The 144,179-nt window shown below is 40.7% G+C and overlaps 1 protein-coding gene across 1 annotated transcript; it reads right to left on the bottom strand.

Annotated features, from left to right (window-relative positions):
• Window positions 1-56,980: 56,980 nt before the first annotated feature.
• LOC150077971 (uncharacterized) lies at window positions 56,981-110,470 on the bottom strand. The gene is made up of 5 exons (XM_090384420.1): window positions 110,134-110,470; window positions 78,592-78,708; window positions 59,063-59,170; window positions 57,646-57,741; window positions 56,981-57,151 (listed from the first exon to the last, which is right to left on the bottom strand). Exons 1-5 carry the CDS (start codon window positions 110,468-110,470, stop codon window positions 57,090-57,092), a joined length of 720 nt encoding a protein of 239 aa, XP_090240546.1. The 3' UTR covers window positions 56,981-57,089.
• Between the last annotated feature and the right edge of the window lie 33,709 nt (window positions 110,471-144,179).

Genomic DNA, 144,179 nt, shown 5'->3' with positions numbered 1-144,179 from the left:
CCTGAAGATCTACAAGGTCAATCCGATAGCGACAAACTTTCTAGGAGCAATAATGGCGAAGTGGAGTACCACCATTAAGGTCGAGAACATCACGACCATGCCAATCCCCATTAGAAGAGGAATCTTTCAGGGATATGCTCTAAGCCCACTATGGTTCTGTCTAGCACTCAATCCGCTGTCCACCATTCTCAACGGCAGCAAATATGGATATAAGTCAAAGAAGCAAGCAAGAACCTGTACACCCTCACCCACCTGATGTACATGGATGACGTCAAGCTCTACGCGGCAACCGAGAAGCAACTCCAGCAACTACTCCGAATCATTTCACCTTCCACTCAATATTTTTTTATTAATATGTTCGTAGTATTCGGAATAAGCTTGAGGCACTTGAGCAGATATTCCTGTCCCAAATGGCGGATGTCATCTGCATGTCTGAAACCTGGCTGGAACCACAACAAGAATCAATTGCCTCCGCCGGAACTGCCGGTTACAAATCTTTCTTCACCTCCCGATCTCACGCCTGTGGTGGGGGTTTTTCTGTTATCATAAATGCCTGCAAACTAGAGTTCGTACATGTAGTCTCCAGCAAATCCGATCTATTCAAATCAATCATTGTAACGGTCACGATCAACTCCTGCTTATTAGATCTCGGGCAATATATATTCCCCCAACACCCGATGGTCAGACAATCAATGATATTGCGTCCTGGCAAATAAATACACTCCACATATCTGCCATCCACCTCATCTGCGGAGATTTTAACTTACCACCAAGTCTCCAAACTCTACATGAGTCACTTAGGGCTAAGATTACACCTATTGGCCTCAGGATCATAAATGAAGGCCAAACTAGAGGTCTTCATCGCCTGGATCTCATATTATCGTCTGGTTCCTGTAGCGTCGACATTAAACCTGAAACTCACTTTGAATCCAATCACTAACCCATCGTAGTCCTATTGCAGCTCCCAAAGCCCACCTTTAATGTCTCCCACAACGTCAAAAGGAAGATCATCATCTCTCCCACCTTCCTACAACCGAACAGATGCCTTTATGCAATAAGATTAATTCCCTGGGGAGTTCTTGAATCGCGAGATCCGGAACTGGCTCTAGACATATTAACTAGATGGTCGCACACCGTTACCATGTTCTCGGCAGATAAACAGGTCGGTATCTCTGCTAGAACTAATGCTTGGTGGGTTCGGAGCTAAATTACAGTTTCAAGTGCAAACCGTCCCTCCATAAACAATGGAAACAGTCTGGTACAGCATATGACCGAACTCAGTACTCCAAAGCTAGAGCACTGTTTAACAAACTGAAATCTCAGGACATTAAAAAATATACTGACAAGACCTTCCAAAGGGAAAGTGCCATATACCCATAAATCAGAACCAGGTTCCAACTTCAATCCAGTTGAATGGATCAACTATGTAGCCCCAGATTCCAAGACAACACCACACAATCATATGATTACGAACCAGACCCCATTCTTGGTCCAGATAATGTGCTGTTTTCCATTCAAATCGATCGACAGCAGCTCCTTCAAGTCATCAACTCGTTACGTCCGTCATGCACCGCTGGCTTCGACAAAGTCCCGCATTTCATCGTAAAATGCCTCAGTCCATATATCCTTGATCCTCTGCTCTACTTGTTCAACTCCATCCTCTCTCATAGAGTGTTTCCTGCATCCTGGACCAAATACGAACTCGCCCCACTACCTAAAGTTCAACTACCAAGCCAGCCGAAGCACTATAGACCGATATCCACTACATCCATGCTCCTAAAGCTACTGGGAAATGTCCTTCTTCGCGTATAACATGCCATCTTCTTCCACAACTATCAAAGCAACTCCATTATGTTCTCCCTAATAGATCAACTGTCTCCAACCTTCTGGGAGTCGAAACGGCAATTCTAAATGCCGTTTGAGGCTAGATCAGAAATGACGGTTGTTTGTGCCGATATCGAAGCTGCTTTTGATAGCCTCAACATCTCAGCTGATTGTGATAGCCTCAACATCTCAGCCCTTCTGAATTTCCTAACCAATTTCTTTCGGATAAAAGGTGAGGTTTTCGCTTTTCTGCACTCGCTCCTCTGGAATAGAACAGTGTACCTCACTCATCGCAACCTCTCTTATACCAGATCAATCAATGCAGGTGTGCCGCAAGGTGGCGTTTTATCGGGGCTACTTTTTACCTCCTTCCTTATTCCGTTTGTGTGTAACAGAGATGATGTTATTACGTACACCGACGATATAAAGTTCCTAACAGAAATACCACTGTCAGCCGACAGAGGAGTGATCACATCGGAAATCTGTAATAAAACCACAGCTTTCTCTAGCCATCTCAACCATTTCGGTCTTAAACTGAACCCCAAAAATTCGTTATTATGGTTTTTTCTCTGAAGAAGTGTCCACATTCATACAACCCTTACTGGAGGGTGCAGTTATTCCAAGTGTAACTAAACACAAAGATCGTGGTGTAACCTTTGACCCGAACCTTAGATTCAACTGTCACACCGAATGTGTTCTACGCAAGATCAGCCGAATGCTCTGGATTGCCCGTCAACATCTTCTTCATAACACAGACGCAAGAACCAAAATCAGATATCTGGAAACCGTTGTGTATCCTACCTTTCTGTATGCCTTTGAAATATGGGTCTCCGCGGTATCTTCTCTCATGAAGCCCATCCTCGCCAGCGAATATTGGATACTGAAGTGGGCAACCCGCATACATCGACTTCTCCCGCAACAGAGGGCCACCGGAATGGCTGACCAACTTCAAATCCCGCGGCTGCCTCAAATAATCGGCATGAGGAGGACTCTGACCACAGTCAAAATGCTGGTTGGCAAAATCAACTCCCCTGAGTTCTTGGATATATGCCAGTGGCATGTTCCTCTTCCTTAAGAGCCACCCCTCTTCTTCTGCTACAACGGAACAGGCTGAAGATCACTGACAGGTTTCTACCTGGCCAAGTACTTCCTACAATACAAGCCCAGCTAATGATCGGAGTTGACTTCCAGAAATTCGCTTCGGATCGCAATTACTGGCTCTCGTTGGCCGAACTTTTTCCCCTTTTGTTTGGCCCCTGATATCGACTCAAACAGATATCTTCACCTGCTATCTGCTAGGAGGCGCAGAACGGCACGTCGCAGGCACATCGACGAACTGTTTCACAAGAAAATGCGAGACCGAACAACTTAATGCGCGCCTGTGAAATATTCTGACTTGTCTGAATATTCTGAAATATGTGCTTTGTACATATGAACTTGTACATACCTTGGTGTACTGTCTGCCTCACAACTATGTATATATTCATATCTATTGAATGGTTAATGCTATGTTTTTAAGATAAATACATGTTATGTTATCCTTTTGTTATACTGTACATATTCCTATATTACCCTATATCATTTTCAAGCCCCTGGCCCCCTGGCTGTGGCGGGAACATTATTGTATCCTTTCTGTGCAATACAGGTTTTCTCTCTTTCTCTCTACTAGAGACCCGAACCCACAAGGTGTACTGGGATCGCGCCATAATAACGGATAAGACCATCCGGCACAACAGACCGGATATAACCCTTGTGGACAAGATGGAAAAGGCTATCTATCTGATTGACGTAGCGGTGCCGAATACAAACAATGCCCAGAAAAGCCACGAGGAAAAAATTAGGAAGTACTTAAACCTGAAACATGAGATCAAGGAGATGTGACATATGCAAGAAGTATCAACCATCCCAATCATCGTGTCAACCATCCCAATCATCGTGTCAACCACCAGTGTTTTGCCAAAGACGCTGCATAGCAGCCTAGCAACAATAGGTCTTCTAGCGAACACCTACAAGGAACTCCAGAAAGTTGCAAACCTGAACACCAGTAGCATGGTCAGAGATTTCCTCGACCGACAGTAACATGAAACATCACAACGAACCTGTGTACTTGGTAGCAGTACCCTTCACGGCGTGGAACCCCCTAATAAGAAAGAAATAATATAAGAGCAACAAGAATAATAATAACAAAGAGATGTGGTATATGCAATAAGTAACAACCATCCCTATCATTGTGTCAACCACAGGTATGGTACCAAAGACCCTACATAATAGCCTAGCAGCATTAGGTCTCCAGGCGAACACCTAAAAGGAACTCCAGAAAGTCGCAATCCTGAACACATGTAGGATAGTCAGAGAGTTTCTCGACCAGCACTAACACCAGACATAAAATTCAACAACCATCCTGTGTACTTGATGACAATACCCATTATGAGGTGGAACCCTCAACAACCATCCTGTGTACTTGATGACAATACCCATTATGAGGTGGAACCCTCAATTAGAGAGAAAGAATATAAGAGCAATAATAATAATTATTATAATAATAATAACTGAACCAGAGGGGGAAGAGCATACCACCACCGAACCAGAAGAGTAAGAGAAAGAAGATATACAACTAACAGTAGCTGAAGGCGAAAGAGAAGAGGTCATGATATCGAGAATAGAGAATGAGTGGAAGAAGGCTCCATTCTTCAAAGAATTCAAAGGAATGGACCCCACAAAGACTCACGTGATACCGAAGCAGAGACCAATTAGAACATTGTGGAGAGTCACAGACCGCTTCAATCGGCAAGTAATACCGCATTACCTCGACAAAAACGGTGCAACACTGGAGGACATCCACACTGCCGTGTATTGTGCTGCGGTAGCAGCCACCAGGATTAATGGGAGAGAAGCTAGAGACCAGCAGCAGAAGAACCGAAAACAAAAGGAACCGGCAGTTTGTGAAAGCAGACTTCAGCACAAGATAGAACAATTAAAAGTCAAGATAGGCCAACTGACCCAGTAGCAACAGGGCAATAGGAGTAAGAAATTAATTGGAAAAGTAAAGAGCATCCTCAAGAGAGATAGCATCTACAGCAAACATGAGAAAAAAAAGCAGAGAATAGGAGACTACTTAGACACATTGAAGCAGAACCTCTTTGCACTCATCAAGAGACAACGCCGATAGAAATAGAGCTCCCAGAGGAAAATAACAACCGAATCTTCGAGGAGGGCCAAAGAGGCTACTACAGGAGTCTCGGAGAAAAGGGAAAAGAAAGGAATGGATCTGAGCAGAAGACAAGTGAGCAGTTCTGGGGCAACATATGGAGCAGGGAAGCAAAGCATAACAGCCGAGCCCCCTGGACAGAAACAGAACGCGAGAAAACCAATGACGCACAAGAAATGAGAGTGTGGGCATTCGGGAAAAAGTAGTAAAACAGATAATAAAATACCGGTTCTGAAGATACCAGAGGGCGTTCTGAAGAGTGGTAATTAGATCTCGTGTCAGTTAATAAATAATAATAAATATCTTTATTTCAGGCAGTGATTGATTGATTACATGATTGTCTGATGCAATAATACCCACAACACCGACAATGCTAGGGATTTAACATGAAATAACTAATACAAGAAAAATTACATAAAATATATTAGGATATAAAACGTATAATTACATATTTCACACATAAAATTAATATTAACATGTGAAATGAAGACACATGAAAAGCGATGAAAAGATGATAGCAGTCACTCGGTTGAAGACGAAATCTGTTCCCTCATGATGCGTCTTCTGTTCGATTTGTTCTCTATGAACTTTTGTAGTCCACATTCATCTCCTGGATGTTGTGGGGCATCTCCATGGGCAGGAATCTAGCCCCTATCCTGAACATATACGCCACAGACTGCACCAAGAGGAGAGCTCTTAAGGGTTTCGGGGGGGGGGGGATCCTCCAATTGCACATCTGCCAAAAATTTGGCGTATTGATTTCACCCGCTATCATTTTAATTGACACGAGCAAGCGGAAGGCAAATATCGGTTTGGAGACTTTTCTGTAATTTAGAAGTTGGTTGATATCTGAAGTATATATGTGTGGTAGCAGTTTATGCTTGAAGAGGACCCACCGAAGAAGCCAGTATTCATCAAATGCAACGGTTACCGTTGCCGACGCCCAGATTTCTGAACCGTAGGTGATGACTAGCTGCAGAAACCGGTATATGTATTGGGGCGTGTATTCAGGCTCTGTGACATGAAGGAGGTGTTGTTTGGCAATCCATCTTGCACTGCAGAACCTGTTGTGAATGTCTGCAACATGGTGTTGAAACTGAGTTTAGGGTCGAATATAACGCCGAGAGCTTTGTGCTTGGTGACTGGGGTGATGGGGTTTCCGTGGATTTCCAGGTTTAGGTGCATTGGGTTTGATTTGAGGGAAAATACCATTTGTGCAGATATTTTTGGATTTATCTTAAGAGAAAACTGTGCCAAGTATGTAACGAGATTCTTCAGGCTGTTGATAATGGTTTCAGAAAATAATCAGGTCAGGCGGTCCCATTGATCCGATTGAGGAGCTTCACTGATAAATTCTGTTTGCTGGTACAGGAATGGGTGGATGGCAGCCGCAAAGAGGAGCCCTGAGAGAACTCCGCCCTGGCGTACACCGACACAAACTTTCCTTGTAAAAGAATTTTTATTCACAGTCAAGTGAAGGACCCTGGTAGTCCCCCCAAATACTGATAAATAGAAGGTTAGGAAAGCCACATGAACTGGTATTAATACAAGCACGATATGTAAAGTCCTGTACGCCTTAGAATTTTACAGACTCTGCAGACAGACCACACATCTAAAAGAAACCCAACTGTTATTTTTAGACTACCTAAACAATTAATCTCCTCATAGACGGTGATGATACGACCGTGCTACTACCTGCGGAAACAGATCACATATCTTATCTTCATAGTGTACAGTGTGTTCGTGTCTAACGGCACCATAGGTTCCCCCATCTCCGCGTTGCTTTCACTGTGGGTGTAACAGTTCACTGTAAAGGCCAGAGATTTAAAAGTGTATGGATAGTTCAACTACTCAGCTTTCCCCACCACTAATCCTCTCTCAAGGTCGCTCCTTACATTAAAGGCTCCAATTTAACCGTAACTGGGTGTGGAGTGTATAGCTCTCCCCACTACCGCACCTTTCATCGAGATATAAGTGAAATATCTGGCCAACTCTCCAGATTTAAGTAAAACATATAAGTGGCGCTTCTACGGTCTCAATCGTTACAAATATGGAAAAGAAACCATCTGATATGACGGAGCAAGTATTTAGCATTTGTAACGGTGTAAATAAATACACCATTAAATGCTCGCGATGTGGAGCGTCATTGGGAGCTGCTGTTCTCAAGTTGACATCGTGCGCTTAAATCAAAGCAGACGAAAGAAGTTCCTTAGCTCAAAATGCAGGTCCCACAACGAGAACAATAGCGCAGAACAACGGGAAGAAATTAATACAGCAGAATCTCACGTCATGGACAGCGGCGACTCAGAAACTGAAAAACCATTCCAACACGTTTCCGACAGCCTCGCAGTAACGAAGCTGAGCGGGAACTTTAGTGGCTCATTAATTGGAATGTTCGATGGCCGTCATTCAGTGTAGCCACGTGTTCTGGAGCTCCTGAATGTTGAGTTATATTAATGTGTTTAAAGTATTTTCTTCCACTGGAAAAGTGTGCCAGCTAAAAGAACGTCGCAAGTGGATTAAGTGGGTAAAAAATTTTTGTTATTACGAGGGTTATCTGGTCTGTACTCTCTCGTCATAGACCAAATCCCTTTAGGCTTAGCATTCTGCTAACGCTTTGCTGTAGTCAAACACGCATTGTTGGCAGTTAGGCCTAGTGGATATTGCTGGGAATACGATACGTACAGTACATAAAGTTTTGGTATCAGTGGGTAGCTCTCTTCTCCAGCTTCTGAAACAAGTACCAACAGAAGACTGAAGCATACAGATGGTGTTGGAAGAAAGAGGAAATTGGACTGGATGTACAGGTGACCTTTTGTGACTTTTCGTTAACTATATTTAGAGAATGAACGTTTTTAAGAAATTTTCCTATGTAAACCAGTACAGCAATATGCTGGCAGTATATGTTTAGAATAATCGTTTTGATTAGAGCGGACCAAATTTTGGAAGCCCTAAAAACCTACAAAATAATCTCTTTGACCTGTATGCGTGTAGCGGGTATTGTTCACCAGCATATTACAGCCACAAACTGATATAAAGATTGACAACCCCGATAATCCGCTCGTCCGAATATCCGGAACCTTTGCTGATATGGATAGCAAAAATCACAAACTGAAAGAAACCCAGCCAAAAGGGCAGGACGACGAGATAATCCCCCTAGAACAACAAGAGGACACAGAAGACGCCTGTCCTGGGACCCCCCAAACACAAAGCAAGCGTAAAAACAAAAAGCTGTTAACAGCGAAAATAGAGCGGGGAACACGCTCCCAAACTGAGAATAAGGACACTCAGGAAAATGTCAATGCGAACGAAGAAACAAACAATGAAAAGCAGCAGGAATCTCCCCCCATAGATCCCTCCCTACCGGTGGGCACTGTCTATGAAAAGTCACTGGCACTCAAAACAGCACTGGAATCAATATTTAAAGAACCGAATAATAGAATAACCACCCTTGTGAGGTCGCAAATCGTCACAATCTTTAACAAGATGGAGACTATCCTTTTCAAGACATATGTTGAAAATGAAAAGGTCACCGCGAGGCTGCAGGCCTATAAAGAATGTGGGACAAATAAAATGCAACAGCGTGCTCCCACTTTTGCTGAAACGCTGAGGAGTAATCAAAATAAGGGAAAACAAACTCAGCCCGGGCCCCCAAAAAGGAAGCAACCTCTCTTGATGACACCCAACTTGGTTGTGCTTAGACCTGTGACCACAGATGGCCCCCAGGAAAAGAGAACTAGTGAAGAAATAAAGACAACTGTGATGAAGGAACTAAGGGATGACCTCAAAGCTACTAAGATAGTAATCAAAATAAGGGAAAACAAACTCAGCCCGGGCCCCCAAAAAGGAAGCAACCTCTCTTGATGACACCCAACTTGGTTGTGCTTAGACCTGTGACCACAGATGGCCCCCAGGAAAAGAGAACTAGTGAAGAAATAAAGACAACTGTGATGAAGGAACTAAGGGATGACCTCAAAGCTACTAAGATAAAGTCCATTCGGAAAACGAGGAATGTAGGACTCGTTATTGAAACGGAGGGAAACGAAGACATACAGACGATAATGGATAACCCAAAAATTGCCACCTTGGGTTTGACTGCAGAATTGCCAAAAAAGAGAGGACCTGCTATCATTGTCTTTGACATTGACAAAGACCTAACCCCGGAACAGTTAGCCACAGAGATAATAAACAGAAATCTGAGACCGACCCCCCAGCAACTACAGGAACAGCGAACCCTGGTGCAGCCTAGGTACTCCACCAGATCTAGGGCAGGACCAAACAGAAACTGGGTTCTAGAGCTGGCCCCGACTGTCTGGCAGCAATTAAAGAATCAAGAGAGAATCTACATTGAATGGGGATCCCACCGATTCCGGGAGCATGTGGCAGTCCCGAAATGCTTCCGGTGTTGTAAATACGGCCACACAACTCATACATGATACCTAAACAAACACTAAATCGCTTCGCCATCCGCTGGGCGAACTGGGAAAGGTTCAGAGAGGTTTTAATGCCCGCTGCAGCCCTACACCTGGAAACAACAAACCAGAATGGGGATCCAGACGAGAATCAAAAGAGGGTAACGGAAATAATACTTGCGGCGAGTGAAGCATCAATGAAGAGGAGAAATCCCAAACCGGGAGCAGTCCCGTGGTGGACTCACGAGATCCAGCAACTCAGAAGGGAGACCATGAGAAGAAGAAAACTCTTTCAACGGGCAAGACGCACATGGCCTGCTGCTGAGGTCCAGATACTAAAGGAGCACTATAGAGAAGCAAGAAACAGATATACGGATGCGATAAACAAGAGCAAACAAAGAGCCTGGGAAAACTTGGCAGGCATAACAGGAAATAATGAGCCATGGGGGGTAGTCTATAGGATAATCACAAACAAACTCCCCAGGGGGGAAGTTATTTCTACCACATTGACACCACAGGGGAGCATGCCTCACTACCTGCAGGGGCCATCTACTCTGTCGGCCCCTTATTTCCAATTTCTTCCCCCCAGTCTTCATCCTCCCCCCAAACTTTTGTCTTGCACAGCGTTTAGCCCTACATGTCAAAATCAAAAGAGAACATCAAAATTCTTGCCCGAACCTATTTGGTTTTTAAAACTCACTTTCACCGCACAGCCCCACGTCGCGCAATATTAATACTAACTTGTATCACTAATATCAACCTCGATTTTTTTTTTTTTTTTTTTTTTTTTTTTTGGTCCTAGCCACTAAAATCCCAGGAAAGTAAGTGGCAAGACCAGCCAGAGTACAAATATTGGTAACACCCGGCCGGCCTCCCTGTGGCAGGTATTGGTAACGTCGGGTCTCACTAGGGGCCCGGCGGCTAACAGGCCGGACGAACAATGGGCACAACAAACTACACAGTACATATCCCACACACTTTTAAATCTCTGGCTTGTCCGATACAGAGAACATACGCGGAGATGGGAGAAATCCCAGGTGCCGTCAGACCCCGAACATACCTAATACCTAATACCTAATTGAAATACAAATATTGGAGAGGCGTCTTCACAAGCTTTTGCAGACGACCTCATCCTGATGATAGAGGAAAACAGCAGAATCCAGCTGGAAAGAAAGGCAAATCATGCCCTTAAAATCCTACAAGAGTGGACCAATATCCACTTCCTTAGGATCTCTGCAACCAAAACGGACTCCATTCTCCTCAAGGGTTCCCTAGATTACAGGAGACCCCCACAGATTAAGATTGATGGTATCACATTACGACTGTCCAAGGAACTTAGATACCTGAGAGTGATACTGGATCCCACTCTCTCCTTCCAGGCACACTTGAAAAACATCCGTAAGAAGATACGGGGCTATACAGCCCTTGTTACCAGAGTCGCAAAAAGGGACTGGGGATTGAAAAAGAAGACCCTCAAGTTGTTTTACAAAGCCGCCTTCCTGCCGATAGCTACCTATGCTTCCGGAGCATGGTACCCCAAAGTTACCATGGCTGTAAATCGCAGAATCCTCGACTCTATCCATAGAGCCATGCTGCTCGCTATAACCCGGGCCTGCAGAACAGTTAGCACCCACGCACTGCAGGTAAAGTGTAAAGTGTGTTTAGGGTCAAGCGGCACCAGGGGTTTCCCCCATCTCCGCGTAGGTTACATTGTATGTGAACCAGTTTACTGGAAAAGCCAGAGATTTAAAAGTGTATGGACTTTGTATATGTGTGATGCCTTGTACCGTTGTTCATCTGGTCATTTAGCCGCCAGACCTCTACTGAGGCCCGACGTTGCCCCACTTTCGCCCCGTGGAGGCAGACCAGGTATCCACTTGAATATAGTTCACTCTGGCAGGTCCTGCCACCTAATTTCCTGAGATTTCAGTGGCTAGGACCTAAAAAAAAAAATAAAAAAAATAAAAAAAAATAAATAAATAAATAAATAAAAAAAATAAAATAAAATAAAAAAAATAAAATAAATAAATAAAATAAAATAAAAATAAATAAAAAATAAATAAATAAAAATGTGATCACGTTGAGGAGGAAGTGCTAGGAGGTCAAAAGAAATGTTGGGCGAAATTGATTTTCACTTGTGGAATTTAGATTGTGTGGGGCGTTCACTAGCGTGCAGGTAGAGTGGGGAGGGAGACTGAAGACTGGGGGGGAGATAGATAGAAGTATGGAGCCGATAGGGAAGACAACTCCAGTTTACAGTGGGGCATGCCCATGCCCCACCAGAAGGAAAAGAAGGGGTGGCGAGAAGGGGAGGTGACAGCAGGGCTGCCCCTCATCCCCCGCCAGGGACGGGTAGAAAGTAGGCCAGGCAAGGGAGCTGGCCTATTTGCCAACAGGGCATACATGTGGGGTGGCTTCAGTCGGGCGCCAAGGCGTCAGGGCTGCCCCATTTGGTATTCCCAGGAGTGGAGTGAAGATATCTCTGTCCAGGTTTTCAGTCCAGGTCTGTATGACATTTGTGCAGATCATGCTTGGTCTTTTATTAAGTAGTTACTCGTGGGATCCAGGTCCATCCACTAGTGGATATTCAGTAGGATAGGCTTCAGTCACAGTCAGGGTGGACTCCCGAAGGTCCGATTGTAGTCAATGCATTTGGTTAACAGTTCTCAAATGGAATCGGTGTCCTCCATCGGTCAGTATTTGGGAGAGTGCAGTTCAGGCACAGTCCAGTTTTATCTTGGTTCATCATTTGTTGTGATTGTTGTTGTATTTATCCTAGTTGTCTTAGATTTTCCGGCAAAGGAAGAGTCTGGCGTCTTACAAAGAGGCACTGAGCAAAGTTGGTTAGGGCATTGTAGGTTCCCTCGTCCTCCAGTAGGTAGTGCTCCTGATTTTTGGGGTTGAACTGGACTCGTGTGATGAGGTGTCCACGCAGATCTTCGTACAGTTCACACTCGTGTAGCAGGTGGTCCCAGGTCTCGAGGGAACCACATGCGCAGGCTGGGTTATCTGTCAGTCCAAAGAGGTGTAGCTTGTGGCGGATAGCTCCATGTCCTGTGAGAAGGTAGGTGACGTGGAGACCAGGGCAGAGCCATGTCGGATATTTTGGGTACACCTTTTGCAAGTTCGGAAAGAACCTTCGCGTGATGTCTCCTTTGTCAGAAATCGTCCAGCGTTGTTGCCATATCGATGTCAAGTACGTTTGCAGCCTGTATTTCTCAACTTCACAGTTATTAGCCGGGTCCGTAGTGTGGTCCTGGAAGGTTGTGACTTTGCCACGTCTGAGTTGCTGAAGCATGCCATTGCGAATCACCTCAAGATCAAGAGGGAGAGCGCCCGTGATCACTTGTAGTGCATGAGTAGAGACTGTCTTGCATGCTCGGGTGAGGGTCAATAGGATGGGTCTATGTATGATATCCAGTCGTCTGCGGTTTACCGCTGTTGAGGCTTTGTGGAACCAGACGCCGGAGGCGTATGCGATTGCCGGGATAATGGCTGCTTTATAAAGGATCGCAAGTGTGCGCCTTTTCAGTCCCCATTCGCAACGTGTGACTCTGGCAAGCATGCCAGCGTATTTTTTCATCTTAGCCTGTATATATTTTAGGTGTGGGGTGAAAGACCGATTACGGTCCAGGCTAACTCCCAGGTACTTTAGTTCTGTGACTAGCTTAATTGTCCTATTGTTGATTCTTATTTGCGGCGGTCTAGTTGGGGTTAGGTAGCATTTAAGTAAGATGGATTTAGTCTTGGTGGCCGAAATGGTGAGCCGATGCCTTTCCGTCCATTCTTGCAGTGTGGTTACTGCTGCATTCGCGAGAGTTTCTAGTTGGGCTCTTGAATCTGCAGTAAGGGCTAGGGATAGGTCGTCTGCATAGGCCAATGCCTGTACACCCCCTAAGTCGAGGGAAAGGAACTCGTCCAATACATAGTTCCACAGGAGGGGGCCTAATACTGAGCCCTGGGGGCATCCTCGGTGTATCTGTCGATCTACCTTGCAGTAAGGGGCCTGTACCAGGATCCGTCTGTTTGTTAGGTAGCTTCTTATGCAGCTGAATAGATTTGATGGCAGTTGGGCTGCCCTGAGTCTTGCGAGGACGCTCGGCCACCAGAGGGCGTCGAACGCCCCTGCAAAGTCAATAGAGATGAGGAGAAAGTATTTTTGTCGGCAGCTCTCCGCCATGTTAAGGATACATTCCAGTGCGTCGAGGGTTGAGTTTCCCGGTTTAAAGCCAAACTGTTTGTTTGCTGTTAAGCTAGCTGTGAGGTAGTGTGATTCAATCCTATGTCTGAGCAGCTGCTCCAACACTTTGCTGAGCACAGTCAGGAGTGCTATTGGCCGATAGGAGTCCGGCTTGTGCTGTGGTTTTGAAGGGTTTTTAAGGATCAATTTAATGTTTGCCACCTTCCAGTCCGTAGGGAACCAGCCTGAGTGGAGACAGTGGTTGTAAAGGTCCAGGAGCAGATTTGGGGTGTACTCAGCCACTTTCCTTACTATTTCCGGCTCGAGCATATCTAATCCTGGGGTTTTCCTGTTTCTTATCTTGTTAATAGCAATTTGTAGTTCTGCTTGGGTGAAGGGCTCCTCCGTCCTGGGGGATTTGTATGCATCGTTGGCTTGGCATAGCAGTTGCTGTTCAGGAGTGTTGTCTCCTTCAATGGATTTAAAAGTGGCGTCTAGTATATTGTTTACAGTATCGTGCCAGTTGTTGGTCATAGCACCCTGGGGAGTGATGGTGGAAGGGGTTACCTCCCCCCTTGGCAGCTTATTTGTGACTATCCGATAGATGATACTCCAGGGGTCAGAGTTGCCGACAGTAGAGACCAGATGCTCCCAGGACAGCTTTTTCCGCTGCCTGATCGTCGCAGTATAGGTGTTCCTGGCCTCCCTGTACTGTTGCCTGAGTGGTTCCACCTCAGGGGCCGGCCAGGTCCGTCTGGATCTTTGGAAGGCGCGTCTCTTCTGGTTCATTTCTCTTCTTAAAATATCAAGTTCTTGCGACCACCACGGAACGGCTCCTGGCCGAGGGTTCCTTTTCCTGATTGCTTGATTAGCCGCATTTACAATGACATTGGTGACAGCGCGTTGGTGTTGGTCCGGAGTTTGTTTGTGGAGCTGGTTGGATGGCAAGTTTTGTGCATTTCTAGTGATGCTTCTTTGAATTTTCCCCAGTCTGCTTTGTTGACAGCATATCTATTCTGTTTGTAACAGTTTGTCTGAGTACGGTGGAGTGATCTATGCATAGTAAAGGTGATAGCCCTGTGGTCGGAGGAGGTCCAATCCTCCTGCACTTTCCAGTCATTGAGGTGACCGGCTAGGGATCTAGTTGCCATGGTGGCATCCAGTGTGGCCTCCCAGAGAGTTGAACTGAATGTTGGTAGATTATTAGAGCGATTTATGACAACAAAGCTGCTATTGGCCAGGAACTCCTCCATGTGTTGCCCATTTCTGGAGCCTCTACGCTCTGGGGTCTCACTGTGCCACAAAGGTGAGCGGCAGTTTAAGTCGGCGGATACAAGGATCTTGGCTCCTGCTAGTTCGGTTTGCACTTTATGCAGATATTGAATGTACGGGAGGATATCTGCTTCTGGACGACAGTACAGGGAAATGATGTAGAGTTCCCCTAGAGAAGTTATGATGTGTGCACAGGATGCCCACTCGTGACACAGGTGTGAGATCTTGGTGACAGTTATGTTGGGGTTTCGTACAACAACTGCAGCCCATGGGGTTGCTCCATCCATTTGGACAGTTTTATAGCTGGGTGGGTATCCTCGGACTGCGCCTGCACAGGTATAAGGTTCTTGCAGCAGGAGAATGTCTAGATTTTCTTCTTCGGCCCTTTTCCTTATCTGTCCCGCTACAGCAATGGCTCGTTGTGCATTAAGTTGGAGGAATTTAATGCAGCTGTTGTTGTAACTTTTAGGAAGAGTCCCCATAATATATTCTTGATTGTTGGGCGCTTCTTGCTTTAATATATACCGGGCATTTGTTATCTCTGACTGAATGTGTGTGGGGGAGTTTTTGCCACTTGCAGTTTGCGCAGGCTGGGTCGCTTTGTTTATTTGGACAGTTTGCATAATTGTGCCCCTTCTCAGCACAGTGTCCGCAAGTTGGCTCCTGCTGGACGCACGTGTGGGTGGTGTGGCCGAATCGGCAACACCGGAAGCACTTTGGGACTGCGATGTGTTCCCTGAAGCGGTGGGAGCTCCAGTTTATATATATCCTCTCTTGTTTTGTTATCACCCTCCATGCCTCAGGGGCCAGTCCGACCACCCAGTTTATTGAGCTACCATTCCCGCTCTTGGTTTGGTGTTTAGGTACCAGTAGACTTGCGTAGTCTCTGTCTGGTAGATGTTGTTGGAGGTTTCTTGTGTATATCTCCTCGCAGATGGAAGTGGGGGTCAGATCCGGGTCTGTGCCGAATATAACAATTGAGGGACCTTTTTCTCTAGGCAGCTCAGCAGAGAGTCCGAGCGTCGGTATCTTGGCGTTATTTATAATCAAGTTGGCATCGTCTTTTGTTTCCGTCTCGATTATTACCCCAGTGTTACGAGTTTTCCTGATGGTTCTAATCTTGGCTGTTTTGAATTCTTGGGTCAGAGAGTCAATGACTTTCTTCTTGACCTCTTCGCTAGTTTTAAGAGTATCAGTAGTGGTTGGTTTAAGAACTACAAGATGTGGTGTAGGGAGCAGCGTCTTCCTGGGTGCAGACTTGGTGTTGGTGGTGTTTGTGAGAGCCATTGTTGTCGCAGTTTGATTCCTCAGCGCATCAGAATATGCCGGGGCGCGCTGTGGCATTTGGCTTGCCCCGCATTCCATATAGGCCTGTAGCCGTGTGGTAGCTCTCTCTCTGTCAAGGTGTTCATCATGTAAGATTGTCTCCATCTTGTGGAAGATTGTGACAATCTCAGATCTGAGTGCTGCTGACACTCTATTTGAGTTTTCCTTGAAAATGTTCTCAAGTGCGGTTTTCAGAAAGAGCGTCTTTTCGTATATGGTACCCTCCGGTATGGCAGGGTCGAGGGGTGAGTCCTGCTGTATGTCTTCTTTTTGGTCTTTTTGCGATGTGGCTATTTCTGGCTGTTCTTTAGTTTCTGTATGGGAACGTGTTTCTCGCCCCAATCTAGGGATCACTTGATTTCGATTTTTCCGCTTGGTTAGTTGCGATCCAGAACGGGAGTCCTCCTCTTCGTCCTGGGGTTCCACAATAACAGGGTCGTCACTCTGGCCCGGGGATTTATTGTGTTTTCCTGTTCTTCCTTCCATTTCACGAAATTCGGATAACCGGTACAGTTCGGATTATCGAATGTATGGTAGGATAGTAAGATAGGCCACTGAAAATGATGGCAAATGTTACCCACCACAAGTCCGTGGCATATAGCCAAAAGATTAGCAATCAATGGTATATTTGGGCTGTTATACCATAATCTACCAATTTTCCAATAAGTCCTACTGAATCCGCCAGGGGGCGTAGCAGCTTTGCATATTCAAATTAATGTTCAGGACCATAACTAATCTAGATTTGCATAATTTAACACACAGCACAGCTAGTTCACTATGTAAATAGTTCAGCAAGCAATCAAATTAATAAATGTTAATCACTGCTAGAGTATAGGAAATTGTTCCCGAAAAATGCATTGGAAACAAGGCCGCTGCGTTTGACAAAATAAACTGTTGTGTTCCGTTAATTAATCGCCTTCAGATCGGAAGGTCACCACAATCTCAAGTAAGGCTATTAGCAGGGAGGTACGATGGCACTCCTAACGCCTGCAAAAATAGGAATGTTTGACCTTGTGTTTTCCCGTCGTTGACTGTAAAGCTTTTGTAGCTGAGAACTTTGACCTTGTGTCACACTGCAGCGGACAGAGTGTCTTAACACATATACATATCATATAGGAAAATTTCAAAATAAAAGGTTACCTGATGACAATCTGCATAATATAAGTTGAAGGACGAGAAGAACATCCAATACAGCATCTATTAGTATAAGTTTAGATTTCATAAACGGGAAGAAACTATTTAATTTTTTAAAAAGTTGAAGAGCATACAAATCACTTGTCAACACACTACAAGCGCACGCGCAAGCCCCACGCACTGCAGGTGCTGGCGGGAACCCTACCTTTAGACCTCGAAGTAGCTAGATGTGGAATATTATATGAACTCTCCAAGGGAAGAGCCTGCACCTTCGCCGGCTTCGACGCAGATCCTACCACAAACCGTTTGACTGAGAAAAAGAGACTTACAAATCATCTCATGCAAACCTGGCAAACCAGATGGGAGAATTCCCCAAAGAGAGAAGTCACCAAACGATTCTTCCCCAACGTTGGAAAACTCTATCCAATGGCTCCAGCATGGTTCACGCCGGGACTCCACGCGACCTTCCTGCTAACAGGACATGGTGCCTTTGAGGCTAAACTTACAGCCCTGGGCATTACAGATGACCCTACTTGCTGCTGTGGAGAGCTGGAGAGCTGGCACCACCTCATGCATGAATGCCAGCTTTATGATGACCTCCGCTGTCAGCTCATCACCCGGATCACTTTTTTGCCCAGAGATAGAGAACAACACCTCCTGGACGGAAGGCAGGAATATATTGCCTTCTCAAAGTTCGCTGAAGCCTTGTACAGAAGAAGACGGGACCTGAATGCACACTAGCCACATAATGACTAGAAGCCAAATGTGCATAACACCAAAGAGGACCTACCAAGCAGCCATGAAGATAGACAAAAAATCTGAATGAAGGACGAATAGCAGCTGTTCTGGCGGCCTGAGCCAAGCACTAGCCCGGCTCTCCTTTAATACCCCTTCCTGGCAGGAGGACGAGATGACCAGTCGCCTCGACCCCCTGCTACCCCACCTTTCTTTCTGGTGAGGCATGGGCATGCCTCACTGACAACCTGGGGGAATCTCTTCTGTGTCCCCCATACTTCTGCCTTTTCCCCCCAACCTTCTTCCTCCCCTCCCCCACTCTATCTATACACGACGCGAGCGCTCTACACACTAAATTTAATCTAGCCCAAAAATAATCTTCGCCCAGTCTCGGCCTAATTATCCTCCGCACTGCCCTACTCCTGCCATTTGAATGCATGCACACGTGCTGTATGCAAACATCCAAAGTAATTACGATTGCATGGATGGGTATATATTATGTATCACTGTTGTGTATATGTGCATATATGTGTATGTGTACATAGTTTTTTTTTTTTTTTTTTTAATAGGTCCTAGCTGCCGAAATCTCAGGAAATTAAGCGGCAGGACCTGCCAGAGTAAATCTTAGTCTACTGGTGTTTCCTGGTCTGCCTCCACGGGGCGAAGGTGGGGCAACGCTGGGCTCCAGCAGGGGTCCAGCGGCTAAATGACCAGATGAACAACGGTACACGACATTACACAGGTACAATACCCACACACTTTTAAACCTCTGGCATTCCCAGGAAACTGGTACGGCCACAAAGAAAGCAACGCGCAGATGGGGGAAACCCCTGGTGCCGCATGACAACAACATACCTTACACCTTACACCTTACACCTTAATTGATATCTTAGGTTGTGACGCATGCCCAGATGACTGCAAGCACAAGAAAACATATGAAGAAGGAAATGATACTCTTGGCTAAATTAAAGAAATAGGCTGTAGTGGGACTCGGAATGATCAAGAAAGAAAAACAGGTCAGGATTACTTTAAGCATGAGTCACAAATGCTAAAAGAGTTACTCGAGGAACTCCTTCTTCCGATCCACAAAACTCTGCAAGGAAACCAAGAAGAAAACCATGAATTCTTTGAACCTTCAGAGAAGGTTCAAATAATGTACAGATTTGTATTGTATATTCCACCCAACCATGACAGCGAAGCCAGAAATGAACTCCTTACTTGGCTCGTCGCACACTTGAACCCAAATGTAAAATCTTCGTGAAGGGAGATTTGAACATGCCTCTTCCTAAGCACAAAGATGCAAAGAGCGAATTGGATGGTACTATGGAAACCCTCTCGATGAAACAACTTGAAACGCCCCTCACAAGAGGCACACAGCGCCTTGACCTGGTGTACTATAATGCCCTAGACATCACAATAACTGACAGTACGACTCGCTTCGTTTCTGATCACATCCCTCTCTCAATCCAAGCCAACCTGAGATGTCAAGCTTGCAGACAAAAAGAGAACTGGAGTTGGGAAAACAACGCTGATGTTATCTTCTCAACCAAGTATATATAAAACCAGACGTAATTTTGAAACGGTTCGTGAATTTCAACTGGCAAAATCTCTTCCAACTCCCCGTAGACGATGCCTTAGAAGCACTTTCGGATACACTTCACTTTATTGCTCTTGAGGGTGCATCAAAACGCATTAAAATTTCCGATCGAGCAAATTCCTGGTTTAGTCCACAAGAAAAATATGCATTCAGGAAAAAGCAAAAACTCTTCAGAAAATGGAAAAAGCTGCACGCCCACCTGATTATATTCGATAAAAAGAAGATAGAGCACAGTTCATTCGAATGAAACGTCAAGCTCACTATGACATGGTACGATCACATTTAAAGAAAGGAAGCAGGATATATAATAAGAAAAGGCGTACGGATATAATGCCCGAGCACATCTTCTCAGAATGGACCCAAGCTATCTTTGGAACTCCTCTGGCAGAAAATCAAGTTGAAAGTGAAGTCAACACAGAGAAAATCCGTGAAGCAATTGTCAAACTGAAGACAGAGGTCTATGCTGAACTGTCTCAAATCAGTATCGCTAGAGATGATATTAAAACAGCTGTGAATAGCCTCAGGAACAAAACCACAACTGGGCCTGATAAATTTCCGCTCTTCATGATTAAGATTAGCATTGTATACATCATAGATCTGAACCTTCACATTTTCCTCAAAATTTTAAGTGAAAACCGAAGATATGGAATATGTACTTCGTTAAACCTGTTCCCAAAAATAACAACCCTAAATCCGCTAAAAACTACAGGCCTATTGCAATTGGATGTTCGTTTCAAAAAAATATTTGAGAAATCTATTTTAAATACCATCAACCATCATTGCTTCGGGCATAGACCGGAGTACCTTCATTCAGTGATCCCACAAAGATCTACTACCACCAATCTCATGGAGACTCTATTTCGAATCCAACACGCCCTTTACTTCAGACAGCAATTAGATATTGTCTTCTTATACGTTGCATCCGCTTTCGACAGTATATCCATCTCGGCTATTACTATCATCTTGGAGGAATATTTCCATATAACTGAAGTACGTATTAGCTATAATAACGAGTTCTTTGAGGGAGAGACACATCACTGCCATAAATGGAATTTCCAAAGAGACCTTTCAAGTCAACAGGGAAGTCCCACAAGGTGGTGTCCTCTCTGCTACACTCTCTTTGCAACAGCACTGTATCCCTTCCTGACCCAAAATCAAAAACAATTTGTCGTATATGCAGACGACTTGAAATTTTTCGTCACCTCGAATGACCAAAATACATCTTTACAACGCAACATCGAAGCAAACACCAAAACCGCCGAGTTGCAAGAATACATTAATTGCATGGGGCTCCGACTAAATGACCACAAGACAGCACAAATGGTTTTCACCAACAAGGTATTAAAGAACCACATATCAATACGCGCGAATGGCAGCGTGGTCAAAAAAGTCAAGACACATATTGATCTTGGTCTGAAATGGGACGAAAACCTAAACTTCACACCCCATTTCGGACAGGTAAAGAAGAAAACTTACGCAACGCTATGGAACTCCAGACAAGAACTGGTAGGTATCAGGAACCCTGACCTTGTTAAACAATATATTTTAAGATGCGTCATCCCCATCCCTCTATACGCATCTCAGATTTGGTCTTCGGCCCAAGATGCTACCATCAAGGCTTTCCTGTCTTTAGAGTACTGGATGCTGAGATGGTTAAATAGGATCACTACGCAGCCATTTACAATCTAAAGAACCATTTTATATGCCAACTTGAATGTCACGCCTTGGTCTCACATTATTGTCACCAAGAACATTCTCACGCTTGCAAAACTGCTGACCGGGAGACTCGACTCGCCGAAAACTGACTACCTGCTGACTGGGCCCCGCATGACGCAAAGTGGGTGAATAGAACACCATCCCCTCCAATCAGTAGCGCGCTCACGCAGCTGGAAAGCCTTCGGCGATTTTTTCCTTTTAACACCATTAAGATGTTCAACGATCGTCAAGCAGACCCAGAAAGGCTTAGCGCAGAGAAGAGGTACAGGACTGAAATGTTTCAGAATGCACTACTCCACCTATAAATGTTGAGTGAAGCCCAGAGATGAAAACAAAACAGAATGCAGGAAATGAAGAATGAACTGGCCGGGACTGTTTTTGCTCCGCTCTGGTGTCCTGTTATGTTTATATTGGTCGTCTTGTCTTTCTGTTATCTCGCTGTAAATAAATAGTGGTGTAGATGTGAACATTCTCTAATTCCTTGTAAAATTGCAAATTATGCTTGTGCTCTCTTTCTATCTGCCTGTCATGTAAAAATAAAGCAATGTATAATATATAATATATGTATAATATAATTAATTAGACAAACTATAATTTAGAAAATGAATAATTTATAAAGATGATGATTTGTATAAATTATAAATGGATAATTATGTATATAACTTATATTTGCATATACGAATGTACATCCCCTGGTTAATAGCTGTAAGCGGGTGTCTCTTAGGAGAAAATAAAGATAATAATAATAATAAAACATATGCAACGGAGGAAGTGGATAAACGTCGCAGTAGAGCCTCGAAAGGGGCACGAATGTCTTCCTGGTGAACACTGAGCCACGCTTCTTGCAATTTGGCTGCAAGTTGCGCAACAGTGGCAGGGGACACTTCATTATATCCGAAATGTGTTCTGAGGAAAACAAATTTCTGAACGTGCAGGCAAAGGAATTATATCCACATCACGTATGGATAGGAGAGACATATGAGGATAGCAATTATCCTGCTGGAATATAGCATTTGGGATGAAAATTATAAAGAACAAAAACATTGCTCTTAGAAACGGTATTAACACAATATCTTGCTGTTTTTTGTTGAAACCGTTTCAATCGTACATCTTATTGTAATGATCGGAAGTAAACAACTTGCGATGTTGGTCCGGAATGCAGTTCTTGGTGCCTGTTGTATTTTTGCTGTCCGTTGTCTGTCTCCAGACAAGCATATCATCGTCATAGAATCCCAAACAGAAAAGCAAAAGATAATTCTTCACTAGACACTACGCGACACCATTCTTTTTCCCATCTCTCTCTCTCTCTCTCGAGCTTGTTTAAATCAATTAGCTATATATATTATTGTCTTATGCATGTTTATTGCATTGCAAACTCTCAGACGGTCATTCGTTCACTGTTTTGTTTGCCAGTTATTGTTTACACACTTTTTATAGCACCTTCAGATATGGAAGCCACTTTGGTAAAACACATTATTAGACGTACTACGAAGTTAACCATCCTGACATGCAAATGAGTTATGTCCAGGTACATGTAGTTATATACTTTTAGATAAATCTGCAGGAAAATTCGTAGCGCTGTGTAAAATATGACGATAGTGTTCTAATGTGTGCTGTGACTCTCTTCAATTATTTTATAATAGTACGATATAAGTAACATGTAAAAATACATATTTTAATTATATCAGGTTCATGCTATTACGCATTAAAACTATGTTAATTTTCTTTTATTTGCCTATCTAAGCATATAATAATCTACCTGTTTTATCATTTGTGGCGACCAATTCAAAGGGTGCCAAACAAAGGCCAGTGGCGCCATTGGAGTGCATCTGACTCCAGATCGAAAAATCTGCTTTCGAATCACGCTCATCTCGTTGTTTATGCAACTAATTACACTTCTTGTATGTCCTAAAACCATGCTAAGGGACTCTGAAATCGTGCAAACACTATTTCAACCAGTGTTGTTATAAAGATATTTTCTAATTTTACAAATCTTGGAAATTAGTTCAGAATTTCCTTCTGGTGGTAAGAGATGGCAATACAAGAAAAGAATATTGAGGACTTCCCATCGATTTTAACTTATATTGCATAGTACAGTATTCGTTTGTTGTCATTCCCACTTTATTTTTAATTCGTTGTAAGAGCATGTGCTATTATTTGAATTGTATAAAAGTTGTTATAGTTATATATTTGTTAGATTAACTACCAGATTTCCTATGCCTGTCGTAGCTTTATTTACTCCTCGTGTATATTGTATTTGTAAACCTTAGAAATAAATTTAATATTAAAATAAGCAGACAATTCTATCAATTTCTGCAAGCGCTTATACGTTTAATTTAAATTTAAGATTCAGTAATATTAAATTATTTTCATTAAATAACGCAAGGTTGTAAATCATTGATAACACTGAATCTTTTTTTATTCTCTGCTTTAAATATACACTGCCTTACCATTAATATCCGGACATTCCACGATGGATGGGGAAACACAATCTTACCGGCCCATTGCACTGCTGCCAGTCTTCAGCAAACTTCTCGAACGGATGATCTACCATAGAATAGAAGCCCACTATAATGACGCAGGTCTCTCCTCGCCTAACCAGTACGGTTTCCGGAAAGGACGCGACACGGTAGATGCACTTTAAACAATCATTGAAGCTGCTACCAACTGCAACTCCAAATAGTTTCTACTAAGCTTCTTCGGCTTTGCTGGTGCCTTCGATTCCTTCTGGTGGCCCAGCGCCTTGGGCAGGCTCCGGAGGGCGCAAGTCCCAGAAAACTTATATAGATGCATCAAGACCTATTTCCAGGACCGGCGAGTTGTCGTGACTGCTCCCCACTGCAGTGTCTCCAAACCAGTTTTCTGGGGTCTGCCCTGGGGCCTCTTGATGATTTCTTGAACACCAAACTCAACAATGTATAGACCCAAGCCTATGCAGATGACCTCGTCAGGCTCTTTTCTGCTAATAACAGAGCCCAACTACCAACCAGGCCATCTTCACCCTTCAAGCTTGGGCAGAGCATAACAACCTAAAGAACTCCCCACAGAAAAAAACAATTCGATACTACGAAAAGGTACCCTTGATTTGAGAAGACCACCCCAAAATCAAGGTCAATTGTGTTACAGTAAAACTAAAAACAGAGCTTAAATATCTAGGTTTTATCTTGACAAAAACCTTTCCTTCACTCCTCATCTAGACCAACTCAGGATTAAGATCACGAAGTATGCTGCCCAAGTCTCAAGAGTTTCCCGGGGTCTTAAAGAAGAGAACGCTCTCCCTCTTCTATATGGCAGTTTTCATCCCAGTTATCAACTATGCCTCACATAAGACGGACAATGCAGTTGCAAACAGATCGCACCTAGGAAATATCCAGCACTCTCTTCCCCTTCTGTCTCGCGTGCCTGTCGCACTGTCAGCACCCATGCGCTCCAGGTCCTCACTGGACCTGGAGTGTGTTCTTCATGGATTTCTCTACCAATTAGCCAAAGGAAGAGCAGTTACCTGTGCCGGTTTCACCACTGACCCAGCAAATAATAGAAACGCTGAAAAAGAAGAGACTTAATAAACATCTAACAGACACCTGGCAAGAAAGATGGCAGACTTCAATTAAAGGTGCTGTCACCAAAAGATTCCTCCCGGATGTCAGGGCCACCTACCCCTTCACACCTGGCTTGTTTTCACCGGGACTCTATGCTACCTACCTCCTCACTGGACATGGCTCCTTCCAGAAAAAAACTACATGACTTCAGAATTTCAGATTCACCACGCTGCCACTGTGGAGAGGATCAGACCGTGGAAGTACCTTGCCCACAGCTGTGAAATCTACGAGGACTTCCGGAGGATCCTAATAACGAAAGTACGCTTTAACTACCAAAATCAAGAACACCTCACCCTACAGAATGAAGATACTTACCTAGCTCTGACTCAATTTGCAATGGATGTATTTATCAGGCAGACAACGCTACCACCACCATAGTATCCGAATCAGTAGGTCAAAACAACCATGACTGCCAATTGTTGCTGTGCATCACTGAGCCATGGATGTTAACTCCTTGGACCAACTTACACAAGACTTGACTAACAAACCATTCGGAGTAAAGTACCCAACTTGATCCCTCACATCTTCGGTACTCAACTGGTCTCCCCATTTGGTTTGGACAATACTAGCAGTGCAATCAAAGACAGGGTCCACACATACCTTGAAAAATTCCTCATCATTGATTCCTGAACCAACTGTTCCACACCGGACGTATCACATCTCATCAAGAAGAGACCTACCATCGATCCCTGGACTTGACCATCATATCTTGGACTCCCGGTTTTGACCACCCCACTATTCGTTATAATAAACTACTGGACCAGCCTTCAGTCTGGATGGGACACAGACTCACAAAATCGAGTTCCAATGACGACACCTGGACTAGACCTTCCCGAACATGACCCATCCATCATAGCAGCACTCACGTTGCTGGATTTCGAGCAAGTTGTCGGCTCCTACTGACTGGCCATGCTAGCTGTACCTACACTGCACTTGCTGGGTATCTCTCTCTCTCTCTTTTTTTTTTCTTTTCGGCTTCTTTCTTCTGTTTCCTACCAGTCTTCCTTTTACCCCCCCCCCTATTTTTCTCTTACACAATGATTTTTTTTTTTGTGTGTGGGGGTGGTTTTTCGTCTACCTTCCACTCCACTCTTCTCTCTGGTGAGGCACTGGGCATGCCATACTGCCATCAGGGGCCATCTTCCCGTATTCGAGGAAGAACTAGATAAAGTGTGAAGTATTTAGCTTTTTTGTTTTTTTTCTTTTGGCTGATGCTATGTAATCTTGCTTTCTTGCATAATTTGCCACTACTACTACTCTACTCTCAAATGTATATAAGTGGCGACATCTTTGACAATAAAAGGGAAAAGATTTAAAAGAAAAACAAACAAAACAATGCATTAATTTTTCTGCATCTACGATTTTATTTATTTTTTAAAGTTTTAATTAATGTAAATTGAGTAATTTTTATTTTATTTCATTAAAGACTCTTCTAGAAAGAAAAATAAACTTCTTCTGAGTTTTAACTTTTGCAATCGTCAAGGGCCAAGAAAATGAATTTTTAATTTGTACTAAATAATAAAATTCAACATTTACCGTGATAAGGTTAGTAAAAATACAATCTCTGCTGTGACCAGGATTCGAACCTGGGTTATTGCGGCCACAACGCAATGTCCTAATCACTAGACGATCACGGCCCGTGTTAAAACTCCCCTACAGGTCTATTTAATCGATACTAAATGGAGCAAAAGCCAAAATCTACTTCAAAAATCTAGTCAGGCAGGTTTTCGGTTAAGAGGCGTTTTATCTGTGGCCAAGCGTACAGCTCTGACGTGGAAGATAACTTCGTTGACCCTTACAGTAAAGTTGCGCCATCTGTCGTCAAATATGCTCATAATTAACACTAAAATTATATGAAACGTAAAGTCATATTACTTTTAGGATTCATTCGAAATGAAAAATTCTGTCCACTTCTCCAACACCAGTTTGAAATTGATTCTAACAATCTATTAATTGCTGGCTGAGAGTAAGTTTTTGTACATCTATTCTGCAGGAATCCAATTGAAGATAAAATGTACCCTTTTGTGTATTGTCAGAGAAGAGTAGGGATGCCATCAGCATGCAGTTTACTCAAATTCCACTCAATATCGAGAATAAACAGGTGTGGTTCTGTAAGAAATTCATATGTTTGGCCAAAATAGAGAAATCAGCTGTGTGATTTTGATTTTTATTTTAAGTTTCAAACAGGAAATGCAAAAATACCATTGACAAATGCTTCAGAGGATGTAAAGAAGTAATTTTGAGAGAAATTTCTTATTTATCTTGATTATAGGGAAAATCTAAACTTGACAAAAGGTAAATTTATTGTTTGTTTAAATTATGAGAATACTGTTTAGCAGAGCTGCACAAAAAATACAAGGAGTTCATCGCCTTTCCTTTTATTTTATCATAAGACCTTTACTAGCGAACTGAAACTTTTCTGGACAGATAACAGCGACGTCTATCGTCAGACATGAGAAAATTACACTGAAAGGACAGAATTCATGGGACATCTGGTTGCTGGATAACGCGGCACTGACACCCCACTCGCTTTTAGGGTTTTATTTCCCATAAATACAGAAAATTTACAATTGTAACAAAGTGCTTTAAATGTTTAGGTCTCTAGGATATGGCCATTATGGTAGTCACAAAGTGGTTGCATGTGGTTATTGCGCTGAGGGGGAAAGGGCATGTATACCGACTCTCAGCGTAGGGACCCTGCTGTGTAAATTGTAAGAGAAGAGTTCGTGAGGGTAACCATTCTGTGAGAAATATAAACTGCTCAGAGTAGGTTAAAGCCTTAGAATTAGCAAGACCGCGTATCAATTATGGATGGTGAATTTTTAACCAAACAGTTCTGGGTTTTACATTGAAATGATAATATTAAAGTGTTAAATTTAGTACAATTGAAGGGCCAAAGGTCTCGAATGGTTATATACGAAATAAGAGTGTTTGCAACTGAAAATGATTGTGATATTCTCTGTTTGCAGGAGCCATACACTTTGATGTACGATCAGTAGTTTCAAGTTTATGTAATCAAGACATTGTATGTGTATATGTTGCAACACCCCTAATATCTTTTTATTTATTGTCATTATATTTCTCGCCAACAGACAATATTGAACATTTTATTTTGTGTTTGGAAACTGTTTTCGCACATATTGGACATCGTGATGTAATTCTAGCGTTTGGTTGTAGCATAGCGGAACATTGGATGCAAAGGGCATGTGTATGGAAGATTTTATCATTTCTAACAATTTATTTGTATTGAATAGGCCTCAACAGATTTATACTTTCAGTAATGTCATTGGCCAAAGTAATACTGATGTACCATATCAGTATTACTGATATCAGTGTAAAAAGCTGGTTGAGAGTATGACGTGATGTTTGAAGGCCATCATAAAAGCAAAACGTTTCAGCACAAAATGTTAAGTGACACAATAAAAGCTATTTTCTTTGCCTAAAGGCAGGTGTCCGGATATTACTGGTAGGGCCGTTTATTTCTAAGCGATTTTAGTAAATTTGATTGTGTGTGAATTTTGATAAATATATTTTTTCTTTTCTAATTAACACCAAAGCTTTTGCAGTTGTCGTTGTGTTAGTGCCGGAAAAATGATGCATGAGACGATAAGTCAAAAAAAAAAACTTCCCACATAACCTTGTACATCGTCTGCAATAGCTAGTGTTGTTCTTCCTTGAATTTATTCAAACCACCCACTTCTAAAACAACAGAGAGATGTTTTTTCCAACAACTAACCACTCGCTGGCTGAAGACAAATTTTCGCACATCTATTCTGCGACCATCCTTGCTCAATTTGAATTTTTTGCTCGCTCTTGTGTGTAGACTGGGCAAGAGGAAGAATTTAATCAGCATTGAGCTTGCTTAACGCACTCAAAAACTTAAACATCCCAATCAGATCACCTCGCAGCTTCTTAGTCCCCAGATGCCTCAATTTGCGAAATTGAAGACTTTTTTCGTACGAACTCCTCTTTCTACCTCTCATCAATAACATTGCCTTCCCCTCCACCCATTTCACCAGCCATATGCCATCCAAAAGGCTGACTGGAATCTCTTCAAAAGAGGTACTGACCAGATCAGTTGACAATTTTGTCAGCTGATCTGGTCAGTTCATCAATTCCAACGGCCTTAGCTCATCAATTCCAACGGCCTTAGCCCAGATCAACACCACACAACAGATAGTGAAAATTATAATGGCAGCCGCAAATGCAGCCATCGAAAAGAAAATGCCTGCTTATAAAGTGGTCCCCTAGTGCTCATTTGAATTGCAAGAACTAACGCACCAAGTTAATACCAGCCGCAAACCTTTTTAGAGTGCTCGAAGATCCTGGCCTCGGGCTTAATTTGTTGTCCTGAGACAGCGCTTCCGTGAGGTCAGGAACGAGTACACAGCCAAGATCAAGCTCCGCAAAAGGCGCTCCTAGGAAACTCTCGTCTGCACGGAAGGAAATATTGACATTTGGGGAGTGGTGTACAAAGTCACCACCAACAAACTCTCCAGGAAGAAGTGGTTTCGACCACTAAACTGCCACAAGGATCCTACATACAAGAACATGGAAAGGGTCGATCGATTGCTGAGTAAACACTCTAACAACTTCTTCCCCAAAAAATAGAAACACACTATCAGGAAGCTGGACTCCCATCACCTAAGCAATATGGTTTCCGGAAAAAGCGTTCCACTGTGGATGCACTCAGTGCGGCTACCGAAGCAGCTACAAACTGTGACGGCAACTATTTCCTAGATATATCCATCGATTTCGCTGGAGTCTTTGACCCCCTATGGTGGTCCAGCGTCCTCAGAAGGCTCCGGAGAGCTCACATACCTGACAACCTCTATCGATGCATAAACTCCTATCTTAAGGAAAGATAAATTACTGTTAGTGCCCCGTACAGGGGTTGCCCTAAGCGGTCTGTCCTCAGGCCTCCTCTCTGGAACCTGGTCCTGGACCGTTTTCTTAAACTTGACCTTCAGTGAGTCGGAACACAGGCCTACGGAGACGACCTGGTCCTAATGTTTTCATCTGACAGCAAGGCGCAAATGGAAACCAAGCTATTGTCACCTTACGAGAATGGACCAGCCAAACTTTCTTCAACATCTCGCCAAGAAAAATTGCTCATTTCTCCAAAAAGGCTAACTATACGTAAGAAGGCCCGCACAAATCAAGACTGAGGGACAAGCATATAGTTCAAAACTGAACTCAAATAACTCGGTTTTGTTCTGGACAAGACTCTCCTACAGCCGTACCTATGCTATCTTCGAAACAAGATAAGAAAATTTTCTGCACTCATTGCTAGGGTTATCCGGATGAAATGGGGCCTGAAAGGAAAAACGCTCCCTCTCGTTTACAAGACAGACTACATCCCGGTACTGCTTATGCAGCTGGTTTATGGAATAAAAATGCGCCTCTGGTAGTGAATATTTGCAAACTTGAAACAATTCGCTGCTCAATTCTGCTAACGATCAAAAGAGCATGTTGTTCAGTCAGCACCCACGCGCTCTAGGTCCTAGCAGGTACTCTTACTCTGGACCTGGAAATTGTCCGCTGTGGGCTGCTCTTTCGACTGGCAAAAGGGAGAACAACCACTTGCATCGGCTTCAATACAGACCCAACAAGCAACAAGACCCTGGAAAAAGGCATGACCCATGACATTCCTGAAAAAAAACTTGGTTCAGCACTATTTATTAATAATATGTTTTGCACATACATTCGAAGTGTGAACTGCATATATACAACCGAGGAATTGGATAGACATCGCAGTACGGCCTCGAATGCCCACCAATGTCATCCTCGTGAACAATAAACCATACTTCCTGCACATCAGCTGGAGGTTCGGAAACTGTTGCAGGGGAATTAGACACAGAAGTAAATGGAGACCTCATTATATCGCAAATGAGCAACAAATCTCTATGAAAGTGCAGGCGAAGGAATTACATCCACATCACTTTGGGACCCTACATATATTTAGAGATATATCTGGACGGTCATTGTCCTGCTGGAGAATAGTATTTGGGTTTGAGAGCAAAAGCTTTGCTTTTAGGAACGGTTTCAACATAATGCCTTGTCGTGGTTTTTGAAACTTCTACAACCGTAAATATAACAGTAATGCTCAGAAGTGAATGGCCCGTGAATGATCACTCTGCACCATAATTTTAGATGTTGATCCCGTATGCCGCTCCCTAATGCAGGTTGGATAGACACATATGGTTGTCACTGAATCCGAAACAGAGAAGTAATTCTTCACTAAAGACGATGCGATACTGTTCATTCTCCCAAGTCTCTCTCTCTCTCTCTCTCTCTCTCTCTCTCTCTCTCTCTCTCTCTCTCTCTCTCTCTCTCTCTCTCTCTTCCTCCTCTTCCTAGGTCATTGAATCTTCCTTCCGTCCAACATACTTATGGTGCCACACCCGCCTCATGCTAACTTGCGGGTGTGGCACCACACTGACTACCTCCTCTGACCATTGTTTCTATTATTGTCTATCATGCAGCTTCTGAATGTCAAAGGATCTAAACTCTGTTATACTCGATTAACTATATATCATATGGTCTTATTCATGTTACCTGCATTGCACACCCTCAGACGGTTATTCGCTCACTGCTTTATTTGTCAGGTGTAAATTACACACCTTTTATAGCACCTTCAGATTCGGAAGCCACTTCGGTTCCACAAGTTCGGAAATTGTTGCAGGGAAATTAGACACAGAACAAATATATTTTTGGAAGTACTGCGGCGTTGATCATCCTGACATGCGAATTGGTTGTCCAAGACCGTCACAGTTATGATGCATATTTCGAGACAACTCAGAAGACAAATTCATTGTGCTGTGTACGAAACTGAGTTAGTGTTCTAATGTGTGCTGTCACTCTCTTGAATTATTTGATAATTGTATATGAAAAGTGTAAATATATTTTATATATTTGAAAATGTACCAATTATATCATGTTCATACATTTACAGATTAAATCCACTTTTTTATTTCCTTTTATTTGTCTATCGATTCATCTAATATTCTATCTGCTTTATCTTACAGTTACATAAGGGCCGGTGGCGCAATTGTACTACTCTGATTCCAGATCTGATGGGCCGCGTACTAATCACGTTCAACTCATTGTTTATCCAACAAATTACACTGATTGTACTGTATATCCAAAAAACCAAGTTAAGGTACTTCAAATCCTATAAACACCCTTTCAACCAGTGTTGTTATAAAGATATTTTCATATTATACAAATCTTGGATATTAGTTCAGAATTTCGTTCTGGTGGCAAGACATGGCAGCACGAGCTATGAACATTGAGGACTTCCCAATGATTTAAACTTATATAGCATGATATTTATTTGTTGACAGTCCCAATGTTCTAACTTCGTTGTCACTCGTTCTTACTTAATAGTAAGGACACCTGTTGTAATATCACGTTCTTCTTTGTGGTAAGGACAGGTGTTATTTCAATATTTTGTAGATCATGTTGTTATATTAACAACCAGTTTTCCTATGCCTTTTGTAGTTTTATTTACTCATAACGTATATGTTATTAATATCGATATATTATTAAAATACTCTACAGACTATTCTATCCATTTCTGCAAGCAGTCGTAAGTTTAATTTAAATTTACGATTAATATTTAATTATGTTCGTTAAATAACACAAGGTTGTATATTCATTGATAACATTGAATATTTTTTTTATCCCCTTTAAAGATATCTCTAAGCGATTTTAGTAAATCTTAATATGCTGAATTTGTATCATGTTTTTCATTTTTAAATAACATCCAAAAGTTTTTTCATCATCAGTAATATTAGGGGCAAATGATGCATGAAAGAAAGCTTATACATCAGCCAAAAATTAAACTTTGCATATCTCTTGAACCTCCTCTGCAATAATGAGTAGTTCTTCCTTGAATTTATTCACACTTTTGCACAGCTATTCTGCAACCATCCTTCCTCAATTTGAATTTAATCTCGTTCTGGTGTGTAATCGGAGCACAAGGAAGAATTCCATCAGCATCGAGCTTGCTCAATCCATTGAAAGCCTTAAACACCACAATCAAATCACCTCGTAGGTACCTAATCTCCAGACGCACAATTTGCAAAACTGAAGTCTTTCTTGGTAAAAACATTTCTTTCCTCCCCGTATTAATAATGTTGCCCTTCTCTGCACACGTTCCACCAGCTTTACATCCTTCCCACAATGATTTCACCAACAGTTAGCCAGAAATTTTAGGTTATCCCTTTTGGTAGGGCTTTACCGTATCGGATATCTTTTACCATTTTCAACACGCATTAAACCAGTTTTGAGGACATAATTTTGAATGCAAATATAGGAGATGAACCTTTCAAGACATATTGCAGCCACTTTAAAAGAAATCTAACACGTAATTAAAAATTCGTCATAATTTCCTCCTCTTAGAATGGTGGAGAAATTTTTTTTCTTTTTTTTTTTGTAATGTAAACTCCAAACACGAGAGGTATTAGAACCTATAGTACTTAGTATCGTGCTTGGGTTCTAGATTGAGAAGATGGAAGAAGATATTTGTTGACATTGGACTTGAACTTCTGTAGACTGTAATTTTCAGGAAATACGTGTGAAGGAAGGTTGTTCCAGAAAACGGCAGTTGAATGAATAAATGAGGAAGATGAAAAGTTGGTTCTGTGGGTTTTAAGTTGGACAGTAAATGGATGTTGGCTGGTGGCGGCACGTGTTCCGACTGTTTTGAAAGAGAGAGCAGGAATTATAGAAGCCAATTCAGAAGAACAGTACCATGGAAGTATCTGTAGAAGAGGCATGCAGCAGAAACAGTACGTCTATGAGACAACGAGTGGAGAGACTCTGTTAGAGATGAATCATTAATTAACCGAACTGCCCTCTTCTGAATGGAATCAAGAAGCCTGAGAGAGGTTTTGGGGGCATCACCCCAGATGTGCGAACAATATTCCATGGCTGGGCGGATTTGCGATTTATACAGAGTGAGCAGCTGTTTGGAAAAAAAGTAACGCCGAGACTGAAAGAGAAAACCAAGTTTTTTAGATGCAGAGGAAGCAATATTTGTGATGTACTTGTGCCAAGAGAGATTAGAAGTCGGCGTGATCCCCAAAAGAGATATATCATTTTGCTTAGAAAGCGGAGTGTCACTAAATATAAGCATAGGATCAGAAGAATCCTTTTTGCGAGATATAAGACAAGGCTGAGCTTTAGAACGATTGAAATCAACTAAGTTTTCTTTGCCCCACTGGAGAATTACCCGAAGATCGGCATTTCAGGAATTGGTAGCAGATTTCCGAGAAGTTGAAGCTGATTGAGCAGGACAAGGTTTCTCAAAATGGAAATTGGAATGCAATGTGCTATCATCGGCAAAACTATGGGTAGGATTTCCAGTCAATGGAAGAAGGTCATTAATATACAAGAGGAAAGGGGGGGAAAGAACTGAACCTTGGGGGACACCAGCATTGTTGGAGAAGATAAAAGACAGAGAGCCATCTACCATAATCATCAGCGAGCGATCAGAGAGAAAACTGGATAACCAATTACTAAAAACAGTTGGCAAACCATAAGATGGAACCTTGTTTAGAAGACCTTTATGCCAAACACGATCGAAAGCCTTTGAGATATCAAAGGCAACTACTTGTGTTTCACCAAACCTTTCCATTGAGTTAGTCCATAAATAGGTAACATAAGCCAGAATATCACCAGTGGATCGGCACTGACGGAATCCATACTGGCGATCGTTGATCAGACGGAAGGTTCCTAGGTAGTTTAAGTTAATTGATTGGTAGTTGGCGGTTAATTGATTTCTCCATTACTTTAGAAAGAATAGAAGTAATTGCAATGGGAGGGATTTGTCACCCTTTTTAGGAACTGGCTGGATATGAGCAAATTTCCAAGCAGAAGGAAAAACACTTTTGGAATAAGAAAGTGAAAAAAGGTGGCAAAGAATAGGAGTAAGTTCAGGAGCACAGGTTTTGAGAACAAGTGGAGAAATACCATCAGGACCAGGAGCTTTCTTAGCATCAAGATTCGTCAAAATCCTGCTGACATCCTTTTGAGGGAAGACCACAGGAGGCAATGAATGGAGCGTGTTGGGAATGATGGGATGTGTTTTACCAAGATCATTAATACACGAGTTGGAAGAAAAATGGGATGCTAGCAGGTCAGCTTTATCCTTGGCTGAAGTGACAACAGAACCATCTGGTTTGGATAGAGGTGGGAGCAGAGATGGGCAAACGTTGCGGCCAATAGATTTGGCAAGAGACCAGAATGCTCAGCTACCATTAGGGCAAGAAGCAAGTTTTCTACTCGTAGCCTGTTCAAACTCCAGTTTGGACGATTAATAACTGCTTTACAATTGTTGCGAGCTATGGTGTACGCAGAAAATGAAACTGGAGAATTAGAAACAAGCCAATTACGATATGCAACATTGTTCTCTTGAACAACCTTAGCACATTTATTGGAAAACCAAGGTTTATTTAAAGGACGAGATTTTAAAGTGGATTGTGGGATAAAGGATTCTATTCCTGCAAGAATAATTTCACTGACACGATCTGAGCAAACGTTGACATCAGAAATTTTGAAACAGAAATCCGACCAAGAAAAAGAAGAAAAGAAATCTCGCAGGTCAACCCTTTTGCATTCTTGTAATGCTCGTCCCCTTTTGCATTCTTGTAATGCCAAACAATACGAGGTTGAGAATAGCCAAGAGATAAAGGTTCCATCGGAGAAGAGACAATCACCAATTTCGGAACCGAAGTGCCTAAAGGACCTCTAACATCGACCGTGTACATAGATTGTTTGTTAGAAAAAGGTCAAGCGTATTGGCTGTATGATTAGGATTGTCCGGTATTCTTGTAGGTAAATAAACAATCTGTGCAAGGTCATTAGTAATTGCAAAAGCCTCAGCATCTCGACCAGCTGGGTCGGTCTGACTAGAAAACGGAAGCCAGGTGGAGTTGTGAACATTAAAATCACCAAGGAAAATTCCCTCACTGTTAGGAAAGTTGGACTGGAGAAAGTCAAGTTGCAAAGAGATTAAGTTAAAGAGCTCCAAGTGATTAGTGGAGTTGGGAGAACGGTAGAAACAACAGATGAATTTGACACAATGAGGTAGAGAAATTTTAAGCCAGAGAAGATCAAAGAGAGAGGAGATTCGAAATTGCCAAGTCTCTAACAGGGAATATCAGAACGGACATTTGCACAAGTACCACCTTTGAGACGAAAGGAATCATACAGCGAATAATTTGGGCATCTGAGATGAGCAGTAGTTGAATCAACCGATAACTGAGATTCTGTCAGAAAACGTACATGCGATTTGGTAGAGTGCAAGTCGAAATCGACATCGTTGAGATTAGAATTGAGACCACGTATATTTGTGAAATGAATTAGGAAGTGCTTGGGAGGTTTAGATCTTTTTGCAAATAAGCTTGTTCTATTAGATTGACAATTCATGGTGTATGTGAGAAAAGGTGGGTGGTACATGCTGTATGAAGTAATGAAATTTTTGGATGTGGCGTACACATAATAAGAATATACACAGATCCTTGACATAACGTGGCCTCGACAATGCTCCCCTCGTACACACTACCCGGACTCCCTCCGGTCACTATCTGGCAGAGTAGGGGTAGCAAGATTATACACTAGCTGATCCAGAAGCCTCCTAGTGAGTTACCAATAGGTTCGGTCCGGTGTACTAACTAGCGGCCGGCCTGCGAACACCGTTTTACAGCTGTACCCTCGAAATGTAAGGAATATTGGATCTCGCCACGATGTTCATCATAACCTCCAAAGTCATCAATCATACTGCATGATGGAAGTGATAGGGAAGGGTTGACCGGAACTTAGCTCTAGAGACTAAACATGGGTTCCACCACTTCAAGCCTCCAATAAGGAAAGTGGCGGTATTGCACTGGTAGATGACAATCATCTACCACCTAGTATTTCTTGGTAATTCAGAGGGGAGGGGCAGCAATCCTCCATGTGGTGTGGTGTGAGCGCCACACCTCATGGCAGCATGAGAAATTTGCAGCAACCACACAAAAGACAAAATTGATCAAGATTATTAACACACTTTCAAGGCATCATGATCTACACGAAACAACTGTCTCTTTAGGAAGGCCAACAAAAAGCAACTAGACAAAGATCAAAATTAGCCTATAAGCTGAGTTGGTTTTCGAACAATCAGTAAACGAAGGAGACCCTGATGACTAGTGGACTAGTGACATACTTAATTTCCTTTTATGAATAACGTTTTTCCATAATCTAATAAACATTGTCTTTAATTTCAAATTTATTTCGAAATATATTTTTCTTAGAAATACCAGTGCAATTGCAGTTCTGTAAGCGAAAACACCGTTTAAAAATCTGTAAAAGCTAATCGCAGTGATGCCCTGTAAGTACGGAATAGCGCTTAAAATACAAGAATGTCCGTTCCTGAACAAAATTCTCTGACTTATTTAACAATTGTGGAATTTAAATAGTCTTTGTTAATGAAATAACATTCTATTTACACACCACATTTCCTTTAAAGAGCCAAAGGACAAGACCAACCTGAAAGCGAAATACCGATATCACACAATATAACATAAAAATATCTCCACTAAAATAACACAATTTTTAAATCCCTCAATTACTAAATATGTAATTACCCGATCCAATGCGCAAAGAGTAACATTTTTTCGTTAGGTATTCCTGCTTTTTTTTTTTTTTTTAGCTGTATAAAAGCAAACAGGACTTCTCTCAAAGGAAAGAAGTCCATAGCAAAGGATTTCATGATTTTTCACAGCAAGTGCCGCCATCTATTGTCGTTATGGTAGCACTAGAATGGCGTTCTTTCCATGTTGATTTTCAGTCTTTGTGTCATCTCAATAAACTCAGGAGAATTTATACTATTTATATCTATCCTTTATTCTTATAATTCATATTTCTCAGCTTGATTGGGGCCTTGAACACTAGACATTATCTATCCTTTACATGGCCGTTGTAGTTATATGGGACAGAGGACGTCGTGGCTAAATTTGCAGATGATGTATAATTTGGTAGAGTTTGAGCCAAGCTGAGCTGCTTCAGACTGACCTAGATAGACTTTAAGATGGTCAGTAAAGTGGCATCTTCGCTTTAATTCAGCTAATTGCAAAGGGTACACCTGGGGAACAACTTTAGGAGGCCGCACCTAAAGAAAGACATTGAGCTTCTTGAAAGGATCCAAAGAAGCACAACTCCCTTGGTGAGTCCGGCAAAAGGGCGTTCATATGAGGAAAGATTTTGAATATATGGGTTGCTGAGATTGGACACTAAGCACATTTCAGGGGGACTTCATTGAGGTTAATAAAAGCTCTCAGAGAAGCAATAATAAAATGCATTAAGTTGAAAGTTTGCGGTTATAAATTACTCTGGAACTAGGAGGCATAAAATAAAATAACGGGGGGGAAATGTTCAAGCTGAATTGCAGAAAGTTTTATTTTTACCCAGCGAGTTATAAATTAGCCTAATAAGTTCAAGACGTGGGTGGAAGAGAATGACATTTTGGGGGAATTCAAAGATCAGCTGGATCTTTGAATTTCTAAGGGATCAAGGAAATGCATATGCTGTCCATTACCTTTTCTCGTCTTATTATTTATTTCGTTTAATTTTAATTAATTATTATTATTATTTTTTTTTTTGACTATTGCAGGATAAGCCTTAGAGTTCCGTGCACCGTATGGCCATTTCTAATAGTAATGAGTACGAACTACCATTCGAACTATTTACGCTATTTAAATTTTGATGCTTTGCGAAATATTACGTCAAGATTTTAACATGAACTTAACTGGCCAACGGGACATAACATGAAAAGGATTAAGTGGCCATCTGGCCACTTGAACAGCAATGGCAATTTACATGCAGCTCTCTTCCTATGTGTCTTATCTATTCTTGGTTGTTTTTGTACTCGCCCTACTCTATCGGGTTTTTTTTTTTTGTCTTTTTTTTTTTTTTTTTTTTTTTTTTTTTGTCTCTGTCGAGGAAGCTCAGAAAACCCTGGCCAAAACCAGCAAAAATATAATGGGTGAAGTCAAATTCCAGAACACAACAGAATCCAACGCCGCCCTACACATTCAACTTAAACTTTGCCTTCCCTAACGAGAAGGAATTGTTGGTTCTTCATCTTCTCTTGGTAAGATGGCAGAACCGCTGGTTGATTTCGGAAAAAGGCATTGCTACAAAAAGAATTATCCCAGATGTTCCTTTTATGACTAAACTTTTTTGGCATTTACAGTAGCATTGTATTTCTTTAAAGCGTACATATTGAGCAGATGTGGGTAACAACACTTGGAATTTCTGGACACAGAAAACGTTACAAGAAGAGCTGTCCAAGTCGCCAAGGGTAACGTCAACCAGAATAGACCGCAGTCTGACTCTAACAGAAAGAGGAACACTACGATATGTTGTCATCAACTGTATTTTAAGGTTATTGCGGACACACGGCAAAGCATTTTTTTATGAAGGTTCAATACCCATGGACTGTACGAAGGAAGCCACACGTTTGTATCCCATTAATTCTGAAACACCGCAGTGTTGTCGAAACTGGTGTGATGATAAATGGGGCACAGTTCTGTTTAGTCCAGTTATAGCCTATTAACAGATTTTGAGGTTATTTCATCTTCATACAAGAAAGTTGTTGCTGATGTTGTTGTAGGGGTTAGGAGCATCAGCGAAGATTAGCTGTATATTGTGTACGTAGTGATGTCGAGTTTCTGTTTTGCTGGACGAAAAACCGAGTTTGTGGGAGAAAAAGCCACGGTACCCTTGCCCTAGACCGATTACCACACTCACATTGTGCAAAAACCCATAAAATTTCATCTCGTCATCGGCAGGACTGAAACTAAAGGTCTTTTCCTACCAATTGAGCTACCCACGAGATCGATAACGAGAAATGCTGTTCCATTCCTCCAATATCACAGAAAAGGACACTTAAGGTGAAGAAAATTTACAATGATGGCTGATCCCGGAACCCCATGTCCGACATTTTAGGGGAACGGTTGGTCCATTTTTTTTTTTTTTTATTTTTCCATGCATGGCAATGCCGCTGCTCGTAAAGCTCAAGTGAGGGAACAACGTCTTGAAGATGTACATATCCAACGATTGCCGTGGGAAGAAAGATCACCAGACTTTACTCCAATCGAAGATTTGTGGGACGCCCTTCAGCGTCGCATTGCTAGCCGACAGCCAAGTCCTCGGTCACTTGGTGAGCTAAGATCTGCGCCGCTCGATGAATGGGATTTGTTGCCACAGAATCATATAGAGACCCTTAAATTTAGCAAATTTCACTGCTTTCACGATTGTTTAGCCGTTGGAGGTCATCATAAGACGTAGTGATGTCATGTGACCCTTTTTTCGAGCATCTTGTATTGACTTCTGTAATGTAATCTTTTCGGCAATTCTTCTACTACCCATATAAATTTATTGCTGTCTCCTCATTTCATCGTTTACTTACGGTACTCCAATATAACAAATTATTATTATTAAATCCGTTTATTAAAGTAGCAAGTGTTTGCTTTCACCCCTTATACACAGCCGACAGGCTAGAAGGGTGTACAAAATGCAAGTATTGCAATTATATACAATATAAGAAGAGTGTACAAAAAGCAAGAATACAATTATTTACAATATTTACACAAGTGCGTATATTTACAATATTGTTTACAAAATTCACTCATTGACAAGATTATAATTGAAGTAAGCTGTGCGCTTCTGAGTTGCTCTTCACTCTGTACTGTTTGCTTTCAGAGTATTTCAGAGGATCTATTGTCAATGAATTGAAAAGATTCACTGCGTTGTTTTGGGAAGAAATTCTTCAGACAGCACAGGTTGCACAGTATAGAATGCAACGGTAGGTAGGGACTCTCATTACTATGTCCAGCACGTGGGGTAGAGATAAATCCTCGAAGAATGCGGGAGTCTATCACACCGGTAAGCATCTGAGAAAGAAGAAGAATATTTCTGGATGCAATGTGAACTTTCCAGGGAGTGATATTTAAGTTGGTATATAAAACAGCCCTGGAGATGGTGAATGTGTTGCCCGTGACCCTGTTCATCCATCGCATTACCCCGTACTTGACTGTGAGGAATCTATTTATGTACGACGTCGGGGCAGAAGACCAGATTCATGATGCATATAGTGCGATGTGTTGTAAGCACCGCTGGACCTATCCACCGACTACATCGACGTGGAGTAACCCCGTCAGCTCTTGTTGAATTGCCCACATCGCCGAGAGAGTTTTAGTTTTCATGGTCGAGAAATGGTTCTGAAAAGTGAGGCCCTCGTCCCAAGTCAAGCCGAAGTCGGTGTGAGACTTCACTTTCCTTATCTGCACTCCGTTGTGATAGGCTGTGATGTCATTTTTATTCTCTTTTTTTCCAAATGTGATTTGGGCTGATTTAGATATGTTTAGCTCCAGACCTATCTCCAGTAAATAGGTTAAAAGGCTGTTGATCAGGACGGCGATTTGCTGATTTATCAGGTGGGTTTGTTCAGGGTCTTTTGATTTGATATAATTTTCTCTTGTTTCAACTGAAGCTGAAAGATTTACGCTACTACGTGATTTGTTCATTTTGTCGAATTATAGTACTATATGGTATATGTATTGAAGTGTCATAATTGAACTGGGCCCCATTCCTGAGGACTCAACATAACCTTGTCATTACTGAGGTACGTTCTGTGAATTTCCAGCTAATAGAAGATCAGGAAGTTTCTTGAGGCAATAAATTTTAAACCTCTAAAGACGATAAGCTGCTTCTCTAACTGGTAAATTTTCGGTAGGATCGATTTAAAGGTTGTGGAGAGGTCATGGTTAACTTTGTTATGCCACTCTAACACCAGTGTTCCCTAATGTGGAATTTAATCAAGCATTTCGGTGTAACATAGGAATAAGTAACCATATCAAGTGGCGTTATGCATGATGCTTGTAATGGAAAACCTACATCGGGATTCTAATCCCAGTTATCTCTTACTTTTCACAACATTTCACTAAAAAGAATCAAACACGTTTCGTTTCTGTTTGCACTAGCATGCTGATCAAAGATGAACTCTTCATTCTGTAGGAAGCTTAAAATGGAATGCTTTATGAATTTGGTATTATTACCATTAGCTACACCTCCTGTAAATTCTGAAGAGCGAAAATATAAACAATATCTTTACTGTGACAGGCATATATCATCTGTAATTCCAATGAAACAGATTGTGCTTAAGCTTTGTCCTAACAGGCCAACCTCATTCATTTTCCTCAATCCATGCAGCATTTATACACCTCAAGCATATCTCCCTTTAGATATTTAGTTGTCAAGAATCAAATTCATTTATCCACGAGCCGACCTAATATTCCTAATATAATTTGTAATTGAATGTCATCACCAAGATAGGCCCGTCAATGGTTAATTAGGCTCACTTACTGAATATGAAGCCACTAATAAATGTATAGAATGTAAACGAGAATAACGTAACATGTTTTACGTATATAATAACACTCCTCATATTTCTAATCGGGGGCGTATATTTTATTTACGTAAATAATCTTTCACAGGAAAAAATCTTGGCTGATTTTGTAATAGAGTGGGAGAACACAACATGAATATGCGCATGAAACGTTAGTATCTCAAATTGTATATCCAATACTGAACAACTGATTCCTTTGTATAACAATCTTCTCTATCTAAAAACAGTTCCACCTAGGAATACAATATAATTTGAAAAGCCAAAATTTCTGACTGTTAATAAACGATGAAGCTCACCGCCTGCTATAAAATAAGTCACAAACAAAAACTACCCGGCTAATTGACATGGAATATATCATATATAAGAGACTACAAATGCGTTTCCACTATATCTATCATATATTGATATTAGTGTTAGTTTTATTATTAGTATTCGAGACCAAAGGATGAGATGTTGACTTTCCCTGTATCAGGGAAAATAAAATAACAATAATAACATTAAATAAAATCTTAACACACAACAGAATATTCATGCTCTTCCCATTCTCACAGTATTCAGTTTAGCCACTTTTTCCTCTGCTATATTTATAAGCAACTTTTTCAAACTTTCAACGACCTGCTCTCCATTGATGAACACCTTAAGTTTAAAGTCTTCTCTTACTTACTACATAAGATTTTATATTTGTGTTCTCCTCGTTATTGTCTCACCTACGAACATGCCTACCTCATTCCTTTTCCTCAATCCCTGCAGCATTTGTAGACCTAAAACATATTTCCCCTTAGAAGATCTAGTTGTAAAACTTTGCAATTTTCAACTTGCAAGCTGTTCTTTTTAAGCCAATAAACTGGTGCTCTTGGGTGACTCGAGGAAATCAGTGATTTATTAAAATATTTATGTAATTGAACTACAGTATTCAGTAGTATCGAATTTCTTAGCAAATTTCTAAATATTTTCATGTTTTCGAAACCTACCTAATGTTTACTCAGCACCTTTGAAGAATTCTGTTGGCTAGATTTCTTTTGAAACTTTGAAACTCTCCATAGTGAATATTTTAAAATATCTCTTCACTGTCTGTTTTACCAACATCGTCACGAAGAAACGTTGCATATTTTTAACAGTTTTACTCACAGAGTTGAAACAAACAGAGTGAACACTCCCACAGACGACAATGCCAATTCCGGCTACATGGTAAAATGCATAGACGCGGAGGCCCCACTTTCAGGGCATATAAATATGCCGGAATATTGAGAATATCTTCGCAATGTTCCTGGCGCATTTTCTAAAGTTTTGTTATTGCGTTGGACAATATAGGAACACGCAGATTATTAGTATATTATTTTCATAATTTACTATTATTCCAATCCGAAAAAAAGAACACTAAGAACGGTGGGTGGATCGCAAACCATAACATAATTAAATATTTATTGTAACCGTGTGGGAACGTGAAATACGCCAGTTTTATATTTCAGCGGTTCGAATCCCACGTTTTCACCACCTGGTATTTTCTTCTTTTCCTCCCCACTTATACTTGCAATTCATTTTTATGGTAAAATATGGAAATTTACTTGTTTTCACCTAAATAAAATTATTTAATATTTTTATAAGTCACGGCCAAACATCATTGTCATCTTAATATCCTTGTTGGCTGCATTTTACGCAATGCCATTATATTTTTAAATATTACTTTGTTGACCTGAACTCCATAAATTTACATCAATCATTTTGACTGATCTCAACTGTTGTTTTAGGTTTCGATGTAATGAATGAATTGAACTGCTTAAACTTCGGTTCTAAATTTTATTTCATTCTTTTCCTTTATTTATTTATTGTTTTATGTCTGGCATCCTATGAACACTGCATCATTTACCTGCTAACCAGAGCCACTAATACATTTTTTTTATATACTTCACAGAAATACAAAGAATCTGGTATGAATGAAAAATTTGGAATTCTCTGTGACTAAATTTTGACTGTTTTTTTTTTTTTTTTTTTTTTTTTTTGCTGGGTTAGTTATTTACTTTAACAAAAGGAATTTAACATTCTTTCATTTAGATCACTATTTGAATTAGCATTACAATAACAAAAAAATCAAATTATATAATAGAAATTCTTTTCATTTTTGAATTTATGAAATGTCCTGTAATATATATAAAAAGGGTATACTGACTTAATTCTTAAAATTAAAAGCAAGACGAAAGATTTATATGCCCAGTAAAAGAAACAAAAATAAATTAATTAATAAAAAAATAATTAATGATAAAAATAATAACCCCACAGAGGCACAATAGAATCCAGACAGGCCTATCAGTTGTATACCAACGATATACAAGATTATGACCAGCTACATAACCAAAAAGATATCACACCACTTGGGGAGCCAGAACATAATAGCCGAACGTAGTGTATAGTGTTAATTGTATGGTACTAAAGACCCTAGCAACACTAGGTCTACCCGAGAACATATATAAGGAATTTCAGAAAGTCGCAATCCTGAATACCTGTAGGATAGTCAGAGTTCCTGGATCTACAGTAACACGCACATAACAGCCACCCTGTGCACTTGGTAGTAATACCCGTCGCGGGGATGCACTACCCAATCAGTAATAATGTAAGGACAACAATACTACTAATAACAAGGCACAGTGTCCTAGTCCATAATCCAATCATTCATTTCATAATCTGTAGAGATGGCATCACATATTTTGTGAAATATTGCACTGAGTGGGATAAAAGGTTTAGAAATCACTTGGTAAATGATGACACTATGGGTACGTTGCATTCTGTAGCTTCACCTTCAAGAGCAATGTGACCCTACATAACAGCCTATCAGCAAAAAGTACACAGAGAACAGATATATACAAATTCATTCCCATAGAAAACTTACATACAGATGCCGACTTTCCACTACCAAAGCCATGTTAATTTTGATATATGTAAGGCTTGAAAAAATTGAAAAGTTGTTTATGCACCACTGTGTAAAATAGTTTAGAAAGGCTTCTTTTTTTGAGGAGTGACCAGAAATCTTGTACAGTCCATTTGTCACCTTTTTGGAATACCAGAAGTATGTTAATCTGATTGAAATGGTTTGGGTAAATGCCCAGTCTCAGGGATAAGTTGCAAATATGAAGAATGATAGGATTAAGAGTAGTGGCAGACTTTTTCCAAAATACGGTTGGTGAGTCATCTAGGTCTTTGGTATTCTCATTTTTCATATTCTTCAATTCTGAGTTTTGGTTATCCTTATCAATCAACAGATCTCAACCAGGAAGTGAAACCAAAGGCTCCGTATCAATAGGCTCAATCCTTGACAATTATTTGGCAAATACTTCAGTGATGTCGAATTCATCAGACAATAGAATTCAAACCGAATTATGGAGCTATATGTTATTTATCATTAAGGTATATGTAGTTCAGAATGGTCAGTTAATCCAGTATTGATTAATTAATATTTCTCTGATACAATTGATCTCTAAAAAAGAGAAACCATGACAGTTTTCCTCAGAAAAATCAAATCATGATAAATTTCCCCTCTATCTTTCACAGCACATGCTTAACATTTCCCAGTTACACGTGTTTAACATATTCCAATAGTTTTTAAAGTGAGTTTCATGCTTGACTGGGCAGTTAAGTCAAATTCATATTTTTCACTTTTTGTTTTTCCATAATTTTCAAGATAGACTGAATAAGCAATTTTTTGAACATGTGCTTGGTACCCCTGGTTCGCAAACCACACTAAGTCAATAAAACATGTTTAGCAGAAAGTTTTTGTAGAACGTCTTCCTTATGAAATACAAAATAGACTTCAGAAAAGCGAAATATTTGATACACTCCTCATTGTATTTAACAGTTCCTTTAATGGCCATTTTAATCCACACACTCTCTCTCTCACATTTAACATCTTTAATACAACAACAATTTGTCCATATCGTGATCTTTTGGGCCTAATAAAAAATCTTTACATGTTTCTCAATTATTGCTCTTTAAAATGTTTCTAGCTAGGTAACCTGAGACATGTGCCAATACATTTTCATCATAAATATCCATATCCTCACAGTACCTGGGAGATTATAACTCTTTCACTGTGTCAGTGAGACTCTAGCTGACTTGACTTGATTTCAGAAACAATAAAGAGAAATCATGACAATTGTTATGATATGAAATGCTAAGACATATTTCATGCAGTTTTTTTATGGGATAATTTAATTATTTCATAAACTATTACTTTGATTAATATCAAAACATTATTCATATAAATTAATGTAATAAGTTATTAATTAGGTATTCAGTATTTTTAATTAGCTATTCAGTTTTATTTTTTTTTTTTTTTTTACATTTCATTATGCAATTCCCGATTCTCTGGATTCCGACAAATTACCTTAAAATGTTCTTTCTGAAATTAGTACAATCGCAGTCCACATTTATTGCACACGAAACACCTATTTCTGTGCATGACAGCAGATAATTATAATAATAAAAAAACAAATACACAAATAATTATAACAATATTTAAAAAAAAGACTAGGAAAAACAAATTTCCATGTTCAACGAACACAAGAACTCGACCCACAGAAGCAACCGCGTGTTAGCAACTTTATTAGCGTTGGGCATGCGCATTATTACTCAGTGAATTTTGATGGCCACAAACCGCAGCGTTAGTTTCATGCCCTGAAAGTGAGGACGCTGAGAGGAATTGATCAAGTGTCCACTCTATATCTTACTTCTCTGTAGTAATATTCTCATGATATAGGGTGTTCATTGTCTCACGGCAGCAGGGGTTCCCCCATCTCCCCGTATTTTTCATTGTGGGTGAAGACAGTACTCTGTCAAGGCCAGCGATTTAAAAGTACATGGATCTTGTGGTGGGTAAAGTCGTGTGCCCAATAGCATTAATATTAGCATTAGCATTAGTAGAGGCATTTGATGCAAGAAAGCAAGCTTATGCAGCATCAGCCAAAAAACAAAAAAAATAATAATAAAAAAAATAATAAATAAATAAAAAATAACCACTTCCACTTCATCCATCTGTTCGTTCGAAATACTTGTCCAGCTGAGCCTTAAACTTATTTAGGCTATCAACTTCCACAACAAGGGATGGAAGTCTGTTCCACCAACCAACCACCCGCTGGCTAAAGGCAAATTTCCTCACTTCTATCCTACATCTGTCTTTCCGCAATTTGAATTTATGCCCTCTCTGGCGATTTTTCTCAGCAAGAGGAAGAATCCCATCAGCATTGAGCATGCTCAAAACATTCAAGGATTTATACACCTCTATCAGATCACCTCGCTGGTGCCTAGACTCCAGACACTGTAATTTGCAAAACTTAGCCTTTCTTCGTAAGAGCGCCCCTTTGTTCCATTCACCAATCTTGTTGCCCTTCTCTGTACTCGTTCCAGCATCCCTACATCCTTCTTGGAACAAGGCCTCCAGACCTGTATACAGTACTCTAGGTGTGGCCTGACTATACAAGGGAATAATCACCTCCTTATCCCTGCTAGAAAAATTCCAATATATCATCGACAATACACCATGAGCTACTCTTGCAGCCCGTCTGCACTGCTCAGAAAACTTCACATCTGCCTGCACAACCACACCCAGGTCCCTTTCATTCTCTACCACTGTCAGTGTAGTACCACAGAGTTGATACGTTGCTGTGGGGTTGCTGTTTCCCATATGTAGTACTTTACATTTGTCAATGTTAAACTTCATTTGCCACCTCTCAGCCCATCTGTTCAACCTTTCCAGATCCTGTTGCAGCAGCATAGTGTCAGTAGTGTCCTTGACAACCCTGCCAACCTTCGTATCGTCTGCAAACTTGGACATTAAGCTTGATATACCATCATCAACATTTTTTATAAATACAGAAAACAATAATGGACCCAAAACTGAACCCTGAGGGACTCCACTAATAACATTAGTCCACGATGAGCAGTGTCCATTGATTACCACTCTCTGTCTTCTCCCCCTCAACCACCCCTTTATCCATAGCAGCAATTTGCCTCCAATGTCACACTGCTCCAATTTGTGCAGCAGTCTTCCATGTGCAACAGTATCAAAAGCCTTTCTAAGATCCAAGTATATAATATCAAAGTTATTCCCTGCATCCAGTTCTTTTGTGACTGCATCATAGTATCCAATCAAATTGGTCAGGCAAGACGTCCCCTCAACAAAACCATGCTGTGTCTGAGCTATAACTGAAGTCTTGTCTAGATGATCCTGCAGTGCTTCTTTAACCAGTGCCTCCATTAATTTTCCAGGAACAGAAGTTAAACTAACAGGTCTATAATTACGTGTGTCAGCCTTTGATCCTCCTTTGTGAATTGTGGTCACATTTGCACATCTCCAGTCCGTGGGTACCTCCCCTGAGTCCAAGAAAGCTCTCATAATAATGGCTAAGGGTTTGCTTACTTCCTTTCCTGCCTCCTTTAATATAACTGGATAGATCCCATCCACCCCAGGTGCCTTTCTTGTATTTATCTTCAACAATTTCTCCTCCACTTTACTCTCATTTTATTACAAGATTCTCTAGCTTACTGCCAGAGTTGAATACACCTCTGGCATTCCCCTCGCTGAATAACTCCTCATGTGTGAATGTCGATGTAAAATATTCATTTAGTTTGTTAGCTACCTGAGCAGGATCATCAACAGTTGACCCATCGATATCAAGTGGACCAATCTGATTCATCCCCTTCCTTCTAGAGTTTACATAAGTAAAGAACTCTTTGCTGTTTTTCTTTGCATCCCTTGCCAAAGATTTCTCGTAATTTGCCTTCGCCTGCCTAACCTCCTTTGTAACTTGGTTACAGATCAACTTGTATCTATCATAGGCTTCTGTGTCACGTGTTAATTTGTATGTATCCCATGCATTTTTCTTCTCTGCCATATGTCTCATTAGTTCATCTGACATCCATTTAGGCCTAAACCTTGAACAATATTTCTTAGTTGGTATGTAAAGCCTAGTAGCTTCCAAGATAAGTTCTTTGAATGCTTCCCATTTTGAATTTGCTGTTGGTAACATCATCAGTTGGTCCCACTGCATAGAATTTAAATACTGTCCCAGACTATAGTAGTCGCCTTTACGAAAGCAATATCCCTTCCCTTTACCCCTGATCGTAGTTACCTCTTTGAATAGATCCCACTTCAGCACACTGTGAACACTGTCACCTAGTGGTTCATTTATCTGCAGATTCTTAATGCATGAAGAATTACTACTGATAATAAAATCAAGAGTATTACTCCCTCTAGTTGCCTCCCGAAAATGCTGATGTAGAAAACAATCATCCAATAAATCCACAAAAGCCTTGCTAGTGTGTGAGTGACCAGCCCCCAAATTCCAGTCAATATCTGGGAAATTAAAATCCCCCATTAAAAGACTCTCTGATTTACTGGCCCACTCTATTTCCCTGTACAGTTTCTTATTACAAGAGTCATTAGGCCTATAGCACACTCCTGCTCTCAATTTTGATCTCCCAATGATTATGTCACACCAAACTGACTCGACACTGCACTGTCCAGCGCTTTCGACTGGCTTCACTTCCTTGGATTTTATGCATTTCTTAACTAATAGCATAACCCCTCCTCCCTTCCTATCCTGTCTATCCCTTCTGTAGACATTGTACTCCCCAAATTCCAGTTCCGCATTCCTTATATCTGTGTGACACCGTCTCTGATATCACCACAATATCTGTCTTTGATGTTTTGAGCAATACCTCAAATTCATCAAATTTATTTTCTAAACTCCTAGCATTGGTGTACACGCAAATATACATGCACCTGTTCTTTTTCTTAGCTACCCTAACACAACCCATGTGTTTATTTGTACCGCAATGACTCCCAGCAGTCTCTGAAATTCCCTGCATCTTATTTTCCAGGCTGCGGCTCATTCCAATAGAAGCAGTGCAAGAATCACTTTCACCTCTCCCAGTGGCTACTGTTAATCTATTAGTCCTTGTATCCCCCCAATCTAGCAGTTTTCCGACTCACCTAACACTGCCTCGATAGCATCAGCAAACATTCTTGCACCCTTTTTATTTAAGTGTATCCCATCCCTGTAGAAGCAGTCTCTCCTGTTAACAAGTACAGACCAGGCTGAAAAAAATTCTACCCCTTGAGCCTTGCACAATCTTTCCAGGGCCGAATTGATCCACAGGTCACTCATCATATACTCCCTCCTATCGTGTCTGGGGAGAATTGCAGACACTTTCAAATTCAACCCTAATTCACGGCTTTTTTTCAACAGTGACCTGTACTTGTTAAGTAATTCCGCCGGTCTCCTACTCTTAATATCATTAGTGCCAACGTGTACAACTATATCACCTTTTGTGCCCTTAAAAGATGATATCCGCTCTACAACGTCATCAACCTTTGCCCCTGGCCGACATACCCTGGTCCTGTTCCACCTATTCTTTTTACAAAGCATGTTTCCCGTTTCCCTGATAATAGAGTCACCAACAACTACTAATTCCTTTGGAACCACCGCATTCTGCCTTGGGGGCTGCGGCTGTGTTGCGCGATGACCAAGTGCACGCTCTGGCATTGGTGTGGGCAGATGAGAGCTTGATGGGCCACTCACTTTTAATCCTTCGAGGGCATCCACCCTGTCCTTCAAGCTCTCATATAGGCTCACAAGAACGCTGAGTTGTTGCCTGATTTCGATACACTCCTTGCATCGCGCACACACAAAGACATCCCCCATGTCAGTATCATGTCCCGTACCCGACAGCTCCACAAACATCAAGCAAGTAGTGCATTTTAATAGGCTGTGATTCAGACGGCAACTGCCCCCCTCAGTTCTCCCCTGAGCCACAGCACTCCCATTAGCTTGAGCCTTTTGCTTTGCTGCTCTGGTCAGAGTCATAATTTGTTGTTCTTCTGGCCTCTTAACCGCTCCACTCCTGATGGGACCCAGCATTATTGACACTAAACGAAACGAGGAGGTTGACCAGGAATACCCAGTTGCCAGTTTTACTCTGACAGGTTCTGCCACCAAATTTCCTGAGATTTCAGTGGCAAGGACCAAAAAATAAATAAATATATAAAAAATAATAAACAATGGAGAGACACTCTATGTAAGGGATTATACGCTCAAAGGCAGGAGAAAATCGTAAAAGGTCGGGCATTAATTTTGGTTGTTTTAAAATTTTATCATGTTGGGCGATCGCTGTGTAAGTTGATAGAAAGCGCAAGGAGATTGAAAACTGAGGGGGGGAATGTAAGGACCCGATAGGTTAGATAGCCCCTGTAATGGTCAGTGAGGCAGATTATGCCCCACTAGAAGAAAAATAGGGGGTGGAGACATTCGCGACATGTATACAGAAAGTGTATTTGTAAGTTATTAGCGGCTTCCAGGGTTCCCCCTATATCCGCCGTTTGTTAGGCTTTTTGCCAAGTTGCCGGCTTAGAAAAGAACTTAGAAGAGCATCAAAATTTCACGTATATATTTAACACAAAAAAAAAAAAAAAAAAAAAAATTTCTTTAACTTTTTTTAAGTTTTTGAATTTTGAGAAGAAAAAAAAAAAAATGCATCTGATAGATGAAATATGTAATTAGGTGTGCATTAGTGTTGTGTTTGCGTTGTGTGTTAGCCGGCACCTGGCATTTAGCAGTAGGGGGCTGTGGCAGGTTTGTGTCACAGCCCCTCACTCCCATCCCTAGCTACATGGAGGCAGCCAGGATCTACTTTATCTTAAGAGGACACGGACTGATCCGGTCCTGTGGTTAAGTGTTTGGACGTCTGATGTCCCATCAAGTTAATCCTGTGTGGCCGGGTAATGCATCAGGGAAGGTCCCCTCAGAATTACCAGGGCACACTTTTTTGGTTTTATTTCCCCTTAGATATGAAATAAAATAAATAAAACAATTAAAATAAAGTAAAGTAAAATAAAATAAATAAAACAATTACAATAAAGTAAAGTAAAATAAAATAAGATAATTAAAATAAATAAAATAAAGTAAAATATATTAAAATAAATAAAATAAAATACATTAAACTATAATAATATAAGGACTATCATTTACTTTTCGATATCCCTATACCCCATCTCTCACAGGGCTCAGTCCTGGCCAAGAGTGGGAGGGATGTACTATTCCATCTCTTGCAGGGCTCAATCCTGACCAAGAGTGGGAATGATGTGATCAGTTCATATTGGTACGCAATCTGGCATGGTAGTGTCCATTTCTTCTTGTCTTTCTTTTTCCCCTCTCTTCCATTTTCCTTCTTCTTCTTTCTTCCCTTCTTCCCTCCTTCTTCCCTCTCTTTTCTTTCCTCCTGGATATGTCCTTGTGTGTACCTTTTCCTATGCAGTCTTAAGCATGGGCACTGGGTATGTTGTTCAGTGTTATGCCCCTTGGTATTAGTCTTTTCTTTCCCTTTTCCTCTTGTTCTTCTTCTTTCCCTTTCCCTCCTTTCCCCTTCTTCCTTCTCTTCCCTTCTTCCTCTTTTCTCCTTCTCTTCCCCTTCCCTTCTTCTTTGTTGTTGTTCATGTCTCAATCTTTGCTTGTTGTCCATGTCATACTATTGTGACCTGGGAATTTCACCCCATTACCTCTGCTCACTTGATGTGCCTTTGGCTTTGGCAATGTTAGGGTTAACTGGCCTTATTGTGCCTGGTACTGTTGATGTGAGGTACAAAGTTTTTGGCCCTTGGTGTAATTTGTGATGTCAGTGTTGCAGTCAACCTGCTTTGTTCTCATTGGCACCTAACTGCTTGCAGGGTGAGATGTCTGAGGCATGGGCACTGGGAATGTGATTCAGTGACCTGCCCCTTGATTTTATTCTGTCTCTCTTCTTCCCCTTTTCCTTCTACTCTCTTTCCTTCCCTTTCCTCCCTTCTTGTTGTCTTCTATGCCTCAATCATTCCTTCTTGTTCTTGCAGTGCTACTGTGATCTGGGACAAATATTCACTACTTCCTATACCTACCAGATGAGCCTTGGGCCCAGGCACTGGCAGGGTTAACTGGTCTTAGTGAGCTTGGCACTAATAGTTTGTGGTTCATACTGTGATCTAGGACACTTATTCACTACTACCATGATCTAGGACAATTATTCACTGCTACCTATACCTACCAGATGTGCCCTAGGCCCAGGCACTGACAGGGTTAACTGGTCTGAGTGAGCCTGGTACTGATAATTTGTGGTACATATAAGGTTTATGACCGTTGTTGAGGTTCCCTAAGAAGGTACTATTGTAGTCAACATGTATTTTCTTAATGGTGCTAAACTACTTGTGTGGTAAGTGCACCGTGTTGTCTGAAACATGGGCACTGAGGATGTAGTTCAGTACCATGCCCTTGAATTTATTTTTGTTGTTTTCCATGTTGCAATCATTACTTCTTGTTATTGTCATATTTCTGTGGCATAGGGTATACTCTCCATTTCCCTTACTCACTTGTTGTGTCTTAGACTTTTGCCATGTTGGGGTTGACTGGTCTTTTGTTCCTGGTACTGTTTATTATGGTACATGTACAGTTTATGTCCATTGTTATGACTATCTGAAATGACAGTGCTGCAGTCAGCATGTATTCCTTTTTATTGTGGTATTTTTAGCATGGGTACTGAGAATATATATCAGTCCCTTTCCGTAGGTTAGTCTCCATCCATGCTGTGTCCTCTCTCCCAATTTTAGGTATGGGCTTGTGTGTTGCCTCTTGCTTTACTCCGGCATACCGAGGAGGGTTCTTCTTCTTTTGAATGCACTTGTTGCAAAGTTTACTAATGCTTGAAAGTTATCTGGTGATTCCAGCACTTTGGGGAAATCCTCAGTGTGATACACTTCTGTTACAAGCTGGAATGGTTGTCTCAGGTCTGTGTAGTTTATGCATTCGAGCATTATATGTTGTACGGTTTCCAGTGACCCGCATCTGCAGTTGGGGGAATCAGCCAGCCCCAGAGCATGCAGTCTTGCATTTATGCTTCCATGACCCGACAGGAGGAAGGTAGTATATAAATCTGGGCTCAACCAGGGTTTATTGTTTTTATTTATTTCCTGTGCCAGGGGGATGAACTGGTATGTTGTTCTCCCTTTGGTGTCTTCTCTCCATTCTCTTTGCCAGTCTGTAATGAACATTTCTCTTAATCTTCTTTTTTCTTCCTTATCTGTCTCATTTGGATCTGTTGTATATTCTCCTAGGGAATGTGGGGTTCCTTGTCTTCTATAGTATTTTAGATATACCTGTATAATTTCATATGTTATTGGTATTTTACCACATATTATCTGGAGTGCTGATGTAGAGATGGTTCTACATGCTCTGGAGGAGGCCAGCAGGAAAATTCTCTGTGCCTGCATTAAGTATTTTTTTACTAGGCTGTGTTTAATGCTGGGTGCCCAAGCACCTGCTCCGTAGCATATAATGGGTAGGAATAGACATTTGTAATACATTGCCAGTGTAGATGATTTTATGTTCCACTTTTTCCGGGCAATTCTCAATAATTTTCCTGTTAATTGTTGGGTTTTATTTCTTAGATATTTTGCGTGCTCTACAAAGTTTAGTTTCTCATCTAGTATGACTCCTAAATACTTGTAAGTGGATTCCCTACCTATACTCTGTTCATTGATTTTTATTAATGGGGGCCTGTTTCTGTTGAGTTTTCCCTTAAAAAGGACTTGTTTTGTTTTTTCTGCAGACAATTCTAGTTTGTTTGTTGCACACCAGGAGATTAGATCATTTAAGGCCTCTCTTGCTCTGGTTTCCAGCTCAAGCCGTGAGTTACCCTGTAGGAGCAGAACAAGGTCGTCTGCATACCCTATTTTAGTTATTTGGGGGAAATCTTTTGCGAGCCACTCATCAAGGACCATGTTCCAGCAAACTGGGCCAAGAACAGATCCCTGTGGGCAGCCGCGGGTTACCGGTCTTGTTACGGAGCATGCTCCACTTGAGACCACAAGGTGCCTGTTTGAGAAGTAGTCTGTAATTAGACGATAGATCGGAATTGAGACCTCTGCCTCTCGAAACCTTGCCAGCACACTTTGCCACCATAAGGTGTCAAAGGCACCTTTAAAGTCTACAAAGAGACCTAGGACATATTTAAATTCCGATGAAGTGATAGTATTAAGAACTTGTTTGATAGCTCCCAGGGGGTGGAGAGGAGGAGATAATGCGGAGGCCCGCCTCCTTCCCCCCTACGATAGTGGTTAAAGAGTACCATGGTAGGGCGCATAGTTGTTGGATCGCCAGCCGGCTGAAGAGCAGCATGGCTGAGAGGTCAGTCCAGGTTAGTGTTTATTGTCCTGTGGGATCCCTTCTAGCGAATCCACTTCAGGGGATCCTGGATCAGTCGGTTTGTATGAGTCCATGTCAGTAAGGTAATTATAATTAGGTAAGATCCAGTTTTGTTGAGTCCATATTGTTTGGGGGGGGGAGAGGACGGGCGAACACCGTTCATGAGTGAGTCCCATCCCTAGGGAGTTCTGGTTTGATCCAAGAGATTCGATGTCATGTCATGTAGTTAGTTCTTCAGGTCCAGTCTAATGTTTTTCCCATCCTTTCCTTTTTCCTTTTCTCTCTTTTTTTTTTTTCCTTTTGTTGTCATGCACCTTTCTGTCGTAGTTTTTGGCATTTAGTGTTCTTCTTTTCAAAAAGAGTTTTCTGTGTTTTCTGTTAGGGCCCTGCACTCTTGCTCAGAGTCCAGGAGATGATGCTCCATTCCTTTTGGAGGATATTTTATTCGTTTTATCGTTATACTTCTTAGGTCCTCATATTGTAGGCAGTTATGCATGATGTGGTTACAATTTTCTCCATCCCTGCATGTGCAGTATGGGTTTACCTTAAGTGCAAAGCCCAGTAGTTTTTCTTTTACTCTCATAGTTGTGATAAATAAAAATAAAAAAAGAGAAATTGCGATAAAAAAAGAGAAATTGTGATAAAAAAAGAGAAATTGTGATAAAAAATCGATAGTGATATAACTATTTAAGCAACAATCAGATGCCACCATTCATTTGGAATGGCGCCGCATTAGTTTTTATTATTTTATACCGTTTAATTGCTATTAATCATAGCGGAAAACGAAAAATATTTTTGAACACCAAGTTTTAAATTAACTGCAAGAACAAAATCACTTGTATGTTTGTGGAATTTGTCATTGGCAAAAAAATCATTCTATCTCCAAGGGATGATTCAGTTTATTCTGTGACGCCGCTCCTTCTAAAGCAAAATTAAAACCCACTTACTGGTGTACCTCAGCAGAGACGATTGATGTATTTTTATTCGCAATACTACATTGTAATGTAATTAAAACTTTAGTTTAGTTTGCACTCCAAATACCAGTTTTTCATGGATAACAAAGTGTCAGTTTAAAATATTACTTCTCCCAAGTTTTATTTAATTTTTTAAACAGAAAATTTGATATTTAATTCTTAAAAAAATTTGGTGAATCATTCCAGTAGCACGAATATTCCACTTATTGGGAAAGGTCTTGAAACTTTCCATATTTACGGTAGCAGGCAGGTTACATATTAATTTAAAAAAAATCAAATAAACACAAACTCATGCGAAAGTATTTTTATTTAATTCTTAACAATTCATTCTCTCCAGATAGGAGTAAAAAATAATGATTAAGATTATCAATGCAGATGCATCCACTTTTGGATACTCGATTTAATCATAATATTAAAATCAGTGCAAATGAAAGAAATGTCTAAGTTTTGTCTTCATCCAAATTCACATCCGATGCATTTCTTTGGGATATCCATTGTAGTCCTATAATTAAAAAAAAAAAACACCAGAAAAGATATTCGAGTAAGTATATAATTTGTCAAAAACAAGTAAATAAATGATAATCTGCTATTACTGCACAGTTCGTAATTCTGTGGTATGCAGTGTCCATTGAAATATCATGAATCCATCTGACGAACGATTGAGGAGTAACTTTTCTTGTTGTTTGTACAACTTTTTAGGTGCTACCCATTAACCGCTGTTGCGAATTTTATTACTGGGATGCACTGCAGAGAGAATATGTCGGCAGGGCATCTTAGAGACAAACAGGCTCTATCTCTGATGTTCGGTGACCTGGTATAAGGTACGTACTGGATATTAAACACCTGTTATTAATTCCCATTTGTTCCACCTTATCAATAGATCGTTGGTGATATTTCAATGTCCACTGAGTACAGAATTATTATGAACCGTCTTTATACGGATTGATTATTCTATTACTCGGCACGGTAATATAAAATGTTCCTTACATCACTTACCACTCAACACACGATTGGAAATAGAATATTGGTTAGACCAGGTATGAGCACTGGCAAGCCTGAAATTCCTAAGACATCTACAGCTAACGTCAATGCCTGTAAAAAGTGAATTCTCTTTAAATGACTTTAACAAGAATTACAGATGGATAATATCGTGTATTTTTAATGAGAAAAAAGCCTTGAATTGAATTAAAAATATTGAACTATTTAACTTAAAAGCGCAGAGAGAGAGAGAGAGAGAGAGAGAGATTAATTAATGGGAACTAGTTATTTACATCGCAGACGTCAGGAATTGGAATCTCAGCTGATAATGTGCAGGGACAGTCAGGCGAAAGACACAATTTTAAATTAACGATATTCCCCGTACTTAGAGTCACTTGTGCGCTTCTAATTAATCTTAAATTCAGAAGATCTGAAAAGTAAAATTGAGTTAAATTCAGAAACAATATCCCCATCTATATATATATGTATATATATATATATATATATATATATATATATCGTAATACAATATGTGCCCGTATATGTATATGCATCATGAAAGCAAAATCGAAAATTGAATTCTTAAAACTGCATTATCTAAAGAATATATAAACTAGAAACATAAATTAAAACTATAATTGTTTGTGAAATTTTCATTTCTTTATACTGTAGGCAAGGCAAACGGCATCCTGGAAAACAGCAAAAGCATTTAATTTAACCTGAATTTCAAATACAACCAGTTGTACAATTAAATACATATATTTTTTTTTTTTTTTTATCAAGTTTTCTTTTCAGTCATGAAAACACAATCGTCTTCCACAGGTGTAATACTTTTAAACTGACACCCTTTATCTGCTGAAGTGGTCGAAATTTTTCTCGATTTTCGATCACAGCTTTATAAACAAGAAATATCCGTGCAGCTGAACTGTCCCTAACCCGACACTGTTGCCATAAGAAGGCGCCGCCTTCTTACAAACGCCTATCGTTTACTTTTTATATATTTTTTTATTTTATTATATTCATTGTATTTATTATTATCTTATTTATTTCATTTTGGTGTGTGTTGTTAAGGCAATAAGACCTGCAGAACAGACGTCATCAAGTTCGACCACAATACATCCGTATTTGCGGCCCACCTCTTCATGGTCTAGAAGGACGCTGGTCTGGATTTCCACGTGTTCTCTTGCCTACTGGCAAATTGGCAAGAAAGAGTTTATTCTCTCTGACCATTCTGCCACCTAAACAATGCAAAAACACAAACACACTGAACAAATATAACACGACACACATTTCCGGCCTTTTATGGAGTTCTCTGTTCTGTTTTACAGTGTTCTGCGTCAGACTGTAAAAAGACGGAATTCAAGTGGCGTTCGGGTGCCGCTCTTCGTAAGATAGTATACATGTCTACATTGTTACAAATCGTAGCATTACTTACTTAACTTAATGCAAAGGGTGGCATTACTTCCCGGAATCGCTCTGCAGTTCTGGTCCCGCAAGATTGAGCAATTATTAAGCCTTATGTCCACGTCAAGTAATTGACCATCTGCAATTTAAAATAAACAAAGTCAATCCTGAAAAGTTTACAACAATAAATGTCAGATTTGAATGAAGGACATTTAAAATAATAATTCACAAACAGACAAATTTAAAAAATTATACTTTTTATAACAAAACATTTACTCGAAATATCCAGTAAGGCTAATGCAAGAGCTGGCAACAGTTTTGCAATTTTTCTGCACAGCCAATTCGCATGACAAAAAAGGATATAAGAGAAGTCCTTAAACCAAGTGAGTCCAAATTTTATTTATTTTATTTATTATTTGGGAGGGAGAGAAGAGAGAAAAATAGCTAAATTGCCAAAAGCCTTTAGTGGCATATAACATTGTATTTTATTTTTATTGATAAACCATCATATTAATTTAATGTTCTAAATTTACTAATTAAACACCAAAACCCAACACTGCTATTCGATAACACAAATTACGTTCTTATTTAACGTTGAATTAATAAAATTTTAAATATTGATGGAACATTCTTAATATCATAAAAAGTAAAAGAAATAAAAAGGACAAATTAATTAAAAGTATCTTTTAAGATTCAACAAGAAATTGCATTTTAGGACATGCTGGTTGGATCTCGAATTGGAGGAGTGTAAAATAAATAAGACGTAAGGGGCAGCTGGCTTCCTATATGGCCATGGGCAGCACGCTATGAATGAATGGGGACCAATGGGTATAATGCAACAATCGCTTTACTAAAGTAAAGATTCATCTTACAGTTCGTGCCATCGCTGTTAGAAACACTGACCTCAGGAGACTAGGTGAAACACAGACATGTTTGAATCGCGTCAATGACACGATGAACTTGTATAAACTTTTGCAGTTGAGGTGCACGTTTTAGGAATACAGAGCAAATTATTTCTTCAACAGAAACTAAGGTTTTTCGTCAGATAAAAGAGACAAATCGGCCAAAGAACATTCGCAATAATCCGAATATATACAGATGGGCGAATCAGATAACTCTTTTAGTATCACGAAAAATAAGAATTTTTTTTTTGTCTTTTAGGTCCATCACTTACCGACGGGTATGCATCCCACAGCAAGCACCGTGGCCAGGACAGCGAAAACAACGACTGCATTCATACCTGGTAGTTTTGTCAGGGAAACGTCGAATTGGTGACTCTAGGGAGATGCTTCTGGTTAAGGCAGTCAAAATTTATAGCTAAAACGGTCGCACTTGACCAATAGGATTGGCACAGTTGTGTTTCGATATTTACGTCAGAAATTTGATAGCGTCACCATCGACGATGAACTATTATTTAAAAGATTTCCTAAATGATTTAAAACCTCATGATAGACATTTACATTAAGCTGGAGGGGGTGGAAGAATTTCCCAATATCCGCTTTCACCTTTCAGAGAAATTGAGAGAGAAATGAAACGATATCCTAACGAGATCCGACATGATTCTTCCCACGAATAAAGTCGGATCTAGGATAAATAAATAAGTATTTATTTATATATTCAAGTTGTATGAATTCAGACCGATACTGCATTACGCTTTAGTGGAGTAGCTAAACCAAAAAAAAAAAAAAAAAAAAAACTGCATGAAATACATTGTAAATAAAAGTGTGGTATATGCAGCATAAATTACATAAAAAATATACAATGAATATACATTATAGCAGTAAGTGGTTTGAGATGAGGGCTATTTCTGGCTGGCTGCCAAAGGAGAGGGTGTCTGTTGCATAGATTACGTCTAACAAGTTAGTGCCTCCGGTAGGAGCAAAATTCTGCAGAATAGGACCTACTGAAGCCAGACTGGTGGATTACAATCTGCGAAGAACTGTGTTGGCCTGAGCTAATACTGCAGTCTCCAAACACAACTAATTTTGATTTTATTTGTCATTTATTAATGATCCAGTTGGAGACTTGTAGTATAGTGTTCTCAAGCGAGGATTTTGGGAATGTAGACTCTGCACACGTCGAGTCTCTTGCCTTGGACGCTGAGTGAGATCCTTGCATTTTCAAACAGTTCTTGTTTCAGTCGTGAGCTAGTCAGTGAAAATTTTTGTGTATTGAAAAGGATGCCTACATCACCACCACCAATTTTCCGCTCTCTTGAGGCAAAAATTCCAGATAAGCATTTCAATTTAGTGTTCCAGACATTTCATGTAGTGGTGACGTCAGCATTCTTTTATTGTGCTCGGGAACTTAAAATTTCCAATACTGCCCTGTCCAGTCTTCCAATTAATTGAAATTTTGCTGATCACTGTACTGTAATAGCCTATTCAACAGAATTAGTCCTTCCAACTCATTCCTACAACACAGGGAAAAGGGCGACTTTTATATGTAAAGTGTTGTGTATGTTGATGTCAAGCGGCACCAGGAGTTTCCTCCCCATCTCCGCGTTGCTTTCATTGTGGGTGTGCCAGTTTGCTGGGAAAGCCAGATATTTAAAAGTATATGGATCTTGAATTTGTGTAGTGTCGTGTATCGCTGTTCATCTGGTCATTTAGCCGTTGGACCCCTACTGAGGCAGAACGTTGCCCCACTTTCGCCCCGTGGAGGCAGACCAGGAACCCAGTAGACAGATTTTCTAGCAGGTCCTTTCGCTTACTTTCCTGAGATTTCGGCGACAAGGACTTCAAAAGAATAAAAAAATAATAATAAATAAAAAATAATAGTAAATAAAAAAAACGAATTTGAATTTGCATGCATGTGTCATCGATTGTTGGGGTATCACTTAGAATGAACCAGCCGAAACTGGGCGAAACTATACTTTGAGCGAAATTTGATATGGTGGTAGATGGCTTCTAAGTGTTGTTTATTGGTGCTTTCCACCGGTAAGTTTCGTCCTCTGTATGTAATCGACTTTCTAGCACAAACCTTCCCGTCTAAAACACGTTCTCGATTTTATTTATTAACTTTTTTTTCCGTTCTTGCAAAGACTCGCCATTTTTTCTCCCTTGCATTGTCTGATTAATTTTGTGGAATGGCAACAACGCCCTACAACCATTAAAATTTGGAAATATTGCAGGTTTCAACTGATAATGTTGACTTACAAATTTCAACTGATAACGTTAACTTACAAATTTCAACTGATAACGTTGACTTACAAATTTCAACTGATAATGTTGAAAGTTCAGACACGCATCTGGTAGGTGAAAGCCATCTTTAAATTACGTTTCATTATTTAGAACCGTTTCTATGGGCTGCACAGTGGGAACTTTGAAGACTGAGCAACCTATTTTATTTCTTATCGTGTTCTTACTGTTTTTACTGGAATGGAAATGTCAGAGGATTAAAAAGCTAAATGTTTTAATAAAACTGAAATATTCAACTGCTAGAGGTGCACAAAATTAAGTCGACAATCAGTGGCTAAAGACGGTTGGTCTACATAGACGAGGATTTTCCCTTCCCTTGCAGAATTTTCAACCTATAGAATTACAGATGGAAGAATAACCTTCCATCAGTTATGCAGCAGAATGTCATTCTCATATATTGCAGTGCGGATTAGCAACATGTCATTTAAGGCAACTTCGGAACTACCAGACAACATCTCAGAAGTTACACCTGTCAGCGTTTATGGGCATGCATTCTCCCGCAATCTATCGGTAGTTCGTCTAAACTTCATTCTACGAAAAAAATGATCAGCCTATGTACAATTCCATTCACATCCGCTGACGGAATAACTTTTAAAGTAGTTTATACGGTACCAAATTCATATTATACAAACACATTCTGTCGTACAAAAGCTAGTTATTTCAGAACAGATCGAATCAAGAACAGAAATAATTTGTAATGTTATGTTTAAAAGAGAATGTGAATAACTCGGAATTGTCCAAGATATCCTTGAGAAGCAACATCATTTACTGCACTAGGAATAAGACGTATGGCATCCTAATACTTTTTATTAGGAAATGTATATGAATTGAATTGCAATTTATATGTCTGCTTTCATTCTTCAATATTTAATAAATAAATACCTATTCAAAATTAGCTAAGCGAACTGCATTCTGGTGTTGATTCAATGTAAGTTCATGAAAAACTTATGACCAGCAGATATGTATTTAATCTGTGGGAAACATAATGCAATTAAAAATTAAATCATTTTTAAGATGTATTTAATTTTCGAAATTACTTATAATTGGTTTTTCTTTCACGTTCATATGATTGTTCTAATAATGAATGAACTAATTTTCTCTTGTTTTAAATTTAAAAAAAAAACTTCACTTTTCTTCCATTTTCCGTGCATCATATGACCATTTCTAATATTAATGAGTACGAACTACCATTCGAATTATTTACGTTGTTTAAATATTGATGCTTTATGAAATTTTACGTCAAGATTTTTAAAAATGAATTTAACTGGCCAACAGGACATAACCTAAGTAGGATTAAGTCGCCATCTAGCCACCTAATCGCCAATGGCAACTTACATGCAGCTTTCTTCCTATGTGTGTTATCTATTCTCCCTTAGAGGGATGTCCCTTTTGGGAAAATGCATTTGCCTTCATACCCAAATTTCTAGCTTGTCTCTGGCTACTTTAACTACTCGCCCTAATCTATCGTGTTTTTTTTTTCTGTCTTTTTTTTTTTTTTTTCATTTTTTTGTTCTCTCCGTCCACGAAACTCAGAAATCCCTGGCCAAGACAAGCAAAAGTAAAATGGGTGGCTGGCTACATCCTAGTGGGCTGCGCTAGAAACATGGCCTGCCATCAGGGTTGCTATGTTTGTTATTTGGTTTTTAGGAGCATTCTCCGGGATATGCGGTGGTCATTCCCTAACATTTCCCCATCCTCCGTATTTGGTGGTGACGGGCTCGAACCCCGGTCTAATCAAGAAGCGTGTGCTACGCACTGCTGCTCCTTTCCACCTGGCTACGGAGGCGCCTTGCCATATTCCAGATTCCTGAAGCCAAATTCCAGAACACAACAGAACCCAACACCATCCTACACATTCAACTTAAACATAGCCTCCCCTAACGAGGAGCACTTGTTACGTCTTCTTCTTCTCTTGGTAAGAGGACAGAACCGCTGGTTGCTTTCGGAAAAATGCATTACTACAAAAAGAATTATCCCAGATGTTTCTTTTCGACTAAACGTTTTGTCATTTACAGTAGCACTGTTTTTTTTAAAGCATACATATGGATTAGAAGTGGAAAACAACACGTGGAGCCTGACCTTAACACTATGCCCATTATTTAAGGAGTTTCAGGAGATAGCAAACATTACAAGAAGAGCTGTCCAAGTCGAAAAGTGCAACGTCAACCAGAATAGACCGCAGTCTGGCTCTAACAGAAAGAGGAACCCTACGATATGTTGTCATCAACTGTAGTTTAAGTTTGTTGCGTTCACACGGCAAAGCATTTTTTACGAAGGCTCAATACCCATGGACTGTAGGCAGGCAGCAACACATTTGTATCCCGAACCACCGCAGAGTTGTCAAAATTGGTGTGATGATAAATGAGGTACAGTTCTGTTCTCTAGTTAGTCCAGTTTTAGCCTTTTAACAGATTTTGCGGTTATTTCATCTTCATACAAGAAAGGTTTTGCTGCTGTTGTTGTTGCTGTTGTTGTTGCAGGGGTTAGGAGTATCAGCGAATATTAGCTATAAATTGTGTATGTTCTGATGCCGAGTTTCTGTTTTGTTAGACGAAAAACAGAGTTTGTAAGAGAAAAAGCGTGGTACCCTGGTTCTAGACCAATTATCACACTCACATTGTGAAAAAACCCCTAAAATTTCATCTCGTCATCGGCAGGACTGAAACTAAAGGTCTTTTCCTACCAATTGAGCTACCCACCAGGTCGATAACGAGAAATGCTGTTCCATTCCTCCAATATCACAGAAAAGGACACTTAAGGTGGAGAAGATGTACACATGTGGGCTGATTCCCGAACCTCATGTCCGACATTTTAGGGGAGCGGTTGATCCACATTTTTTTTTTTTTTTATGCATTGCAATGCCGCTGATTGTAAATCTAAAGTGAGGGAACAACATGTTGAAGCTGTACATATCCAACGATTGCCGTGGGGAGAAGGATCACCAGATTTTACTCCAATCGAAGATTTGTGGGACGCCCTTCAGCGTCGCATTGCCAGCCGACAGCCAAGTCCTCAGTCACTTGGTGAGCTAAGATCTGCGCCGCTCGATGAATGGGATTTGTTGGCACAGAATCATTTAGAGACCCTTAAATTTCACTGCTTTCACGCTTGATTAGCCGTTGGAGATCATCATAAGACGCAGTGATATCATGTGACCCTTTTTTCGAGCATCGTGTATCGACTTCTGTAATCTTATCTTTTCTGCAATTCTTCTACTCATATAAATTTATTGCTGCTTCCTCATTTCATCGTTTGCTTACGGTACTCCACCATAACAAATTTTCTCTTGTTTCAAGAGAAGCTGAAAGATTTACGCTACTACGTGATTTGTTAATTTTGTCGAATTATAGTGCTATACGGCTATATGTATTGACGTGTCATAATTGAACTGGGCCCCATTCCTGAGAACCCAATATAACCTCTTCATTACTGAGGTGCGTTCTGTGAATTTCAAGCTGATAGAAGATCAGGAAGTTGATTGAGGCAATAAATTTTAAACCTTTAAAGACAATAAGCTGCTTCTCTAACTGGTATATTTTCGGTAAGACCGATTTAAAGGTTGTGGAGAGGTCATGGTTAACTTTGTTATGCCATTCTAACACCAGTGTTCGCTAATGTGGAATTTAATCAAACATTTCGGTGGAGCATAGGAATAAGTAACGATATCAAGTGGCGTTATGCACGATGCATGTAATGGAAAACCTAGATTAGGGTCTTAATCCCAGTTTTCTCTTGATTTTCACCACATTTCGCTAAAAAGAACCAAACACGTTTCGTTTCTGTTTGCACTGTCATGCTGATCCAAAATGAACTCTTCATTCTGTAGGAACAGTAAGCCTGGAATGCTTTATAAATTTGGCATTATTACCATTAGCTAAACCTCCTGTAAATTCTGAAGAGCGAAAATATAAACACTATCTTTACTGTTACAGGCATATATCATTTGTAATTCCAATGAAACGGATTGTGCTTAGGCTTTACCTCATTCATTTTCCTCAATCCATGCAACATTTATACACCTCAAGCATATCTCCCCTTAGATATCTAGTTGTCAAGGATAAAATGCATTTATTCACGAGCCGACCTAATATTCCTAATATAATTTTTAATTGAATTGTCAATGGTTAATAGGTTCACTTACTGAATATGGAGCCACTAATAAATGTATAGAATGTAAACGAGCATAACGTAACATGTTTTACGTATATAATAACCCTCCTCATATTTTTAATTGGGGGCGTATATTATATACGTAAATAATCTTCCACAGGAAAAAATCTAGGCTGTTTTTGTAAAACAGTGGGAGGATACAACATGAATATTCGCATGTAACGTTAGAATCTCAAATTGTATATCCAATACTGAACAACTGAATCCTCTGTATAACAATCTTCTCTAAAAACAGTTCCTCCTCGGAATACAATAGAATTTGAAAAGCCAAAATTTCTGACTGTTAATAAGCGATGAAGCTCACCACCTGCTATAAAATAAGTCACAAACAAAAACTACCAGGCTAATTGACATGGAATATATCATATATAAGAGTCTACAAATGAGTTTCCACTATATCTATCATATATTGATATTAGTATTAATTTTATTATTACTATTGGAAAGACCAAATGATGAGACGTGTAATTTTCCTGTATCAGCGAAAATAAAATAACAATAATAATATTAAATAAATTCATGCTCTTCCCATTTCCACAGTATTTAGTTTAGCCACTTTTTCCTCAGCTATATTGATAGGCAACTTTTTCCAACTTTCAACGACCTGCTCTCCATTGATGAACACCTTAGGATTAAAGTCTTCTCTTACTTACTACGTAAGATTTTATATTTGTGTTCTCCTCGTTCTTGTCTCACCTACGAATATGCCTACCTCATTCCTTTTCCTCAATCCCTGCAGCGTTTGTACATCTAAAGCATATTTTCCCTTAGAAGATCTAGTTGTCAAACTTTGCAATGTCACCTTCCAAGCTGTTCTTTTTAAGCCAATAAACTGGTGCTGCTCGTTGCCTCGAGAAAATCAGTGATTTATTAAAATATTTTTGTAATTGAACTACAGTATTCAGTAGTATCGAATTTCTTAGCAAATTTCTAAATATTTACATGTTTTCGGGACCTACCTAATCTTTACTTAGCACCTCTGAAGAATTCTGTTGGCTAGATTTCTTTTGAAACTCTCCATAGTGAATATTTTAAAATATCTCTTCACTCTCTGTTTTACCAACATCGCCACGAAGCAACGTTGCAGATTTTTAACAGTATTACTCACAGAGTTGTAACAAACAGAGTGGACACTCCCATAGACGACAATGCCAATTCCGTCTACATGTTAAAATGCATAGACAGCGGAGGCCCGACTTTCAGGGCATAGAAACAGGCCGGAACATTGCGAATTTCTTCGAAATGTTCCTGGCGCATTTTCTAAAGTTTTGTTATTGCGTTGGACAATATATGAATGCGCAGATTATTAGTATATAATTTTCATAATTTACTGTTATTCCAATCCAAAAAAAAAGAACTCTGAGAACGGCAGATGAATTGTAAACCATAACATAAGTAAAGGCTTCGGCCAGTTTATATCAATGTTTATGGTACCCGTGTTAGAACGTGAAATACGGTAGTTTAATCTTTCAGCGATTCGAGTCTCACGTTTTCACCACTTGATATTTTCCTTTTCCCCTCCTTTTCCTCCCCACTTATACTTTCAATCATTTCTCTGTTAAAATATGGAAATTTATTTGTTTTTACCTAAATAAAATTACATAATTAGTAATAAATTTTAATATTTTTATAAGTCATGGCCAAACAATGTAACCATGGAACATCCACAGTGTAGCTTAGAAGGTTAAGATACCATTCGCAATAGACATTAATAAATACAGACTTTTTATTAAGACTACCGGTGTAAATAATCAGGTGGCTAATTATATCAGGTTCAATACAGTTCTGTGAGTACAATGAGGCCAGTACACCTGTCTCAATCTATTGAAACCTTTTTATTCTCAATCACCTCAAACCGGTAGGGTTTACATGAAATTCTGTATTTATTAACGTTTATTGCAAATGGAACACATCACTCTCATCTCAACTTCCTTGCATTTTAGGCAATGTCTGCCCATTATATTTTTCAATATTACTTTTTTGACCTTAACTCCATAAATTTGCATCTGTCATTTTGACTGATCTCAACTGTTCTTTTCCTTTATTTATTTATTGTTTTATGTCTGGCATCCTATGAACACTGCATCGTTTACCAGCTAACGAGAGCCACTAATCCATTTTTTATATACTTCTCAGAAATACAAAGAATCTGGAATGAATGAAAAATTTGGAAGGCCATTTTCTGTGACTAAATTTTGACTGTTTTTTTTTTTTTTTTTGCTGGGTTAGTTATTTACTTTAACAAAAGGAATTCAGCATTCTTTCATTTAGATCACTATTTGAATTAGTATTACAATAACAAAAAAAAAAAATCACTTTAATTCATTTATGAAATGTCAAGTAATATATAAAATATATATATATAAAATATATATATATAATATATATATATAAAAAGGGCATGCTGATTTAATTCTTAAAATTAAAAGCAAGACTAAAGATTTATATGCCCAGTAAAAGAAACGAAAATAAATTCATTAATAATAAAAATAATAACCCAACAGAGGCCCAATAGAATCCAAACAGGCCTATCAGTTGAACCCCAACGATATACAAGATTATGACCAGCTGCATTACGAAGAAGATATCACACCACTTGAACAGCAAAAACATAATATCGAACGTAGTGTATAGTGTTAATTGTATGGTGCCAAAGATCCTAGCAACACTAGGTCTCCCAGAGAACCTACACAAGGAATTTCAGAAAAGTTGCAATTCTGAATACCTGTAGGACAGTCACAGTTCCTGGATTTACAGTAACACGACACATAAGAGCCACCCTGTGCAATTGGTAATAATACCCGTAGCGGGGTTGGATCTACCCAATCAGTAATAATGTACGAACAACAGTACTACTAATAATAAAGCACCGTGTCCCAGACCATAATCCAATCATTGATTTCATAATCTGTAGAGATAGCATCACATATTTTATGAAGTATTACACTGAGTGGGAAAAAAGGTTTAGAAATCACTTGGTAGATGATGACACTATGGGAAAGTTGCATTCTATAGCTTCAGCATCAAGAGCAATGTGTCTCTACATAACCGCCTACCAGCAATAAGTACACAGTGAACAGATATATACAAATAAACTGAGTTAGATAAATGGTTCAGACTTTACTTGATTGATAATGACATTGTGGTAACAGTGCATTATATGGCTCCGGTGCCACAAGCGCAATGTGACCCTTCATGACAACAATAGTGCTCCCAGAGAACACATACAGACATATACACTGAGTTGAATGAAAGGTTTAGACTTCACTTGATTATTAATGACAATGTCGAAATGGGATTATCACGTCCCTATCTCTACTTGCAAAAGTTCGATAGAACATCGATGGGATACCATGGGCCTTCCTTGCAACCTGTTAAAAATGCTCGGAGAATTTCATGTCTGACCATATCGAAACACCCAAGTCCCTTTCCTCCAGTACGGGTTTAGTTGAATTTCACCAAGCGAATAAGTTATTTTGGGATTACTGTTTCCCTGGTGTAATACCTTACACTTTGTTGGATTTTTTTTTTGGAATGGTCAGAAAAATTAATGCATAGCTGCCATTTTTCTGACCATTCCTGAAGTCTATCTAGGTCTCTCTGAAGAAGCTCAGCTTGACAGTGATCATTAACTATTCTACCAATTTTAACATCATCTGCAAATTTAGACATCACGCCCTCTATCCCTTCATCGATGTCGTTTATGAAAATTAAAAACAACAGTGGTCCTAATACTGATCCTTGGGGAACCTCACTTCTTACATCAACCCAATCTGAGGAACAGCCATTTATCACAACTCTCTGCCTCCTGCCCTGAAGCCATCCTGCTTATCCATTTAAGGAATTTCCCAATGATTCCAACCTGATCCAGCTTATAAAGCAACCGCTCATGTGGGACTAAGTCAAGCTCTTTGCTGAAAGCTAAATAAACAATGTCAAAATTATTCCCTAAATCCAGCTTGCGAGTGACCCTTTCAAAATAGCGGACCACATTTGTTGAATATGATTTTTCCTTTACAAAACCATGCTGAGTATCCATGAGAATTTCAATTCGATCCAAATGATCCTGAATTCCACCCTTGATCATTGCCTCCATGATTTTCCCTACCACTGAAGTCAGACTGACAGGTCGATAATTTCCTACTTCACTCTTAGAGCCATCCTTTTGTAGGGGAGATACATTGGCACTTTTTCAATCCAACGAAATCTCCCCAGAGTTTAGTGATGCTGGCAAAATTAACCTCAATTGTTCAATGTACTCACTTGCCGCCACCTTTAAGATTATAGGGTCATCATCATCATCATCAGCCATTTTCAATCCACTGCAGGATGAAGGCCTCTCCAGCAACTTTCCAGTTCCTTCTGTTTTGAGCCTTGGCCATCCATTTACTACTCAAAAACTCATGAATTTCATCTATCCATCTCCGCCTTTGTCTTCCAGGTTTTCTTCTAGCTCCTCTTGGGTACCATTCTGTTATTTTCTTAGTCCATCTGTCATCATGTCTTCGAGCTATGTGTCCTGCCCAAGACCATTTTAGTTCTTTAGTTTTGATAAGAATGTCCTTTACTTGAGTTTGCTGCCTAATCCATGTGTTTCTCTTCTTATCTAACAGTCTGATTCCCAATATAATTCGTTCCATTCTTCGCTGTGTAGTTCTTAGCTTCTCTTCCATTCTTCGCTGTGTAGTTCTTAGCTTCTCTTCCATTATTTTGGTGAGTGCCCAAGTTTCACTTCCATAAGTCATGGTGGGGAGTATACATTGATTCATTATTTTACGTTTCAGACAAACTGGGATATTGCTCTTCAGTATGTGACTATATTTCCTGAATGCTATCCATCCAAAATTTATTCTTCTCTTGACTTCCAGCCACTTATCATTATTACAGCTAATAACTTGCCCCAGATAAGTATATGACTCCACCTTTTCAATTACTGCTCCTTCAATCATTATTTCCCTTTCCGTGGCATACTTGTTCATCATTACTTTTGTTTTAGCCATATTCATCTTTAGTCCAAAATCCTTACTAACTGTGCATAACTGATTAAGATTTTCTTCTAATTCTTTGGGATCGTGGCTTATGACCACAATGTCATCTGCAAATCGTAAATGGTTTAGGTACTCTCCGTTCACATTGACTCCTTTCTGCGACCAGTCTAATCTTCTGAAAGCTTCCTCAAGGGCAGCAGTAAACAGCTTCGGAGATATTGTGTCTCCTTGTCGAACTCCTTTCTCGATTTTAAATTTGCTACTGTCTTTGTCTAGTCTAATAAAGGATGTAGCACTCTCATATATTTTCTTCAAAATCATAATATATGGAGTATCTATGCCTTGTCTTTCAAGTGCCCCAAACATTGCCTTATGCTGTATGGAGTCAAATGCCTTTTCATAATCCACGAATGCCAGGCATAATGGTGTTTTATATTCATTTGCTTTCTCCATTAGCTGTGATATTACGTGAAGGTGATCCATAGTTGAGAATCCTGTCCTAAAGCCAGCTTGCTCTTTCGGTTGATTCTCATCAAGTATTCTTTCTAATCTGTTAGTAATGACCCTTGTGAACAACTTGTAGATATGGGATAACAAGCTAATTGGTCTATAATTTCCAATTTCTGATTTATCTCCTTTCTTATGCAGCAAAACTATGATTGCATTATTCCACTGCATAGGCATCACACCTTTTCTAATGTACTTTGTGAAGAGCCTTGCCAGTTTTTCTGTTATGTCTCTTCCTCCCAATTCTAACAACTCTACAGTAACTTCATCTTCCCCCGGGACTTTCCGATTCTTCATTTTCTTCAATGCATGTTCTACCTTATCAGGAAGAATATCGGATATGTCGTATGTGTTGCTACTTTGCAATCCTTCTTCCCCACTGCTGGCATCATTCCTTCGCTCCTTGTATAATTCTCTATAGTAGTCTTCTGCTATTGGAATTATGCCTTCTCTGCTGTTTATAAGTACACCATCACTATTCTTCAGTTTCAGTATCATTTGTCTTTCTGTGTTCCTGCTCATGGCTGCTGATTTAAATCCTTTGTTTTCCCTTAATGCTTGTTCTACTTTTCTTGTGTTAAATCTTCTTATGTCCTCTCTGAGTCTCTTTCTAATGGCTTTGCATAACTCAGTATACTCAATTTTCTCCCTGTCAGTGTTTTTCTTGCTCTTCATTTGTCGTCTTTGGTTCATCATGACAAGTGTTTCTTGACTAATTTTTTCTTCTTTGGATTTCTGTTTCCCTATAGGTTTCTTGGGCTTTATCACTTTCAGAAGGTTGTAATATTCCTCGTCGATATCTTGGTCCTCAGCAGTCTGCAGAAGCTCAAACTTGTTCTTAAGTTCCAGTACATACTGCTTTTTCTCCTCCTCTGTTATTTCAAAGACCTTTGTATTATCTACTCGAGTCAGTTTTTTCCTTTCCTTTCCTACATCTATATCAAGTGTACCTCTTACCATTCTGTGATCACTTTCAACATTTACCTTATTCAGGACGATAACATCATTCACAATATATCTTCTGTTAGTGAAGATGAAGTCGATTTCATTAGTTGTTAATCCATTTGGACTCTTCCATGTCCACTTTCTGTTCACCCTTTTCTTGAAAAAAGTGTTCATTACTGACATTCCTTGAGATTCTGCAAATTCCATAAGTCTTTCACCTCTTTTATTTCTTTCACCAATTCCAAAATTTCCTATAGTTCCTCTTTCTGCGCTGTTTTGCCTTTTTCCAACCTTAGCATTGAAGTCCCCCATAATAATAGTGTAGTGGGTTTTCTGCTCATCTAGAAGACTCTCAATTTCAGTGTACATTTCTCAACCTCTTCATCATCACGGCTCGATGTTGGTGCATAAATCATCATAATCTTCAGTATTAGTCTTGAGTATTGAAATCTTGAAATCTAGAAATCTAGAGTATTAGTCTTGACACCCTTGGTGATGTACTTTTGAATTCCAAAATGTTGTTTTTAAAATCTTTATGGACCAGAAACCCAACTCCACCTTCACTCCTTTCACTGTTTCCATTGGTGTACAGCAGATTTCCACTTGATAAACTTATAAGTGATTCATTTCTTCTTCTTGTTTCAGCCAAACCGATGATATTCCAATTCACATTTTCTAATTCCTCTTCCAGCTCTAATATCCTGTCTTCACCGATGAGTGATCGATCGTACGTTATAACAGGCCAAGTTCAATTTCTGTGCATGGCAGCCTGGTCGTACCCAGAGATTCTTAGCACCCTCTGCCTCCACTCTGATCCTCTCGCTGCCGTAAGAGGGAGAGTGAAAGCTGCTGGGGACTGAGGGCCATTTGTATTGTTGTGCTCTCATTGCTGAAGGGTTTGGTCTTTTCCTCTTCACGCTGACCAGGCGTCTTGAAGAGAACCACTCTACACGTTCGTTGCCACCTAAGTGATGTAACAGGGCTTACCATCGAAAAGGTGTGCATGAGTGGATTTTAGGGAGGCAGGCCAACCGGACTTCTCCTAAATCTTCTGTAATAGAGAGATATTGGATCCATCAGTGTTTTAGGCTGAGTGTCTGATAACACACGGGACACCTGTTCCCCTCTAAGCCCCAGATTATAGGGTGTATTCCATCAACTCCAGGAGCCTTACTGGTCTGTAGGCTCGAAGGTTTTTTCATTATATAATCTTTCGAAATTTCAATATCATTAATTACCTATTTTTCAACTTCGCTCCCACAATTTCCCATTGCCACAGAAGGTTTTTCATTTGTAAATATTGATGCAAAATAACTGATGAGTTCATCTGCAACGGCAGCTGGTGTATTTAATACTAGCCCCTTTCCCTTACTTAAAGGTCCGATCTGGTTTGTCCTGCTCTTCTTGGCATTTATATATGTGAAGAATTCTTTATCCCCCCTCTTTGCTCTGTTTGCTAGTGATTTTTCATAAACTGCCTTTGCTTGTCGAACCTTTTCTGTGGCTGTATTATAGATCATCTTGTAGCTGTTATAATCTTCAATACTTTTTTATTGCTCTGTAACCTTTCCATGCCACCTTTTTCTGCTCAAGTAATGTGGCAACTTCACTGTTCATCCAATATGGAACCCTCATTGTGTAGTATTTTTAATGGTAAATACGCATTCAAGACATCTGTGATTAATGTTTTAAAAGCATACCACAATTCAACTGTGTTCATTCTCTGCGCGATATCTCCCCAGTTAATAGAGGCCATGTAGTATTTTAAGGCATTGTAATTTCCTTTTCTGAAATTAAAACCCATTCCTTTGCCTTTTACTGCTGCTACCTCTCTCTTCGTCATCCACTGTAGAACTCCGTGATCACTTCCTGCTACTGGTTCCTCTACTGTCAGGCCTGTTATGTCATCTAATTCATGGGTGATGATGAGGTCTAGGATGTTCTTTTCTCTAGTACAAAAATCTTTAATCTTTTCTCTAAATTTAAAAATTTTGTTCCCCACGTCGAATTTCCTTCCCATTTACTCCAATCAATTAGAGGCAAATTGAAATCACCCATAATAAGACATTGAAGCTTACGTGCCCGTTCCATTTGCATGTAGATGCTTTCGTCATAATCTTCACAATCATCTGGTCTGTAGATTACTCCTACTCGCATTATGCCTTTGTTTCCAACTATCTCACACCATACAGATGCTATGCTAGCAGGTGAAACATCTGAATCCGAGAAAGCTATCGTCGCACTCAGGCTGCTTCTGATAAGAAGCATTACGCCACCACCCCTTCTATCTACCGTATCCTTCCTAAATACATTATTCAAGCCGTACTGAAACTCATCATCACCAATTTCCGGGTGGCACCACGTCCGCGTTACTTGTTTTAACCAGCAGTTCGAATTCGCTCATTTTATTGACGACACTTCTAACATTACTGTATAAACAATTAAGACTTACTGTTCTTGTATATTTAACTATCCTAACACAACACTTGAAATTTTTTAGGCTCTTTTCCCTGGCATTAGCTATCCGCTCACTTGAAACGTTTTTGCCCTCAGAACATCTAGATAATTCGTCCAGTTGGGGTAACAGATAAGAACTCTTGAGGTATGTGCAAGAGTTACTTTGACCAATATTATCAGATAAACACGTGTCAGTATTACACATATCCCCACCCCCCGACCAGAAGTTTCCCTGAACCTTTAAGGTATCCTCAATAATACTGGCAAAAACTTTTGCACCACTTTTGTTTAAGTGTATCCCGTCTCTACAAAACAAATTCCTTCTAACTACATGTGTGGGCCATGCTAATAGAAATCCCGCCACCCTAAACCCTTGCAGAGTTCAAGTCTTGAGTTAATCCACAAGGATTTTAACATATAATTCCTCCTATCGTGTCTGTGCAGAATTGCAGACACATAGACATTATAGCCTAGCTCGCGGCATTTCCTTAGCATGATCCTGTATTTTTCCAACAAATCGTCAGATCGTGTACGTTTAATGTCATTAGTCCCCAGACGAATAACATTTTCTTTACCCCCTTAAAATCTGACAATCTGTTGGTGACATCATTAATAGTTGCTCTCGGCAGACATACCCGGGTTCAACTCCACCTATCCATATTACAAAAAATATTCCTCGTTTCTCTGACAATGGAGTCTCCTAATAAAACAAAGTCCTTTTGAACCAGAGTACTTGAACCTTAGTTTGCACTTGGTTTTTCTGTTTTGAAGCCCGAATCGGGTGTGCATCCCTTGGTAGATTGCTGGAGTCTTGAATCCCTGACGATATCCCGGATGCATTATTCTCGTGGGCAAGCACCCGTTTTTCCATCAGTGTACCAATTTGTAATTTAAGATCGGTGCACTCCTTACGTCGATCACAAAGAAAAGAATCCCCAGGTGAGCTATGATTAGCATTAGCATTAGCATTAGCAGCGGCATATGATGCAAGCAAGCAAGCTTATGCAGCGTCAGCCAAAAAAAAAAAAAAAAAACTTCCACTTCACCCTTCCGTGCGTTCGAAATACGTGTCCAGCTGAGCCTTAAACTTATTTAGGCTATCAACTTCCACAACAAGGGATGGAAGTCTGTTCCACCAACCAACTACCCTCTGGCTAAAGGCAAATTTCCACACATCTATCCTACCTTTGTCTTTCCTCAATTTGAATTTATGCCCTCTCAGGTGATTATTCTGAGCAAGAGGAAGAATCCCATCAGCATTGAGCATGCTCAAACCATTCAAGGCTTTACACACCTCTATCAGATCACCTCGCCGGTGCCTAGTCTCCAGGCAGTGCAATTTGCAAAACTTAAGCCTTTCTTCGTAAGAGCAACCCTTTGTTCCATTCACTTATCTTGCTTCCCTTCTCTGTACCCGTTCCAGCAGCTCTACATCCTTCTTGCAATGGGCCTCCAGACTTGTATACAGTACTGAAGTTGTGGCCTGACTATTGCCTTATACAAGGGAATAATCACCTCCCTATCCCTGCTAGAAAAATTCCTGTATATCATTGACAAGACACAATGAGCTTTCCTTGCAGCCCGTCTGCACTGCTGAGAGAACTTCATATCTGCCTACACAATTACCCCCAAGTCCTTTTCATTCTCTACCACTGTCAGTGTAGTACCACAGAGTTGATACGTTACTCTGGGGTTGCTGTTTCCCATATGTGGTACACTGTACTTTACATTTGTCAATGTTAAACTTCATTTGCTACCTCTCAGTCCATCTGCTCAACCTTTCCAGATCCTGTTGCAGCATAGCGTCAGTAGTGTCCTTAGCAACCCTGCCAACCTTTGTATCGTCTGCAAACTTGGACATTAAGCTTGATATACTATCATAAATATTATTTATAAATACAGAAACAATAACAGACCCAACACTGAACCCTGAGGGACTACACTAATAACATTAGTCCACGATGAACAGTGTCCATTGATTACTACTCTCTTTCTTCTCCCGCTCCAGACACCAGGTTGACCTGGGAAAACATTCCAGAGGTTCCACAACGGATTAAATCATGACTCACCCATAAATCGCCATCGGCTATTTCCTTAGTCACGATACCGTGTAACGTGTTTAAGGCAGAGCTCGTAACTACCATTATAAAATTAAATAAATATCAATGAAAGTTACATTTAAAAAATTATATATCTACTATTATTAAAATTAAACTGTTACAGGAAAACCTACAACAAAATAATCCAAAAAAATCTAAATAAATCAAATATAGAAAAGCACTAATCAACAGTAATCCAATCCACTTAACTGAGGAGCCCTGACGAAGCTCGTCCGCTCACCTCGAATGCCAACACTCGAACGGTTGAATTAATAAAATTTTAAACATTGCTGGAAGGTACTTAACACCATAAGAAATACAAAAAAAAAAATTAAAAGAACCAAATATCACTTAAAAAGTATATTTTTAAAATTCTCAAAATTTTCATTTTAGGACATGCTGGTTGGATGGCGATGAAGGGGCCAATAATAAATTCGGTGGTTCGGTGAAGGGGCCTAATCAATAATGATTCGGTGAAGGGGCCAATAATAAATTCGTAAAGGGTGTACTGTATAGCTTCCTATATGGCCATGGGCCGCATAGTATAAATGAATGGGTACCAAGGGGGATAAAACAACAAACGCTTTACTGAGCAAAGATTGATCTTACAGTTAGTCTTCACTTAGTATGTGCTGGTAGCACAGTGTTAAAAACATCGACCTCAACTTCACAAAGTGAAGAAGTCCGCGTTTGAATCCCGTCAATGATAACATTAACATTAATAGACTTCTTTAGTCCATGGTTGAAGCAGCAGGATTTATTCGTAGAGAGAAAGATTTTTTTTTTATATCCGAAACTCAGGAAACGAAATTTCCCATCGTTGTTGTTGGGTTCAAGCAGCATCGTCATCTAAGGCCATGTTGAGCCGTATATGTAGTCTGTAATTTAATTGGGTTTTGTTGTCGATTACTGTTTGCTTTAATAAAAATCGAGTGTCCCTTTGAAAAAAAAAAAAAAAAAAAACATGCTGACGTCGCCTGAGACCGACTAAATCAGCCTTGTCGTGATATATGCCCATAAAAATTCCTCCCTTCTTCGACTAGTTTCGAACTCAATTTATTTACACCCGGTGTGGGGACGGCGATCCTACGAACTGCTACTCAGAAGGACGCGCAATTTGGGAACATAATACAATGGGCAGGTAAGATAATTGGTATCCAAAAAACAAGTAATTTTTTTATGTTGATCACTTACCAACGGGTATGCATCCCACAGCAAGCACCATGGCCAGGACAGCGGAAACAACGACTGCGTTCATTGCTGGTGGTTTAGTCAGGGACTCTTCAAATTTCTGACCCTCCGAAGATGGTTCTGCTTAATGTCAGTCAACATTTATAGCTAAACGATCGTACATTGACCAATAGGATTAGCACGGAAGTATGTCGATGTTAACGTCACCATCAACGTTGAATTATTATTAAGAAGATTCGTTGAATGAGTCAAACCTCGTGATAGACATTTACATTAAGCTCGGGGGAAGAATTTCCCAATATCCGTTTGCACCTTTCATGGAATTGGATTGACATCCCCAAATCCAATAAAAGAATAAATCTGAATATAATAATTAGCAAATAAATTAGTTATAATCAAAAATCCAGTTGACACTTGTTAAGTGGTGAATTTGTCCAAAAATTAAAATTCTTCGACGGTTGTGGGGACTTGAAATACGAAAACGAAGCAACGTCCTTTTAAGTTCTATTCAGCCAATCGAACACATAAATGTCACCAGAATGACTGATCTGGCCTATATGTAGCATGTTTGAGTGCTTTCGGTGAATCTTTTGAAGCAAGGCTTGAAACAATGGTTGGATTAAGGTTATCACAAAAAAGGGTAATGTCTTTTGCCTGTTGTCCCGATCACTACTATTTGATGCGTAGTTGGCGGCGGTCCTTGCTTTCGGCATACCATTAAATTAATCTTAGCATTAGCTTCTATAGACTCTAATAGCGAATAATCACGGTGTTGAGAGAAAGAGCGTTTATATCGTTTCTTTACCCTCCCTTCAGAAATTTCTTTCTTTCTCTCTTTCAAACAAAAGAGGCATACACTGCTGCTTTCTCCATTTCAAAAATCTTTACCACTGTGGATTTTGAGTGCCAACCTTTATCATACATTGACAATATTATGTTATGTATTTTATGTTATGGATTGTATTGTATTGCAAATTGTACGTTATATGACAATAAACATTAATTAAAAACAAATATCGCATTAATTAATTTATTTATTACTATTATAAATTATTTTCCTTTTGACTCTGCTTGCAGGAAAAATTCACTCCGATGTTTTGGTCCATTAATGTTGTTCTTCATCACGTTTTTGTTTTGAATAAGCTAATCAATTTTTTTTTTTTTTTTTGTTTATACAAAAGATTTTTTTTTATTTTACAATCTTGTGCTTAATGCTGAAGAAGAGGTCGGTTTGATATTTACATGTGTTTCGAAGAATTTCTCAAAATTCTGCACAAGAAGGTAATTCAAATAACTTGTTTTTATGTAGGTGTTGGATCATTAGCAGGAATGTTATTACAGATATTTAAAACAGAAATCTAACCATTCTTTTTACAATGCAAGCTGTTACTGCAAATGCCAGACTGCAATGGAAAATATAACATATATCACGTTGGATACTCAATTAAAGTCGAACCAGTTGGGCATGTTTTAGGGCTTACAGAGGCCTGGGTGGGGACTATAATTCCTCTTGTAGATGGTACTTCAGTCATTGCTTGGGAAGCTGGTGAATCAGGGCTTCGCGGATATGGCAGCCTAGTGGAGTAGGAATTTTGTTGAGCGAGTTGTTTTTTCCTGAAATTCAGCACATTCATTTACATTCTCTGCTACGTTCACATGGAGTGGAATCTCAGTGGTAGCAGGCATAAAATAGGAAAGTTGTTAAAAAGCCTTATCCACCAGAGTGATGATAAAGTTCTGCTGTAAATCCAAAATGGTTTTGTAAGATAGAAATACTGCATGTGCGGATTGTTATAAAGATTATAAGCCGCAGAAGCTCTTTTTACAATGTCTTGGTATACAATGTTATCCAATTTTGAAATGTTTCATGATGTGTCGTGTATTTGTATGCTAACTTATTGCAAAATTGTAAGATATTGAGATACAGATCTATGTAGATGTATTTAAATAGACTTTATGGATTGGCCTGAATTTGTAAACCTTTTTCCATGCAAGCCTCGAGTGAGATGTTATTGACAATATCCAGATTTACAGTAATGATATGTCCATAATGTCGATCTACGAAAGGAGCATATATGGGGTTATTGCAGTGACATGAATGAGCTGAAAATTGCAAATTGCCTAAGTTGGCAGCTAATGTTTTATAGTTACAAATTTAAAGTCCAATAAGAAATTCATTCATTCATTCATTGCACTTTCACATTTCTTCAGAACTTTTCTCCAGTCAACCTTAATATACACAATATTAGTTTCACATTCATTTTTTTATTTCTTTTCGATAGCTCAACTCACTCAGTTCTATTGTAATAGCTATAGAGGGCACTAGTACTTTTTAAATCAGCTTTCTACTCAGCAACTCAACAGTTGTCATAGCTCTTCTTCTATTTATATTCCATTTATACTTATCTATCTTGACGAAATATCTTCTTTCTTAGTAATACGTTTTTGCCTACCTTGATGTAATATAACGAATAGCAGGTATTTAATTGTTCTCTATTATTCATCATTTTTACCTTATATATTTTTATTTTTCGACATTCTGTATTTTTTGGCATTTTAAAATATAGCACAGACTAGTGGTGTAATTTTCTACTTCAACTAACACTCTCTCAGCCAAGGCACTCTCTAAGAGGTTGGCTATTTACTCACCTAGCTGGCCTGGTATCCTTTAAACTCTTTTCTTTTTATCTTTCTACTTTCTATTCTCCTTTGTTCCGTCCGTTGAACTATTAGTGTAATACTTGGGCGATTCGGACATTCTTAATTTTCTTATTCTTGCTATTTTCGCCTCCTTTATCTCTATTACCTTTTTCCTTCCCTTGCCCTGCATTATTTCCCATTTCTATACCACTGCCTGTCACACTTAATACATTTATGATCATTAAATTCAATTTTTCTTCTCTTTTTACAAAACACATCCATACATTGAGCTCTATTTTTTCGTCCTTTGGCCGATTCAGAATTTTCGCCTCTTTATTTTCAACACTTTTTCATTTCCCTCCGCCTTTACATTACATTATATATTCCCAAGTTATGTACGTGAAATCAAGGCATTTATTATTATTTTTTTAAATTCATTTATGCTTTAATTTGTTTAATTTAATTGCATACATTGCGTTGGGGATACCTTACTTATGTTTTTCGAGGTTCTATCTTTTTCTCTCTCCTTTTTTTTTTAATCTATTTTTTAATCTTTCTGCCATTAACATAAATTTGCATAGAAACGCAGTGCTTTGTTACATGATCAGGTGTAGTCCCCTGATGAAAGGTCTGAACTATGAACCAACTTTGTTTAGTTTACATCAAACTTTTTTTTTTATTTCTCCTTACTTATCGTCCTACCGTCCTCAGTTTGATGCTCACTGTGTTTTGTATTAATTAATCATATATTTCTTATTTGCCTTTCAGTTTTTCTACCTTTGATTGGCTCGTTGATTCAGAGCCTTTAATTTTATATACAGTATATATATTTTGTAGGTTCTTAATATATCTTTTTCTTTATATTTCTAACTCTTTTCTTTTTCTTCTTTTTATTTTCTATTAATTCTTTCTAATATAATCATTATATATATATATATATATATGTGTGTGTGTGTGTGTGGTACCTAGTATAATTAATTACTTAAGCCTTTTATAGGAGTTATTTAATTTTCCAAATAATGACGATTATAATTAGTTTTTTTTTCATGCGCATATAAAAATTTATTATAAAAATGAATTTTTCTTTTTCAATCTAAAAACAAAAGCATCATTCTTCTTCCATTTTCTGCTTCTCTCTTCAACAGACTACCTTCCACAAGGGCATATAGTGGGATGGCTATTAAGTCAGCTCCATGTGTGTGACAATCACTTCCTACCTGTGATTCAAATGACTGAAGGTTCTATTCATATGGTAAACAGTGCAGGTGAATCCGGTGTATTACGATATATTCAAATTATCGAAAAGCACAATTTTTCCGATGCCTTTGTATTTCAAAGGCACCGGAAAAATTCGTTCAAGGAACGGTGTACGCATGTCATATTTTGTGCTACCCACACACACAAAGAAACCCAGAATGGGAGATTCTTCATTGTCAAATGCGTCGGTGTCCAAGCAAAGTAAACACTCCGAATTTATTCATCTTTTACCTATGGGTCAAAGTTCACCGGTGAAAATCAATGGGAGGGCCTCTGGTCTCATTTGAAAAGACACATGAAGGAGCAAATAGCTAAGAAGGAGATTCCTCATACTTGAATCAATTCGCTATTTCCTTTATTGTATTATTTGAGTTGCCTCTTGTTTAAAGACAAAACCTCAGTTGTGAATTAGAGGATAGTAAATGCTCGACAAAATTAGCAAAACAAAATGTTTTTCATGAATATTTTATTGTATATTGGGATAACAGTGCTACCTCAATATAGTTTAAAGTTCATAGTTTATTGGGGTAACAGTGCGAAAAAAGGCGAATATTTGATATAACAGGCTTCCTAGCATGCACACAGAACCGAATATCCAACAGAAATCGATCTACCACCTGACAGAGTCGCACGTTATGCAAATTATTCATGCCTATAGGAACACAAGTTGCAACCACATCACTTCATTTCCGTTTTTCTGGCTTTCTCGGTGGGACAGTGACATCTCTAGTACTGAGGATGACAAGTCATTGTCGTTTAGATTATTCTTTGAGATGGCTAGCCGTTAAACAACTTGAAACGGGGCAGTAGCAGGCGGATGTGATATGTTGGCTTAATGTGTCACGCAATGTTTTCTCGGCACTATGGAAGGAGTTTCTGTACGGGTAACACATTGGTATTGTCACCGTCCTCCCCATATCGGGTGGGAAAGCCCCGGGTTCAAAAACCCGTCGATGACACGAGGAATGTTAATGGGCTTTTTTCACTCCGTGGCTGTTAGTCGGTTCAGTGGCAGATAGCATGGTCCCCCCCCCCCCCAGAAACTGCAATTTTTTGTACAGCAAAACTGACAAATCGACCGGGGAGCACACGCAATTAACAGACGAGACACAGAGCACGGCAGATGAATTTAATTATTCCGGTGGCCTAAAAATAATAGTTCTTTTTTTTAGTTTTTCTTGGTGGCAGAATCAGAACTCAAGAACCATTACAAGAAGAGCTGGCCAAAGTCTCCCGAGAGCGACGTCAACCTTAACAGACCTCTCTCTGGAACTAACAGCAAGACAGAACTCTACGATGTCCTCTACGCAAGAAAGAAGAAAATCTTTATTGTACAGTAAAAGATACAGATACTAGTACCATGAACATGGGACGTGGAGTCTTGACAAATTAGGTACAGTTTTGAGCGGTTTGCCCAGATTTGCTTTTCATGCACGACAACGCCACTGCACAGAGAACTGAAGTGTTGGAGAACAATTTTAAAACTGATGATAGTGGACATAATGCATATAGTGTTTTTGTTAGGCGGTTCTTGTGGTTTCTCACAAATCCGCTTTAAGTACTCTGTAATGATGCACAACGTTGCAAAGCTAGTCGATGTGGATAGTGTGGGATGTGAGTAGTGTTTTTTGTTGTTGTTCGACTGAACCGCAGAAAAATTCCTGTCCGGTTGCCTGCACTCTTGCAATAGCGAGAGTGAAGAGAACCAGCAGAAAAGAGCAATTTACAGAAAAGATGAAGGCAGGAAAGGTACGTGCAAGATGGGAATGTTCCTATTGAAGGTCGTGGAGTGGGGAAGAAAATAGAAAGTGCAAAAGCCTGCGTAGACGTTCTGCCTGCTGAGAGGAATCATCTGAAAAGTTGGGGTGTCAGATTAACTTGACTATGGAAGAGTTGATTCACTCGTGCAGGAGACATGTTTGATGGAAAGATCAGTGTGATCACCAGAGCACAGACGTCAACAGTCAGAAGGGGCTTGAAATTCAGCGGGAAATTTCCTGGTTAGCTGGAAGAAGCGAGTATAATGCTGCTTTCAGATCGGTGACGTCATTCCTACGAGAAAGATGTCCAGTGGGGGTATTCATTCAGTTCTGGTTGTGGACGGTGATAAAGGAAATCAAATGCGAGGAGACGCATATCCGTTTTACGAACGTCTGGTCAAGATGTCTAATTTGTAGAATGACAAGCGGAGAGAAGGTACCAGCGCCTATTGAAGACTGCAGAGCAATACCTGATAAAAGCTAATAACGCTTCTTTGCATTCTAACAGTTTTCTGTCCAGCCTGAGTCTGGTTAAATTTAGATCTGGTAAGAGATGATTACATACGTAGGCACTACCTACGTATATGTTACACGAGTGCAGTACGCGATTTTCGGTTTTTCAGTTGTCCGCGATCACAATGGGCATAATTTATAAGTCCAAAGTCTTGAAGTTGCAGTTGGAAATACCCAGGTCCTGTCAGAAGAAAGATAGTATGTACATTACGGAAGAAACAGTCAAATCGCTGTTTGTTGAGTTGAGAGGCACTAGGTGGCAATAACTTGGTAGTACTGTCTTTGGTGGAAACAACCCAACGGATTTGCGGGAGGGAAACAAGATCCTGCCAAGTACGCCGGAGTTCTTGTTTTGGATCTGCATCGACAAGGGTTTTTATCCTGAGGAATTGAATTTAATCTTGAGTGCCTGTCCTTTATGGTGAATAGCTGGTGGTCTGTTGATATCAAGACGTCCTTGAGAAGGAAGTTTTAACTTTAATCTGTAGAGATTTTTAACTTATTCTCCTCAGCCGAAACCGACAGGGTACTCAGAATTGTGTTGGCTCTGGTCTCAATAGCCGCAAGAATAGGGCACGATAACTAGGTCATTTGCATATGAGAACTCTGTGGTATGTGGGGAGATCCCACAAGAGTCATTCGTCCAGAACCATATTCCAAACATGTTGCCTCACAAAAAGACTTGGGGCAGTCTCTCGTAAGTAGGCGGATGATAAAATGAAATATTGTTTTGATGGTAACTCTTCGGCCAAACAAATAGTTCGCGAGACATTTTGCAGGAATAGCCAGATTTTCTGACTTGCCACAGGATCCCTGGCCACCAGACGGTGTCAAAAACTCCCTTAAAATTTCTAAAAAAATGCTCCAGTATGTAATGGGCATCAGAATTATCTGCTAGCTGAGTAGTTTTTAGTTGTGCATCAATAGTGGAGCTACCCAGAATGACTGGATACGGATAAAAATTAATCTCTCTAATACTTTTCCTAAAATTAGTAATAAAGGAATTGAACGGTATGCATTCGCTCTAGCAGTGAAACAATTTGGATCTTTGGGTAAAAACCTGAGGTTGGCTTGTGTCCAACGTGTAGGATACGAGCCCGCAGTAGCACACGTGTTGAAGAGTTGTACTAGAAAATCAGGTGCAGTATACCAAAGACGTTTGCGGATTCCCTCTCGATGAGGTCCAGTCGGAAGCTTTTCCATTTTTGGTTTTATTTATGTCTTATGCAACCTCCTCTTCAGTGAAGAGTTCTTCTTTGGCAAAAAACAAGTAGCGCTGATTCTCAGATGACATTTCTATCAACTTCAGTGTCAACATCAGGATTGTCTTGGTCGATTATTCCCTCCAGAATTTTATTCATTGTCTCCTCCCAGGAAATCGTCACAGAGGAGCCTTCAGAAAGGATAGAATTTATGATATCAATGTACCCTACTTTGTTCCTTATGAGCTTGTAAACAAAATGTCAAGGGGGTTTTATTGCCTTCCGTCTCCACTAGGGCAAGCCAGGAACTTTGACATCATAAATTTTGTTCATGTATTTTCTGAAACTGATTATACCGAACAACTGCAGTGGCCAGCACGATCAGCAGACTGGAATCCAATCGAACATATCTGGGACGCTCTTGGGCTTCTCATTGAACGGTGATAACCGACTCTTCATTCACTTGCAATGGTGAGCTGAAAGCTGCGCTGGTGGAAGAATGGGAATTGTTGCCACAAAGTCTTAAAGATACCATTATATCGAGCATGGTTTAGCGCTGTCAAGCCTGTTTAGACGTTGGAGAGTTTCATGTTTAGAGTACTGATGTTAGTGACCATATTTTCTACCATCTTGTATCGATTTCTCTAATGGATTCTTTTTGGTAATTTTTATACAAGCCCTATGAAATTACTACCTGTCCGAAGTTTCTCGCTGTCTCTCACATCATCATTATTCTAGGGTACACCACCATGCTAAATTTTTTTCGCTTCATCGCAAGATGCAGAGCTGCACCATGCTTTCTATGCATGCTGTTAATATGTTCGAGCAGTATAGAAAAAAATTAAATATTTGCTATGGAAAGGCACAATACAAATTAAAACAAAATGTCTTTTGTACTGTTTATGGTTATCTTTTTTTTCGAGGCAACTAAGGATATGAGTCGTTCATGTATTTTGTCTTAAGCGTATTCTATGTTCTAGCTGCTTATTTTGTACCGCGAAAAAAGTTTATTCGCGGGAAATACGAGTGCTCTTCGTAAAGAAAGGAGTAGATTAAGTGATTAGGTTAGGCGTGTGTATTAAGAAACAAAGCAAGTGAGGTTATAATGAGTCATTGTATTATGTCTCTAAGGGTTGTGTATTGTTCGGTCGGTTTGTTGTTTGCTGGGCGATTAACCGTAGCATCTGGAAGAATGAATTCTGCAACTCTTGTTCCACACCAACTAACTCAGCCCAATTGTGAGAAAAAAGAAAGAAAGAAAATGAAAATTCCTCCTGTTCGGGAGCGGATTCCCATTACAGATTGGCCTTTTCCACGAGGTCTGAGAGTGGTACGCGTATATTATATTGTACTATGCGTAATAGTTTAGATTAACACTTTATTTTAAAATGCATCTGTAATAAAATGCAAGGTATATATTGTCTGACTTCACGTCGTCCAAACCACTTTACCAACTCATTTAATTTCGTTTCCACTACCTTTATCCATGTCGCAATAAATGGAAATATGCTTTGACACAAGTGGGGCAAGATTTGTATCTCCGTTTCGGATTTATTTTTGTTCTTTTTGATTTTCTGTATTTCGAAAAACCGGTTTTGTTTGGCTGCGACGTTGTTTCAGAACGCGATCACTGTGAATGAGCCCTCTACGAAACAAAAGCAGCAATATTTTTATTAGAAATGCATGATGTTCTTAACGAGTTCTTTAAAACTGTCTTTAAGTTCTTGACACAATTATTCGGAAGTGGAGAAATGCGTTTTGTGAAATATATGAATTTTAGTTAAGAAAATAGATTTGAAATATGTTATCATTAAAGCTGTTCTAAGTTTCTTTTTCATGGCATATCCAAACAGCAAAACTTCTGTACAGTGTGATTTACACAGTATCGGTTTATTTTCATGAATAATTTATGGCCGCATTACATTGTTTCTCTGCGACACTCCCTTCCCACTCGAACTCCACTCGGTAAAACAGATGTGTCGGAAATGTAGATCATTTTTCAAGAAGAGACAATGGGTTTAAAATATATCTGTTCGCTTGACGTTCATAATGCAGATTATTTCTAACCCCACTGTATAATGTTAAGGCCACATCAATATCATAACACATGGCAGCATTATGTTATCCCGTGATATTATATCCATACTTGCCAAAAAACCTATACACTATTATGAAAATGAAAATAATTTTGTAGTTTGAAATTTGATATTTCGACCCGTTTTTCTTCAACACCGGTAAATTGAGAAACTGAAATTAGCAGATATTTAATCACAATTTTTACCCATAATCTCCCCATATTTCATCTTTTTATTTGTTTCTGTTACTGCTGGCATTTTGACCTCTCCTGAAGCCGACATACATAGGTAAGATCTGTGTGTATTTGATGTCTGTCAGCCTTCAACTGCAAAAACCCAAAGATTCAACGCTTCTATTTGTGATCTGAGCCGGAGACATCGACCTTTAACTATCAGCAAGGCGAATGAAATTAATATTCCTTATGGGACACGTCAGTAGTGTTTTAGAGCAATATTTGGGAATGAGATGCATTTCAGACAAAACATTACATTTCAATAAGGAAGTGAGGCGCGAACAGGTTTGTACCTCGAATTCTCCATCACGGAGAACGGCGAGTTCTCGTATTGCAGGATCTTCGTGAACGTGACTTTGACCTACACTTCATTTCTTCAGCAGCATTACTAGTGACAAACCGTAGGTGTTTGTTCATGACCATCCTTTGAATAGTCTAGTGGGTTCGTCACTCGTTTGGATTAGTCTGGTTTTGAATCTTGAAATTAACTGAAGGAATTTCTAAAGTCCTCCTTATTCAAAGCTGTAGTGAGCCAATCTCAAGCGAAGGAAATAGGTTTTCCCTAATTAATATTATCCAGTCCAACATGTAAATCACCCAGTAACACATCTCCTTGAGTGAGTCATGCCAACAATTCACATATACAGATATTGATTACGACTGTGACCATTAAAATAATAATAATAACCCCATTAGGCTTACCTTCCCCAAGGTTGGAGTGACGGCTGAGGCAGACAATGACGCCATCTCGCAAGAACTAAAAATAAATAAATAATTAAACCACTGGACATAAGCCGAAGCTAAACAAGTCCACCTCCACAGATAAATATTATTCATACTGCATCGAGTGTGGCGAAGGATAAAGTCATTCGCGTAAGTTGGAGACAGTCTCCCTAACAAGACAAGTGTAAAGTGTAAAGTGTGTTCGTGTCAAACGGCACCAGGGGATTCCCCCATCTCCGCGTTGCTTTCATTGTGGGTGTAACAGTTCACTGTAAAGGCCAGAGATTTAAAGGTGTATGGGATTTGGAAGTATTGTGTTGTGTATCGTTGTTCCTCTGGCCATTTAGCCGCTAGACCCCTGCTGGGGCCCAACGTTGCCCACACTCAGCCCGTTGGAGGCAGACCAGGTACACCCAGCATAATTATTTACTCTGGCAGACCTGCCACCTAATTTCCTGAGATTTCACTGGCTAGGGCCTAAAAAAAAAAATAAATAAATAAATAAATAATAATAATAACGCGATTTTAAGGGGTGGTTCGCTAATGAGGTTAAATTTCGGAATAGATGCGCGATTTGGCTGTTATAATTTGGAAATTTATTTAAGTTTTTGTCGTGTGGGGCGTACACTGTGATGTATATAGAGAGAGTGGGGCCCTAACAAGACAGTGGAGCAATTGGTGCTGTCTCCTATAAGGCTACCACAAGAGAAGGACAAGTCCATCCAGCCCATCAACTGGAAGTGTTTCCTGCGCAAGTGCTCTAGTGACCACTCAGGAAGGAAGAAAACGTCAACGCATGAAGTGGAGCATTGAAATGACCACTTACATCATGTGAGCATACTATGAAATAATCAGGCTAGAGACCGATATGACAATGTACAGATCGCGACTACATACCAAGTGGTTGGAACGATACCCGGATATTCAGGTCACCGAACAGCGATTAGCAGACCAAAGAAGGGCCATCATCACGAAGAACGTAATAGCTCCTGGCATCTTGGAAAAAATCAAGCAGGATGTCAGCGGCCTACTACAAAGCACAAGAATATGGTCAATATGGAACCAAAGGAGGAACAGCATACCATTGATCCAGAGGAGGATCAGCAAGAAGAAATACAACCCAGAAGTGAAAGAGACGACATCATGCTATCCAGAATAGAAGACTAGTGGAAGAAGACCCTAACATAATTCGAAGGAATGCACCCTACAAGAACCCACGTGATACCTAAGCAGAGGCCAAATAAAATCCCGTGGAGAGTAACAGACCACTCCAATCGTCGAATAATGACACATTACCTTGACAACAATGGTGCAACGCCGGAGGGTAACCACTCAGCCGTATACTGTGCTGCCATAGCAGCCACAGGGATTAATTGTAAAGAAACGAGAGACCAGCAGCAGAAGAATCGAAAACAGAAGGAACCGCCAGCACAATCCATAGAAAAGGTCAACCGACCGACAGAACGCAGTTTCTTTTAAAAATCTTTTTGCATTTCTTTTTCTTACTCTTCTTCTATTAGGCTCGGTACCTTGTGTTAAATACTTGCTAATTCTTTCTTTCTAATTCCATCAATATCTATATATGTGTACACCTGTGTGTGTGTATATATATATATATATATATATATATATAGTGCTTTTTTTGTAAAAGAATAGGTGCCTGTACTCATTTTTTGCTATCAAAAAAAATTCAAAATGAAAAGTACTCTAAAAGTTGTTTTTGTTTTTTTTTTTCCGGATATTGTTTCTTTCGTAGTGATGTGTTTGGAATAAAAACAACAAATTTAGTATATTAACACAGTTTATTAAGCATAAATTTATTATTCAAGTATATTAAAAAATAAGTGAAATATGAGTAAAATAAGTAAATAAATTGGTCAACTACTGAGTGCCGGGCACTCAGGATAAAGGGTCCGTAGCCACGAATGGTCGTTAGTGTAGTACCTCAAATAGAGAGCTTTATGGTAACTGAAAAAAGTTTCTAGTATCCCGGCTTCGCCTAAAACTGAGGAACTAATGAAAACGTTGTCTATTTGAGTCTTTGCAGTTTTTCTGAATGACAGGGGTGGGAGAACCGATTAAAATCTTGGGGGAGAAGCAACTTGCAGGTGAGGGCCGTGCAAGACTCCGCGCAGGCGCCTGCCCAACACTGGCTCCCTGAGTACCTCCTTGCCCGGACAACTCCAGCTTTGAAAATTGTTAAAAAATACTTCTCGTCGCAAAATTTATAAATGACCTTTATAACTAACTATTAGTAATCTTTTTGTCACCAAAAGGAGAGTTGCTTAGTACAAAGAAGCGTGCTATCGAAGTGCAATAAAAAATTGTTTTTTTAATTTTAACACAAAACGTAAATGGTAGATTTCAATCGGAATAGTTTTTCCCTTGATAAGCATCGAATAGCTAATGTGATTTTTAAATTTGTAGCTCCATTAGCGACGGAAATAGAGCGAGGGGACATGAAAGTTACTCACATTTTCCGAAAGTTACTCCATTTTCCATTTTTAATTTTAAAAATATTTTAAACCTACACGTTTGACCTCTTTCCAGCGGTGAATAATAAGCTATAGGTTGTCGACGACATTTTTGTTTCCCCATATTTATCCCCCCCATTTCTCAGACAAATTTTTTTCAACAACGATCAATATGGCGTTATGTTGGCCCACATGATGTACAAATCCATGCAAAATTTCAAGTCTGAAATTGAGTGGCTGAGTGGTTCCAGAGATACAATGCTGTGACAGACCAACAGACAGACAACCAAGTGACATTATTAAGGGTCCTTCGGTAGACTACGGCCCCTAAAAATAATAAGTAAAAATAAATAACATAAATAAAAATAATTTCATAATAAAGTTTTTGTAGAATATTCCAAATTTTTATTAAGTTCTCATCCGACGCCCTCTGCCGACTTCTTTTCTTCCTCTTTGTGTGTCTCTTGCTTAATGACGTTTTTAGAGCAGCCACGAATCGACATATTTTGCTGGATCGAAGCGGGTCAGCGGTGGGCCTACAAACAGGGCAGAAACTGTTTTTGTCATTAATGAAGCTCCGGTTGGGTTTATTTGTCGGGTAAAAGAAAATGACCCTCTCTTAATTCACGAACGGGACGCTTGCAGTTGATTTATAGCCAAATCCAGCCTCCGAACCACCAGAAAAGTGAACTAAAACAACATTTTAAATTTTGTTAATTATCAAAAAAATTTTCTCATTAAATGTTTTGTTCAGCAAATGTAATTGTGTATCGTACTTAATAAAATTTTCGAATATTTTACTTTTATATGCAAAAAGATAAGGAAAAAGGAACACAGTAAAGTAATCTCACCTCGAATTTTTTTTGAATATGGATCCTGTAGGGGAAAGGTTTGGACACCACTGCAGTAGAAGGTGAATCAGAGCCCACTGGGAATGCCCCTTAAACTGCTCACTGCTGATCAGCGCGACTTCTCCCTATGTAGGCTGGGTGGTCGAATAGGTTTTACCAGGTACCACTAAGTTGTAGAATGGTAATCCCTTTAGCCCTCTTAATTCGCGCTGCAGCACTATTTGCCTAAATTGCCTGAAAGCCAGAAGTGCGAACAGTGCGTACCAAGTATATACTCTCCTAATCTGTTCGTTATATGAAAATGTCCTCGCTCAATGGAAAGTATTTTAAATGAAACTTCCAGGGGGAATTCAAAATAATTCGTTATAAAAGGACTTCGTTAAACAGAGGTCCGACTGAATAATTTAGAATTATAAAAATTGTTATACAGTTTTATATAGAAAATATCTTAACAACAGACAGTGAAAAATGTAAATTTAGTTAAATAATTTTAAGCTTTTTTCAATAGCGAATTTGAGGAATATTAAATTTCGAAGCATTACATCCAAAGGTCACACGTCACTGTTAATAAAGGTACCGGAACGCTGTACCGTTGCGTACCGTCCTAACAAAAGACACGATATATATATATGTGTGTATGTGTGTGTGTGTGTGTTTAATGTATGTGGTACCTAGTAAAATTAATTGCTTAAGTCTTTTATAGGAGTTACTTAATTTTCCAAATGATGACATGATTATAATTAGTTTTTCTTTCATGCGCAAATGATTATTATAAAAATGAATTTTTCTCTTTCAACCTAAAAACAAAAGCATCATTCTTCTTCCATTTTCTGCTTCTCTCTACAACAGACTACCTTCCACAAACGCATACAGTGGGATGGCTATTAAGTCAGCTCCATGTGTGTGACAATCACTTCCTACCTGTGATTCAAATGACTGAAGGTTCTATTCATATGGTAAACAGTGCAGGTGGATCCTGTGTATTACGATATATTCAAATTATCGAAAAGTATTATTACAAAGGGACCGGAAAAATTCGTTCACTGAACGGTATACGCATCTCATATTTTGTGATACCCACCCACACAAAGAAACCCAGAATGGGTGATTCTTCATTATGAAATACATTAACCTAGGCGTCAAAGTTCACCGGTGAAATTTAATGGGAGGGCTTCTGGTCTCATTTGTAAAGACACATGAAGGGGCAAATATTTAGGAAGGAGATCCTCATACTTGAATCAATTCGCTATTGCCTTTTTTGTATTATTTGAGTTGCCTTTTGTTTAAAGACAAAACCTCAGTTATGAATTAGAAGATAGTAAATGCTCGACAAAATTAGCAAAAAGAAAATGTTTTTCATGAATATTTTATTGTATATTGGGATAACAGTGCTACCTCAGTATAGTTTAAAGTTCATAGTTTATTGGGGTAACAGTTTTGCAAAAGGCGAATATTTGATATAAAAGGTAACTTTGACATGTACACAGATTCCTAATATCCAACAGAAATCCATCTACCACCTTACAGAGTCCACGGATGCAAATTATTCATGCCTATATGAATACAGGTTGCAACCACATCACTTCATTTCCGTTTTTCTGGCTTTTTCCTTGGGATAGCGACATCTCCAGTACTCAGGATGACAAGTCATTGTCTTTTAGATTATTCTTTGAGATGGCTAGCAGTTAAACGACTTGAAGCGGGGCAGTAGCAGGCGGAGGTGGTATGTTGGCTTAATGTGTCACGCAATGTTTTCTCGGCACTAAGGGAGGAATTTCTACGCGCGTAGCATATTGGTATTGTCACCGTCCTCCCCACTTCGGGTGGGAAATCCCCGGGTTCGAAACCGGTCGATGACACGAGGAATGTTAGTGGGCTTTTTTCACTCCGTGGCAAATAGTCGGTTCAGTCGCAGATAGCAAGGTCCCCCCCCCCAGAAACTGCAATTTTTTGTACAGCAAAACACACAAATCGGCCGGAGAGCACACGCAATTAACAGACAAGACACAGAGCACGGCTAACGAATTTAATTATTCCGGTGGCCTAAATATAATAGTTTCTTTTTTTCAGTTTTTCTTGGAGGCAGATTCAGCACTCAAGAACCACTACAAGAAGAGCTGGCCAAAGTCTCCCGAGAGCGACGTCAACCTTAACAGACCTCTCTCTGGATCTAACAGCAAGACAGAACTCTGCGATGTCCTCTACGCAAGAAAGCCTGCGGTTGGTATCCTCCAGTTAACCCCAAACCACAGCAGGGGTCATCGAAACTAGTACCATGAACATGGGACGTGGAGTCTTGACAAATTTGGTACAGTTTTGAGCGGTTTGCCCAGATTTTCTTTTCATGTACAACAACGCCACTGCACCGGGAACTGAAGTGTTGGAGGGCCATTTTGAAACTGATGATAGTGGACATAATGCATAATGCATATAGTGTTTCTGTTAGGCGGTTCCTGTGGTTTCCCACAAATCCGCTTTAAGTACTCTGTAATGATGCACAACTTTGCAAAGCTAGTCGATGTGGGTAGTGTAGGAGGTGAGTAGTGTTTTTTTTATTGTTGTTGTTCGACTGAACAGCAGAAAAATTCCTGTCGGGTTGCCTGCACTCTTCCAATAGCGAGAACGAAGGGAGCCAGCAGAAAAGGGCAATTTACAGAAAAGATGAAGGGAGGGAAAGTACTTTGATACAACAGAGCGGAAGGCACATATAAGGGGAAAACACAGGAGATGAAAATGCTTAGAGCAAGATGGGGACGTTCTTATTGAAGATCGGGGGTGGGAAAGAAAATAGAAAGTGCAAAAGCCTGAGTAGACGTTCTGCCTGCGGAGAGGAATCATCTGAAAAGTTGGGGTATCGGTTTAACTTGACTATTCACTCGTGCAGGAGTCAAGTCTGATGGAAAGATCAGTGTGATCAGCAGAGCAGAAAAACCGCTAACAGTCAGAAAGGGCTTCAAATCCACCGGGGATTCCCCCTGGTTAGCTGAAAGAAGCGAGTATAACGCTGCTTTCAGATGTCCAGTGAGGTATTCATTCAGTTCTGATTTTGGCGGGTGATGAAGGAAATCAAATGCGTGGAGCCGCCCAGCGGATTCAGCAACGACTGGTCAAGATGTCTAATTTGTAGGATCAAACGTGGAGAGAAGATCCCAGCGCCTATTGAAGACTGCAGAGGCATACTTGATAAAAGTTAATAACGCTTCTTTGCATTCTAACAGTTTGCTGTCCGGCCTGAGTCTGGTTAAATTTAGATCCAGTAAGAGTTGGTTACCTAGGTCCACGTATAGGTTACACGAGGGCAGTACGTGTTGCCAGTATTACAGTAATCCGCGTTCACAAGGGGGCATCATTTATAAGTCCAAAGTCCTGAAGTTGCAATTGGAAATACCCATGTCCTGTCAGAAAAAAGGTAGTATGTACATTAGGGAAGAAACAGTCAAATCGCTATATGTTGAGTTGAGAGGCACTATGTGGAAACAACCCAATGGATTTGCGAGAGGGAAACAAGTTCATACCAAGTACGCCGGAGTTCTTGTTTTGGATCTGCATCGACAAGGGTTTTTATCCTGGGGAATTCAACTTCTTTGCTCTTTCTGATAGCATGGGAAAGCCCGGTGAAAGCAGCTTGGAGGTCAATGGGAAGACAGCTTCTCAATACTTCTAGTGCTGCTGTTGACGTCGTTCGACATGTCTGAGTTGTTTTTCTTAACATTATCCGTTGTATTTACAGGATTAAGTTCCTAGAGCTGATAATGGACAAACGATGGAACCATACGGCAGTACCGTATGGTTCCATCGTTCACACGCAAAGACCAGAATCTTTGCGTGTGAAGCGAGAAAGCATACTGATGTAATTTTCGGCCTTCTCTTTCATAGACGTTAGATGTGGCACGTAAGTTCTGCGATAATTTAGGCTAACACCTAAATATTTGAATGAAAGTTAATCTTGAGTGCCTGTCCTTTATAAAAAATAACTGGTTGTCTGTTGATATCAAGAATTCCTTTGAGAAGTAAGGTTTTACTTTACTTAAACCAGATGCTGGATCTATTATTCTACAATCTCCCACACCTAGATCTGACCACTGAACACCACAGCTTCCCCTCTAATCACTCTCCCATCACATTTGAGTTCAACGTCACTGTAAACTCAAACGCTGATGAAGCTCTCAGGAACGAGAAGATTACCAAAACTGTATTCTCCATCAAATATTTATACCCAGAGATCATCCCTGCACGTCTCACTGAAATAAACTGGAAGAATCTACAGCAAGAATCAATAGACATTGCTATATCTAACTTGGCTATCCAGCTACTTGAAATTACCTCCCAAGGAGTTTCCAAACAATTAAAACTCTCTGATAGATCCAATACATGGTTCTATGCCGAAGTCCAAGTAGCATTCAAGAAGAAACAAAAAGCATTCAGAATATGGAAAAAGTACCATAACTCAGCTGACTACCAGATGTACAAGAAAAAGCGGGCAACCTTTCTCAAATGTAAACGAAATGCAATCCGGCAGCTGGCACTCAACAGAATAAACCTCTCGAAACGTATTACATCCAAATGCAACAAAGTTTCCATATCGATGAGAAGGTATTTCAGGAATGGGTATCTTTGACTTTCAACGAGTTGCCATTAGACCCAAAAACCCCAAACCTAAGTGATTTCATCATGCACTCCAGACAGCCCCTTTCAACTATAACCCTAACAAAACAACACCTTATAAATACCATCAATAGACTTCCTAATAAATCTACAAATGGTCCTGACGACTTTCCTCTCTTCATGGTTAAAGTGTGTAGTGCCTTCATTGTGGAGCCTCTTCTTGTAATCTTTAATCGCATATTGAAGTACGGATCAATCCCGACAATGTGGAATGACTACAGGGTACAATCACTACCCATACATCACTACTACAGAGTACAATCACTACCCATACATCACTACTACAGAGTACAATCACTACCCATACCTAAAAGAAGAAAACCAAAGGAACCTAAGGACTTGAGACTAATCTCTCAGTGAGTTTCTCTCTATTAAAAATGTTTGAGAAAGCTATCTTATCAGCACTGATCGACCAATGCTTCTCTCATAGACCGAAACATCTGCGTACTGTGATCCCTAAAAGATCTCCACATACAAACCTACTAGATACCCTATTTAAAATTCAAACTGCTCTCAACAGTAAATCTCAGCTAGACGTAATCTTCATGGATATTTCATCTGCTTATGATAAACTCTCAATTCCCGCTCTCATCTACATTCTGGAAAAGTAATTTGGCATTACTGGAAGCCTGCTAAAAACCATCAACCGCATCCTTACACCAAGAAATCCTTCCAACAGGAGTGCATTATATCGAGAGGAGTACCACAGGGAGGTGTCCTATCTTGTGTACTGTTCGCCGCTGCCCTTGAACCCTTCTTCGCAAGGTATACTGATTTCTCATCGTATGCAGACGACCTCAAATTATACATAACGTCTAAAGAAGCTGAACAAACCCACCTGACTAATCAGCGAGTCTCCGTCCTGATCGACAGCCTTGTAGCCTATCTACTACACATAGGTCTGGAGCTAAACATATCAAAACCAGCTCAACTTACATTTACAAAAAAGAGAATAAAAAATGACATCACAGCCTATCACAACGGAATGCAGATAAGGAAAGTGAAGTCTCACACCGACCTCGGCTTGACTTGGGACGAGGGCCTCACTTTTCAGAACCATTTCTCGACCATGAAAATTAAGACTTTCTCGGCGATGTGGCAATTCGACAAGAGCTGACGGGGTTACTGCACGTCGATGTACTCGATGGATACGTCCAGCGGTGCCTACAACCTATCGCATTGTATGCATCACCAATCTGGTCTTCTGCCCCGACGTCGTACATAAATAGATTCCTCGCAGTCGAGTACTGGGTAATGCGATGAATGAACAGGGTCACGGGCAATGATTTCACCATCTCCAGGGCTGTTTTATATACCAACTTAAATATCATTCCCTGGAGAGTTGACATTGCATCCAGGAATATTCTTCTTCTTTCTCAGATGCTTACCGGTGTGATTGACGCCCCCAGTCTTCGAGGACTTATCTCTACTCCACGTGCTGGACATAGTAATGACAGCCCCTACCTACCGTTGCATTCTATACTGTGCAACCTGTGCTGTCTGAAGAATTTCTTCCCAAACAACGCAGTGAGCCTTTTCAATTCATTGACAATAGACCCTGTGAAATACTCCGAAAGCAAGCAGTACAGAGTGAAGAGCATCTCAGAAGCGCACAGCTTACTTCAACTATAATGTTGACAATGAGTGAATTTGTAAGCAATATAGTAAATATACGCACTTGTGTAAATATTGTAAATAATTGTATTCGTGCATTTTTGTACACTCTTCTTATATTGTAAATACTGTAAATAATTGTAATTTTTGCTTTTTGTACACCCTTCTTTTATTGTATATAATTGCAATTCTTACATTTTGTACACCTTCTTGCCGATCGGCTGTGTATAAGGGGTGAAAGCAAACACTTGCTATTTTTAATAAACGGATTTAATAATAATAATAATAATTAATCTATAGAGAGTTCTAGCTTATTCTCTTCAGCCGAAACTTACAGGGTACTCAGAATTGTGTTGGCTCTGGTCTCAATAGCCGCAAGAATAGGGCACGATAACAAGGAAATTTGCATATGAGAACTTTGTGGTATGTGAGGAGGTCCCACAAGAGTCATTCGTCCAGAACCATATTCCAAAAATGTTGCCGCAGTAAAAGCCTTCGGGTAGCCTTTCGTAAGTCGCCGGGTGATAAAATTAAATACTGTTTTGATGGTAACTCTTCGGCCAAACGAATAGTCCGCGTGACATTTGAGGATGTTCAGGGAATAGCCAGATTTTCTGACTTGCCACAGGATCCCTGGGCACCAGACGGTGGCCAAAACTCCCTTAAATTTTTCTAAACAAAATGCGTCAGTACGTAACGGGCATCGGAATTATCAGCTAGCTGAGTAGATTTTAGTTATGCATCAATATTGGAGCTACCCAGAAAAACTGGATACGGGTAAGAAGTAATTTCTCTAATACTCTTCCTAATATTGGTAATAGAGCAATTGAACTGTATGCTTTCGCTCTATCAGTGAAACAATTTGGTAAAACCCTGAGGTTGGCTTTTACCCAACGTGTAGCATAGGAGCCTTCAGTAGAATGTTGAAGAGTTGTACTATAAAATCAGGCGCAGCAAATCAAAGGCATCTGACGGACTCCCTCTCGATAAGGTCCAATCGGAAGCTTTTCTATTTTTGGTTTTATTTATGGCTTATGCATTGTTCCTTATGTTCCTTACCCTACTTTGTCCCTTATGAGCTTGTGAACAAAACACCAAGGGGGTTTCATTGCCTTCTGTCTCCACCAGAGCAATCCAGGAACTTTGACATCATAAATTTTGTTCATGTATTTTCTGAAACTGATTATATCTAACGACTGCCGTGGCCAACACGATCAGCAGACTGGAATCCAATCGAACAATTCTGGGACGCTCTCGGGGGGTCGCATTGCACGCTGATAGCCAACTCCTCAGTCACTTGCAATGGTTCGTTAAAAGCTGCTCTGGTGGAAGAATGGGAATTGTTGCCACAGAATCTTAGAGATACCGTTATGTCGAGCATGGTTTAGCGTGGTCAAGCCTGTTTAGACGTTGGAGAGTTTCATATTTAGAGTACTGATGTTATTGACTATATTTTCTACCATATTTTATCGATCAAGCCCTATAAAAGTCGCTACCTGACCGAAGTTTCTCGCTGTCTCTTCACATCGTCGTTTTTCTAGGGTACTGGTTATTTTTTTTATTATTATTTTTTTTTTCAAGAGCATTAGCAACTAATACCATATTGCTCCGGGATATGCAGTGGTCATCCCCTGACCTTTCCGCATCCTCCGTATTTGGTAGTGACGGGCTCGAACCCAGTCTAATCAGGAAGCGTGTGCTACGCACTGCTGCTCCTTCCCACCTGGCTACGGAGGCGCCTTTCTAGGGTACACCACCATGCCAATTTTTTTTCGCTTCATCTCAAGATGCAGAGCTACACCACGGTTTCTATGCGTGCTGTTAATATGTTCGAGCAGTATAGAAAAAAATTAAATATTTGCTATGGAAAGGCACAATACAAAATAAAACAAACTGTCTTTAGTACTGTTTACGGTTTTTTTTTTTATTCGAGGCAACTAAGGATATGAGTCGTTCATGTATTTTACCTTAAGCGTATTCTGCATTCTAGCTGCTTATTTTGTACCTCGAAAAACAGTTTATCCGCGGGAAATTCGAGGGCTGTTCGTAAAGAAAGGAGTAGATTAAGTGATTAGGTTAGGCGTGTGTATTAAGAAACAAAGCAAGTGAGGTTATAATGAGTCATTGTATTATGTCTCTAAGGGTTGTGTATTCTTCGGTCGGTTTGTTGTTTGCTGGGCGATTAACCGTAGTATCTGGAAGAATGAATTATGCAACTCTTGTTCCACACCAACTAACTCAGCCCAATTGTGAGAAAAAAGAAAGAAAGAAAATGAAAATTCCTCCTGTTCGGGAGCGGATTCCCATTACAGATTGGCCTTTTCCACGAGGTCTGAGAGTGGTACGCGTATATTATATTGTACTATGCGTAATAGTTTAGATTAACACTTTATTTTAAAATGCATCTGTAATAAAATGCAAGGTATATATTGTCTGACTTCACGTCGTCCAAACCACTTTACCAACTCATTTAATTTCGTTTCCACTACCTTTATCCATGTCGCAATAAATGGAAATATGCTTTGACACAAGTGGGGCAAGATTTGTATCACGGTTTCTGATTTATTTTTGTTCTTTTTGATTTTCTGTATTTCGAGAAACCGGTTTTGTTTGGCTGCGACGTTGTTTCAGAGCGCGATCAGTATGGAGCCCCCCACGAAACAAAAGCAGCAATATTGTTATTAGAAATGCATGATGTTCTTACCGATTTTTTTGTCCGCGTGGGTAGCACAGTGGTACCGTCACCGTCCTCCCCACACCGGGTGGAAAAGGCCCAGGTTCGTATCCCGTCGACGATGGGAGGAACTTTAGTGGGCTTTTTTCACTCCGTGGCTGAGTTAGTCGGTCTCAGGCGTAGATAGCAAGGTTTTTTCCCTCAGAAACTGGGGTTTTTTTGTCCAGCAAAACAGGCAAACTACCAGAGAACACACGCAATTTACAGACACTAATACGGGCTAATTTATTTAATTACGGGAAACCCTAAAATAATAATTTGATTTTTTTACCGAGTTCTTTAAAACTGTCTTTAAGTTCTTGACACAATTAGGAGAAATACATCTTGTGATATATATGAATTTTAATTAAGAAAGTAGATTTGAAATATGTTATCATTAAAGCTATTCTAAGTTCCTTTTTCATGGCATATCCAAATTGAAAAACTTCTGTACAGCGTGATGTACACAGTATCGGTTTATTTTTATGAATAATTTATGGCAGCTTTTCATTGTTCCTCTACGACACTCCCTTCCCACTCCAACTCCACTCGGTAAAACGGATGTCTCGGAATTTTAGATCATTTTTCAAGAAGAGACAATGGGTTTAAAATATATCTTTTCCCTTGACGTTCATAATGCAGATTATTTCTAACACCACTGTATAATGTTAAGGCCACATCACTATCATGACACATGGCAGCATTATGTTATCCCGTGATATTATATCCATACTTGCCAAAAAACGTATACACTATTATGAAAATGACACCAATTTTGATTAGTTTGAAATTTGATATTTCTACCCGTTTTCTTCAACACTGAGAAACTGAAATTAGCAGATATTTAATCGCAATTTTTACCCATAATCTCCCCATACTTCGTGTTTTCCTTTGTTTCTGTTACTGCTGGCATTTTGACCTCTGCTGAAGCCGACATACATATGTAAGATCTGTGTGTAGTTGATGTCTTTCAGCCTTCAACTGCAAAATCACAGCATTCAACGCTTGTATTTGTGATCTGAGCCAAAGACATCGACCTTTACCTATCAGCAAGGCGAATGAAATTAATATTCCTTATGGGACACGTCAGTTAGTTTCAGAGCAAGATCTGGGAATGAGATGCATTTCAGACAAAACATTACATTTCAATTAGGAAGTGAGGCGCGAACAGGTTTGTACCTCGAATTCTCCTTGACAGAGAGCGGCGAGTTCTCGTATTTCAGCATCTTCGTGAACGTGGCTCTGAACTACACTTCATTTTTTCAGCAGCATTACTAGTGACAAACCTAGGTGTTTGTTCATGTCCATCCTCTGAAGAGTCTAGTGTGTTCATCACTCGTTTGGACTGGTCTGCATTTGAATCCTGTCAGTGACTGAAGGAATTTCAAAGCTGTAGTGAGCCAATCTCAAACGAAGGAAATAGGTTTTCCCTAATTAATATTATCCAGTCCAACATGTAAATCACCCAGTAACACATCTCCTAGAGTGTGTCATCCCAACAATACACTTATACAGACATTGATTACGACTGTGACCATTAAAATAATAATAATAATAACCCCATTGGACTTACTTTCCCCAAGGTAGGAGTGACGGCTGAGGCAGACAATGACGCCATCTCGCGAGAACTAAAAATAAATAAATAAATAAACCACTAGACATAAGCCGAAGCTAAACAAGTCCACCTCCACAGATGGATGATTTCGCAGATAAATATTATTCATACTGCATCGAGTGTGGCGAAGCACACTTCCAACATTTCGAACTGACCCCTCTACCTAAGGCCTGAACGCGAGTGTCACTCGCGTTCAGGCCTTAGGCAGAGGGGTCAGTTCGAAATGTTGGAGACAGTCTCTCGAGCAAGACATGTGGACATGTGTTTTTGTGAAGGGCGGCACCTAGAACATCTGTTCAACTCTGCCTCGTATCTCTGTGAAGAGCAGTATCACTACAAATGGGTCAGATATGTGTATAACATAGGTTTGTTGTTGTGTCTGGCCACTTGGCTTCCCAGAAGCATCAATCACCTGGAGAGATGATTCTGGGTACTCGCCCACACCACGGGAAGGTGGGCCAGTGCCAGTAATGCACGTACTGTCTCAAAAGCGACTCTGACCCACATGATGTTGCCAGCAGGTAGGTCAGGATCCTCTGGGGGCCCATTCCAGAGGGGCAGACAAAAAAAATAATAATAAATAACCACCCGTGATGTAGGTAATGGGGGAAAAAAAAAAATATATATATATATATATATAAGTAAGTGTGGAGTAGCTGACTCCAAACAGAATGCAAGAAGGAGAAGAAAAAAAAAAAAAAAAAAAACATTGTCTAATCCACTTCAGGCCCAATGCCAGGCGTGTTGACTACTCTGTATGATCTCCTCCTTCGAGCAGAGACGTCCGTAGCAAACTTGTGAAGACCAAATAAACGTTCAAGGATTTGGAGTAACTGGTCTAATTGGTTTTCCGATATTGGGATGTTGTTCACTAAATCTTGTCTCAAGTCTTCGTACAGAATACAGTCAAAAAGGAGATGCCTCCAGTTTTCCTTGGCTCCACAGTAGCACAGGTCGGTCGTGCAGAGGCCCAGTTGGTGCAGATTTTCATTAAGAGAGCCATGTCCAGTAACTAGGAAGGAAGTCTCCAGGTGAGGGAAAGCCAGGATTGGACCAAATTAGAGGATGTAAAGGTTAGATCAGGAAGGAATCTTCTAGTAACCATTCCAACCTGGGATGTATCCCAGCGGGTCTGCCAGATGTTCATTAACTCGTTGTAGCATCTGGCTTTCTCAGCTTTTGGGTCGATGTCAAGATCAAGCTCGATGTAAAGGAACTTAGTGGGGATGTTGTTTTTAATTCTAAATACTAGTCCTCTGTAAGCAGCATACAAATCCAGAGGAAGAGTTCCAGCTATGACCTGGATTGCTGCTGTAGAACTGCTCTGCAAACTCTAAGGGTAGCCAGTAGCATTGTACATTGAATGGAACTCAATCTTGACCAAGCCAACTCGGTGAAACCAGGCACCGGCTGCATATGTGATGATTGGCGGGAAGACTGCTTTATAGTGGAGACGAAGCGTCCTCTTGGAAAGGCCCCAGTCGTTCCTGGAGATACGAATAATGGAGCCAGAGAGTTTCTTGACTTTTGATCTGAGATGGGTGAGGTGTGGCAAGAAGCTCAGTTTGTGGTCAATTACCACTCCAATAATGGTAGCTTCAGTAACAATGGGTAGCCGAATTCCAGAGATTTTAACCTGTGGTGGACGCCTGAGGTCTAGCTTGTGCTTAATGAGCATCATTTTGGTTTTACTTCGGTTAATGCGGAGTTTGTTCAATGCTGCCCAGGAGGAGAGATCAGACAGGACCAGATTGTCGTTATGTTCAATGGCACTCCTACTTTTTCCAGACACAATGATTGTAAGGTCATCGGCAAAGACAACAATTTTGGTGTTCTCAAAAGAACGGGAGAGCCAATTCTGTAGAACCATATTCCACACCACAGGCCCCAAAACCGACCCCTGGGGACATCCACGAGAGATAGGCCTGAGGAAATGTTGATATTTAGATTTTAGGATAACAGTTCTTTCGGAGAAGTAGCTAAGGAAAAGTTTATATAATTTATGGGAACAGGAGGCAGACCGGAGGCACTCCAAAGCGCTGTCCCACCAGACAGTGTCAAACGCTCCCTCAAAATCGACAAAGATTGCCAACTCAAACTTGGCCTCTGAGTTTTCTATAACACCAGGTCAAAAAGGGCCTCTTCAGAGGAGCGTCCTGGTGTGAAGCCATATTGATGCGGAGAGATTAGATTTTTGGCCTGGAAAAGTGTCAAGACTCTTAGGACTATAAGCGGCTCGAGAATTTTCCCGAGATTTGCCAAGAGTGCAATGGGACGAAAGGAGCGAAGATCTGAAGGTGGCTTGTGTGGTTTCTTTATCAGGCGCAGAAGAGCAGATTCCCAGGCCTTGGGAAAGAAACCTCCCTGGAGGCATTTATTTTCCCGAGCAAGACAGTGGAGCAAGTGGCGCTGTCCCCCATAAGGCTACCACAAGAGCAGGGCAAGACCATCCAGCACACCACCTGGAAGTGTTTCCTGCGCAACTGCGCTAGTGGCCACCCAGGAAGGAAGAAAACGCCAACGCATGAAGTGGAGCATTGATATTAACACATACATCATGTGAGCATACTATGAAATAACCAGGCTAGAGACCGATATGACAATGCACAGATCGCGACTACATACCAAGTGGTTGGAACGATACCCGGATATTCAGGTCACCGAACAGCGATTAGCATTCCAAAGAAGGACCATCAACACGAAGAACGTAATAGCTCCTGCCATCTTGGAAAAAATCAAGCAGGATGTCAGCGATCTGCTACAAAGCACAAGAATATGGTCAATATGAAACCAGAGGAGGAACAGCATACCATTGAACCAGAGGAGGATCAGCAAGAAGAAACACAACCCAGATTAGCTGAAGTGGAAAGAGACGACATCAGGCTATCCAGAATAGAAGACGAGTGGAAGAATATCCTAACAGAATTCGAAGGAATGGACACCACAAGAACCCACGTGATACCTAAGCAGAGGCCAAATAAAATCCTGTGGAGAGTAACAGACCACCTCAATCCGCAAAAAATGCCACATTACCTTGACAACAAAAGTGCAACGCTGGAGGCTATCCACACAGCCGTATACTGTGCTGCCATAGCAGCCACTAGGATTAATGGAAAAGAAACGAGAGACCAGCAGCAGAAGAACCGAAAACAGAAGGAACCGTCAGCTGGGGAAAGAAGACTTCAGCAGAAGATAGAAGAATTAAGCGTCAAGAGAGGCCAGTTGACCCAGTACAGATGCTTTGAATCACAGATGCCTTGAATGCGTATTTACCATTAAAAAAATACTCCACGAGGAGGGTTCAAAGTTGGATGAATAGCGAAGTTGCCACATTACTTGAGCAGAAAAAGGTGGCATGGAAAGGTTACAGAGCAATAAAAATTATTGAAGCCTATAACAGCTACAAGGTGATGTGTAATAGAGCCACAGGAAAGGTTCGACGGGCAAAGGCAGTTTATGAGAAATCACTAGCAAACAGAGCAAAGAGGGGGGGATAAAGAATTCTTCACATATATAAATGCCAAGAAGAACAGGACAAACCAGATCGGACCTTTACTTAAGGGAAAGGGGATAGTATTAAATACACCAGCTGCCGTTGCAGATGAACTCAACAGTTATTTTGCATCGATATTTACAAATGAAAAACCTTTTATAGCAATGGGAAATTGTGGGAGCGAAGTCGAAAAATATGTAATTAATAATATTGAAATTTCAAAAGATTATTTAATGAAAAAAACGTTCGAGCCTACAGGCCAGTAAAGTTCCTGGAGTTAATGGAATATACCCTATAATCTTTAGGGAGGTGGCAAGTGAGTGCATTGAACCATTGAGGCTAATTATGCGAGCATCACTAGACTCTGGGGAGTTTCCCTTGGGTTGGAAAAGTGCCAATGTATCTCCCATACATAAGGGTGGCTCTAAGAGTGAAATGGGAAATTATCGACCTCTTAGTTTGACTTCAGCGGTAGGGAAAATCACTGACGCAATGATCAAGGGTGGGTGAAATTCGTGATCATTTGGATCGAAATGAAATTCTCAAGGATACTCAGCATGGTTTTGGAAAGGGAAAACCATGTTTAACAAATCTGGTTCGCTATTTTGAAAGGGTCACTCACGAGCTGGATTTAGAGAATAATTTCGACATTGTTTATTTAGATTTCAGCAAAGCGTTTTACTCAGTCCTGTATGAGCGGTTGCTTTATAAGCTGTAACAAGTTGGAATCACTGGGAAAATCATTGGATAGATAGCAGGATGGCTTCTGGGCAGGAGGCAGAGGGTTGTGATGAATGGCTATTCCTCAGATTGGGTTGATGTAAGAAGTGGGGTTCTCCAAGGATCAATATTAGGACCACTATTGTTTTTAATTTTCATAAACGACATCGATGAAGGGATAGAGGGTGTGATGTCTAAATTTGCAGATGATGTTAAAATTGGTAGAATAGTTAATGATCACTGTCAAGCCGAGCTTCTTGAGAGAGATCTAGATAGACTTCAGGAATGGTCAGAAAAATGGCAGCTATGCTTTAATCCAACAAAGTGTAAGGTATTACACCTGGGAAACCGTAATCCCAAAATAACTTATTCACTTGGTGGAATTCAACTAAATCCAGTACTGGAGGAAAGGGACTTGGGTGTTACGATACGGTCAGACATGAAATTCTCTGAGCATTGTAAACAGGTTGCAAGGAAGGCCCATGGTGTCCTATCGATGATCTATCGAACTTTTGCAAGTAGAGATAGGGACGTGATAATCCCATTATATAAGGCTTATGTTAGACCACACTTGGAATACTGTGTTCAGGTATGGAGACCGCACCTAAAGAAAGACATTGAGCTTTTTGAAAGGGTGCAAATACGGCTAACTCGCCTGGTGAGATCGGCAAAAGGGCGTCCCTATGAAGAAAGACTTTGAATATGTGGGTTGCAGAGTTTGGAAACTAGTCACCTTAGAGGGGATTTGATTGAGGTGTTTAAGGCTCTGAGAGGCATCAGTAAAATGAATGAGGATGAAATTTTCAAGATTATAAATGATGCTAGAACTAGGGGACATAAATTCAAGTTACGGGGGGAAAGGTTTAGATTGGACTGCAGTAAGTTTTATTTTAGCCAGCGAATTATAAATTACTAAAATAAGTTGCCTACATGGGTGGTAGAGGCTGACAGTTTGGGGAAATTCAAAGATCGTCTGCATAGTACCTTCGGGTCAGTAAAGCACATAGGATGAAAGGTTTAATTTCCTTTTCTTTTATTAATTATTATTATTTATTTATTTATTATTATTTATTTATTTATTATTATTTTATTATTATTATTATTATTTTATTATTATTATTATTTTATTTATTTATTTTATTTATTTTATTTTTTTATCATTGTTTGATTCGTTTTTTTTTTTTTTTTCTCTCTCTCTTTGGCTGGTGCAGCATAAGCCATAGGCTTTCTTGGGCCATGCGTCCATTACTAATACTAATACTAAATCGCGAATGGGCCCTGTATTCCTCCTCTGTGTCTAGGAGATATAGCTCCTGGTCCTGCAGCGTATGTCTAATCCTGGTAATTAGGAGGCATCGTCGATCCTCGTAATATTCTCATCTATGCATAAAATGATGCCACGTCTCTGCCTCTCCACAGCTCCACAGAAGCAGAGAGTGCTATCGACCAACCCAAAGGCTGTTAATTTGACATTAAAAGGGCAATTTGGAATAAATTTCCTGTTATCAGATAGGTGTGTTCAGTCCTTGGAGGAACCAGGGAGGAGGCTGGGGGTACACCCTATCAATGTCTGGGATGAATTTTATTGTGGAAGTGACAGGTGATCCGATTGGAAATGGAAATTGTTAGGGAAGAGCTGGATGTTTGGTAGGTTATGGAATATTAGGCCAAGTGCTTGATCTCCTCTAGTAGCTGGTACCAAGAACCATGTAAGATCAAAATTTCGAAGGGTAACCTCAAGGTCCACAAGAGCATCCTCATGCTTTTAACTTGCATCGGCAAGTTGAAATCACCCGCGACTAGATTGGATTTCTAGGCACTAAGTTTGTTGCCAGCCGGGCGAGCAGCTCGGATCTAGAATCCTGATCGTGATAGGGGGGGGGGGGGGGGGTTGTAAACTACGCAGCTTTGGATTTGGATAAGAGGGCTCATCAGGTTTGTACAGATTGCTTGAAAGTTGTTCGACTGATTTACTCTTTTCCTTATTAGGTGGAAACGACTGCTACAAAAAGAATTCTACACTACCAGCACCACCCTATCTGGTGTTCCTAGTCTTTCCAATGTGCTTGTAGGGGATGTAAAGAAGCAAAAGGTCGAGCTGTCTATCCGGCGATAGCCATGTGTCAGTAAGAAAAATTATATCAAAATCTTCAAGAAGAAGGAGGGTCTGGAGGGGGTAAAGCTTATTTTTTTATGCTGCGTACATTCTGCATGAACCAAAGAAACTCGCCGTCTGCCGAATCTGGTTCCATGTGGCCTTTTGTTGCTACGCCTGTATGTCCTGTCGGGGTCTGTTGTAAGCGATCGGTCTACTTCTCTCTTGAAATGGCTTAATGAGGCCAACCTACAGGCCAACAGTCAGAATCCAAGATGATATGCTTTGCATTCGCTGGACAGGAGATGATAAAGGAAGAGTACGTCGGAAATCTCGTTTTGGTAGACTTTGCATCGATCTTAATCCCATGCTCATGGGCAAAGAGTGCCCTTGATACTTTCTGCTTGCGTCGAGAGACCCACCCAGTCTTGAAACAAAAATTCTTTCTCTGGTCTGTACAGTTGATATATTATAGATCTCCGCCAGCCTTCTCGACTGAGAGACAGAAACCGGTTGGTCTAGGTTAGAAACTTTTGTCTTCTGTATTGGTAGTTTGTTCCCTTGAGGTTGCACTGTCGAAAACAACTTGGGAGGGAAATAACCGTTCTGGGGTTACGGCTGTAAGATTGTGCTAGGGAGTCCAAATGGTCAGGATGACTCAAGGCAATTACCTGAGCAAGGATCCGCCCCTCCCTGTTTTGGTAAGGGGGTTCTCTCATCGTCATCATGTTGTGACTGTGTGCGGCAAGTTTAGAACCTGACCACTATGCTTATTCTGTTGTCTCCTGCAAGGTTGGTAGGGGTTAGGTTAACCCGGATCGTGCAGTGTTCCTGTGTATGGGGACTATCAGCAACCAAAAGCAGGCCCTGCTCAATGGGGCAACAATGCGAGAGGTGTGTACCCAGTGGGTTCGACTCCACGGGCGGAGCGGAGATCTGCTGAGTCAACCTGTCTGCAACTAGTGGTGAACCCTGTAGATTTTTTGGATCAGTTTTCTCGTTCCGCGATCGATTAGTTTGGGCCGAGGATCGTGGAGCGGCCTCATCCACTACACGCAAGTGCACCTGAAGTTCCCGATGTTCAATCACTGACGTTTGAGTAGAGGGAAAACAGCATTCACTAACAAAGATTTTCAGATCACTGAGTTGTTCTTTCAGCACGAGCACTTGATCCAGGATTTCTGTGTTTTGGGCTCTGAGACTTGTATTCTCAGGACTAAGGCAAGCAAGAGAATCCATTATTGGAGACAGAACATCCCCTAAGCTGATCTTGAGATCTTCGGGGAGGGCATTGAGTGTAGACGTGTTGTCACTTAAAACGGTTTTAATTTCCAAAATTTCTGAGGGGATGTTAACCCGAGAGTCCGTCGAGGAGACGACCGGACAAAAATCGTATTCCCGCTCCAAAAAGGCACCATCTATCCAAATGCTAAACTTGCATCACGAGGCAATCTTGACTCAAGCGTGATATAGTGCTTCTGACGTTCGAAACCCGCACATCAAACAGCCCGGTGGATGTGGATGGAGTTGCCTCGGTAGGGGTGATAAAAGATACCTCTTCCTCTGAGATATCCGACGGTTTTGAGTTACTTGCACAGATGTGGCAAAGCCATTTTCTTCTCCTTTGTTTGCTCAACCGTTTAAATTTAGATGTCTGGCAATTATGGCAGAAGATTCTCCGACACGAATAGCACTGTTCTGCCGGGGCCTCCGGTTTACTCCCACAATCGGCACAGGACATTTGCTAAACACCGGTTATATCATTTATTGTTTCAATCTAAATGGGAATTGAAGGTGCAGACTTAAGAGGAGACGAAGGTTATTACTAGGTAGGCAATTTTCAGAAAGTGAAAAAACAGTGCGAAACAGTCTTGATGCAATTACTCAGCTTAGCACCTCTTAAAGCAGTATGAATATGAATTCCGAGAAAGCACAGGCTAAAAGGCTAGCAAGAGTGGTCTGTTGAGGGTGTTGTACAGGCAAGAAAGGTGACAAATTCTCAAAAAACTTGGTTGGTAGGCAAATAGCAAATAAATAAACAAACACTTGATTGTCAAGTTTCTTTCAACTTGTTGCTGAAGGCATAAATAAATAACTTAAATAAAAATAATTTCATAATAACGTTTTTGTAGAATATTCCAAATTTTAATCAAGTTCTCATCCGACACCCTCTGCCGACTTCTTTTCTTCCTCTTTGTGTGTCTCTTGCTTAATGGCGTTTTTGGAGCAGCCACGAATCGACATATTTTTCTGGATCGAAGCGGATCAGCGTTGGGCCTACAAACAGCGAAGAAATTGTTTTTGTCATAAACGCAGCTCCGGTTGGGCTGACAATCAGATTCATTTGTGAAAATCCTCGTTCACATTCACTCTATGAAATTGGTATCCTACTCAGATTGTCCATCGAATGCTTCAATTCTTCCGAAACCATCTTTTCAGTTCGGTATTCCCAAAATCCACGAATTGTATCTCTTTCATTTAACTGTAATCTAATTGACAATTTTCTAACTCAACTTTCACCAAATACCATCATTCCGCCTTTAGAAGGTTTAATACCTTCGTTGACCTCGTTTTGTTTTTCTCGTCATCGGTATTGTCACTAGTTCTTAAATTTGAATTTCTTTTACTGTGACCATGTAAACAGAGATAGGGAAAATTTACGGAAAAATTAGGATAACGCACTTTCGCGAAATAACAGATGATTATTTGTGCGGTAAAAGAAAATCACCCTCTCCTAATTCACGAACGGGACGCTTACAGTTGATTCATAGCCATGTCCAGCCTACGACCCGCCAGGACAGTGAACTAAAACAACATTTTAAATTTTGTTAATTATCAAAAAATTTTCTCATTAAATGTTTTGTTCAGTAAATGTAATTGTGTATTGTACTCAATAAAATTTTCGAATATTTTCAATTTTAATTTTACATGCAACAAGGTATGGAAAAAGGAACACACTAACGAAATCAAACTTCGAATTTTTTTTGAATATGGCTCTTGTTCGGGAAAGGTTTGGACACCACTGCAGTAGAAGGTAGACCAGAGCCCATTGGGAATGCCCCTTAAACTGCGCACTGCTGACCAGCGCGACTTCTCCGTATGTAGGCTAGATGGTCGAATAGGTTTTACCAGGTACCACTAAGTTGTAAAATGGTAATCCCTTTAGCCCTCTTATTTCGCGCAGCAGCACTATTTGCCTAAATTGCCTATAGGTCAGAAATGCGAACAGTGCGTACCGAGTATATACTCTCCTAATCTGTTCGCTATATGAAAATTTCCTCGCTCAATGGAAAGTATTTTAAATGAAACTTCCAAGGGGAATTCAAAATAATTCGCTATAAAAGGACTTCGTTAAACAGAGGTCCGACTGAGTAATTTAGAATTATAAAAATGGTTATACAGTCTTATATAGAAAATATCTTAACAATAGAAAATGAAAAATGCAAATTTAGTTAAATAATTTTAAGCTTTTTTCAATAGCAAATTTAAGGAATATTTGGAAAAATATTTCGAAATTTACAAATTTCGAAGTGCATTACATCCAAATGTCACACGTCACTCTTAATAAAGGAGCCGGTATGCTGAACCGTTGCGTACCGTCCCAAAAAAGCACTGTATATATATATATATATATATATATATATATATATATATATATATATATATATATATATATATATATATACAGGGTGTTTCAGTTAAACGTTTCAGAACTTCTAAGAGAGGTAGGGTACATCCTGACAACTCGAAATCATATAGCAATGTGGGGTCGGAAATGCTTTCCTGAAGTGGTGTTGTACACAGAAGCACCATAAAAAGAAAGAGACCGTAAGTGAGAAATCGTTTTAATAATACATGAAAAGAAGCAAAAGGTACATGGATTAAAGTAAGTGTTCGAAGTTTCTTCCACGGGCTACAATGCACGCCTCACATCTCCGACGCATGGACATCCGAACATTCTGGAATACTCCAGGCGAATTTCGAATTTCTTCGGCAGCTACTGCGATTATTGCAACCAGCTCCTCAGCATTGTCAACAGGGGTGTCATAAACTAGCGATTTCATATGACCCCAGAAATAAAAATCAAGACATGATAGGTCGCGTGACCGAGCAGGCCAACGCACGGGACCACCACGTCCGATCCACTGTTGACCAAATGTGACATCCAGGTAGTTACGAACATCTCCGCTATAATGGGCAGGGGCTCCATCGTGTTGGAACCACATTGTCTGTTGCGTCGATGCAGAAATCTGTTCATCTCTCAAAAGTTGTGGCAATACTTGCTGCAGAAAGATCAAGTAGATAGGTCCGGTTAGACCTATCTACTTGATAATCCATGTACCTACGGTAATCCATGTACCTTTTGCTTCTTTTCATGTATTATTAAAACGATTTCTCACTTACGGTATCTTTTCTTTTTATGGTGCTTCTGTGTACAACACCGCTTCAGGAAAGCATTTCCGACCCCACATTGCTATATGATTTCGAGTTGTCAGGATGTACCCTACCTCTCTTAGAAGTTCTGAAACGTTTAACTGAAACACCCTGTATATGTGTGTGTGTGTCTGTGTGTGTGTGTGTGTGTATTTAATGTATGTGGTACCTAGTACAATTAATTACTTAAGTCTTTTATAGGAGTTATTTAATTTTCCAAATATTGACTTGATTATAATTAGTTTTTCTTTCATGCGCAGATCATTATTATAAAAATGAATTTTTCTTTTTCAACCTAAAAACAAAAGCATCACTCTTCTTCCATTTCCTGCTTCTCTCTACAACAGAATACCTTCCACAAGGGCATACAGTGGGATGGCTATTAAGTCAGCTCCATGTGTGTGACAATCACTTCCTACCTGTGATTCAAATGACTGAAGGTTCAATTCATATGGTAAACGGTGCAGGTGGATCCTGTGTATTACGATATATTCAAATTATCGAAAAGTATTATTACAAAGGGACCGGAAAAATTCGTTCACTGAACGGTATACGCATCTCATACTTTGTGTTACCCACGCACACAAAGAAACCCAGAATGGGTCATTCTTCATTGTCAAATGCATCGGGTGTCCAAGAAAATAAACACTCCGAACTTATTCAGCTTTTACCTAAGCGTCAACGTTCACTGCTAAAAATCAATGGGAGGGCCTCTGGTCTCATTTGTAAAGACACATGAAGGAGCAATAGCTAGGAAGGAGATGCCTCCTCATACTTGAATCAATTCGCTATTCCCTTTTTTGTATTATTTGAGTTGCCTTTTGTTTAAAGCCAAAACCTCAGTTATGAATTAGAAGGTAGTAAATGCTCGACGAAATTTGCAAAACAAAATGTTTTTCATAAATATTTTATTGTATATTGGGATAACAGTGTTACCTCAATATAGTTTAAAGTTCATAGTTTATTGGGATAACAGTGCGAAAATCCACCGGGGAATTCCTTAGTTAGCTGGAAGAAGCAAATACATGTATAACGCTGCTTTCAGATCAGTGACGTCATTCCTACGAGAAAGATATCCAGTGAGGTATTCGTTGAGTTCTGGTTTTGGTGGGTGATGAAGGAAATCAAATGCGTCGTGACGCCCAGCGGATTCAGGAACGTCTAGTCAAGATGTTTAATTTGTAGGATGAAACGCGGAGAGAAGATACCAGCGCCTATTGAAGACTGCAGAGACTGAAGAATCTGATAAAAGTTAATAACGCTTCTTTGCATTCTAAAAGTTTGCTGTCCGGCCTGAGTCTGGTTAAATTTAGTTCCAGTAAGAGTTGGTTACCTAGGTCCACGTATATGTTACACGAGTGCAGTACGCGTTGCCAGTATTACAGTTCTCCGCGTTCACAATGGGGATCATTTATAAGTCCAAAGTCCTGAAGTTGCAATTGGAAATACCCATGTACTGTCAGAAAAAATGTAATATGTACATTAGGGAAGAAAGAGTCAAATCGCTATATGTTGAGATGAGAGGCACTAGGTGGAAACAACCCAATGGATTTACGAGAGGGAAACAAGTTCATGCCAAGTACGCCGGAGTTCTTGTTTTGGATCAGCATCGACAAAGGTTTTTATCCTGAAGAATTGACCTTCTTTTGCTCTTTCTGATAGCATGGGAAAGTCCGGTGAAAGCAGCTTGGATGTCAATGGGAAGACAGCCTCTCAATACTTCTAGTGCTGCTGTCGACGACGTTCACATGTCTGAGTTGTTTTTCAGAACATTTTCCGTTGTATTTACAGGATTATGTTCCTAGAGCTGATAATGGACAAACGATGGAACCATACGGCAGTACCATATGTTAAGGTCGGTACACAACAGCTGAATAAAGAAAGTGTGGAGTGCACCTCCCCTAAGACCAGAATCTTTGCGTGTGAAGCGAGAAAGCATACTGATATAATTTTCGGCCTTCTCTTTCATAGCCTTTAGATGTGGCACGAAAGTTCTGCGATCATTTAGGCAAACACCTAAATATTTGATTGAAAATTAAACTTGAGTGCCTGTCCTTTATAACAAATAGCTGGTGGTCAGTTGATATCAAGAAGTCCTTTGAGAAGGAAGGTTTTACTTTATCTGTAGAGAGTTCTAGCTTATTCTGCTCAGCCGAAACCGCCAGGGTACTCAGACTTGTGTTGGCTCTGGTCTCAATAGCCGCAAGAGTAGGGAACGATAAAAAGGTCATTTTCATATGAGAACTGTGTAGTATGTGTGGAGGTCCCACAAGAGTCATTCGCCCAGAACCATATTTCAAACGTGTTGCCGCAATAAAAACCTGCGAGTAGCCTCTCGTAAGTTGGCTGGTGATAAAATGAAATATTGTTTTGATGTTAACTCTTCGGACAAACGAATAGTCCGCGAGACATTTGAAGATGTTGAAGGAACAGCCAGATTTTCTGACTTGCCCCAGGATCCCTGGCAACCAGACCGTGTTAAAAACTCCCTGAAAATTTTAAAAAAATGCCAGTACGTAACGGGCATCAGAATTATCTGCTAACAGAGAAGTTTTTAGTTGTGCATCAGTAGTGGAGCTACCCAGAAAGACTGGATACGGGTAAGAAGTAATGTCTCTAATACTTTTCCTAATATTGGTAATAGTGCAATGGTATGCTTTCGCTCTACCAGTGAAACAATTTGAATCTTTGGGTAAAACCCTGAGGTTGGCTTGTGTCCAACGTGTAGGATAGAACCCTTCAGTAGGACACATGTTCAAGAGTTGTACTAGAAAATCAGGCGCAGCTGACCAAAGGCAACTGAAGAACTACCTCTCGATAAGGTCCAGTCGGAAGCTTTTCCATTTTTGGTTTTATTTATGGCTTATGCAACCTCCTATTCAGTTAAGGGTTCTTCTTTGGCAAAAAACAAGTAGTGCTGATTCTCAGATGACATTTCTATCAACTTTAGTGTCAACATCAGAGGGCCTTGGTAGATTATCCCCTCTAGAATTTTATAGATTGTCTCCTCCCAGAAAATCTTCTCAGAGGAGCCTTCAGAAAGGATAGAATTTATAATATGTATGGACCCTACTTTGTTCCTTATGAGCTTGTGAACGAAACGCCAAGGGGGATTCATTGCGTTCTGTCTCCACAAGGGGAAGCCAGGAACTTTGACATCATAAATTTTTTTTCATATATTTTCTGAAACTGATTATATCTAACGACTGCCGTGGACGACACGATCAGCAGACTGGAATCCAATCGAACATGTCTGGGACGTTGCATTGCACGCTGATAGCCAACTCCTCAGTCACTTGCAATGGTTCGCTAAAAGCTGCCCTGGTGGAAGAATGGGAAATGTTACCACAGAATCTTAGAGATACCGATATGTCGAGCATGGTTTAGCGCTGTCAAACCTGCTTAGACCTTGGAGAGTTTCATATTTAGAGTACTGATATTATTGACCATATTTTCTACCATCTTGTATCGATTTCTCTAATGGATTATTTTTGGTAATTTTTATACAAACCCTATGATCAACGTCGTGGCGAACCCAATATTCCTTACATTTAGAGGGTACAGCTCTAAAACGGTGTTTGCAGGCCGGCCGCTAGTTAGTACAACGGCTGCGTGGGTAGCACAGTGTAACCGTTACCGTCCTCCATACACCGGGTGGAAAAGGCCCGGGTTCGAATCCCGTCGATGACGGGAGGAACTTTAGTGGGCTTTTTTCACTCCGTGGCAGAGTTAGTCGGTCTCAGGCGTAGATAGCTAGGTTTTTTCCCTCAGAAACTGAGGTTTTTTCGTCCAGCAAAACAGGCAAATCGACCAGAGAACACACGCAATTTACAGACACGAATACGGGTTAATGTAATTTAATTACGGGAAACCCTAAAATAATAATAATTTTTTTTTTTTTTATTGGTAACTCTCTAGGAGACTTCCGGCTCATCTAGTGCAAAATCTTGCTACCTCTACTCTGAACGATATTGACTGGAGGGAGTCCGAGTACGCGTGTGTACGCGGGAAGCATTGTCGAGGCCACATTATGTCAAGGATCTGGGTATATTCTTACCACGTGTACGCCATATCCAAAAATTTCAATACTTCATACAGCATGTCCCTCCCACTTTTTCTTACTTTTGAATACACCATGAATTGTCAAACTAATAGAGCAAGCTTATCTGCGAAAAGATCTAAACCTCCCAAGCACTTCCTAATTCATTTCACAAATATACGTGGTCTCAATTCTAATCTCAACGATGCCCATTTCCACTTGCAGTCTGCCAAACCCCATGTACCTTTTTTGACAGAATCTCACTTATCGGTTGATTCAACTACTGCCCATCTCAGATATCCAAATTATTCACTGTATGATTCCTTTCGCCTCAAAGGTGGTACTTATGCATATGTCCGTTCTGATATTCCCTGTCAGAGACTTGGCAATTTGGAATCTCCTCTCTTTGATCTTCTCTGGCTTAAAATCTCTCCACCTCATTGTGTCAAATTCATCTGTTGTCTCTACCGTTCTCCCAACTCCACTAATCACTTGGAGCACTTTGACTTCCTCTCTTTGCAACTTGACCTTCTCCAGTCCAACTTTCCTAAGAGTGAGATAATTTTCTTTGGTGATTTTAATGTTCACAACTCAAGCTGGCTTCCGTTTTCTAGTCACACCGACCCAGCAGGTCGAGATGCTGAAGCTTTAGCAAATACTAATGACATAGCACAGATTGTTCATTTATCTACAAGAATACCGGACAATCCTAATCATACAGCCAATACGCTTGATCTTTTTCTCAGAAACAACCCTTCTAAGAACACGGTCGAAGTGAGAGGTCCTTTACGCACTTCAGATCACAACTTGGTGATTGTCTCTTCTCCAATGGAACCTTTATCTCATGATAATTCGCAAACTCGTGTTGTTTGGCATTACAAGAATGCAAAATGGGATGACCTGCCATTCTTCTTTTCTTCTTTTCCTTGGTCGGATTACTGTTTCAAAAATTCAGATGTCAACGTTTGCTCATAACGTGTCAGTGAAATTATTCTTGCAGGAATGGAATCCTTTATCCCACACTCCACTTTAATATCTCGTCCTTTATCTAAACCTTGGTTTTCCAATAAATGTGCTAAGGCTGTTCAAGAGAAGAATGTTGCATATCGTAATTGGCTTGTTTCTAATTCTTCAGTTTCATTTTCTGCCTACACTAAAGCTCGCAACAATTGTAAAGCAGTTATTAATCAGTCCAAACTAGAGTTTGTACAGGCTAAGAGCAGAACACTTGCTTCTTGCCCTAATGGTAGCCGAGCATTCTGGTCTCTTGCCAAAGCTATTGGCCGAAACTTTTGGCGATCTCTGCTTCTTCCTCTGTCCAAACCAGATGATTCTGTTGTCACTTGAGCCAAGGATAAAGCTGACCTGCTGGTGTCCCATTTTTCTTTCAGCTCATGTATTAATGATCTTGATAAAACACCTCCCACCATTCCCAGCACGCTCCATTCAATGCCTCCTGTGGTCTTCCGTGAAAAGGATATCAGAAGGATTTTGATGAATCTTTATGCTAAGAAAGTTCCAGACCCTCATGGTATTTCTCCACTTGTTCTCAAAACGTGTGCTCCTGAACTTACTTCTATTCTTTGCCGCCTTTTTTCACTTTCTTATTCCAAAGGTCTTTTTCCTTTTGCTTGGAAATTTGCTCATATCCAGCCAGTTCCAAAGGAAGGATGACAAATCCCTCCCATCCAATTAGCGTCCATTGCAATTACTTTACTCTTTCTAAAGTAATGGAGAAATCAATTAACCGCCAACTCTTAAACTACCTAGAAACCTTCCGTCTGATCAACGATCGCCAGTATGGATTCCGTCAGTGTCGATCCACTGGTGATATTCTGACTTATGTTACCAATTTATGGACTAATTCAATGGAAAGGTTCGGTGAAACACAAGTAGTTGCTCTTGACATCTCAAAGGCTTTTGATCGTGTTTGGCATAAAGTTCTTCTAAACAAGCTTCCATCTTATGGTTTGGCGCATTATAGCCTTAGATGCTAATGCGCCATAAAACCCTAAAACAAAAACAAATCTTATGGTTTACCAACTGTTTTTAATAATTGGTTATCCAGTTTTCTCTCTGATCGCTTACTGAGGGTGATGGTAGATGGCTCTCCGTCTTCTAACTTTTCCACTAATGCTGGTGTCCCCCAAGGTTCAAATCTTTACCCCACTCTTTTCCTCTTGTATATTAATGACCTTCTTCCATTGACTGGAAATCCTATCCATAGTTTGCCAATGATAGCACATTGCATTCAACTTTCCATTTTGAGAAACCTTGTCCTGCTCAATCAGCTTCAACTTCTCGAAAATCTGCTACCAATTCCTTAAATGCCGATCTTCAGGTAATTCTCCAGTGGGGCAAAGACAACGTAGTTGATTACAACCCTTCTAAAACTCAGTCTTGTCTTATATCTCGCAAAAAGGATTCTTCTGCTCCTATGCTTATCTTTAGTGACACTCCGATTTCTAGGCAAAATGATATATCTCTTTTGAGGATTACCCTGACTTCTAATCCCTCTTGGCACAAGCACATTACAAATATTGCTTCCTCTGCTTCTAAAAAACTTGGTTTTCTCTTTCGCTCTCGGCGTTACGTTTCTTCCAAACAGCTGTCCACTCTCTACAAATCGCAAATCCGCCCTGCCATGGAATATTGTTCTCACATCTGGGGTGGTGCCCCCAAAACCTCTCTGAGGCTTCTCGATTCCATTCAGAAGAGGGCAGTTAGGTTAATTAATGATTAATCCCTAAGAGAATCTCTCCACTCGCTGTCTCATAGACGCACTGTTTCTGCTGCATGCCTCTTCTACAGATACCTCCATGGGCACTGTTCTTCTGAATCGGCTTCTATACTTCCAGCTCTCTCTTTCAAAACAGTCCGAACACGTGCCGCCACCAGCCAACATCCATTTACTGTTCAACTCCAAACTCACAGAACCAACTTTTCATCTTCCTCATTTATTCATTCAACTGCCATTTTCTGGAACAGCCTTCCTTCGTACGTATTTCCTAAAAATTACAGTCTACAGAAGTTCAAGTCCAATGTCAACAATTATCTTCTTTCGTCTTCTCCATCTCCAAACCAAGCACGGTACTAAGTACTATTATAATTATTATTATTATTATTATTATTTTTTAGGGTTTCCCGTAATTAAATTACATTAACCCGTATTTGTGTCTGTAAATTGCGTGTGTTCTCTGGTCGATTTGCCTGTTTTGCTGGACGAAAAAACCCCAGTTTCTGAGAAAAAAAAAACCTTGTTATCTATGCCTGAGACCGACTAACTCAGCCACGGAGTGAAAAAAGCCCACTAAAGTTCCTCCCGTCATCGACGGGATTCGAACCCCAGGCCTTTTCCACCCGGTGTGGGGATGACGGTGGCGGTACCACTGTGTTACACACGCAGACATGGTACTAAGTACTGTAGGTTCTAATACCTGTCTTGTTTGGGGTTCGCATAAAAAAAAAAATAAATAAAAATAAAAGTTTCTACCTGTCCGAAGTTTCTCGCTGTCTCTTCAAATCATCGTTATTCTAGGGTACACCACCGTGCTAAATTTGTTTCGCTTCATCCCAAGATTCAAAGCTACACAACGCTTTCTATGCTTACTGTTAATATTTTCGAGCAGTACAGAAAAAAGTTAAATATTTGCTGTGGAAAGACAAAAAATTAAAACAAACTGTCTTTAGTACTTTATGGTTATCTTTTTTTTTCGAGGCAACTAAGGATATGAGTCGCTCATGTATTTTGTCTTAAGCGTATTCTATGTTCTAGCTGCTTATTTTGTACCTCGTAAAAAAAGTTTATTCGCGGGAAATACGAGGGCTCTTCGTAAAGTAAGGAGTATATTAAGTGATTAGTATATTAAGTGATTAAGTATTAAGAAATTGGCGTGTATATTAAGTGATTAGTATATTAAGTGATTAAGTATTAAGAAATTGGCGTGTATATTAAGTGATTAGTATATTAAGTGATTAAGTATTAAGAAATTGGCGTGTATATTAAGTGATTAGGTTAGGCGTGTGTATTAAGAAACAAAGCAAGTGAGGTTATAATGAGTCATTGTATTATGTCTCTAAGGGTTGTGTTTTCTTCGGTCGGTTTGTTGTTTGCTGGGCGATTAACCGTAGAATCTGGAAGAATGAATTATGCAACTCTTGTTCCACACCAACTAACTCAGCCAAATTGTGAGAAAAAAGAAAGAAAGAAAATTAAAATTCCTCCTGTTTGGGCCGGATTCGCATTACAGACTAGCCTTTTCCACGAGGTGTGAGGGTTGTGCGCGTATATTATATTGTACTATGCTTAATAGTTTAGATTAACACTTTATTTTAAACTGTATCTGTAATAAAATGCAAGGCATATATTGTCTGACTTAAAGTCGTCCAAACCACTTTACCAACTCATTTAATTTCGTTTCCACTACCTTTATCCATGTCGCAATAAATGGAAATATGCTTTGACACAAGTGGGGCAAGATTTGTATCACGGTTTCGGATTTATTTTTGTTCTTTTTGATTTTCTGTATTTCGAGAAACTGGTTTTGTTTGGTTGCGATGTTGTTTCAGGGCGCAATCAGCATGAATGAGTCCCCCAAGAAACAAAAGCAGCAATATTGTTATTAGAAATGCATGATGTTCTTAGCGAGTTCTTTAAAACTGTCTTTAAGTTCTTGACACAATTATTCGGAAGTTTTGTGAAATATATGAATTTTAGTTAAGAAAGTAGATTTGAAATATGTTATCATTAAAGCTATTCTAAGTTCCTTTTTCATGGCATATCCAAATAGCAAAACTTCTGTACAGCGTGATGTACACAGTATCGGTTTATTTTCATGAATAATTTATGGCAGCATTACATTGTTCCTCTACGACACTCCCTTTCCACTCCAATTCCACTCGGTAAAACAAGATGTGTCGGAATTTTAGATCATTTTTCAAGAAGAGACAATGGGTTTAAAATATATCTGTTCGCTTGACGTTCATAATGCAGATTATTTCTAACCCCACTGTATAATGTTAAGGCCACATCACTATCATAACACATGGCAGCATTATGTTATCCCGTGATATTATATCCATACTTGCCAAAATACGTATAAACTATTATGAAAAGGAAACCAATTTTGATTAGTTTTAAATTTGATATTTCGACCCGTTTTTCTTCAACACCGGTAAATTGAGAAACTGAAATTAGCAGATATTTAATCGCAAATTTTACCCATAATCTCCCCATACTTCGTATGTTTATTTCTTTCTGTTACTGCTGGCATTTTGACCTCTCCTGAAGCCGACATACATAGGTAAGATCTGTGTGTATTTGATGTCTGTCAGCCTTCAACTGCAAAAACCCAAAGATTCAACGCTTCTATTTGTGATCTGAGCCGGAGACATCGACCTTTAACTATCAGCAAGGCGAATGAAATTAATATTCCTTATCGGACACGTCAGTTAGTTTTACAGTAAGATTTAGGAATGAGATGCATTTCAGACAAAACATTACATTTCAATAAGGAAGTGAGGCGCAAACAGGTTTGTACCTCGAATTCTCCTTGTCAGAGAACGGCGAGTTCTCGAATTTCAGCATCTTCGTGAACACGAATCTGACCCACACTTCGTTTTTTCATAAGCATTAGTAGTGACAAACCGTAGGTGTTTGTTCATGACCATCCTCTAAAGAGTCTAGTGGGTTCATCACTCGTTTGGATTGGTCTGGATTTGAATCCTGTCGGTGACTGAAGGATAAAGTCACTCGCGCTCAGGCCTTAAGCAGAGGGGTCGGTCCAAAAAGTTGGAAACAGTCTCCCGAGCAAGACAGTGGAGCAAGTGGCGCTGTCCCCCATAAAGCTCCAAGAAGAGAAGGGCAAGACCATCCAACTCCACCAACTGAAAGTGCTTCTTGCGCAACTGTGCTAGTGACCAGTCAGGAAGGAAGAAAACGTTTGAAAACGTATGAAGTGGAGCATTGAAATGAATACGTACATCATGCGAGCATACTATGAAATAACATAGTCTGCACATAATATGTACATAGTCATATCGGTCTCTACCGATATGACTATGTACAGATCGCGACTACATACCAAGTAGTTGGAACCATACCCGGATATTCAGGTCACCGAACAGCGATTAGCAGACCAAAGAAGGACCATCATCACGAAGAACGTAATAGCTCCTGCCATCTTGGTAAAAATCAAACTGGATGTCAGCGATATGTTACAAAGCACAAAGAATATGGTCAATATGGAACCAGAGGAAGAACATTATACCATGGTTCCAGAGGAGAAACAGCATTCCATGGAACTAGAGGAGGAACAGCAAGAAGAAATACAACCCAGAGTAGCTGAAGTGTAAAGAGACGACGTCATGCTATCCAGAACAGAAGACGAGTGGAAGAAGGCCCTAACAGAATTCGAAGGAATGGACCCCAGAAGAACCCACGTGACACCTAAGCAGAGGCCAAATCCTCTGGAGAGTAACAAACCACCTCAATCGGCAAATAATGCCACATAACCTTGACAACAATGGTGCAACGCTGGATGCTATCCACACAGTGGATAGCATCCACAGTATCCGTGTACTGTGCTGCCATAGCAGCCACTAGGATTAATGGAAAAGAAACGAGAGACCAGCAGCAGAAAAACCGAAAACAGAAGGAACCGCCAGCTGGGGAAAGAAGACTTCAGCAGAAGATAGCAGAATTAAGAGTAAAGATGGGTCAGTTTACCCAGTACCAACAGGGTAATAGAAGTAAGAAATTCATTGTGGAGATGAAGTGCATCATCAAGAGAGACAGCATCTACGGCAAACATGAGACCATAAATCAGATAATAGGAGAATACTTCGACGCACTGAAGCAGAACCTCCTCGCACATAGCAAGAGACTACATCGATAGAAAGAGAGCTCCCAGAGGAAAATAAACAACGAAATCTTCGATTAACACCAAAGGGCCTTCTACAGGAAACTGGGTGAAAATGAGAAAGCCGGAAACGGACCACCCGAGAAGAAGACGATCGAAAAGTTCTGGGGAAATATCTGGAGCAGAGAAGTAAGACATGACAGCAGACCACCCTGGATAGAAGTAGAACTGAAGAAAACGAAGGACATACAAGAGATGAGATGGTGGGAAATGGTGCGAGAAAAAGGAGTAAAACAGACGATAAGGAACACGCAGAACTGGAGAACCCCGGTAATTGATAACATCCACAACTAATGGTACAAGAAGTTCACCTGCACACAAAAGCATCTAGCAGAACAGTTCACTCGAATGATAAGCAACCCGGAGACAATCCCTAAATTTATCATCGAAGGAGTCACATATCTGAAGCCTAAAGATATAAAAGAAAACCAGCGAAATATAGGCCAATCACATGCCTCCCAACGATGTACAAGATCCTAACCAGCTGCATAACTAAGAAGATATCAGACCACTTAGAGAGTCAGAACATAATGGCCGAACAGCAGAAAGTATGCAAGCGGAGGAGCAAAGGATGCAACGAGCAATTAACCATAGATGCCGCAGTCATGGAGCAAGCTTTCAAGAAGCACCGCAACATATACACGGCCTACATCGATTACCGCAAGGCCTTCGACTCCGTATCTCACAGCTGGCTAATAGAGACCCTGAAGATCTACAAGGTCAATCCGATAGTGACAAACGTGCAATGAGCAATAATGGCGAAGTGGAGTACTACCATTAAGGTCGAAAACATAGTGTGCATAGTGTGCATAGTTTTGGGGGAAAGGCGCCTCCGGTGGTTTCCCACATCTGCGCCATATATACTGTGTGGAGACAAACAGTATCACTGTGAAAGCCAGAAAAATTTTTTGTGTTGTAAATGAAGTATTGTGCTGGGTTCTGTTGGGTGTCCTGGCTTTTGGCCGCAGGGCCCCTGATAGGACCCCACGTTGCCCGCACACACCACTAGGAGGTAGCCAGGCTGCCCATAATTCTCTGGCTAGTCTCCTCCAGGTCACCTGAGCTTCCTGGAAAGAGACCAAGTAAAAAAAAAAGAAAAAAAAAAAAAAGATATATATAAAATAAAATAATAGGGTACAGGGAGTACAGGATGTACTGGAGAGGGTAAAGGAAAGGAAGTATAGGCAGAGCGACGGAGGATGTAAGGGAAGGCATCCTCCACAGGTTGGGTGGGAATTCTCTCACCTAAGCGGAAGTGGAAGAAGAGGTCCCTCGAGAGGGTGGGAAGACAATCACGTATCAAGAGAGACACGGATGAAACAATTCAAGCGACCTGAGTGTCAAGTCCAGTAGCTAGAAGTGGTCACAATCTAGGTGAAGATGTTCAGTATATGAGAAAGAGTGTTCATCAATGTGCATCAGTTCCAGGACGTTGTACCAGTGATCTTCTTCTGGTGAAGAGATCATGGGCGAAGGCAGAAAAAGCGTGGTACTGGTCTTCCTCATTGATCAGAAAATGTTCATTTCCTCGAGGCAAGGCATGTATTTTTGATATGAGCAACGTTCGCAGGTCCTCGTAGAGCGGGCAAACATAGAATAGGTGATCCCAGTCTTCGTTTTCACCACAAAGACAGCGAGGATCATCCACGATGTTCATAGAGGCAAGTTTGTGATTTATAGATCCATGGCCTGTAATCAGGAAAGTGGTATATAACCCTGGGCTGTACCATGCTGGAGCTTTAGGGTAGATCTGGGCTATTTCAGGTAGGAATTTTTTAGTGATGGAACCTTTGGGGGTGGTATTCCATCTGTTTTGCCAGGCGTTAAGAAGGTAGACTGCAAGGCGCTTTTTTTCTTCTTTGATGGTGTTTGCTGGGTTTGTAGTGAAATCCAGGATGGTGGTAGGGAGTCCCTTTGCGAGCCGGTAGTGCACACCTTTGCGAATTATCTGCAGGTCCAGAAGGAGAACTCCTGCCAAGACTTGGAGCGCTGGGTTGCTTACTGTGCAGCAGGCACGGGTGATAGTGAGAAGGATATTACGCTGGATGGAGGTGAGCTTCCTTTGGTTACGAACAATGAGTGCACGATGAAACCAGACACCTGCACAGTAGGTTATAGTGGGAATGAATACAGCTTTGTATAGCATGTGCAGCGAGCGGCGATTTAGGCCCCAGTCAGACCTGCTGATCCTCACTACCATTGCCGTGTAGTTCCTGACTTTGCGATGAAGGTAGTCTATATGCGGGTAAAACGTGAGCTTGGGGTCGAGAATTACCCCAAGGTACTTCATCTCAGTTGTCAGTTTGATAGTTCTACCAGCAATTTTAATCTGCGGCGGCCTGCTTATTTGAAGGGTTCCTCTGAGTAGAATTGAAGTAGTTTTCTCAGTAGATATATGGAGTTTATGGAGGCTGGCCCATTCTTCTAGCTTTGTAAGGGCTCCGTTGGCTGTTGTTTCCAGGGAAGCTCTGGAGTTTCCAGTGACTGTCAGTATCAAGTCGTCTGCGAAGGCTTGGGTGGAAACATCCCCCAGGTCTAGGTTCAGGAACTCGTCCATGACCACATTCCATAGGAAAGGACCAAGGACAGAGCCCTGGGGGCATCCTCTGTAGACATTTCTGGAGACTTGTCGATAGGCATTTCTGACTGTAACACTTCTGTTGTGAAGATAGTCCTGTATGCAGCTGTAAAGATTTGCTGGAACGCTAGCTTCTCTGAGTCTTCGTAGTATACTTGGCCACCAGAGCAAGTCAAAGGCCCCGGCGAAATCCACTGATATTACTAAGAAGTATTTGGTGGCTGAATTTTTGACTGAATCCGTGAGCTGTCGAAGAGCATCTTCTGCTGAACGGCCTGCCCGAAAACCAAACTGGTTTGGGGACTGGAGATTTGCATTATTATAGTGTTTTTCCAATCTGGATAAGAGAAGACGTTCAAATATTTTGCTTAAAACGGGAAGGAGTGCTATGGGTCTGTATGACCTTGGCTGCTCTGGTGGTTTACTTGGGTTCTTCAAAATGAGGCGTAGATTGGCCTCTTTCCAGTCATCTGGGAAGAGTCCAACTTCCAGACAATGGTTGTACAGGCTGAGAAGGAGATTTGATTGCGTCTCTGCAAGCTTCTTAATTACTTCTGCTTCAATGAAGTCTAACCCTGGGCTTTTTTTGTTTTTTGTTTTGCCAATGGAAAGTTTTAATTCATCTAAGTTGAAAGGAGGTTCTATAGAAGTGGTGCTGTAGGATGCGTTTTCAGTACAGATTTCTTGTTGCTGGCTGGATTGAGGATCTGTGTTTACCGGGAACAGGGTGTCCAAGATGTTGTTTACTGACTCTTCCCATGTGAGGGTTGTGGTGCCCTGCGGGGTGACTGTAGAGGAGATGACCTCACCCCTGGGGAGCTTGTTCGTAACAATGCGATACACAATTCCCCAGGGGGTGCTGTTTCCAGTCGTGGAGACCAGGTGCTCCCAAGACTGTTTCTTCTTGGCTCTAATTAAACTAGTGTAATCATTTCTTAGCCTACGATAGTTATTGCGTAGGGCATCAACTTCATGAGGGGGCCAGGTACGGCGAGCACGTTGAAATGATTTCCGTGCTGTATGAACCTGATGGCGGAGATGATCCAGTTGGTTGCACCACCACCATGGGACAGCACTCGGGAAAGGGTGTTTCTTCTTGATTGTTTTGTCACAGACATTGGTTATGATTGATGTTATTTTCCTCTGATGCTGGTTGTGGTTGAGGTCGGTGAGATTGGTGTTTCCAGCAATTTGAAGGGAAGCTTGGACCGTTAAATTAAAGAGGTTCCAGTCTGCTTTGTTAATTGCATAACGGATGATATTGTTTCTAGGCGGAGGTGCTGATTCTATTGAGCGTTGAAGGGTAAAAGTAATCGCCCTATGGTCGGAAGTTGTCCAAGCCTCGAGGACGTTCCAGTCAGTGATCTTAGTGGCAATAGATCTTGTGGCTGCTGAGATGTCTATTGTGGACTCCCATAGGGTATTACTGAAGGTAGGCATGTTGTTAGGCTTGTTAAGGATTACAAGAGAGGAAGTAGCGAGAAGGTTCTCGAGTTGCCGGCCGTTGTGATTGCCCGGGCGATCTTCCGAGTTGCTGTGCCACATTGCAGAACGGCAATTAACGTCGGCACAGAGAATAATCTTCCCATCTGGGAGGAGGGCTTGGACTGCTTGCAGATACCTGATGGCAGGGGCTATATCTTCGCCTGGACGACAATACAATGAGATGACGTGGAACGATCCCATAGGTCCTATAAGCTGGGCGCACACCGCCCATGGGGTACAGAGGGTGTGGATTTTGGTGGCAGTTATGTGCGGGTTCCGAACAAGGATAACCGCCCACGGAGTGTCTTCTTCTGATTGTATAATTTTGTACGTAAGCGGATATCCCCTGACTTTTCTTGCATTTGTATAGGGCTCTTGGATGAACAGGACGTCTGTATTGTCTTCGTCAGCCTTTATTCTTATTTGGTCCACGACTGCACGCGCTCGCTGAGCATTTAGCTGCATAAATTTCATGATGTGTTATATGTCTTATATGGGGCCATAGTTGATTCTTTGTTGTTGTGTGCTTCTTGCTTTCAGATAAACCGGGCACTTGTTATCCCTTATCGAATGCTTGTAATCCATTTTTGCTAGTTTACAGTTGGCGCAAACCGGTTCTTCAGTTTTGTTAGGGCAGGTGTTAAAGTTATGCCCTTTCTGGGCACAGTGCCCACACGTGGAATCGACCTGTGTACATGTGTCTGTAGTATGGCCGAACCTGCAACAGCGAAAGCACTTTGGGACGACTATGTGTTCTTTGAACCTATGGCAGGTCCACTCGAGGTACACCCTGTCCTGCTGCTTAATTACTTGCCAAGCTTGTGCCGAGAGGTCAATGACCCAGTTTACATTTTGGGAGGATTTTCCTTTGGTCTAATACTTTGGTTGTATTGCATCTTCTATGCTGGTAAATTCGCTTTCACCTTGAAGGTTTCTACAATAGATTTCGTTAGCCACTTGTTCCGGTTTGAGGTTTTTATTGATGCCGAAAACAATAATTGCTGGGCCTTTCTTTTTGGGTGTCTCAGCTGTGAGTCCCATGGTGGAAATTTTTGGGTTGTCCAGTATTGTCTGGGCTTCGTGTCGCGTTGCAGTCTCAATTATTACTCCGATGTTCCTGGTTTTTCTTATTGATTTGATACGGGTGTTCTTTAAGTCGCTTGCTAATTTTTGTACAACGGCCGTCTTGACGGCTTCGCTCGATTCCATGGGGCTGTCTTCTGTTGGTTTTAATACAACCAGATGTTGCTCCTTTAGAATCGTTTTCTTTATCTGTGTTGGCTTGTGTGCTTCAGTAATCTTTTTTGAAGGATTCCTCAGCGCATCTGCATAAGAGCGGGTGCGCTGTAGCATTTCATTTCCACGCTCTTCCTGATAGGTTTCCACTTTGGCTTTGAGCCGCTCGTTGTTCACGTGAAGGTCAAAAAGGATGCGTTCCATCTGGCTCCATATCTTTATTATTTCTCCGCGAGTCGCAAGGGTCGAAAACATCACAACCAGGCCAATCCCCATTAGAAGAGGAATCTTTCAGGGAGATGCTCTGAGCCCACCAATTTTCTGTCTAGCACTCAACCCGCTGTCCACCAGGCTCAACTGTAGCAAGTATGGATATAACGTCAAAGAAGGAAGGAAGAACCTATACACCCTCACCTACCGGATGTACATGGATGACATCAAGCTCTACGCGGCAACCTAGAAGCAACTCCAGCAACTACTCCGGATAACCGAAGAATTAAGCAAGGACATCAGGATGGAATTTGGTCTAGAAAAATGCAAGACCCAAATACTACACCAGGGAAAACTAGTTGGCCGAAACTACCAGCTGCTGACTGGTAAATAGATCGAAGCTATGACAGAAGGAGAGACCTACAAATACCTAGGGATGATGAAGGCTGAGCAGTTGGAACACAAGGAAATCAAGAAGTGCCTGACAGAGGCTCAGAAGCCTGCTGAAACAAAATTGAACGGAGGGAACACAGTTAAAGCCATAAACACCTATGCAGCTCCTGTAATAACATACACATTCGGGGTCATAGATTGGACTAACACCGAGCTAGAAGATATCGTGCGAAAGACAAGGACAATCATGACCAAAAGTCGCCAACACCACCCGCAGTCAGCAGTAGAGAGAATAACAATACCTAGGAAAGAGGCTGGAAGGGGCCTGATAGACCTGGCAGAAACACAGAAAACAACGATAGTTAATCTGAAGGATTACTTCGACAACAACACAGCACCACTCCACCAGCCTATAAGGAAGATAGATAAGTGGTGTACCCCACTCAACCTAAGCGAAAACCCGTCCCACCCAAATGGTACAAGAAACGAAGATAGAAAGATGGGCAAAGAAGACACTCCATGACAGACACTACAATGACGGCTATCAAGATCACATCGATAACATTGCTTCCAATGCATGGCTCACAAGCGGGATGCTCTTCCCTGAGACTGAAGGATTCATGCTGGCCATCCAATACCAGGTAATCAACACCAGAAACTATAGAAAATACATCTCAAGGAAGCCCGGAATGTCAGATGACACATGTCGACGATGCCACCTGGCCTCAAAAACGATCCAACACATCACCGCGGGGTGCAAGGTGATCACCCAAACTGAGTACACTCATAGACACGACCAGGTAGCCAGTATAATACATCAGAAGCTAGCGAGGAAATACCAGTGGACCAAAGAAAGTGTACCATACTACAAGTACGAACCCCAGGCAGTATCCAGATAGCCGAAGAACTTCCCTGCCAGGAAAACCAGACCAGAAGCCCTGCCAATCCTACGGAAGAATCAGCTAATCCAGATAAACCACTTCGTGTCCCACTCCACAAATCACAGAAGCCATCTACTAAATTGCAATGGAAACCCAATGCTGAAACTATCGTCGAGCCTTACTCGTACTCAAGCCGGGTGTATCAACCTACAATGCCGAAGAAACCCGAAATCCACAATTGCGGCCCCTCACTGCTAACATTGCAACCATCCTGGGCGTAAGTTGTAGCTGCACCACCTCCTACACTTGTGGCCCAGAGTTACTGCAGTAAGCCTCACCACCCTGAAGTGGTTAAACCGGGAACCCCAAATGTACTAAACAGAAGGCGATCATTTAAAATGGGCACCTCGGCAACCTTCAAGCTGCAGGCGATGCATCCACCAACTGTCCGTCTTCGACGAAGTCTGTTCGTTTCCCGACTGGCCCCAAATACAACTCCAGATGATATCGAGTCATACATAATGCATGAGCTGCACCTTACCGTCTCCATCACACTTCTTAAGAAAGCACCCCTGCATACATGGTTCAAAGTTGAGTGCGATGCAGAGCATTTCAGCTCCATATCAGTGACTGCTCTCTGGCCGTCAGGATCACTACTCAGGCCATACTACGAACCTAAATCCAATATCACCCCACGTCTAGCCATGGCTAATCCGCTAACCCACCACCCACCGAGACTACTCCCAAGCGTGACTCCATGATAGACATTCCGATTATCAGAAGCCCCAAATCCAGGAATCAGGGTCACACGATGATGAGCCCTATACATACCCTGATGACAAAACCTCTGATCAATCTCTGCAATACCACAGCTCCAATGAAATCCACCCTCAGCTGATACCAACTATTGTAACTAACCGTGCTAAAAAGCCAACGAAGAAAATAAATCCTGTCCTCGAATCAGCACTCCTAAATGTCTCGTGTCACCTTACACTCAAGATTTTTTTATCAAAATGTTCATAGTATTCGGAATAAGCTTGAGACACTTGAGCAGATACTCCTGTCCCAAATGACTGATGTCATCTGCATCTCTGAAACCTGGCTGGAACCACAACAAGAATCAATTGCCTCCGCCCAAACTGCCGGTTACAAATATTTCTTCACCTCCCGATCTCAAACCTGTGGTGGGGGTGTTGCTTTAATCATAAATGCCAGCAGACTTGAGTTCATACATGTAGTCTCCAGCAAATCCAATCTATTCGAAGTATTGATTGTAACGTGTCACCTTACACTCAAGATTTTTTTATCAAAATGTTCATAGTATTCGGAATAAGCTTGAGACACTTGAGCAGATACTCCTGTCCCAAATGACTGATGTCATCTGCATCTCTGAAACCTGGCTGGAACCACAACAAGAATCAATTGCCTCCGCCCAAACTGCCGGTTACAAATATTTCTTCACCTCCCGATCTCAAACCTGTGGTGGGGGTGTTGCTTTAATCATAAATGCCAGCAGACTTGAGTTCATACATGTAGTCTCCAGCAAATCCAATCTATTCGAAGTATTGATTGTAACGGTCAAGATCAACTCCTGCTTATTAGATCTCGGTGCAACATATATACCCCCAATACCCGATGCTCAGACAATCAATGATATTGCGGCCAGGCTAATAAATATGCTCCACACATCTGCCATCCACATCATCTGCGGAGATTTAACTTACCAATAAGTCTCCAAAATCTTCATGAGTCACTTATGGCTAAGATTGCACCTAGTGGCCCAAGGATCATAAATGAAGGCCCAGCTAGAGGTCTTCATCATCTGGATCTCATATTATCGTCTGGTTCCTGTAGCGTCGACATTAAACCTGAAACTCACTTTGAATCCGATCATGAACCCATCGTAGTCCTATTGCAGCTCCCAATGCCCAACTTTAACGTCTCCCACAACGTCAAAAGGACGATCATCATCTCTCTCAACTTCCCTCAACCGAACAGATGCCTTTATGCAACAAGATTAATTCCCTGGGGATTTCTTGAATCAGGAGATCCGGAAGACATATTAACTAGATGGTTGCACACTGTTTCCATGTTCTCAGCAGCTAAACAGGTCGGTTTCTCTGCTAGAACTAATGCTTGGTGTCTTCGGAGCTAAATTACAGTTTCAAGTGCAAACAGTCCCTCCATAAACAATGGAAACAATCTGGTACAGCATATGACCGAACCCAGTACTCCAAAGCTAGAGCACTGTTTATTTATTTATTTATTTATTATTCAATTTATTCCATATGCTTCACCCCTGAACAGCCTTCAGCTAGGAGGGTGCCTATATACATTTGTACATTTTGACTTAGACAGCAAACATAGAAGTCGTACATAAATTACACATATTATTATTATTTCTATTTTATAGAAACAGTTTCTATATAATATTATGAACATTAGTTTCTTTATCCAACAAACATCTAAAGTGAGCAAATATAGCGGATAAAAATATATACAGTGACACGAGCAAAAGGTAGAGACATATAAACACATACGCGTCCTAATGTGTGCACATACAGCCAATACATATACATACAAAACACATAATGATTTAAAACAAATTAATTCTTCAGCAAAGTAGAGTTCATGGGAGATTCCATCCTGAAGGAGATAATCAGGAAACTTCTACAGTTGTATGTGGTGGTACATGTCCTGTATCTTCTCAGATCTGTACGCTTTCTCATCACAGAACTTGTGGGGATCAATCTTCAGGGTGTTGTACGTTTGGAGGATGTTAGACGGAAAACATCTTCTAAGCATAGTTAAATTCTGTAATAAGCTTCTTAGGGGAATCCATGAACTATTGCAAAGGACGCGGGAAAGCCTAGGACCTGCAACGAGATTATGGACATTTGGAGCGTCAAAGCGATCGGTGAGGAGTTGACAGAGATTACGCAGATTTCCTGTAATCAGCAACTGATTCCAAGGGGTGCAACCGAGGTTAGCATACATGATTGATCTCGAGATGGTGAAAGGGAGGCCATTAACACGGTTCAACCACCTTAAAATCCAGTACTCGATACCCATGAATTTTTTGATGTTAGTGAGGGAAGCAGAGGACCAGATCGTCGAGGCATACATGGGAATGGGAACAAGACATGTTTGTATGTAGTGAGTGGCAAGTTTTTCGTTGTTTACTCCAGTAAGTTCCTGTCTTATCGCCCACATTGCTGACAGAGTTTTTGCTTTAGTGTTGGCAAAGTGCTGTTGGAAGGTCAGGCCTTCATCCCAGGTGAGCCCTAGATCAGTGTGATGAGAAACCTTTTGCACTCTAATACCATTTATGTAGATGTTTATGTTCATCTTCTTCTTCAGGTTGGTGAAAGACATTTGTGCTGACTTGGTCGGATTTATGGATAGGCCAATATTCTCAAGATAATGGACAAGTTCTTCTATTAGGGCAGTGGCATGGGCGTTGATTGCTTCAGATTTGTCACCGTGTTTTGACGAGATGAAGAGTTTTATATCATCTGCATAAGAGCTGCAGTCAGGATGCGTAGATAGGAAGGGGTCCAAAGCGGCAGCAAAAAATAGTGCGGAAAGGACGCCACCTTGGGGGACTCCTCTGTAGACGACGTGGTTCGATTGGAAGGTTCTATGTTCTACTCTCAAATGCCTTTGTTTGAGAATGGAAACGATGACTTTTAATAGGCCTCCCTGTATTCTGAAGTGCCTTTCAAGTATTGTCATCAAGGAATTGATTGAGACATTATCGAAAGCAGCTTTAATGTCTAAAAATACTACATCAATCTGTTCTTTGGCGTTCAGAGTCATTTGGATCCGAAATAGGGTGTCCATTAGATTAGTCACAGTTGATCTCTTTGGAATCACAGTGTGTAAATATGGTGGTCTTTTATGGAAAAAATGCATAACAAGAATTGGCAGCAGAGTCTTCTCGAACAATTTTAGTAAATTGCAGCTTATAGAGATTGGACGAAAATCCTTCTTGTCTTTCGGATGTTTGACTTTAGGCACAGGTTTTACAATATAATCTTTCCATATTTCAGGGATAATTCCAGTGTGTAGGGTTTCTCTAAATATGTGTAGCAAGACCTCGATGATGAATGGACTGCTTACTTTCATGATGAAGAGGGGGAACATATCAGGGCCAGAAGTGGATTTATTTGGGAGACTATTTAATGCCTGAATTACATTTTCTTTGGTTATGGTGATTTCTGTTAGTAGAGGTCTGATATCAAGATTGGATCCGGATGGAGTCATGTTATTCATGTAATTTACCAGCCAACTGGTATTGTCTGGTGCGAGAGAGTTATTCTTTAAATTAGGGTCTGGAGAGATTCCGAAGATACTGTTCGCCCATTCCCTAAATAAAGTTTCATCCATGGTGAAGTTGGTATTCTTGTTGTTATTGATTCTTTTAGACTGTTTAAGCTTTTTAGAAATTGCAAGGTTGTACTCTTGGCGTTTGTGCTTTAAGAAACAGGCTCGTTCTTTTTTGTAAGCGATGTAGTCTTCAGCGGTTCTGCTTTTTTGCCATTTTCTGTAAGCCTTTTGTTTTCTTACAAACACAACCTTCATATTGTTGTTAAACCACCAGTTAGATCGATGTGAGATCCGAATCTCCTTAGACGCACCAACACAAGCTATTTGAAATAATTCTTCAGCCAGGATGGAAGCGGCTTCAGGCCCTGACTTTTCTAACAGACAGTTCCATTTATACGTAGTGAGGCGATGGAGGATTATTTCTTGCTTAATGAACTTGTTTGAAAAGACTCTTCTCGTATGCAGCGGGCCACATCCTTCAACCGAGGCATTAGAGAGGTCGGAATGGGCATAAAATTCACAATCTAACGGTTGATGATCTGATTTGAAGAAGATGGTTGGTTGGATAAGTTCCGCATGAGGTATGTTGTGAAAAATGAGGTCGAGCTGCTGATTTCCGCGAGTTGGGGGAGTTTGAAGAGGATGAAGGTCGAGCATATGTAGCATGTTTTCCAGAGAAGACCGAGCCGTTGAGTACCTTGGCAGGGGCATGTTGAAGTCCCCTACGAGAATAGTAGGGACGTTGGATTGGAGATTGGTAGTAATCCAGGTCGCTAATTCCGTTCTAACCTCTAGGGTGTGTTCTGGAGGGAGGGTGAATAGCTCTTGAGAGATTTCTATATTTTGCCCTCGAAGTATTTGGTTTTCGTCAATCAAAACCGCTAGATTTTCTTGAACGTTCTTCAGATTCAGAGCTATTCTAATTTCATTGAGGTCAAGGATTACAGAGATGGCTTCAAAGTTTTCGGAACTACTTGAGTTGGTCCTATGTCGAGAAAAGGAATTTTTATAGATAATTGCAACTCCACCACCGCGGCGAATGGCGCGTCCATTAACTTGAGAAGCATAGTTCAAAGGGAGGCAAAGAGTGTCAATACATCTATTGTGGTTCATCCAGGTCTCCATTAAACAAATAATATCGTACTCTGCAGTAAGGAGAATAGATTGAAGTGTATGGAGTTTGCAACTTATGCCTCTTATGTTATGAATGTAGCATCTGATAGTTACAGATGCCAGTGTGGATGGGACACTCTGTAATTGCTATACCTGAGTATTATTATGCCCCCTCTGGGGCACGCTAGCTTTTCTGTTTTCATAAGGTTTAATTAGAGTATTTTGTGGCCATGGGTCCAAGCTTAGTAGGGGTTGGCAGGGGTCAGCTGGCTTTGAGACAATGAAAGAGGCATAAGATGCGTGCCGCGTACGTAGTTGTCTAACATCTACTCTGATGGAGTATTCCTTCCAATACATTTCTATGATTGCCTGAGTAGTGGTTTTGGGATTTAATCTTGATACAAAGATTTGGTCCCGAGTCAGTACAGCCGTTATGTTATAGTTATGTGCTGGGCAAGTCTTTCGTTGATTGGGTTTCTGATTATGTCTTATGATACCCTTTTCATTGATGTTTGTTAGAGATGGAGGGATATACGACACAGCGCTGGGATTAAGAGGTTGGTTCTCTTCGTGGGTGCTGTTTTGATTGTCTCTACCTTTGGGTCGGATGCCAGTTGGGCTGATAGCGGTAACGTCGGCATAAGACCGCCAAAACGATTGTTTTTGCTGTGGCGGGTTTGGGCAGCAGCCGACTACCTCATTGACTGTATCTACTGAATTAGTGCCAGCAAGTGTTACACCCCTTATCTTCTGAGTATCCTTTTTCAACGTATGCTCTGTTGTCTTTTTTTTCACTGTATGAATTTCAGATGAGGAGTTTTTATGCATTGAGATGCAGCTCTGAGAGGAAACGGTTGCACTGTTATGCGGATGCTTATCGATTTTTTCCTGTTCGAAGGTGACAAAACATTCTTCAGCTTGCGGTATGTGTCCATTTGTTGCTGAGATCATCACTGGGAACTGTTTGCTACACGTGGATACTGGTACTCTCTCTGGCTCTAGTGTGATACTGCTATCAGTGACCCGTTGTCGAGTTTCTGTTGAGATCGCGTCTGAATCATGATATTCATTATCTTGTTGTTTGTACTTGCCATATGCTGTACTTTCAGGTCTCCTTGTATGTTCTGATAAATTCATTATGACTTGCTTGAGGGTGAATAGCTCTTGAGAGATTTCTATATTTTGCCCTCGAAGTATTTGGTTTTCGTCAATCAAAACCGCTAGATTTTCTTGAACGTTCTTCAGATTCAGAGCTATACTTTCTATTGCTGCTGAGAGTTGTTCAGGGGCTTTTCTTGTGTTCTGAAAATCCGTATTTACCGTTAGCAGTGCATGACTACTCTCGGCATTGCTTATACTTTCAGTTTGAGTACTTTTATTCAGAGAACGTGTACTGATTTCCTGATTGTCGGAGGCCCGATAGGACTCTAGATCTAAGTAATCTTGAGTGCTCAGAGGAAATTGTGTAAAATTATCATCATCCAGCGATTCATTTGTTTCTTCATTCATTTTTGAAGCTATTTCTAACGTGTGGTCATTCTCAGGAGTATCGGCATCGATATCCGTTAGAGTTACAGGGTGTTTATTTTGTGGTTCTTGAATGAGAGCTTCATCTGGCGCCTTACAGGAAGTTATTTGTTTCGTATTTTCTTTACACTGATCGCAAATAAATAGCCGTCTTTTAGCTTTGGGCAGTTTAGTTAGGTTTATCTTGGTACAAGAATTACATATCAACCCGAGGCATTTAATGCATTTGATAATCGTTTCTTCATTATGTCCACAAATTTTACATATTAATAGACCCGGAATGATTTCTTTCTGATCCATAATGTGGACTAAATATGCAATTCTGTATAGTTCTGAAATTCCTCCGCTGCCTTTAGTGCACTTTTAAACTTACTAGTACTTTCAGTGATTAAGAGATTATTGTGCCACCTGTGGGGTGGTACATTGTTTGACCATTATTGCTTGCGGCATTGTCTTGAGATTATCTGGAGCACTCGTCTTACTTCTTAGTTGACTACCTACGTAGGCAGCATTTACACGTGGTGAATCCCAAGGGGTTTATCCCGACAGCGATATATCCTGAAAGTTCTTGTTGTTGGTAATTAATGTGCACAGCTCAGAGAACTGCCTATTTTCATCTTAAAATACAAATAATATATTACCTGGATAAATCCAATATTTGAGTGATGTATCCTCTTGTTCAGCTCACAATGATGAATCCAACCATACTAAATTATAAGTTAAACTTTACGGAAAAGTTAGTAGAAATACCTGAAAAACGAAGAGCACTAAAATCGGGCGACTGCACTAGCTGGCGCAAGCGCACCTCTCGCACCTTTAACAGACTGAAATCTCAAACCATTAAAAAATATACTGAAAAGACCGTATCCAAAGGCAAAGTGCCATATACCCATAACTCTAAACCAAGTTCCAACTTCAATTCAGTTGAATGGATCAACTATATAGCCAGATTGCAAGAGAACCCCATACAACCATATGATTACCAACCAGATCCCATTTCTAGTCCATATGATGAGCTGTTTTCCATTCAAATCGATCGACAGCAGCTCCTTCAAGCCATCAACTCGCTGGGTCCGTCATGCACCGTTGTTGTCGATAAAGTCCCGCATTTCATCGTAAAGTGCCTCAGTCCATATATCCTTGATCCTCTGCTCTACTTGTTCAACTCCATCCTCTCTCATAGAGTGTTTCCTGCATTCTGGAGCAAATACGATCTCGCCCCAATACCTAAAGTTCAACTACCAACCGAGCCGAAGCACTATAGACCGATATCCACTGCATTCACGCTCCTAAAGCTATTGGAAAAAGTCCTTCTTCCGCATATAACACGCCATCTTCTTCCAAAACCATCAAAGCAACTCCATTATGTTCTCCCTAATAAATCTACTGTCTCCAACCTTCTGGCAGTCCAGTCGGCAATTCTAAATGCTTTTCAGGCCAGATCAGAAATGGCGGTTGTTTATGCCGATATCGAAGCTGCTTTTGATAGCCTCAATATCTCAGCCCTTCTGAATCTCCTAACCAATTTCTTTCGGATCAAAGGTGACGTTTTCGCTTTTCTGCACTCGCTCCTCTGGAATAAAACAGTGTACCTCACTCATGGCAACCTCTCCTATACCCGATCCATCAGTGCAGGTGTGCCGCAAGGTGGCGTTTTATCGGGGCTACTTTTTACAGCCCTCCTTATTCCGTTTGTGTATAACAGAGATGATGTTATTACCTACGGCGACGATATAAAGTTTCTAACGGAAATACCACCATCAGCCGACAGAGGAGTGATTACATCGGAAATCTGCAATAAGATCACAGCTTTCTGTAGCCATCTAAACCATTTCGGTCTTAAACTGAACCCCCAAAAATCCGTTATTATGGTTTTTTCTCTGAAGAAGTGTCCCACATTCATACAACCCTCATTGGAGGGTGCAGTTATTCCAAGTGTAACTAAACACAAAGATCTCGGTGTAACCTTCGACCCGAACCTTAGGTTCAACTGCCACATCTCGAATGTGTTCTACGCAAGATCAGTCGAATGCGCTGGATTGTCCATCAACATCTTCTTCTTAACACAGACGGAAGAACCATAATCAGATATCTGGAAACCGTTGTGTATTCTACCTTTCTGTATGCCTCTGAAATATGGGCCTTCGCGGTACCTTCTCTCAAGAAGCCCATCCTCGCCAGCGAATAAAGTGTAAAAGTGTAAAGTGTATTCGTGTCTAGCGGCACCGGGGGTTTCCCCCAACTCCGCGTTGCTTTCATTGTAGGTGTAACAGTTCACTGTAAAGGCCAGAGATTTAAAAGTGTATGGATTTTGTAAGTGTAGTGTTGTGTATCGCTGTTCTTCTGGCCATTTAGCCGCTAGACCCCTACTGGGGCCCAACGTTGTCCACACTTAGCCTCGTGGAGGCAGACCAGGTACCCAGTAGTTGATATTTTACTCTGGCAGACCCTGCCACCTAGTTTCCTGAGATTTCAGTGGCTAGGGCCTTAAAAAAATATATATATATAATAATAAAATAAAATAATCGCTGAGAAAGGTTTAAACCGAAAGAGTTTTGCGTGCGCGGTTTGAATTTGGACATATTTTAATTTTTAACATTGTGTGGGACATGCGCTGGTGTATAGACAGAGTAAGGGAGGGAGACTAAAGACTGGGGGGAAAAGCCAGAAGTATGGGGACAATAGAGTAGGTGTCCCCAAAAGCAGTGGGGCAGACCCATGCCCCACCAGGAGTAGAAAAACGGGGAGTGGCAGGGGAGGGAACAGGAAACCGTCTCCCCCTGCCTGGGGATTGGGAATTAAAGGTGAATAGGACTAGGGTGTCCTATTCAGACCGCCATATGGCGTACTGCAAGTAGTTTCTGCATTTATGTCCAGTCCGGGTTTTTTGTCACTTGGTTTGTTTGTCAAAACTCATCTTCGTCGGGTAGTTCCTGTGGCTGTGTCTGACCAGGTTCCTTGTCACTTTGTTATTTCCTTGATCTTTGTAGGGTCCTGTTGGGTCCTTTGACCCATTTGTGGCCTCACGTTGATCGGGGTTGTCTTCTTCCACTCTCATTTTGATTTCCTCTTGCTCTTTGCAGTCTTGTGGGGTGGTCGATTTTCTTCGAGTATGTAATTTACTTTCATTCATTGTGGATGGCAATTTCTGTTCTTCTTCGGTCGAAGACTTCTCGTGCAAATTTGCTGAAAGCCGCGTAGTCGTCTTCTGTGTCCAAGAGCTGGTGTTCTTTGTTTTTCGGTATGTACTTTATTTTAGTTATTAGCACGCTTCTGTGTTCCTCATAACACTCACAGTCGTGCATTATATGATGCCATGTTTCAGGCTCACCACAGGTGCAAGTTAGCTCCTCCGTTATACCCAGCATGTTCAATTTTGCCTTGAATGGGCCATGGCCCGTTAGTAAGTAGGTTGCATTTAACCCCGGGTTAAACCACGGGGGGGCTTTTGGATAAGTCTTGGCAACCAGTGGTACGAATCTCTTCGTCACTTCGCCTTTGTTTGATGCTGTCCATCTGTCCTGCCAGAGCTGTAGCAGGTGAGCCACGATTCTATGCTTCTCTGCTTTGCGGTTGTTGTTTGGTTCTAGAGTGAGCCCATAGATTGTAGTGGGTGTTCCCTTAGACAGGTGGTACATCAGCCCGCAGCGAGTCACCTCCAGGTCCAGTGGGAGGACTCCTGTCAAAACTTGGAGGGCATGCGTGCTCACTGTTCTGCATGCACGAGAGATAATGAGCATAATGCTACGCTGGATTGTGTCCAGGTGTCTTTTATTTACTGCTGTCCCTGCTTTTTTGTACCATATCGGGGATCCGTAGGTAATGGCTGGGATGAAAATTGCTTTGTAGTACAGGGACAGGGTTTTTCTGTTTAATCCCCAGTCCCTGCGTGAGACTCTTGCTATTAATGCTGCGTAATTTCTTAGTTTTTCTTTCAGGTGGATGATGTGAGGGGTGAAGGATAAATTACTGTCGATTGTAATCCCTAAGTATCGTATTTGTTTTGCAAGTTTGATGGTTGCTCCTGCTATCATTATTTGCGGTGGTCTGTGAATGTCGAGCACTCCTTTCAGTAGAACAGAGTTCGTCTTCGTGGGTGAGATCTTCAACATGTGTAGCTTTGCCCAATCCTGTAACACCTGTATTGCCTTGTTTGCATGAATCTCCAGACCCGATCTGGAGTCCGCCTCCACCATCAGGACCAAATCGTCAGCAAAGGCCTGGCAGCTCACTTCGCCCAAGTCCTGAGCCAGGAAGTCGTCAAAGACAATGTTCCACATGAGCGCCCCAGGACCGAGCCCTGGGGGCAGCCCCTGCGGACCCATCGAGCCACTTTTCGAAAAGGTGTTACCACCTCAATTCTTCGATCAGTTAGGTAATCCTTTATACACTTGTAGAGGTTTGTTGGGAGCGCTGCCTCACGGAGCCAGCCGAGGACGCTCGGCCACCACAGGGTGTCGAACGCCCCTGCGAAGTCCACTGCAATGACTAGGAAGTACTTCCTGTCGCATTGGGTTGCTTTGAATATAAGGTTTTGGACTGCTTCTATGGTTGATAATCCCGGTTTGAATCCATACTGTTTTGGTGATTCTAGGTTTGCAGCTTTGTAGTGGCTCATAATTCTTTTATGCAACAGCCTTTCGTATAGTTTACTCAGGGTAGTCAGTAAAGCTATTGGTCGGTAGGAATCCGGTTGTTCCGGTGGCTTGTTAGGGTTCTTCAGGATGAGTTTCAGATTTGCGGTTTTCCAGGAGGTCGGACATTTCCCCGCTTGCAGGCAGCAGTTTAGAAGTTTGAGCAGGAAGCCAGGTATGTGTTCCACAGCCTTTTTGATCAGCTCCGGCTCCAGGAGATCCGGTCCCGGGCATTTCCTATTTCGCATCTGTGACGCGGCATTTTGTAGCTCCTCCATGGTGAAGGGCGGCTCCATTTGTTGCGAAGTGTATGCCTCGTTCGCTTGGGAGATTTCTTCTTGCTTGTCACTGAGATTGTCTGGGGGTTCTAGAATGATTGTATTAAGAATGTTATTAATTGAATCATCCCATGTTTTAATGAGGGATCCTTGGGGCGTTTTTGTTGCCGTCGTTATTTCCCCCCCTGGGGAGCTTATTTGTGGTTATTTTGTATACAACCCCCCAGGGGTCCTCATTTCCTGTCGCAGAGACTAGTCGCTCCCAGGAGGCTTTCTTATTTTTCTTTATTTTTTCAGTGTAGGCATTACGTAGCTGTTGGTATTGATGCCTTAGATAGGCTACCTCTGCCGGTGGCCAGGTTCTCCGCGCCTTCTGGTATTCTTTTCTCTTTATTTGAACTTGCTTTCGCAGTCTTTGTAACTCTGGGGTCCACCACGGCATGGCTCCTACGGAGGGTGTCTTCCTTTTCATTGCCATTTCCGCTGCAGTGGTTATAATGTGGGTGACTTTCTCCTGCATCCTGTCTACGTTTTCCATGCTGTTCTTGTGCTTTGCAGATCAATTGTTCTCGAAAGAGCTCCCAGTTTGCCTTTTTGATGGCGAACCTGCTCGCCATGTATTTGCCATTTGTTGGTCTTGGCATCGTTCTCTTGATATTGAAGGTTATTGTGCGATGATCCGATGTGGTCCAGGCGTTTTGCACAGTCCAATCGGTCACATGAGCTTCTATGTTTCTTGTGGTTAGCGTGATGTCTATGGTTGATTCCCATAGGGTATTGCAGTATGTCGGTAGATTGAAGGGTTGATTCTTTACAGTGAAGATAGAATTTGCTAGGAACTCCTCAAGCCTCTGTCCATTCCTCGTACCTCGTCGGTCCGGTGTAGTACTG

Source organism: Mastigoproctus giganteus, chromosome 11 (assembly GCF_048544385.1).
Source record: "Mastigoproctus giganteus isolate SK-2022 chromosome 11, ASM4854438v1, whole genome shotgun sequence".
NCBI classification, from domain to species: domain Eukaryota; kingdom Metazoa; phylum Arthropoda; class Arachnida; order Uropygi; family Thelyphonidae; genus Mastigoproctus; species Mastigoproctus giganteus.
This window is presented reverse-complemented; position numbering and strand designations above follow the sequence as displayed.

Excerpts from the sequence above, each read along its gene's own strand:
- LOC150077971 (XM_090384420.1), bottom strand. The coding sequence starts at position 110,470 with ATGGATTCTCTTGCTTGCCTTAGTCCTGAGAATACAAGTCTCAGAGCC. Across the intron at positions 57,742-59,062 it reads CACCCTTTGCATTAAGTTAA|GCATTGACGTTAGCTGTAGA; the intron begins GTAAGTAATGCT and ends CACTTTTTACAG. Across the intron at positions 57,152-57,645 it reads TTCCAATCGTGTGTTGAGTG|GACTACAATGGATATCCCAA; the intron begins GTAAGTGATGTA and ends TTTTAATTATAG.